A 122,015-nucleotide genomic window follows, 5' to 3' on the forward strand; every position below is an offset into this window, starting at 1 on the left:
CCTCTGGTGGGTTCATGGTTCTGAATTCATAATTTGGTAAGCAATGATTGTTTAATATCTCAACGCATGATGTTGATCTACGCTTATAAATCTAATGAAACTAAGAGGTACAATTAACATAAAACAAGAAAGAAACATAACACAAGATAGAAAAAAATATCCCGACAATCTTAATTGAACTTCAGTTTCCTACATTGCATAGCCAGTCAATAATAACAGGCTACCAACAACCAATAAACACGCAAGGACTTCACCGAGAGAGAATGAGAGATGTGTGAATGCAAAAGAATGAGACAGAGATCAGAGAGTGAGAAAGGAAGAGAGAAGAGTGGAAGATTATGAAAAAACAAGATTGAGAGGAAATGAGAAAAAATGAGAGAAAGAAGGGAGAATGAGAGAAGAGAATGAGAATTAGAGAAGAAAAGATAAAAATAGGCAGAGAGTGAGAGAGAAGGAGAGAAGAGTGGAAGATTATGAAATAACAAAATTGAGAGGGAATGACAGAAATATTCACATATTGAGAAAAAATGAGAGAATGAAGGGAGAAAAAGAAAGAGACAGAAAGGCAGAAAAATTCAGACAGTTTTAGACATTGTGGAAGAGGGAGGATTAGAGAAGGATGAGATAAATATAGAAAAAAAAGGTTCAAGGCAGATCGTAGAGTGGGTGTGAATGAGAGAAGAGAATGAGAATTAGAGAAGAAAAGATAAAAATAGGCAGAGAGTGAGAGAGAAGGAGAGAAGAGTGGAAGATTATGAAATAACAAAATTGCGAGGGAATGAGAGAAAAAAAAGTTCAGAGAGATCGTAGACTAGAATTGACGAAGATACAAAAAATTGAAGCTTCTGACTTCTGACTTCTGATTACTGAATACAACAATTTATGAACGGGAAATTCCAACAATTTATGAACGGGAAGCAGCTATGAGAAATTGCGGAAGAAGAATTGGAAAATTGGAATGTAGGAATTGAGAATCAGCGAATGAAGTAGAAAAAAGAAGAAGAAAATTTTGAAGAACTTAGCGGCAGAGAATATGAGAATTAGAGGCAGAATAAGAAAAATAAATTTGAAAGGGGAGGAAGAACTTACCCGCGAGTCTGCGACCATCGATTCCGCCGATGCCACCGTCCGCCGATCCCGCCGATGCCGCCGTCCACCGTCCAAACCCTCTATGGCTCTCTTTCTGTCTTTCGTGTATTTTCGATTCAAATTTTCGAATCGAAAATACACGAAATAACTATAAGAATCTTATTCTATGTGGATATCGAAAATCCGATATCCACACCCGATATCCGATGTCGTCATCCTCCCGCCTGAGACAGAGGCAGGTGACGACATCGAGACAGATATTGATATCGGCATTGTACCAACCGACATCCGATACCGATATCCGATATCTGGATATCCAAAAGAATCGATGCCGGAAATTGCCTTTCTGGACGAGCGAACAGTAAGACGTGCAGTATAACTACAGAGCTATCCCGGGGCCGGATGACGCTTCCCGTCCGGGACGGCGTAGCTAAATAACAGAAAAGACGACGTGGCAGTCGTCTTCTACCTCGGGCGCTCTGCCATGGCGATGGAGCTTCTCCTCCTCCCTTCCGCTCCAAATCCGCCATGCCCGATCAACTCCAGAGCTCATCTTCCCTCTTCTTCTTCTTCTTCTTCTTCAGCTTCTTCTACGGCGTCTTCTTCTTCTTCTACTTCGTCTTCTTCGTCCATCGCCGGCCGCTTCCGCTGTGGCAATTCCTCCGTCTCAAGGCGAGAAGCTGTGCTCAAGGCGGGGAATCTCTCCGCATTGGCAGCGGTGACCGCGCTTTGCTCTTCCTTCGTGCCTAGAACGATGGCAGAGGCGCTCGAGGCGACTTCCGTTCTTCCCAAGGCCGCGCTGCCGGGCATTGCCAGTACCAGGTCCTGGTTCCTCTACACGGGGGATGGATTCTCCATCCGCGTGCCCCCCGATTTCGAAGACGTCACCGAGCCGGAGGTTGGGACGAAATCTTGCTCTCATTTGATCTGAATTCCTGATTAATTCGCTTCTATTCGGATTCATTTTGCGGTTCGAAGGTTGTTATGGTCGATGATTTGTCTCTGATGCATAGACTTTTGAAGGATAATATATTTGACGTGAATCTTCGCAGTTTATCGTCTTTCAAGGGGTCTGTTCATGCGAAGAATGTCGATGTACATCAAATTAAAATATCAATTTACCGTCCATCCAGGCAGAAACGACGTCTATTTTGAAATTTATTGTTTTCTATCGCTTATGTTTATCGTTTGTACTTGGGGAACTAGAGGAATATAAATCAAACCACTTTATTTGACAGAAATTGGGCTCTTGACTGAAGAATTGTGTCAATTATACTTGTGTTGCCCTTTTTAATTGAGGCGAAAAGTCCTGAATTTTCGTTGTGTTTAGAGATCCATATTTTTTTCGAGCAGTGGAATGCTAAATAAAAACTATATCTTGGGATGTATGTAGTTTGGGGAGATATTCAAGTCCTATGATTTTTTGCTCCTGCTTTTTGCGATTATCTTGATGTGACAAGGTTACATTTCATATTCGGCTGGCCAACACTGATATTGTTCTGAGAGTTTAACTGGTTGGATTGATATATTGAATCTGTATTCGGTTCTCTATTTTTGTTGATAGGATTATAATGCTGGCCTGTCGCTGTACGGTGACAAAGTAAAGCCTAAAACTTTTGCTGCTCAATTTGCATCCCCCGATAGGTACAAAGAAATTTATTTTAACTTGTTTCATAGTTTATTCATGTCCTCTGTTATATTTACTATTTATTTGTTTCATTTCCTTATCCTTAATGTTGTGATGATTTAATGACGATTCACTCCCAAACTAGGACAAAGTTGACAAATGAGTTTTGTACCTTTTAGTTTATGATATGATCTGTTGGATTCAAGAGCTTACCGGCTTTGATAAAAGCTATAGCTGATAGCAAGGGTGCTACTTTTCATCTTTAAGCAGGATGTTGTTCTTCAACATAATCCTATACCCCCCTAGCCGTGTAAGCCAAAGGGCATTTTTTGTCATTATTCACATAAACAAAGGATGTTTTCCCATGTATGTAAAGAATCCCTCATTTAAGGAGGGAAGCAATGAAGTAAATCTACAGTCGTTAGTGTTTCCTCAATCCCCGTTGGCCTAACCTGTGGGTGATCCGCCCTCTCCATTGGGTGAAGCGTAGAAAACACACTCCTTCCTGAAGACACCCTCTCTCCCTCCTTTATCATCTTCATCTACCTGATAGAAACTAACAGGGTTTCACATTGTTTGAATGGGCAAGAGCGTGTCCTGCACGGGACCCTGCGTTCCTCCCGCACCTCTTGCTTTGGTAAGTCCGTGGCAGATCCGTATCAGTTACCTTGTGACGGGTGAGCCAGCAACGGAAGCCCCAGTGAATGACAGCTATGGGAGTCCTAGGTAGTGAAATCAGAAGGATTCTGGATTTCATTTCTTTCATAACGTCTGAAGCACTGTGTTATTTATTTATTTACAGTCCTTCGCCCTTCAAAGACCTGAAAGTAACAATGTCCGATAAATCTGAACGTTTCATTTCTTGCAGAACTTATCTTTCAGATAACTTCTTCTTATTCATCTGAATCTGGATTGACTTTGCAACATTTATCTTCATCTTTAGTTTGCTCCTTAAGTTGTGTCAGAATCATTTCTTACTTGCTCTTTAAAAAGAAAGAACAAGAAATGGGTACTTTAACGAGGATGGGAGTACAGGGGGGAGTGGTCTGCTACAAAATGACCAGAAGTCGCTGATACACTGAAATACTTGAAGCTCCAAATTGTTATGATTCTTAGTGGTTGCATAGGCCTGGATAAGAACATCTAATGGAGATCTATTAAAAGGAGATTTTGTCTGAACATTGATATAAGAGATGAACAGACAACATAGCTGTATTCCTCCAAGGAAGATATAGAAATAGGAGTCTGAATAGTCACTACTCAAATTTTTTTTCTAAATATGTCCCAGCTTTCATCCAGCAACCCCATTCTGTTGATGGCGCGGGCGCATGAGGATTCATCAATAATTACCTGTTCCCTGAAGAAGACGGTAATAGCAGAATTCATGATTTCTGTTCAACTATCAGTTCAAAGCATTTTATATTTCAAAAAAAAAAATCAGTTCAAAGCATTTTAACCTTGGCACCAAATTGACAGTTTGATCATAGCCATAAATCCACAGATAATCATGGGAACCTCACATTTCACATTCATAAGGTGGATCTAACAGAAATGACTCGCATCACCAAGGATGAGAAACCAGAGAAAAACATGCAGGTGCAGAGAACAGAGCTGGACCCCATGCATTATAGTCAATCACCTCAAACACTGAAGTAGAACAAACCACAGATAGAGGATAATTTATCCGTTTGTGTTTGGCACACTTGACACAAATTTAACCCATGACATAAAGCTGAACCATAGTTGTATTAATAGATAAAGAAAGGTGAACCGGTTGCCGGTGAAATTGCCTGACTTGTGCCTCCCTGCCGAGGTGCAGTGGCAACCATAGCTTCATGCCATCATCATGGGAAGATAACCCTAAGTGGTAGAGTCCATCACAGATCATAGCTAGCCCATGCATCTGGCCCGCAGCCTTGTCACAAAGAAACACATCGACTCCATAGAAGTTCTGGTTATAAGAAGAAATCTGGGTAATCTTTGTACAGAGAGCAGATCAACTCATACTTTTGGAACATGCAAAACATGTGTTTGTGTCGCGATAATCCAATTGCAATCATACCAATAACAAATACCAAAGTAAGGTGCCATAGTCAGTCTGAACTTTCCTATTACTAGGGCAGTTTTCATACTGTAGAAAGCAAATTTTCTGGTGTCATATAATTTGTGGCACCAGGGATTCAGATCTATTAGCAATATTAACGGTTGGCAACTGAATGTACCAAGGAAGTTGACCCCACAATGTGAGTGATTTTTTATGAGGCTCTGGATTTGTTGAAGTTCTTCCTTGAGCAGTGTCATATCACCAGGTTTCTATTGTGGCTCAGAGATCTGTTCATCATCAGGTTCTTGAGTAGATACTTGAGTGATACTGTTCCGTCTGCTAATTTTGGGGGTTTTCGGTGCTGCTTCCAACAAGTTTCTACGGTGTGATGTGGCTTCTTGCAGTAAACATGAGATTGTCGATCTTTTTCATCATTATGTTTACCCCGATAGCTTTTCTTGTCCCTGAGAAGGCTGCTTTGGTTGTTGACTGGGAGTGTTAGATGGCTTGGACTGGTCAGGCGTTCCTTGTCAATGCTTCACAAGAGAAGCTGCATTTTTTACTATTTCTCATTTCCATGTCATTCAGAAGTGAGACCCAACTGACCTTTGTCATTTCCAACCTTGATAACAGTGTTCTCAAAGTTTAACTTATGCTTGTGGTTGAAAAGTTGAGCTAAAACTGTCTCAAATTCAGGTATTGATAAACCCAGTCATGCAATATATATTCTGTATCCACAAAGCTGTTTGGAGAGGAGTGATAAAAGTCAATCTTCTTCCAAAAGGCTTCAAACTCGTTTGTATACTCCAATGCTGTCCCTGCTCTTGTCGGAGGCACATGGATCTATCCACTAGATCAGCATATTTTTATTGATACTTGCACTTAAACTATCATTTCAGTATAGTGACCCATAGTGCGTTAGCATTATAAAATCCATATAAGACTGGCTTAGTTCTGGACACATTGAATCTAAGACCCAAGTAAAGAGAACATCCTCCTCACACTGCCATTCCAAATTAAATTTGGCTGTAGGACCACATATATTCTCTGTCAAGTGGTAGAGTTCCCCTTGAGGGCGGAATATTTTATGGACATTTTTAGTCCATTGGTAAAGATTATGGCCCATAACTAGGTTGCGAATTCCTGTTTGAGGAAGATGTGAATATCATTTTTCCCCAAATGCATTACACTTCCAGTTGAACCAAGACTTTCAGCATCCATTGTTTCCTCCGCAGCCATCAATAAAGTCACGTCTCTTACCAGATCGGTAAGTCATTCAATTTCTTCTAGATTCCAAAATATAGGAATCTATTGAAGGATTTATAGTTGGAGGAGAGATGATAAAAAAGAGGAATCAAATCTGAGATGGTCACACCTGGACCATGGAGTCATTTGTAATCAAGCCGCGGACTAGGAGAGGTAGGTTGGTTGTCGTTGGGGACTCCCAGATCGCCGACTCGTGCCAAGCCTTGAACTTTGCAAGATATGATTGTCTTTGAAATGGCTGAACAAGATTGGCTGGTTGTTGTTCACGAGTGCTGATGTTCATCCTATCTGTTTGCAGGCTCTGATACTATGTCAGTGGGGAATACTCGATTTAATGGAACAAAAAACATTGTTTCTTTTCATAACTTAGGATTAGTTACATACGTGGATTACTATTTCCCGTTACCCTATACTCAAAAGATATAGAGTAACGGGAAATGTGACAGCGACCATATTCGTTAAACTATCTGTGCTGGTGATGTACACATGTAAGGTCCATTAAAATATAAGATCCTATCCATGACCTATCAGAACTCCTGCGCCTCTGGCAAACAAAGGGCTAGAATTCCAATTATAGATTTACCTTAAGATTTTAACAAATGTTTGGCTAAAGTCGGATTTTTACGTTCACACACAGGAAAAATGAGAAACTCATAAAAGATGAAGCGTTTCACATTTTACTCCGGTGCATCCATGAGCTATTTTGAGTTTGAATGTTGACTATATTTGGAGCGAGTCAACCTCTGTCTTGGCCATCAGGTTCAGGCATGTCCCCTTGACTTTGATGGTGGACATTGATGGGACTTTGATGATCCAATATTGACAGAGTCAACCATCAATGTCAGTCAATGTGTACCATCCACAGGAGTAAAAGATGCCATCGGCATGTTATTAATATCAAATGTGATGGTTGACATTGACAGTTGATGTGATGTTAATGCGTTGGTCATCCCCATGACCGTTTAAGAATATTGTCTCATTAAAGACATCCCCTCACGCCAATGTCATTATCAACCTCCCCCAAACAGTGCCAATGCCAACGATGGTAGTTGAGGGTTGATGTGACAATGTGGGTAACAAACCCTACTAACCAGGCCCTTTGTCAAACCATTCTTGCATTGTTTTTTTCAGATTATAATTAATTAATAGAATTCTCTCTGTGCTTCCTGACTGTTATCTTACATGCAGATCAGAAGCTGTTAGTGTAGTGATTCGGCCATCCAATCAGCTTAAGATCACATTCCTAGAGGTTAGTTGGACTCTGTTGCTTACGTTTCTCTCCAACAAATTATTTTTTTGTCATCGTCTTGTATTGCAGGAACCAGATTTAATCGAGTCCCGTAGAGTGTATTAAGTTATATCACTGGTCACCAACAGAAATAGATCTTTTTGACTTTGTCTTCTGTATCTGGGAAACATTGTTATCTTCCCAACTTTTCTTTAATTCATTCTTGTTAGAATCTAGAGTTTCTTATTTAACCCAATTCTTGTCCTTTTTACTTACATACCCTTGTAACGTCTATCAACAAATATGGCCGTTGTAATAGCCTTGATTTGTATTCCCATCTTAAGATCAGAATCAAATATGTACCACAAATGAGGCATTTGCCCTAATGAATACAGTTCGGTTTTCTTTCTTGTTCATGCTTTTCAAGCTCTCTCTCTCTCTCTCTCTCTCTCTCTCTCTCTCTCTCTCTCTCTCTCTCTCTCTCTCTCTCTCTCTCTCTCTCTCTCTCTCTCTCTCTCTCTCTCTCTCTCTCTCTCGATTGACTGCTCCAATCGCTGACATCTCATGAAGGTCTCCTGGTGAACCAGATCCGTTGCAAGAATTCCAGCTGTACCTTTTTAGATCCGTACAACTTAGCTTATGTATTAGGTCAACTCATATGTTAATTTTTCTTGGATGAAGAGGATGGCATCTACACAAAAAGTCGCTGTTTTTCATCTATTTTTGTGAATTCAGATTTCTGTCATTTTAAAAGCTTGAGAAATAGCGGATAAAGTCTCGTCTTTGAAAGATAGTCTCTGCTCTGTGAACCTCGTGTCCTGAGCAGGCGAAGGATGTGACAGATTTCGGCACACTGAAAGAGGCATCCAAAATTTTTGTTCCAGGTATGTTTTTGATACAGTAGTGGTTTGACTTGATAGAATGCAAAATATTTAAATCTCTGATGGAGATAATTTGTATGACTTTCTCAGTGAGACACATGGGCTGCTCAAAAGATGAACAAAATTTTCAAATGCTTTTCCATATTAATTTTTCAATTAAAATATTACAGTTTTTTCATTTTCTTAACTCATTTAGTTGTGGTAGGTTTTCATTGCCAAAATTCTTCTTAATTAATATTTTTAATTTTCCTCATGCCCATGACTCGATTTGACACAGGAGGAGCGAAATTGTACTCAGCTCGCGCAATAAAGATCAAGGAAGATGAAGGATTGAGGTAGACTGTTGACTAACCTCCGTTAAAGTTGGACATGCCTCTGTCTATCTTTTTAATTTGAGTTTAGTTTCTGAATGTCAGGAATTAAAAACCTGAAAAAAGAGTTCTGGACGTTAAGATTGAATAATAGAATGGGAGTAGAAACTTTTAAAATATATGAACATGGAATTTTAAAATGCGGAATTATACTCGCAAATTTTTTTGGGCTTAAAATTTTACATATTTCAGTACATATTGTCTTCTCTTTACGTGAAAAATAGAAACCATCTACATTGAGATTTATTTAATGAAAAAATGCTTCTTCATTGAGATTTTGTCTCTGATGGATTGAGCTTTCAGGGGTTACTACTTCTATGAGTTTGGGGTCAACGATCTGCATTTTGCCCTTGTTGCTGCCATTAACAGTGGGAAGGTGCTGAGATTTTTCCCATCTCCTTTGATAAAATTGAAATTTTCCATTAACCCACACTTTTTCTATCGAAAAAATTTCATGATTCGATCAAGCTTTAACTAACATCACTAACATTCTATCTAAATTTGCTGTCTTTGACTTCAGACTGTCATTGCGGCGGCTTCTGCTCCAGATACAAGATGGGAAGAGGATGGTGTTAAGCTTCGGTCGGCGGCCATATCTCTGTCAGTGGCATAGGGAAGAGTAAATTTTCTCTTTCTATTTCAAGTGCTAGAGTATCCAAATTTTGTATTTTTTCGCCCAATGAAAATACCTTGATCTTTGATTTTATTCTTGTAAGATGAATATGTTACAGGTAAAAGGACTCTCTTGATCTCAATATTATCAAGATTCTCTTACTTGGTGGGTACATTGGAGAAGAGAGAGAAAAGTGCCTTAAATAGGCAGATAGAGAGATACAATTTTACACAATACCCTAGAAAACCTGAGAATGACTACTTTCTCCCTGAAGAATAAAAGACAGGAAAAAATAGAAGTATTTAAATACAATGAGTAAAACCAAATTCACTTAGTAAGAGTTGGAGAATTTTCAATCTTCAACTCACTTCGCTGTGTCAAAATTTTCATTGAATTCAAGGAGATCTTTTTTGACATGGGTGTCGTCATCCAAATTATCCAAAAACATTATGAGGAAGAATGCATGATGGATTATCCAAAACTTTAGTGAACCTCTTATTTAACATTAATCGTCATCATAGTTTGGTCAGGATCAATCTAATCTTGAGAGTCAGAAGTCCTCTGCATGTTGATGTTTCTTTATTCTGTAGTCACATAATACTTGATGCAACAATCAATTTACTTCAACTTGACAGAAGAACTTTGGTAATAGTCTTCAAAATCTCATGTAGCTTGAGAATATGCTTGCTCTTCATGACCAGAGTTTTACCCAATGCCATAGAAGTGAATAAATGGTTATATTTGTTGGTTTGTTACTGATAAAAAAATCAGTCATTCATGTGATATGTGTCATCACATGCGTAAGGATACTTTTATGTAGTTAATTATAGATCCCCATCCCTATTTTGAAAGATTTCAAGACTATGCTGTCAATGGTTCAATTATATCGACATATCTAATCCATCGTTGAGCCAATTCAAAAATCATTAACTTTTTCTCTAATCATCTTATAGTTTGTTAAAAGGTCGAATTGAATAACACAGGGTTCAGTTGTTCATAATAATATAGACTTTCATATTCCTGATTACATCGCAAAGATAGATGATGAACAATTCGGAAATCCACTTCCAATTTGGAGAATGACCTGCACTTCTATGCAAATCGTTAACAATCATGATTATAAAAGTGGCATGCTATCATAAGTGTATTCTGAAGTTAACGACTAGACAAATTGATGTTCAATGAACATTTACAGATAAACAGACCTAAAAAGATATATTTATATATTCTAAGCTTCAAAAACTCATGGTTAATAAAAACAAACAATTTTAGCACAAAATGTTATAAAATATAACTTTAGCAAATGTATCAACTTAACAGCTGGTGTGAAACACCTTCATAAACAAATTTCCTTTAATGAGGTTTGTGAACTTTTGTCATTTACTAGATTGACGATAAGTATCGCACAAGTCCTTGTCTGCATCAAGGAAGCCTAAGAACCAAAACAGATGTATGAATCCAATACTCAAAATTGTAGCATGGGATCAAGATATTGCCTTTTGTCATTGATTTTATCCAAATGCAGGCTTTTCTTGAATTCAAGAGATCCTTCTAAACATAATTTTTTCAATAAATACAAAGAAATTAAGTCCAAATTTGAAATTGAAAACCAGATTACTACAAGGGGTAAAATTTTATTCAACTTGGACGGTGTTCCGTAATGAAGAAGGATCAAAATTGGTATTTGTGTTAATGTTACCTGATCAGGGCAAATAAACATTTGACCTGAAAGACACATTCCTAACATCCATGAGAGCGTCGGCTTGGTTCGGCCTATGATGTTAAACCCCAATATCCAACCTAGGAAGTAAGACCTTGGCTGTAAATTTGAGTGCAATTTTCTTCTTGCAGATAATTGAGGAATTAAAGAAACTAGATAAGCCTTTTGAAATAAATAAAAAACATACAAATCCAATTTTTCTATGATTTCTTTTGATAGACTTTCCACTACAAATGAGAAAACTTGGGGACACATTTCATGAATATAACTACCATATTAGAATTTTTTAAATGTCATATTTATCAATTAATAATAAAAATATGATGATATTTTTTACTTTAAAATTTTATTATGATGATGAGATTCAATGCAGCGATATTTTACCAATGATCTGCCAATGACCACATTTATCTACAATTGGATGAACCACATAATTTTTATATGAGCTTAAATAAATATAATAATATTTGTTAGGATCCTATGAGAACCTTTTTATATTGAAGAATATAGTCTCTCAAGGGTCGATGCAGTTATCCAATCGTTACATGACTTTAACAATTTATGAAAAAAATTACAATGATAGCAAAAATTAATGAGTGATGAAATAAATTATTATTTAAAATTTATAAGAATTAAAAGGTACTATTCTTATTTATGATGAATTCATAGGAAACTTTTTATGATGAATATGACACAACCATTTTTAAGGCAGTTTTCTTCTTTATGTGCCCTAATATCACAAGAATGCTGACAACTGGTTATGCAATCCACCCACATAGGGATGAGAAATTGTCTGTCATCGAATGAAAAGTGTTTGTCAACAAACAAATAGGTGAAAATCTACGTTCGCGTACGAGATTGGTTCGTTTGTGTTCAGTCACAAACGGAATACATTTTGAAATGCATGTATAATTAGAGAGAAGGGCCAGCGGGACCGTTCGTCAATGTGAAGGGATCCCAGGTTGGGGGGGAGAGGAGCGATTCCTGAAGGTTTGGGGGGCGGGATGTTGGGGTCTATCCCTTTGTTCAATCATGAAAGACATGGTTTTCATCAATGCGGAAGCGTTTCTCAATTCCAAATTGATCTTTAAAATTATACATCGCACGTACCTTATGTAGAACTTGTTACACCCTTGAGTTGCTCACTCTGAGATTGTTCTGAAGCCATCCACGTGCTCGCCTCCATAAGTATCCACACGATCACATTCCTCTTGAATCTCCACTTCTTCTTCTTCAACTCTCCTTGAAAATCTTGATCTTCTCACCATGAAGACACTCTCCTTGGTTGAGTGGAGAAAGGATCAGACTGGAGAAAGTGGGGCTCTCATTCTGGCTGGCCTGGGTGCTTGAAATGATTTCCCCTTCTCATGTTTATATTTCACATAAATTTTTCTCAAAAACCCATTAAGTAAAATATATTCACCAATGCCCCTATGATCTTGTGTGTTTGACCCTCTAGGCCCATGTATCATTCTAAATAACTTTAGTGGCCCAATAACAATTATTTCAACCATACTAATTAATGATATCAACATATAGATTAATTAATTAAAGATCGATTTAACCCAATTGATAGGTTAAGTTTCTAGCCCGTGGGGTGCCAAGCTACACCTCTTGCTCTAGAAGATACTGAGTGGTGTTTGAACTCTCATGGAACCTTTACTGTCATTGGTTATGGTATATGTATAATCCATCATCTGTGCGAAACTCTCGAACGACTTAGGGGATGGTTGATCAGCAAACCCTAAGTCGTGCTATTCTATCCAGTTAGTGTTATTCTATCTAGATGATGAAATATAAATATTTAGAATACATTTTACCATCACTAGATTGTAGGAGATAGAGACAGATAAGTGCCGACAAGAAACAAAGTTGGGGGTGGCATGTGTGATTGTGAGACGTATGAAATCATAGATGACAAACTAGGACAAAGGAAAAAGGTATACATTGGAAAAGACAAATATCACACTAACATCATCTTCATGTGCCCAGCAGACCAAGTGATGTTTTTTCTTCTTGAGTCTTGATCTGAACGTCACTCCTTCAATCTTCACTCTTGGAGTACAAGTATAGATCCGATTGAAAATTTGAACGAGTAAATCACTCATCTAATCATAATTAGGAACAAAATCCGAGGGTGCCTTTTTACAAGGAAGGAAGGTTCTATTTTTATATATCAAAATGGTGGATTGATATAAGATGGAACTACCCTCAAATCTCTCTCTGGATCATTATATATTATCTTTTAAATTTAGAGCAAATTCTGCCATCCTTAGATTTTCTCTGTCCTTTGATTTGTATGGTGGATTGCCAGCGTGCCACATAATTTTGGGACAAAAAAATTTAATTAATTCATTAAAATATTTTTAAAAGATAAATATTATATTTTCTGACTTGTAAAATTATTTTATTTATGAATTTAACTTCATAAAATTCCATAAGAATAATATAAAATCATAGAAAATCAGAATATTATTCTCAAATATAATAAATCTATTAAAATATTTTTCAAAATCTAAATAAATATTTTATGAAATTTATATTATTTTGTTCATTAAATTAATACCATAAAATCAAATTAAAATATCTTAAAATCAAGAAATATTGGAAATTCATATTAAATTAAAATAAATAATTTTAAGAATTACTTAATTGCATTTATGGTCTTTTGAAAAAAAATAAGCATATAAAATTCATGAAATTATTACTAAAAATAGCAAGATATTTAAGATTATCAGAGTACTCTTGCTATCAGAATTCATCCTGATCATTGTAGAATATAAAGATATATATAGAGTTCCTATTTTTCATTGTCATCTTCTTCTCAACACGTTTCCATCCATATCTATCCATCTACATCCATAAATCTACGTCCACCCCACATATCACGTGTCATCATTATCATCCATTGTGCCCAATCATTCCATTCATTACTAATTCCTTGTCACCTTCACATCTTACCATAATTATTATATTATAAGGTATCTCTTCTCATCCTCTAATCACAATTTTTAAAGGATGTAATTATTTAAAATGTTTTTTATGTGGAGAAAACCCTTGATTATCACTAACTTATCGTGTTTCTTTTTATTATAAAGGACTTACCAATTTTATTGATCAACTCAATTATTCAACGACAACTTAATAATACCCAAATTTAATTATTCATGCAACACATTAATTGGATCTCTAAGCCTTTCCCTTTAGGGATATCACTCGTTTGTGTTCCATTGGGGATCCTGCTTCGCAGTGATCCAGTAGGGTCGATGCTCACACATGGCCTAGGCCTTGGTGATTTTTTAGCTTATTTTGAACTTTAAGGTCCTTTTTATGTGTTATGAGTTATTTTAATTAATATATGGCTGAAAATAGGTTTATAGTCATAAATATGACCTATTTATTTGAGACATTATAATTATTAATTTCTATATTTATTTTTAATCTGTTTTATTCAAATTTATATTGAATGCTACATATACATTTAAGCTTTAATCTAACAGCTATGGCTGAACATTTATGATTAAAAAATCGAAACAATATGTACTTTTGGGAGTTTAATCAAAACAGCTTTGCCAATCACTAATGTAACGCCAAATAAGAGTAGTTATTTGCCAAAATTGATAATATATATAAATATCTCTCATTCTTGGATGTTAATAAATGAGATTAATACATACCCATGGTATTATGTTTTATAATTTGAGTGCATAAATTAATAAGTCCAAATTAATATTAACGAGTTATTTCTCTCATCCACATTGGTGGAGTTACAGTTTATCATGTCAAATATTATTTGTTACCAGATTTTTTTCATCATTATATGTAGATCCTATTGGGTTTGGAGTTCATGTGTTGAGTGGATCTAATTTCCCAAAGAATAATGAAGCATTGTTCTTTCTGCGTGGGCATGTGGACTTGTACTTATGCTTGAATGAACCTTAGCCAAGAAATCATACTAATGAGGGTGATGATGACTCACTGGCATATCATGAAAAATAATTACAACAAATCATCTATATGCTGCATGTTGTTGAGAATGAGAAAACTAAGGATATAAATTAAATTTGAAGGTTCAACATCAATCTCACGACAATATAGCATCATTGAAAAATGGCTGAGCTTGACAACCAAAGTCTAGATGAACATGTTTTTCACTAAAATAATCATGGAATAATATTACAAATTCATCCAAGAGGAGGCATGTGAAACTAAGAGGAAAATTATGAAATTATCAGTTCATGCCACACTAACTGATTAGACACATTTTAGTATGTTAATATGACCATATTTACATATTTATGTGCATTAAATTGATTATATATCCGTCTATCAAGGCTAAAATCATTAAAAGTATTTCTACAATGATATTTTGAATTTAAATGACTCTTAATGATTTATTTGACATCAAATTCTGAAAGTAATGATTTTTTCAGTCAGAATATAAATTTTATTGAATTCTTGGCATTATATTCAAATAAATATATTTTTTTAATTCAAAATATATATTTATATTTTTATGAATTAATATATATTATTTGGAATTATATAATGGCTCTTTGACTTCTCTGAAATCTAAGGAGAGAAAAAATTGGACGTTGAGAATGATCCAAATCCAAAGTACAATAAATCAAGATATAGAATAAGTTTCAAGCTGAAATTTTGAGTGTAGCTTTATTATTCCCTCCTCTTTACATCCATATGGATGTTTATATACATAGATTTTAATATATTAGTAAAAACTATCTTTAAGCTCACTTCTTCCTAAAGAGGCAGATTGAAATAAAGTGAAGTTTTGAAGGTCCATCAAGGGTATTATTGGTATCTTTAGTGTTTAGAGAGGATGAACAGAGAAGTGGGAAGGTTAGTCTGCATCATGAAGATGCCTTTATCCCGGTAGAAATTAGGGATCTAAGGTCAGCCTTTGCCTTACATTGATTATTCTTCACTCACATTTAGGTAGATCATCTATCACTCCCATCCATCACCAACATCTATCCCCATCCATCATCATTCCTAATTATCATCACCTATCGTCCACCTCATGTGTCAGCTACGTCTTCATGTGGACGTAATGCGTTCCCTCTCTACCAATTTAATACAACATAAATCACAAACTTCCCCCATTTATCCATTACTATATTCCTATTTTCATCATGTTTCATCCCATTGCTTCTACTCCGTCTCGATTTCACATCCTCATACATCTGATTAAACCCTAAGTTAGTTAGTAAACCTTAAAGTATAAAACAATAAATAAGCTATTGCTTATGATTAACCTTCATATTATCTCTCTATCACCGCTCATGTCTTACTTCATCCTAATCTCTAGTCCTGCTTGCAGGATCATGGTCCATTACTAATTCGATACTCGTTTTGTCTTCCCAAATTACTACTACCTCTATCGTGCCCACTATGTTTGCCTAATCACTGTCGCTTGCGCTATACATAATCTTTCTCACCTTCTTGAATTCACCCTATAGAAAGAGCTTATTCCCAAAGATCTGTTTCATATGGAGACAACCCTTGCTCATTACCAAATAATCAAATTATTTATGAGTAAAGTTGTATAAATATTACTGATTAAACTCAATTTCACAATGACATAATTTTACCCTAATTTTATGTTTATCACTAACCACAAGTCAAGGACTTCAAGGAAGAAAGATAAAGAAAGGGGACACAACATTTGTAGGAAACTCATTCGCACCAAGAAATGGTCAGACAAGGGCCAGTATGATATAATTTTCCACATAACTATGCATCAATCAAATGTAATCTATGTTCCTAAATTGAGTTAATGGATTGACTATGGTGCCACATTGCATATACCAACGTTCTTGTACATATTTTTAACAAGGTGACTCCAACTGCAAATCAATCATTCATCATCTTTGGCAATATGATGTTGACACATGTCAAATATGGGGGAGATTGCCGCCTCACCCTAGACTGTAGAAAAAGTGACCAATTAGAAGATGTTTTTCTATTCCATATTTTAAAATAAATTTAATCTATGTAACTAGACTTGTCAAAGTCAACCATAGGGTATCTTTTTATTCATCAAGAATCTCTTTTATGAGAGGAAATAATTCTATTATCACAACAATAAGAGATAAAATTTTCAAAATTTATTATCACCTCAATTTAGTAACCAATTTATTTGTCATCTCGAATAAGAGGACAACAATTTCACATGATTTTGATATTATATGGCATTGAAATTTTAACACATATTTTAAGAGTTAATGGGTTCTAGAGGCCTTGATTTAGATGAACAACTGAAAACGATCCACAGTTGAAGACTTAAATGAATAGTAACAGGATCGACAAAAACATTAAACAAGGCACATCCAGATGGATCACATCCATGATTTCTTGGATCTTGGAGCGAGGCGAGTTGATATCCTCATGTGTAAAGCCTTAGATATATCCACAAGGTCCATGGCACGTCAAATCTCCTCCTTCGCCTTGACAAGCTCTGCTTACCCTCTTGTCGTCACTACATCATCCCGATCCAATTGGGAATGGAGTGGAGGTCATAGGAGAAGTAGAGGAAACTTAATAAGCCTGAACAATTCTAGCCTGGGTGAGTTTCGTTCAAGGCCTTCCCCTATTTATACTAAGTGGTATTTTTCATAAAATTTCCAAAAGTTAAGTATATCTTCTGACGTTCAAAGACCATTTGAGTGTGACCTTCTAGGCCCATTTATCAATCTAGTTAACAACTCCAACAACCCAATAATCTTTATTGGCCTTCCAAATGAATTAATCAAATTGATTAATCCACGTTGGATCATTTTGACCCATATCGATATATTGAGTCTCTAACCCGTGGGTTGCCAAGCTACACCTCGTGCTCTAGAAGATACAAACAAGTGTGTATCAACTCAATCATGGAACATGTCCGTCCTTGGTTACCATATGAATTGTAACTCATCTACTTGAAGGTCCAAAGAAGACTTGGGGTATGATTAACAATCAAACCCTAATTGGTCATCCAAGTTAGTGCTGCTGCATTCAGAAATCATCAGAGAACTCTTCTCCGATATTTTATTGCCTTGACCAAAGACTTCATCACATCGTCTTCCTTGAGCTGTCACCTCTAATACTAAGGGTGGACGATCCCATCTTGAATACTCAATTGCCTTCGTGAACTTCTTGATGCACCTGACCTAAGATAGTTTAGAATCCCATTAGACTCTTATAGGCCATAGTCAAAGCACAATTGTTAATCCAAAAGACCTCTTCGTATCTTAGGTATAAGGACTACTTACACAATCGTGACGTGAATCAACGTGATTGAAAGTTTAGTATAATAACATTCAGTGATTCATACTGATAAATTCAGTGAACTCTCTCCACTAAAGAGCACCCAACATTTATCCTTAGTGTCTCCACACTAATGGCTAAGGGACTGGCCATACTCATCATATGATTGAGACTAGATAGTAGTATTCTATCCTGATACTTCAATGTCCTTCTCTTGTATCCGTCGAATAGCAATATTTAGACCGCATGCTTTAAAACTAGTGCTCTCCATATTACGATGTCACTATAATTCACTAAGTCTATTGATGTATTCATGGACCTTATTATAGTCATCATACATGCACTATAATGAATATGGAATGTGTGATTGGCTTTCCGGCCACATATATTTCCATCAAGGGCGAGTGATAAAAAAGTAGTGAAGGAAGACCAGTTAGAATCCTTAGATTACACTAACTTTTGGAAATGTGAATAAAGGCTAAGACAGTTAATAACTTCAAGAAAAGTGTTGATTCAAGTAATAATCTACTAGATTTAGGGCCAAGTAATTTTAGACTGATGTGTGCAAACCTTTTGAGCTGTCCTTCACTTTCCAAAAATAATTTCTTAAAAAAATATGATTAGTCCAAATGCATGTATCATTACCTCACACGGCCAAATCTTGATCTAGGTCTCTAGCTAGAATCTGACGTGTGCCGGCCTCAGTGCTCGGAGCAAAACACTGAGCAGCCTTGATCTCTTGTAGCGGAAGGTTTTGCAAATGCTTAAGATTGCATAGAAGGGGTTAGAGGAGATGGTGGGACGCAGCCCCGTCGAGGAATAGGATCATTTCACTAATATCATAAAAGATTACATCGTCGTTTGTACCATTGCATGGGGGAAGATGAGGGGCGATACAACGAACAAGACGAGGCACCTTGCGCCAAGGTAGTATCGCCATGCCGCCTTGAGGCTGCCACTCCGTCCGTGTGCGCCTGCTCTGCCGCTACACAAGTGCCCCAGGTCGGGCGTCACGCGCCCGTAGGCATGGCGACCACACACGCCACCCCTGCCTTGATGATCACACATGCCACTAGCACCTGCGTCGACACCTTTGCGCTCAGTCTGTGTGACGCCGCCATATTCGATGCCCCAAGCTGGGCGATGTGCGCCCAGCACTACCCGCAGGAGCGCTTCACGCCCTCTATGCTGCCTCGGCGCTCTCAATGCGCCACATGCCTTAGTCTCCTGGCGGGATGTCTCCCTATCCCTTGCCCCGCACACGCAATGCATGTGCTGCACCCGTGGCACGCCTCCCGGCTTGCGCATCCCGCGCCCGCGCGCAGCGCTTTGCGCTCCCGCGCGGCGCTTGGCGCGCACGCGCTCACACCTGTCAGCCCGCACGCCCAGCACGCGTGGACTTCACCTGATCGGTCCCGCCTTGGGCATGGACGGGCACGCGCACCGTCTCTAGAGTATCACCACTTACATGGGCGATGGCCTGAAAGATCAGGTTTGGGCATCGCTACCCATAATGACTCAGTCCTTTAATATCGTGAGCCTAACAACGCGGACATACCCTCCCAATAAGCACATAGGCCTCTAGGCAGGGAATGCCGCCTAGTTAGGGGCCCAACAGTACCTCATATGCGAAAAATATGAAGTCTATATAACCTTTAAGGATTTTAAATTGGAGGTAGAAAATAACTGAATAAATCCCTCCAAATATGTTGATCTGATAGGGGAATCAATACTATGTTCTGAAACTAATAAATGACAAATTCCAGAAACTTTTTCTCCATTTCTGAAGGAAATTGGTTTAGTTCTTCGACAAATTATGACATGCAAGCCCAACATAAAGTTGGTAATTATCAGGCTATGATGAGTCACTTGACTCTACTTCTCTCATTGTGGGGTGAAGAATTGGGAATAACAATCCATTTTGAGTTGAGCATGATTTTAAAATAAATGTGTAGTACATAAGGTTACTACCGAGTATCTGTTAAAACTCCTAATTGGTTACAAACTAGTAAAATACCTTACTCAGGTAGCATGCATATTTGAGGTTTCCCAGCTGAATTCAAGCTTTAGAGCCCAAATAGAATATATCTTGATTTGATGACAGTGAATGGTTATTTTCATTGGTTATCTAGAGAGATCAAGAGGCTACAAGTTCTATTTTATTACTCATACCATTATGATTGATGAGTCTGCTCCAGCCATTTTGTTATAAGAAGGTTATTTTAGAGGTATTATTCTAGGGACTTTGTCTTTGATAAATTGGTAGAATATGACATGTGATTTCATCATGGTACACAGGATGTTGGTAGATCCTCTAGGGTAAGCATTTTTTTTAGTGACATTCACATACTTACCATTTTTTGTAGAAACGGATAATACTCTCAAGTTAAGCATGCCGATCGAAGATCAATCTCAAATAAAACCATTTCAGGAGGCTTGAGTAGATGAAGATCTACATCAAGGTCAAGAGGTTATCCAAAGAAGGTATACTAGAAGTAATGACCATAAATTCCATTAGATTATGTGGTATACTTATTAGCTGAAGATATAAGTCAAGGATAAAATAAACCTAGTACATTTTCACAATACCTGAACTGTACAAAATGTGTTCATTGGTTTCAAAAAATGAAACAAACTTAAGTTTTTGGATTGAAACGAAGTATAAAAATGAAAAACTTACCGAATGAAAGAAGTTGATTGACTTTGAGTGAGTCTACAACACTATTATGAGACATTATCTCAAATATATTTGAATGACTCATTTTGATGTACTTTCTATATCAATTAAATTTATATCTACATCAGATGAATGTGTAAATGACTTCTCTAAACATTGAGTTGAAGGATGAAGTATGCATTATGGAACCGTAAGGTTTTAAGCTTAAAGAAGATATAGTTTTATAGTTCAATATATCTGCATATGGGTTAAAGCAAGCTTCCAAATAAGGCTACATAATTTTTTTCAATTCCCTACTACTCCATTTCAAGGAATAATTATGATCAATGTGTATACCTTAATGAAAGTGGGCGTAGCTGAATCTTAATGGTTCTAGATGTTGATAAATTATTTCTTGGAACTTCAATTTTTAGTTTTTTAGAGAATAGTAGAAGATTTCATATCCATCCATTTGATCTGGAAGACCTAGAAAACCCCACTTTATTAGTGAAGTTGAAATACATTAAGGTAGATCCCTAGGGACTCTACGACTACCACAAAAATCTCATATATATAATGTTTTGCAGAGGTTTTAGATGGAACACAATTCCCCTAGTATGTACCCCATCATTAGGGGTGACCAACTAAGAAAACTAGAATGCCCTTGTTCCAAATAACAAATTCTTGGAATTAAGTAAAGCCCATATTCTATAGCAATTGGGTATACCAACTTGGTCTCATACTTAGGTAATTTGGAAGATATCATAGTGACGCTAAATCATGCATTGATAAGCTTTCAAGAAGGTTCTATTTTACCTACATAGAATGAAGGATCTAATGCTTACATACAAAAGAATAAGTCATGGGATTACTTAACTCAAACTTTGCAGGATGCTTTAGAAATGAGAACTTACATATCAATATATTAATTTTTTTCTTGGGACCTGATGTCATCAAGAAGCCCAATTCTTGACGCCCATTAGCAACTGGTGGCACAATAAGGATATCCTTCTAGAAGCTTACAAGATCTGCATAAAAGTACCTAGAGACCCAAAAATCTTTTAATAGATTTTTCTTCTATGAGAATCTGTAGAATACTTTGCTACACCTTGTCAGAGGCGCATATATTATGTTTTGTCTTGTCAGAATCTTCTTGAGCCACACCATCTTCAAACAAATTCTATAGGCCCCCAAAACTGAAGAATATCTCTGTTCATGCCTCTTAGGCTCCTTGTATTTTGTTTTATCATGTCAGAGTTGTTTTTCTCAATGTTTTGAGTTGTATTTTCATGATTTATGTTACTATAGATGATCTTATACCTTTTGTGGCTTATATAAGACCCCTTTTACCTTTGAAGCAGGACTGTTGAAATATCTTTTTTTAATATCATATTTCTCCCCTTCGAGTATTTGTTTTTTTTTTTAGAGTGGTCGTGTGCTTGTGGACGCAAGCACAACCCCTTGTGAAGTCAATGGTTGGAGAAGCTTGTTCTGTGGAGTCAAGACTTGTATGCTTCAAGTAGAGCAAGGCTTGTGGATTCAAGTCATGTTCCTATACTTTTCCCATACTAAGGCTGCATAAGGATCTATCTCACTGTCAAGTACCAAGAAGAGTACGGTTATAAAAACTATGAAGGAAGGCGTGTACGTGGATTATTTCTAAGCATCTTCACAGGCCATATGGATGTAGAATTATATGTCACATCTTAGAGTCATGTGCGCCATAAATAATCTCATTTGGATGTATTGCGGCTACCATATACTTGTCTAATAACAACAAGAGCTCAAGATATTACAAGCTGATGAGGTAGACTTCCTGCCTATAAGGAGAGGACCATACATGGATTGGTGTATATTGAACACATTGGGACTAGTTCAATGTACATTCATGTGTGATGATTATAAATAACATATTAATTTCTAATGGAAAATTTATGATTGTTACATGTTTATTTTCATTAAAATCATAATCAATTCATATAATTTACTTACAATTTTAGAATGAAATAGGATTTTCCCAAATTTTTAAGTATTTTAGAATGATTTTTTCGTACTTCAAATAATTCATTATTTTTTTGGTATTTTTACTAAACTTTAAAACATTAAAATGAGAAATAAAAAAATTCCCAGTTATAAATATATTTGTAATAGATTTAAATACTTCTATGGGTTTATTGTATTTCTCGTAGTGTTCGAATTCTTATGGAATTTTATGATTTGAAATTCATAAATAGAATCATTGTATAAATCTGAGTTTATGTTTTGGGATTTACTGAAATATTTTTGTGGGTTTCAAAGCCATTTTGTTAAATTTAATATCCCCCTCCATGTGCCGCAATCTAATTTGTTCAGATTAAGGCCAAAAATAATAGCATACCTTTTCAAAATGTTCTTTATTGTTACTATTGACCTTAAAAATGCACGACCAATAGAAAAAATGAATCTTTTGAAATAAAGTATACCTGCATCTCATTCTGTCCCTGTACATGTGTGGGGACACATTTACCAATGAGAAATGTCATAATAATTATGTTGTTATTCTCTTCCTTTTTCTTTTTCAAAATTACATGTGATTGGAATGGACACATGGCTGAGAGACTAAAAATCATACTAATGAATAGATTTTTTTGAAAAAAATGAGATACTGTGTCAGGGAATCATTGAATGATATTTTAAATAAAGATTTTAATTCATGGAATCTGCGTTAGGCTGGTGATCCATCATGAGGAGATAGAAAAATAAAGGGCCTAGACGGCTTAAACTTCAGATGGCAATATTTAACCATCCAGGAATTTTTCATGGTGAAACTTAAATGACAATTCTACCTTTACCTTCTCTATCCATCCATGGTCTCAGACCTATAAGTAGAGTCCATCCTTGCAAAAAGTAATTTTTGGATATCATTTCTAATTACCATTAACGAAGTGATTTGCTCATTCAAAACTTATTTGGGTATGGTCTTGACTTTCATGAATGAACTATTAAAAGATCAATATTCTGATCAAGACTCGAGAAAACAAAGCACTACTCTGCCCATTTGGCACTTGATGTTGGGTTCAGGCTCATATTTTTTTCCTATTTCCTAGGTTATCATTGTTGAGGGGAGCCTAAGTTTTCACCATCCCATATACGTCACCGAATCTGTTGGTCGCCCATTTATATCCATCACCATCTTCCTCACAATCAGCAATAGTATTTTGTTCATGTAGCAGGGATAGCATTTTGTTATTTAGAATTAATCATTATTTATCTTTATAAAATTCAATAGTAAATCTTTCAAATTATGCTTTAAATCTTGGATAAATATTTTTCTCAACTTTGTAAAATAATAATTATTATTATTATTTTATTAAATTATATTTCAATCGTAAAAAATATTTTAAATTTGAAAAATATAAACCAGACTTCAAATTCACTTGTTTAATCCTTGCTCCTTAAGGATTCTACCCTTACTTTTAAATATAGTGGTGCATACTTGAGACTTGTGCCTTAAAAGTGTGTGACTGATAATTATGAGAGGTATTATGATCAAATGATGTGTGCATATATGACCTAATTGACTTATTGACAACATAAAAAAAACGCATGATACATGGCATAGATCATCAGATATGATAGGCTAATTAGGTTGCTTTTACTTAAAGTATCCGGAATTTTCATCATACTACCAAATTAGCCATGAATGATCATGCCTGGATTTAAATGATGGCATCATGAAGATCTATAGATATAGTTTTGTAATGAACCGAAATTGTGTCATGACAAGTTAGCAATCGCAAAAGGAATATAAAACGGAAAGCTAATGAGTTTTAGAATAATTGGAAGTCCGAATGTGTTGGGTGGTGTTTTATTTCACAATGCTTCTGTTTCCTACAACAAAAAGGGGTTTCCAAGCAAATGGAGCAGAGTGGTAAGTTCGTAGGCAGCATGCCCACTCCAAACAGAAGTGTCAACGTAGGCGCACACCGACAACAGCATGACAAGGGGGGTAGCACAGAGACGATTATTCAAATAATTACTACTGAATTTGATTTTTATACAGGGGCCTTATGTGGAATTAGTCCATATGGGACTAAATCCTTCCCGCTGACCACAATGTAGCAGGGAAATTGTCTTGCTTATGTTGGGAGATTGGACTAAAGGGGGGCGCGGCAAAATCTTCGGACTAAGCTTGGTCTGAATAGATCCGACGGCTGCTTGTGAGCAGAAATATCCAACGACATGGAAGAAGGAAGAGAGGCGGGAAAAGGAAAAAGAAAAGAGGAGGCAAACAAGAAGGGGTTGACATTCTGAGCTGCAGAGGGAGACGACGAGGGGCCGGAGAGAAATAGGCATTCTTTTTCATTGTGAAATACTTCCTCCACAGAATCTGTATTCATGTTTTGGAACTCGCCAAGCTCCGGGCAAAATGTGTGGAGTCATGAAGAAAGATCGAGCTGAGGAGCATCACTGAGGAAGAAGGTAACTCGAAGACGTCGACCTACCATGTTGACCTTCTACCCCGATTTCTATCGACTGTAGTGGGATCACAAATTACAACTAGTTGGTAACTTTGAATTGTTAAGCACTAGAGCTATTAGTTTATCGTTTAATGCATGTGAGTGGATTTCAGTGACAAATAGCACACTTGAGCATTCATTTCACAATTAAATTCCGTCGTTCAACTCATAGAGACACAAACGAGCAGTCAATCTAAGTACACCCTTCCTTGTGGTTCGATCTCTGACTCACCATCTGCATTACTCTTAAGTTAAACAAAAGGATGAGAGTTTTATTGTATAAGTTGACATTACACATCGATCAAATCAGCATTTGAATTTCAACTTATCACTTATCATGTGTAGGGACATTATCATCATTCATATGTCAACCATAGCACATAATGGTTTATTGCATTAAGGGGATTAAATGGTTTGTTCACCATAGAGGGAAACCATCATTAGGACTTCCAGCATCGAGATTTAGCTAATTACATGGCTATCTAGGTCTCCTGGCAATGCATGAAGCCTCTCGTCTTACTGGAGCCATTACACTACTTTTAAAGGCGATCCAAAGAACGATGTAATTTGTTTATGTTGTTACTACACATGCCCTTGATTCATCCGAAGGGTGAGAGAATATGTGTGAGGGACGAGAAAGACTGTGTGTATGTGAGGAATGGAATGGGTTCGAGTTGGCCAATCACATTAATATCATAATGGTATTCAATCAACTATGATCAAATGTGTAGTATAAATAAATAAAACAAGACCTGTTCAAGCATCAACCTTCTTTCATTGTTGCCTGATTATTCCACAGCCCAAACCATTTTACTTTAAACCATCTTTCATGTCAGTCCCAGATAGGGAATGTGATGTCGGACGTCGTCTAGGATGCCATCCGGTCGACACCAAATATGATGGATCAGTGCCGATAAGTGATGATGGTATCGAACGTCGACAGTGTCGTCGTCCTACGGATCAAATCCTAACAGGTCGATGTAACTTCAATGCAATGAATGGATGTCCTACATGCCGTATGTGCAGGCTCCGACTCGAGGGAGGCATGGAGCTCCAAGCTTGGGCGGGTCGCCGTGTGACGGCGACGGTGGCCTCTCGAACCTCGTCGGAGCGACGAAGGCGTCTACGGCCGAACGGAATCTATCCGTAGGGCTTGCACGTAACGGACGTACTCGTCCGTACCTATAAGACACTCAACTGATCGTAGTTCTCTCAATTCCTCCTCTCTCACCTACATAGCCCGAGTGCGGTGGAGCCAAGACAAAACTATACTGCAAGTGGTAAATAAACGAGCGACGAGAGAGGACGGCATACCTCGTCGGTGGTGGCTCGTAGTGCAGTGTCATCAACGGTCATCGGCGATTTGGAGCGGGTGGGACGGAGAGTTGACGGAGAGATCACGGCGGCTCGACAGGCGGAGTAGCGCTAGAGCCCTTTGTAAAGGTCGGCGGAAGACTCGTTGAGGATGTCCTGCGCTCAGGGCGACGACCTCTTGGGGGGGGTGAGGAATGGTGCCCGGGGGGCATTGTTTGTCGAGACGTCACGGGTCGGCAACGATCGGCGGGGTGCATGGCGCGGGGAGGAGTCTGGTGACGGCACCCAGTGAGGTGGCGGTGCAGGGCAACGGCGTACGCATTGGCGGCATCCGGCGCCAATGGTTGCAGCCGCCCTAGCGGTTGCAGCTGCTCCAATGGCTGCAGCGATGCCCGGCGTCTGCGGTCAACTTGGGCAGTTGCGACCGCTCCGGTGTTTGCGGCTGGTCTGGCGGCTGCGGCGGCGCTCGCTGCTAGGGGCAGCACCCACTGGTCGCGGCGGCGCCCGCGGCTGGGGCAGCGGCGCCCGCCTCTGGTGGCGTAGGCGCCGCTTTTGGCGGCGCCCGCTGGTCTGGGGCGGCCCAACGGCGGCTGCGAGGCGGCGCCGTGGCATCTTGCCCACGGCGGCAACCGCCTAGGGCTCCGAACGAGCGCCCTAGAACGGGCACACGTGCGGGACGTTCCGTTCCGCCCATTCTCTCTCCTTTTTTCCTTCTCTTTTTCTTCCTTTTCTCTCCTTTTTTTTGTATTTTCTAAACGTGAGGCCAAAGATGGGCTCCCCCTTACAACATAGAAGAAAACAAAGAACATAAAAAGGGGGAAATTAAAGGGGAAATAAGAAGAGAAAAAGGGGAGAGGCAAGGGGGGGGGGTTAGAGAGAAGCCCATCCCCCTCGACGGCAAACGACGGACGGACGAAAGACGTCGGAGCGCGACGAGACACGATGAAAACGGGATGGACGAGAACAGAAAAGAGACAAAAACACGAGAGAGAGAGAGAGAGACGAGAGAGACGAGAAAACGGAAAGGGTAACTTGAGCAGCTTCACCCGGTCTTCAACGTCGAGGGCGCGCGGTGCGGATGACGTCGATGACGACTTTTGATGGCGTGCACCATCAGAATGCTTGACAATACATCCAAATTCTCTGTTATTCATATTATCCATAAAAGATCAGGCTAACTTCATACATCATTCAAATCCTGGTTCAGCATTTACACACTTTAGCGTGGTCTTCCATCACTGCAAGAGAAGAAACAATCATAAAATCACACAAACAAACCACCAGTACATAGACAAGGGATTCCCCACCAGAAAGGGAAGCTTAGATCAGAACAACTTGTTCATAATGGAACTCCTCTCCAATGGCGACGCCGCCTCCAGAGATACGAATCATCAACCTTCAAGTTCTGATGCCCATGATCTTCCTTACCACATGCCAAAGTCCTGATTGCAGAATCCTCACAATTCCATGAGTTCTCAAATCTTCGACCGAAACTCCGGTCCTTGCTGTCATTGACAGCTTTTTTCCAAGGATCCTCATCTCTATCTCCCCATGACATGCCAATGTTATTCCCAGCAGGGCCTTCTGCATCTTCCCAGCCACTACAGGGTATGGGCTTATTGAAATCAGAGCTCAGAATGCCACACATATGTGATGTTTGGCCTCCATCTCTTCTAACCGGCGGTTCCTTCGCCTGCTCGAGCTCTAGAATCAACTGTGGATCAATCTCCGAGTTCCAATCGATCTCATCAATGAAGATATCAGGCCCCAGAGAAGAGATCTGACAGGGGAGACCGTTCATTTTGGCATAGAATCTCGACTTGGCGTTTTCAAAAGCCTCCTTTGCTGCCGAATCATCCCATTCAACTACAGTAGAATTGTAGGCCATCATTCTCTGCGTCTCCAGTATTTTCTCCCATGGAATGCCACAGATAGTGGTGCAGAATCTTTTCTCCCAGGCGGGTACTGTTGGAATCCAAGATCCTGAAAAACAAAAGGAATTGTATAATTTTCAATGGGTACATTCAGGTCGGATTAAAAGGTAATGAAATTTTTAATCAAAATGTGAAATTGTTGATCAAAATGTAAAACTCCATTGAATTGAAATTCAGTTGTTACAGGATAAGCAGAATGTTATAACCAAAGTTTCATCGTTTGATCCAGAATAGGAATAAAATAACGGAAAAAACTAGGATTTTACCCAAAATTTATACCTAATAATCTCTTGTTTAAACAATAAAATTCTGTTAAACAATAATCGTCACGCTCAGCTCTTTCAACTAATGAAAATAAACCATCCCGGGACGAATCAAATAATCTGGGTCATAATCCAACACCAGTCTTAGAAGAAAAACCAAAACCCAGGGATTTTTTCATCGATGAACACGCCTAAAACGGAAAGACATGGGGGCGGGACACCGAAAAAGGTCCATATCGGACGAAAGATCGGATAAAAAATAACTAAAAACCCTCCAAAACCCGCGAAACTGGATCTTCCTCCAAGAAGATTACCTGGAGACGGGTGAGATCTACGGTTCTTGAAGGGAGATAAACGACTAGAGCCAGAAGGGTTCCTCCACCGGCCTTCAGCACCTCCTTTCGAATCATTCATCGCCAACGACATTCCCTGACGAATCAAAACCCAGAAAAAACAAACAAATTCAAAAGAAAATTTCCAAAATGCCCTCTCTCTTTCTGCCCAAATCGATCGATCTTGAATCATGAACAAATTGGATGGAAGATCTTCGGCGATGACGAATTCTCCGGCTGAGAGCGAACTTCGCGAATTCTTCCTGCATTTTTCAAACGAAGAAAGTGTATTTATAGGGTTTTCGAATTGTGCCACGTGGCACTATGTGGGCCCCGAACAAATACGCTATTGGGCTCTTTTATAAGGTCCAATAAGCAAAATTCAGAAATAAGAGTTGCAATTAAAAGTTGTATACTTGTAGCGTTAAAAGCAAAATTAATAATATATATATAGAGGGTTTATGAATCTTAAGTAGAGAATTCGGGTAAAGACCTATTTTTCTCCGTATTTTATTCCAATGCTAGATCAAATAATGAAACTTTGCTGTAACATTCTGCTTATCCTATAATAACTGAGTTACAATCCAATGAAAGAGTTTTACATTTTGATTTATTATTCCTTCAACTTGGGTAAGGGTTTTAATTTGGCAGTGTGTTTGAGCCAAACTTAGGATCATAGGGCTGCGTTTTGGATCAAATAAACCTGTTTTCTATGTGTTTCTCCCCAATTTTGATATGAGAAACTAGAGAGAGCTAAAAATAAATCCTCATCAAAGTTAAAAACAATATTATAAAACGCGAGGGCTTAGCTATGTTTCTGTTAATTTCTCTTGCACTTCTAACTAATTCATATTTCACTAGCTCTTGTATTTCTATTTCATACGTTTTGTGCATCTGATCCACTTCAGTGAGTCCAATAAAAATTGTTTGCATAAGTTTTCTCTCGAAATTTCATCAGAAAAAGAAATACAAATAACTTAAAATCAATATATGACAGATTTAAAGTGATTAAACATAACTAGACACAACACTTAAACTGCACACTTAAGCATGTCTTGGTATGATTCGGGATGGGTAACCATGCATGAAGTTTGTCAACATAGCACCACATACGCAAAAAGGAAAAATGATAGATTACACAATATATTGAATGATTTCACATGTATAATTTTATGGGCAAAGGAATTTTTCCAAGAAAATGAATAATTTTTTTAAGAAAGGAGTTAAAAAAAAGCAATACATGATCCAAACTGCAACATATAATACCCAAATTCACTAGGTCCAATAAAAAAATTTTAGTGAAATTTCACCAGAAAAAATGAGGATAATTAGAACAAATAAGAGAATTATGAGATAATTCAAATAAGCATTTATTTATAGAGTTTATGCTATGAGTTATGTGGCAACATGTGGAACCCCAATCCCGAAATGGGCGTTTGGGCTTTTTAATGGGGTTGAGAAACTTCTTTTGGGAGTTCTCTCTTAAAGTCTGAAATGAAAAAACTACCCGAATAAGGAAAAATATAATCCCATAGAAAGTGGAGTTAAAAGCAAAATTAAATAAACAATATTACTTATAAGATGTAAAAAGTGTGCCACAAAGCAATATATGGGACTCGAACTCAAGGCTTAGAATACACTTTTATGCCATTTTCAGTGGGTCAAGTTACATATTTTTATTTCCAGGATTTTTCTCTAATAACTTGATAGGCAGAAGACATCATGAATAATGACAAATAAACTTATAAGAGAGCAAAAACTATATAATTGTATAATTTAAAGCAAAATAAGATGAAAAATACATTTATTTGGTTCAGGCGATGAACCAGCTCGGAAAATTTGATACCTAAGAAACAAAATGTATAAAAAAAAAGTCCACTGGAGAGTTAGTGGAGTTAAAAGGCAAAATGAAGTAAACAGTACTATTTATAGGATGTAAGAACTATGTCGGGAGGCAAAATGTTGGACCCTAACCTAAAGTCTAGAATAGGCTTTTGGGTCCTCTTCATTGGGTATTATAATTTATTTTTCTTTCCAGGAGCGTTCTTTAAAAAAATCCATAGACAAAAAATAAACCCATAGGAGTGTCAAAAACTCTGTAATAATATAATTAAAAAAATGAAAAATACCTAGATTTGGTTTAGGAGATAAGCCACATGACCTTTCTTGGGGGATTTTTCTCAATAAATTGGGGGAAAAAAGAGGGCGAAAAACTTAAAAATAAACCCACAAGAGAACGATAATTCAAATTAGAAGCAAAAGAAAATAAACCGTATCTTGCCACGTCGCAAATTCCCGGAATGGGCTTTTGAGCCCATTTACGAGGCCCAACAAAGCTATTTTTCCGGGACCGAAATTTTCGGGGTATAAAAACAATACTATAAAGTATTAGAGCCAAAAACAACTATTGGATTTGCTTAGGGTTTTCACGAACAGCTACCCTTCTATATAATCACGACGAGATTCCTCAAACCTTTCTCTTTTTTTCTTCATATCTCCCTCTCTTCATCTCTCTCCTTCTCTTCTTTCTCTCTCTTGTCGTTGCCTGGTGAATGCTGCAGAAATTGCGGAATTGGCGGCGATGTCTGTTTGTTGTGGCGGCGTTGGTGAACTGAATCAGAGCAACGGGGTTAGGATTCGATGAAAGATTTCGTCGTATTTAGATGTGTTTGCACTTATTCATTGATCATCTTTTTCAAGGTTGTTTTTGCGGGGATTTTTGGCCGCGGAAAGATAGATTTCTGCCGTCTCGACTGGTTTCTGTGCCATATCTTGTCTTCTCCTGCATCATCCGAATTTGTCGGAAGTTTTATTGGAATCAAGGTTGATTGATTCTGTGGGAAGATGAGTGAGAAAGGCCAGGTATGTTTTTTTAAAATTTACTAGGGAACCCTACTTTGAAAAAATCTATTTTTGTTTCTTTTGTGTTGTTGGATACTTGAAAGTTTGACTCGGCTTCTATTTCGTTTTATGCTCGTGGCTTTCTTTCAGATAATTGCCAAAATTAGGCGGTCATGGGAAGTAAAAAATCTTTTTATTTCATATCCCGAAATTCTTCCGTGAAACTGTTTTTTTCTTGTATTTCGATTATTTTGTTTCGAAGTCTGGGTGTGAGTTTAATCTCTTTTTACCTTGAACGATGCATGTTGAGTTGGCGATGAAAAATGCCGTATTTTCTGCGGGGAAAATCCTGTTTGTTTCTCTTTTCTTGTTTTCTCTCTCCTTCATGAATTTTCTTTGAACGCAGGTATTTCTCTTTGGATCATTCACGGAAGATGATATTAAGCTAATCCAAAAGCCAGTGGGCAAAAATGTTGCCTTACCCCCAGAAGTAACAGGATTGCAATTCGGTTCTTTCGCTGTATCATCAGTTAAAATATCAAACAATTTGGATTCTGGGAAAAAGAAACCCAAAATTCCACTGGGAAAAGTGCTTGAAAACGGAGAATCCTCGAAGAAGCAATCTTCAGAGACAGTTCTAGGTGCACATTCAAACGGTAATGGCGTTTTTCTTACACAATTGGAGAAACCCATCAAGGATAAGGAGATTATCAAAGAAACTTTAAAGCAAGATGAATCAGAACGGAAGCCAGAGAAGGAAATCAAAGTTGCCCTTGGCTCAGTAAGTGATTTAACTTATGAGCCAAAAGACCTGCAGCCTCGAGGATTAATCAACTCAGGAAATCTTTGTTTTCGCAATGCGACGTTGCAAGCTCTTCTCTCGTGCTCGCCATTTGTTCAGTTCCTTCAAAGCATGCGACATCACGACATTCCAAAGGTTCTGATTTTTCGCGAAGTTTAAGATTAAATCATTCTCTCTGTCGATTACTTACAGATTATTATTTTTTTTCTGTAGAATGGTTACCCTACGATCAGAGCATTTGTTGAGCTCATTGGGTACTTTGACTGCCCGGAAGTTTCAAGTCCTATGAAGCACGCAGCTAGTGCTCTGAGGGCTGCACCGCCCTTCAATCCTGTTATGTTCGATAGAATTCTGAAGAATTTTAGCCCAGACCTCCCGGCCATCAACATCAGTATGGGAGGGAGGCCAAGGTTTGGATTCTTCTTATTGTTATCAATATTTTTACAACCATTCATAGTAACAAACTATTCTACCTTTTAACGAAGTCGGCCTCTTGTCCAAACGTCATTTTTTTCTTGAAGTAAATCTTTAGTCCATTTCAACTATGCATAATGAGTCTTGGACGATGTAAATTTTAAATCCTAAAACCCTAAAATCTAAAAACTCAAACCCCAATGTTCTTGCAGAGTGCTTTCTGCTCATGAAAACTAAAAAAATCAGCTTTGGAGGCTACTCTGATCTTTTAAGCGTCTTTTGAATACTGTCAGTGACAGGGTTGCCGATTTTAGTGATTTAGTCAAAATCTGTTGGTCTCTAGTTACGCTCTTCTTCTTAATTTCTGAGTGTCATTTTATGTGTAAACTTTGTTCAGGCAAGAAGATGCGCAGGAATTCTTAAGCTTTATGATGGATCAGATGCACGATGAACTCCTCAAACTGAAAGGCCTTTTATCAAATTCTGTTGATGTTTCTCAGTCTTCATTAGTTTCATCAGCCGAAGACGACGGATGGGAAACTGTTGGCCCCAAGAACAAGTCTGCTGTCACCAGAACTCAAAGCTTCTTGCCATCAGAATTGAGTGATATTTTTGGGGGTCAAACAAGAAGCGTCGTCAAGTCAAGAGGTATCATCTTCCGTCCATTTTAATCTATTTTATAGCTGGCATACTAAAATTTAGTTTAATTATGCTGTGGCTTTTCTGTTTTAGGAAATAAGGCATCAGCCACAGTACAGCCCTTCCTCTTACTCCACCTTGATATCTTCTCTGACAATGTTCGCACCATTGAAGATGCACTTCGCCTCTTCTCAGCTCCAGAAACATTAGAAGGCTACAGAACATTGAGTGGGAAGGTCTGGTCTTTCGTTAAAACCCAATTAACCCTTTTATGTGGGGAATATTTATCTATTTTCTGTCTCTAATTTTCAAAGTTATGCAGGCGGGTGAGGTCAGTGCTAGGAAATCGGTGAAGATACAGACGCTTCCTAAGATATTGATATTGCATCTGATGAGGTTTAGCTACGGAAGCAGAGGAAGTACCAAGCTGCACAAGCCTGTCCACTTCTTCCCTGAACTTGCCCTCCACCGCGAGCTGTTTGTTTCGCCCTCAACTGGGGTTTGTCTCTTCTTTCCTCTAGTTATTCTTTTATATTCTATAAAATACAAAAAAAAAAATTTAACCAAAAATTGTCTGCAAATAGAGCTAAGAATTTTGTGCAACGAAGATTACAAGATTGATTATAATCAATCAAAACTTACAGTTCTTCTAGTCTCAGATATTTCTTCTCGTTTTTGTAAGTTCTTTTACCATGTTTGTTCTTCAGTTTGTTGAAACTCTATCAATCTTGTAATTTTCAGCCACCCTTTTATGCATTCCTCCTTTTTTCATTCATTCCTCCATTTCATACCAAGTTATGCGTACAATCAGAAACTAGAAATCTCACTTTTGTTTTAGTCATTCATAGTCGACCTCAGTTTTTTCTACTTGATCGATTGTCAATTGTTATCCTGTTCGATGATATCATTTTTTCCCATTTAATAATACTTCATTGACTCTTACCCATAGTAGAAAATTCTGTGCCTTTCTTTTGAAACCTATAAATGACTCAGAATCAGCTTGTGAAAGTCATCTATAAATATCATGCTCATATTTCTACATCTATAAAGTATGAACTGGTGGCCATCTCAACCCAACATAAAAGCAGAATTTCAAATTCCTCCCTTGATTTTAGTCATTTGCAAATTCGACCTTTTGATATTTTCTTCATGATCAAACTCATGTTTCTACACATACCTCCTGGGTCAGAAGTATGACCTGAAAACAGAATTTCAAATTCTCCGGATCATTTTTAGCATTTGCGCGTTCGATCTTTTCTTCATTTTCTTAAAAAGGAAAGAAAATAAAATTTCTTTGAATAAATACAGGGGAGAAAGTATGAGCTGGTGGCAACCATAACCCACCATGGAAGAGAGCCTTCAAGAGGGCACTACACTGCAGATGCCAAGTGCGCTAATGGAAGATGGCTGAGATATGATGATGATTCAGTCACCTGCATAGACTTGCCCAAAGTTCTTCATGACCAGGCATACATTCTCTTCTACAAACAGCTTTTGTAGATTCCACTGTCCTTTTTCTCTCATCCCCTCCTTTATATGATGATAGTCTGATTGATGCTGGTTGATAAATTATGTCTAAAGTCCTGCCCATTGTCCATTCCGGCATTCGTCTGGAGCATTTCGTCTACTTGCAGTCTACATACTTAGCTCATCATTAACAGCAACGTCTTTGTAGACATTGGTGAAGGCGCTACGGTTGTCGTTGTTGCAAGCGTGTGAGTTTTGGGTTTGGCATTAATGTTGACGATGACGAAGATGACGGCGACGATGAATTGTTTGTCATCTAGATGGTTTCTAAGGGTGGTAAATTATCATCGTCATTTGTTCAGACTAGGGGCGATGATGATGATGATGATGATGATGATGACGATGACGACGCCTGTATTATTATCTGTCTGTATAAGAGTACTGGTGGGTGATAGTGATGACATATCATGCTGGTCATTGTCATCTGGTTTCCAAGAGTTGATGTCATGATCATTAGGGATAACGATGATCAATTGTCGCTTTTTGAATTCGACAACTTTTACCGAGAATCATCTTCATCATTGCCATTGTAGTCATCATTTGTTCAAGTTGAATGTGTATGATGATGATCAAGTTCATGGATGATGTGATGATGAATACGACATTGTCTGTCAACCCGTTTCAGACGTGGAGTGGCCAGAAAAAAAGGGCGATTATTTATGAATTTATGCAGTATTTTTTCTGGGATTACCTATTTTTAAGCTAGATTATATTCATATGATGCCACAAAATTTTGAAGAAAAAAAGATTATTAGTGATGGCCACAAAAATGATATCCACCATTAGATTATTCATGATTACTAATCGACCTTTGAAATATATAGAAGTTGACCCACCATTAGATTATTCATCTCGCATATAGAAATTCTATCTGTCATATCTAATTGTATTAATTAAATTAATCTAACACTAGAAATTTTGGGTGAGGAACGAACATTTAAAATTTTGGCAAGCACAGTCATAAACACATCAATAAGTTTAGTTCATGATTAAATAGGGATCGGGGTTTGAATTGAATCGTTTGTATTTGACTGGATCCATTTCTAAGAATGAGCGAATTTGATATCTAAATTCTCTTCAAAAAATTAAACTGATCCATTTCTCAAACAATGGGACTGTTCAAGATACATCAAGAGCTTCAATCTATCAGAACTCAGTAATTGAAATTGACCAAAAGGTATTTTAACTGTTCGTTCAAAAAACAAAGTCTGAAAAAACTGAATCTCCCATTCTCCCTCTCTCTCATTAGTTCTCTCTCTCACCGTCTCTCGCTCATTCTTCCTCTCTTGCTTGTTCTCTCTCTCTCTTGCTTGCTCTCTCTCTCTGGGTCTCTATTTCTCTCACTGCCTCTCTTTCTCACAAACACTCCATGTTCTTCCCCTCGTTCTCTCTCTGGCTCTCTCTTTCTCTTATTTCATTGATTATACATAATTATTTTTTAATTAATTTGAACAATTTGATCAGATCCGATCTGACTGGGACCGTTCGAATCAAATTGGTTTGAGTCATTCGATCCAAACATTGGCCCAGATCATTTAACATGATCCGATCAAATGGGTTCGATCATGTCTGGATCAATTTTGTGACCCAAATTATCGAGGTTTGGATTTGATCAATCGAATGCTTAATCGATCCAGATCCAATCCTGATCCCTATACATGAATAATAATCTACCCATGATATAGACACTCTCAAGACAATCTGCCTTGTCAAATTAAGATAAACAGTGATAAAATAGTCATAACTTACTATGCGGAACTCAGTTGATTTTAAACAGTCAATGTGAGGTCTGCTCCAAAAAATTATAAAAAATGAAATTATGCAATCATCTTTTAATTCGATGCGACGACATTCTTTGCTTGGATTCACTTTCTCAGGAGCTTGAGGAGATCTCCGACTAAATGTAGAGATCCAGTCACGAGCACCTGCACGAAGAGGATATTAAATCAGTATAATGCTCCATAAATCTGAGAAAAAAATGTAACCGTACATGAAATTCCAACTAATTAAAATTTCTCTCCAGAACTAAGTAGAGTTCTCCACGCCCCAGTTTGGGATATGGCTTCCAGGGTTTGCATCCTGACCTAGATATGTTCCCTCTTAAAACCTGGACTCTCGTCCCACGATAGACGGTGTGCATCCCGTCCCCCATTAGCGGGCTTGGGACAGGATCAGACATACCTTAATGTTGAGGGTTCTGACTGTAACATTGAGAATATAAGAAATTGAGTAAAAAATTCACACAATAAAGGAAGTTTCTGCAACTTGTCCACTTTTTAAAACGGCTTTCTTTGATTCTTGAATGTCAATATAGGGTTTGATACTGAAGTCAGCATAAAAATTTCTCTCCAATACAATTACTTATTAGTGACCATTCCTGATCTTCAGAACATTACCATGATAAATTACCAATTCTGGTATTCCTTCTAGATATGTTTGTACCTTACAAGTAATATCTTATGGGCCATATCCAAATCAGTATCATTTATGTAGGAGAATGAGAAAGAACGAGGAAAAAACTTCACTACCTCTGACGGGCAAAAACCCTAGTTTTATACAGGAAAGGCAGTTAGTGAAACCCGTTAGAAGATACAATGGTCGAAAAAGAACGAATAAGGATGTAGGTGTAATATACAGACTTATAGGATTAAATAAGGGGAACATAAAAAATTTATAACTCAGCCAACAATTTAAATGAAATTATCTACTGGTTTACTCTTCTGCTACTCTTCTATCTACTGGCCCCACCGACGCAGATACTAGATCTCTTGAAAAAATAAAAGAACAATGATGAAAATAAAAATCTTCAGAGAAATTCATTTCACATCTGTCTTCAAATATTTTACCTGTAGACGGAGATTTGGATTGTCTTTGACACAGTCTCTTAACCAGCTCAAAGCATTCGGCAGAGAAGGCATGACAGCAGCACAGCAACGAGTCTGTTTACTTGCAGGATTATTTGGTGAATAATCATGAATTAATCGGTTAAGTAGAAGATTTTCTGGATTTTCTGATGCTCTCTCATTTGCAACAATGTTATCTGGAAAAAACATGGAAGAAAAGTCATGAGTAAATTACCACATGGCATATTTCTCTGCGGATGAAAAATAGATATGTCTTAATCAATGACAATCTAAATATTTAGTTTGGTTAATATCATGTGAAATTAAATTTGATATTATAACCTAGTTACCTTTTCCAGAAATCAACCCTTCCCAGGTTGCCTGGAGATGCGACTGCCATGAAGTATCCACAGGATGGTCTGTTCGTACAGATGATGAGGCTGATGTGACCAAATGATAGCATGACATGCTTGGGACGAACAGCGCAACAGAAAAGCTCAGCCCTTAGAGAATTGAATCCATAATAAGATGCAGATTACTCATCAAACATAGGAGGCTTGATTCAAGTAATTTTTCATGATACCAATTATCTACTTCTTAGGAACAGTACTTTTAGCTATTGATGTAATGGGAAATTATATTTTTTCAAAGACAATAGAGAGGAAAAAAATAGATAATTATAAAACAACCTCTCAGCTTCCAATTAAATGACAGGCATGAAGATGATATGTTTAAGTAAATGTTGTTCATGGAGCACCAAAAAAAATCCTAACAGAGAGAAGAGTTGTGTGAAGAAAGAATACATAGCTACACCAACTGAAATGATCTGAGGTTTAAGTAAGGTTTATAAGGTTTATAAGGGACAACTTATTGAAAAAAGTAAGCCAAATAGGTAGGATGTTGCTCAGTAAACTCTTAGTGTAGCTTTCGAACGGGTGAGTTAACAGGACTCATAGTAACGATAATTGCTCATCAGGACGTTTAAAATGAAATCAATGCTCTGGAAGATCTAAAACATATGAACAAACGAGAGGAATGTCGGTAAAAAATTTCATAGCATGTAATAGATGAAATAGATTATTAGCATAATTTTCTTTTAGCAGGTAGCGTGTTACCCTAATGTGCTACCATAGTGTGATGCAATATGACCGTTCCAAGATGTGTCTTGGGCCAATTGTGTTTGATATGTTTTTTTCAAGAATGTACCAGAGGCAAGCCAATAAATGGGGAGAGCCAAGCCAGAGTGCGTGGCAAGTAAAGAAAGAGGCATGGAATCCTATAAATAAAAGCCAGCCGGGAGACAGACTAAACATTCTTTATCAAGAATGGTCAGTTCCCACTTGGGCGACAAGGCAGAGGTTGGAGATCGGGAAAGGCCTGCGTGCAGAGGCAGATCATCAGATCCTTCTCAATCTTCTTTATCTCATTTCCTGTTTCCTCTCTCAAGTGCTCCTCTCTTGTTTTATGCCCCGGTGTCAAGAACTCTACTGGAAGTGGTATGGATTTAATATTGGATTTCTTCCAAGAAAGTTGTACAAGTAAAATTGACCTGTTTGATTCTGTGACGCTATCAGTTTGGCACGACCAATATCACCTGGACATCTACCCTTATGTTTAATGAAAGTGGTACCCATTTTTATTATTTCTCAAGAACTTTCCTTCAATTATCTCTAGGAGGTGCCTTGTTGGAATACCAGAGTCTCAATGATTCTGGGGAAGTCAATGACAATTGTGAGCTTCTTGGCAACACAGTAAACTGTGCAGCCCTTGTTCATTAATGGTACATAAGAGCAGCTCGAAGTGAAGCCTTCCAATGAATGATGCTTGGAACTCACCACAGAAGACTTACGGGGATCAGTCTATAATTTTTTTGCTACAACTGGATCAGGTGTGGACGCTCTTTGTCTTGTTCATACAGCCTTTTTATTGGGGCCTAGACTACAAGAAGCGTATCTCCCAGTGAGTCACATATTCTTGTATCCATGGACAAGGTCAGACATGAGAATGGAAATAGTCTCAGCGAGCTTCACCTGCCCCACCTGCATCCGGATAATTCCCTCGGTATAAGTAATCTGGGTCAGAAACTTAATGTACAATATGAAATTCAGAGCCTAGACCTCATTAACTATAACATAGGCATTGAAGTCATCCATTCTTCCACAGGGATTTTCTAATCCCAACATAAATACATTTAAGACCAACTGAATGAGACAGGGATATTTACTGTCATCCTCTTCAGACGCCAATGAAATTCAACCTTTAACTTAAACAAACTGATATGATACTTTACCCCATCAGACGTTGTACGCCCATTAAAGGCATTTTGGTAATTTTCCCTTTATGTAAAGAAGCCCTTCATTTAGGAAGGCAGCCAAAAATATGGAAGACCTATGTTAGTGTACGTTAGACTATCATAGAATACTCTCTCTCTCTCTATTGTCTTCGTTCTCATAATAGAAACTAGTACGTTTCTATCACAAGCAAATGAGGAACCTGATACTGACCACTTAGCCAATAAAAAATTTAAAGGTGAACATATCTTTATGGCTCATACGAGACCAGATATATCTTACAATGTGAATGTACTTAGTCAATTTATGTATTGCCTTAGTCTCTCATCTGCAGGCAGCCCACTGTATCTTATGCTACCTGAAAGGAACCATTTCACTGGACTGCACTTCCATCGAAGTAAGTCTGTTAAGATTTTATTGAGTCTAATGCTGCTGGATTGCAGGTTGATTCAAAGTCCACTTCTGGTTTTTGCACCCTCATATGTGATCCAGTCACCTGGCGCAGCAGGTGGTCGTCACTCCAGCACTGATGCCAAATTCTGCCCTTGCTCAGGGCATCTGCAAAGGTCTTTCGATCGATGGACTTCTTGAGGCATTGGTACTATCCCTAGCTCAACCTATAAGGCTGCTATGTGATAACATAGCAGCTATCAACCTCGCTCATGATCCTGTCCAACATGACAGGACAAAGCATGTGGAGATTTATCACAAATTTATCAAGGAGAAGCTGGAAGCTGAGATGCATGAGATTGCCTACATTTCCACAACCAATTGTTTCTCGATCTCTTCACCAATTTGCTGTCCAGCAAGCATCACAAGGTTATTGTTTACAGTCTGGGAATGGAGAATTTCCACCCCTCAGCTCGAGGGGAGGTTTTGTAACCTAGCATATGATCCTCATGTTCTACACTTATTTTGATGCAGTATTGCTGTTGTAAGCTGTGTATTGGGCGATGTGTGACACAAGCCAGTATCACCTGTGTCTATTCTTGTGTTCAATGAAAAAAGTAGCCCTTTTTTAATCTTTCTCAAGATCATGCCTCGCTCCCCTTCCTTTGGTTCCCAAGGAGGTTCATTGCCATGTCCTAAAGGATCAGTTAAAAGGACTTAAATCAACGATAAAAGCTTATGATGACATTTAATATGAACTCCATGTTATGGAATATATTAAATGAAAGACGCTTGATCACTACAACATTGAAATGTATTATATAAAATCTGTGATCAAACATTCCAATTGAGAGGAATCTTTGTACCAAAATTATTAATTTGATGGATGCTATTCAAATATCAATCCTGCTAGTAGATGAAAATGACATTAGATAAATGAAAATTTTGACTATATTTAATAAAGATATAAGGGCATTTACTTGTAAGCTTTGGTAGCAAAAGCAGAGGATCTCTTGTTTCCATGCAATTAAACAGAAGGACCTGCATACAATTTCAGCCCAAGCTATTTATTTCACAAATGACACTTAGAGGTCACACTTCTGTGCATAAAATGTGACAAACCAGCTTTGAAGTTTTTGGGCTCCTAGAATCTGATTGTGGGTCATGTTTGCCATTTTTCTTGTCAATCTGGTGAGGGTTATAAATAGGAGGATTATCCATTGCAGCACCGGAAAACCAACCCACACAGACTTCCATGCTTTCAGGAGTATGAGCTCCATCTAAGTAGAAAATCAAATCACCGCATGACCGCTCATCTGCCCAAGGGTTACCAAAACTTCTCACTTTGTCCTTCACAATGTGGGCCCTCCCTGGCAAAGTTGCAGTTGACAGGCCTTTTACAAATCCTTGAGGCAACACTGGATATGGTTTTTCCTGAATAAAATTTAAAGTACCATGTGAACCCACAGAAAATTAAAAGGATAATATACCATTCATAAATAAATCTAATTTGCAAAAATTTATTATTTGTCAATTGCTTGTAATGACTTCAAATTACTCGATCCAATAAATAAATAAGCCTTGACAAGAAGAGAGTTAGATTTTCCTGTGTTCCGAATCCCACCGCTGTGAAAAGTATAATATACCATTCTCCATCCCAGTGTTGTTCGTCCGGAAAAATTATGGTGGCCTTTTACTATTCATCGATTACAGAATTTCCAATCAGCCTAATTAAAGAGGAATTTAGTTTTTTGGACTATTTAGCTCAAGGTACATTTGAAACACTGAAGATGGCCATGGTCAGCATCCTAGTGTTAGCTTTACCGGACTTCCAATCACCTTTTGTCGTGGAGAATGATGTTTCTGGGGTGGAAGTGAGTTCAGTAATCTCACAAAGGGGGAGATGCATTACATATTTCAGTCAAGCATTGAAGAGAAGTCAACTAAAGCCTGCATACTATAGGGAACTGAAATGGACTCACTACCTGATTCATTGTCTTGTGTATTATGTGTACTTGCCAGTTTAGCCTCAAGTTTAAATCACAGAAGCAATTTCAGGAACCGTATGCCAAGTGGACCCGCAAACTAGTAGGTTTTATTTCTCGATTGTGTACAAATTGGGGAAAGGCTATGCAGTGGCAGATGCTCTCCCAGATGCCCCTTTGGATGGGTAAATTGCAGATGCTATCTACCTCTAGAATACCAACTGCTTTTTTTTAATGCAACTAGAATACCAACTGCTGATCCTGCAAGGGTAAAGGAAAAAGGTGAAGAATGATATTGTTTTTTGTATCATCATCAAACTATCCCACTTTCACATACAATAGTGAAGGGAGACTAGTATTAATCACCAATTCAAGTTTAATGCCAGAAATACTGAATGAGCATCACTCTCCAGGCATTGGGGGACGCACTGGGAATTTATGAACTTATAAAAGAATTCCATTGGATCTGTACAGGGAAAAGATGAAAACCTGTGTCAAGAGGTATGTGGATGCTTGCCACAGATGTCAAACTCATAAGGTATCATCATTGTCCCCCCCTCTACCCATTTCAGAAAGCATATGTAAAGATATATCTAAGATTTCTATGGAAGGTATACCTCTATCACAAGATCAGCTGTACACCGGTTGTTGTGGATAGGCTGAGTAAATATGCCCACTTTATTTGCATGAAACACCCATTTACAGCAGACGATGTGTGCCACTACTAAATGTGAATTGGAAAAGAAACATGGAATTCAGTATAATAGCTCCAAGACAAGTTCCAGATTTGATATGTCTTCAAATCACATGAAATAATTAATAATGCCTCGAGAGGATGCAAAAGGTAAGGAAGAACAGGATGAAGAAGATCGGTAACAAATAGTGGGGGTTTGATTGATCCCACTCCCTCTAGACTCAATAGGATCTCCCGTGTTCCAGCCCTGGACACAGCTCAAATATTGAAAAGTTGTTAGACAAGCTTTGACAGGTCCACCACATTTTCATTTTATAGGCTCCCACTTCCTCAAATTCTAATTTGAATTCTCACATGTTGACTCTATCGCACATTGCAGGTGGCATTGGTCCGTTTTATAAGGCTGAAACGGGGACCTTACCATTGGTGCCCTGCCTGTGGACCAACTGGTCCCCAACTTAAAATAATGAGAACTGTTTTTCAATGACTGCGATATCCTCCCAGGTGGCCTTGAAGTTGGAAGATTCTTCCACTTCACGAGGAGCTTCAGGCTATCTCAGGTGTATCGGTACAACAGAATATCCTCCAGGTAAACGTGCCATTCCCAGGGATCAGAAAGACAGAAGTAATAGGCAGTCTTCTATGTCTTACCAATGGCTTTGCAAAGCTATGAAACATGAAATACGAGGTGAATTTAGCCGCAGCGGGTAAGCCAAGTTGGTTAACCACTGGACTGATTTTCTCAAGTTGAGTGGACCAAAAAAATTAGGAGCGGGCTTTTAGGAGGGCTGTTAGGAATAGAACTGTTCCAGATGAGATCCGGAATGAGATGGGAGCCATTTGAGACTGTTTCATTTGACTTGCGGATGGATGCCAGTACTGTCCCATTCCACCTGTCTCATAGCAACTTCTGTCATCCATTTGTAAACACAGAGGTCAGGATTCCTACATTTCGTAAGGGAACTGAGCACAATGCCGCCACTGTAGGACGGGCAGCAGCAATGCCGTAGATGGCATTATCATCATCATCATCTTCAGCTTGATCATGTTGCGCTAAGGGCAGCCATTGTTGAATCTAGGGCAGCTTGTTCCTTGAGGAGCATGTCTAGGTCAGATGCAATGGGAATGTCGAAGGAGAGTCTAAGGCATCAAGATGACAATAGGTGGATTTTTCTCCATCTCAGCCATGACAGAAAGTGCTCACACTGATACCAAATGATTAAACCCCAGAGAAAGCATTAGGATTTTTGATAATAAAATGTAAGTCCTGATCGAGCTGAGGGATATGGATAGGGAGGCAAGACAAGGCCGCAGATCAGGTGAAGGCTTTCAGTGCCTAAGTGCTCCGCAGAGGATGCTGGTAAGAAAAAGTTTGGTCAATAGCGAGATAAAAGTGAAAGGTAAAAGGACATTTGACTTATGGTTGAAACAGGGGGTTTATGTAATGCTCTTGTTTGGCCTATCAGGCTCCTTTTTGTTCTCTGCTCATAAGTGCAATCATGCATTGTATTTAAAGACTTTGTTGACCACATAAGTGAGAAGTAGCCACCATGGGAGGCTGCACATGGTGACTCATTGTGATCAAACCAGATTTGCCACATACTTTCCTGTCATGAGAAGGAATACACTAGTTGATTGAGTTTAGTTATTTCTTCTACTGTCTAACCAACTATTAGGGAGGCAGGGTTTTGCACTAATTTTATTTTTTTCCCTTAATCTCTTCAATTTCCACATTTTATCTTCTCCTATGGAATTCAACAAATAAAAAATATATATTTTTATTGAAAATATAATCTATAAATATCATTCTAGTCTGTTTCTGGTATGACAAAAGTCACTGAATCAAACATAGAAAGCACAAAAATTCCTGTTCCAAAGAGAAAAAAACTTACCTCAAGGTGCCCTTTTGTGTGGAGCCAATATTTGCATAAAGAAACAGCAAGACCAGCATTAATAAGCTGATGATCTCCTGCCAAACCAAGTTGCTTCCCTCCCAACTGTTCCAAACAAAGTGGCAAAACGACCTCCAATGGAATCTACACCAGTATGATAATTAATCATGTCTTTTCTCATCTCATGAGGCTAGAACTTAGACAAAGACACTACCATTAATTCTTCGGCTCTTCGTTTAATGATAGCCATGGCTTCCGAAAGTTGAGGAACAGTAAAAGCAGGAACTCTAGGCTACACAACACGATGTACATAGTAAATCAATAGATAGTAATTACTCAAAAATAAAATCCATGATCACTGCTGCGTAATGATTACCTTGAGAATTCCTGCCTTTTCTGATGCAATTTTTTCAAGGGTATTTCCTACACATGGATTTCAAACTTGGTTCATGTCCTTTATAGGAGAGATAATGACATCAAGGATTCCAGCAAAAAAGAAACGGGGAAAAAATGAATTTCATCTTAAATAGAAATTTTACAAGTAAAAATAAGATGCATCATTGACTTCATATTTACGTTATCCTGTGCTTTAGAAGGGGTCAAATTTACCTCTTCAATCAAAAAAGGGACAAGATGTAGTCTCTGAAATTTTATTTTACAAGGATTTTAAATTTTCAAAAAGAATTCACACTTCAAAAGCACAGAACACATTACTTTTCTATAGAATAAAAATTATATTGATTGAACCCATTAAGGGCTTTGTAGGATAACACTTAGGAGGTGGGTCCTTACTATAACAGTGAAAGCTGGCAAGTGAAGGGCATATTATTGTATAAAAAAAATTGTACTAAATAAAAAAAATTAGTACCAATTTGCTTCTATTTGATAAATATAAAGATTTTTTGCTCACTAAAAAGCAAAGGATGAAAGGCTTTTATTGAGCATCCTTCTTGTTTAATAATTTATAAATGACCCTGTTTTAGCGCAACAAGCTGGGAATGTATTCATACAAAGATCCACCAGATTAAATCTAGAATACCGAGTATATTCGAAATGTGGATCGATAGACTCAATCAGAAATAGTCCTGTACAGATCAACCAAGACAGATAGGGAAGGAATTCAGGAAACGATGAATGCCAACGAAATCAGGGAACACTTCCTTTCTCTTGATAGAGCTCCCCTCCTTTGGTTCAGCAGGCCAGCTCCTGCTGCTCCAGCCCACAGGCCCACAACTACCAATTATTGAAAAGAACTTCCTTAAAAAAGAGTGCCCTGCCACTCTTCTTCTTCCGTTACTTAAAGGGGATACTTCCCCTCTAGTCAACCCATGGGCCTAATGGCCATTGACCGGCCCTTTCCTTGCTTCTTCCTTAATATTGCCTTGAATAGAATGTATTACAATGTGCATCAGCTAAGTACTCCAACACATAAACCAGGCAATATCACATTATATCCTTCTTTACTAGGTGAGATAACAAACGCCTTAACAAATTGCAACAGATATGAAGTTCTCCATGAATGCGTTAATCAAGATAACAAGAGTTCCTTCAACATCTTATGTAATAACCTATCGATCAGCCTATTTCTGTTATCGCATTCGTAGGGACTTGTCCTCCTGACATAGTGAAATAGGAATGCAGATCCTATTGGGATTGGTCAACAATCAACTCTATGGTGATGCACAATTATGCCAGATTGATTTGGATAAGCTGAACCACTGATGATAAAAATAACAAACTTACGCCTTACTAATCAGTTAGTTTGAATTTGAAACAGCAGAATAAATTATAGCTGGACGAGTCAACAAGAACAACAAGTGTTCTTTAGCGTCCTCGGTGTGAAATACACCTCAACAAACATATACTCTTGAGTGTTGTTTGCACATAAAATAAAGCCTGAAGGTGATTTGAACAGAAGAAAGAAGAAAAAAAGGTCCCATCATCTATTTTAATGGATAATGGAGCCTGTTCATGCATGACATGGATTAAGGTATGATCATGGAAAAGATTTTCCTGAAGCAAACCAGCCTATCTCCTGCGGTGATTGGACGCGGATTAAAGGAATAAGGGGACTCGAGCAGTGATTGGACCCAGAGGCACAAGAAGACTGTTGATGATAAATAAGAATTCTTTACAGACTGAAAAGGGCTGGTCCCATAATCAGCTGATGAGATTCTCCCAGACATCTCACACCAGATTCCATGCAATTTAGTTGAAGTTGGCAATCTGTGGCAAAGAGTTTAAGTTTGAATCCTCTTTAGAATTTAATTTTTTTTTCTAAAACCATTTAGACATCAATTTCTCCTGCTCAAAACTCATCGTTTATTGTTGTGACCCAGCAATAATGGATAGTTGGGTCTAAATGGATGTCAGGATCTTGGTAATTTTAAGTTTGAAATGGGGATTATAAATCATTTATAAGGGATCAGATATTTTAAGCTCTATTAGTGGACTATACTCTAGGATTACAATCATATAAATGTATAGGGTTTTAAGGAATTGAGTTGCTTTTCTTAGTGGCATACAAATAATTAAGTTATATCAATAAAGATCTTCCAACATTGCAATTGTAAAACAATAAGAAGCCACAAAAATTATGCTGAGGCAGGTTATGAAGCACCTACCAAGGATCTCCATATGATCCATGCCTAATGAAGTTATCCCACAGACCACAGGTTCCTTCACCTGAAGGTAATATATTAAGTGTTACCTTATGTTCCTCTTTTTCAAAAAAAAACCTTATGTTCCTCTTATTTTAAGTGACATATTCTCATTCAATGCTTAGAAATAGAAATAAATATTCTAGATGAATACATACCACATTAGTGGGGTCCCACCGTCCTCCAAGGCCAACTTCAATAATCGCAACATCAACCTTCAATAAAATAATATTAATTATTAAACCCTGGAAAAAAATTATAGTAATTACCATATCAGAAGGAAATTTTGATTGCATATTTTCTTTCCTAAATTATCAACGCTGTCATGATAAGCATCACGGAAAAAAAATGACCTCTTCTGAACAACGACAAATTCTTTCATGCTCATATTCCAAATTTAAATTCTACTCTCTACAGTCACCCTACCATTGTCTCTGCTCTTCCTCCAGTAGAGTTTTTTGTTCTTTTTGGAAAGATTCCACTAGAGTTTCTTATTGTTTTCTACAGTCAATGAACCCCAATGTAGACATGAAACCACTTTTCAGATGTGATAATTAACTGGAATTGAGGAAATCATACCTAAGTTTAGCTCAAGATTTATTGAACAATGCAATAAATTACAGATTGAACAGCAACGTTATGACCATAATTATGAGACTAATAGGAAAAAAATATATCATTTACTAATAAGATACCACATCCTTGATAACTATGATAGTCAATAGTAAAAAAATCTATCAAATCACAACGTCTAGATTTTTAAAGGAACTCAAAGTGATTTTTTAAATGACTTTACCCCCTCAGCTATGAAAATTTTAAATGCCAAGAGAGTCAAGAACTGAAAAAGAGGAGGCATCGGCAGATCATCCATCATCTTCTCCTGAAAATTTTAAATTAATTAACTTAAAAGCTCAGTACTTAGAAATGACAGTAAAGGGAAAATAAATGCCAAAAAAACATATCTACACACTGTGCAGCCAAAAAACTCTCAGATAAAATCCCGAATGACAACGGGGATCAATAAACAGGTGAAGGGAAGGGGGGATGAGGGAGAATTACATTGGACATGACAAAAACTACCCAAGACTCTAGAACTCCTCTATTCTTCATCTCAAGCTGTATCCAATGGTCTATAAACCACCTTGGACGTAAATGACCAATACAGTGCTTTTCACCCTGGGTGTCTGATCAAAAGTCCCATGGTCGAGATGCCTCCTCTTCAATGTTCTAATTAGTTGGAAGGCACATCAAAAACTAAAGGGATTTGTCACATTAACAGGTTTAATCTGTGCCGAGACACCGCAATAAAAAGTATGGACTATCACATTTCATTTGTACTTGTGGTGCTAATAACAAGATGCCAACTCCTCAAATGTGACTGTGTCCCAGTGATGTAATCTTAAATAATGGGTTAGATCCTGCTGACTTTACAACAGCACTTTGAATAAGGATTGTAGGTCCCATTGGCCCTGTTAGCACATCTACTGGATCCAGTGGGCTCATCGATATGTAGCCAAGTCAGTAGGAGCAAGGGTGTCGGCTCTGAGCACTGGACGACAGCCAAAGCAGGGGTTGCACTACTGTTGTGGCAACAGATGGTGATGGCCGCAAAACAAAAATCATGCAAATGTGATACGAGCCTACTGTGCACTTTTAACAGAACCAAAAGTCGTCGGTCAACATAGCCGGAGCAGTCAAATGAATAAAGGGGACCTATAAATAAAGGGCAGGAGGATGGGGTGCACATGGACGCACTCTTGATTTCTGCTTCTGCAAAAACTGCCCGGAGAGCAGGAGAGTCCTAATCCAGAGGGAGGATTACCGGAGTGGTAACCTCAGTTCAATCCCCATTATTTCTCTCTTCTAGTTCTTCCCCTTCTTCATCCCTGTACTACATCTGTCATCGTCCTCACACTGTTCTCGGCATTATTGCAACAGTGGAAGCTTGTTTTTTTTTTAACTATAACAAGGGATGAATACCCGACGAATCGGTGAACTTCTCATTAGGACCTTAGAGGCCCTATACCCTCCTTTCAATCATCATCAATATCTCCCTTCACCTCCCGCCACTTGGGAGGACCATGCTGCCTTAATTCCTTGTGCTTCATGTATTACTCCATCTGCAGAAGCCCTTCTTCCTCTGAACAACACCTCATTCTATGTAACCGGATGGCCCACAACACCGCTAGTGCTCGGCCATTGTCCTTGTTTCCTCTTCCCGCGCAATTCTGTGCCGAGCCCCGAAGAGCCAATTCAGATGTCACCTTCATCCTTGAGAGTGGCTGGCTGGCCCAAACCATGCGAGCCAAGGAGCATTCAAAGAAAAGATGGTTACAATCTTCCTCCCCATTCAAACATGGCACGCATTGTGACGAAGTATCTAGGTATAGACTTTTGCAAAAGCTGATACAAACCTGGTTGGTTAGTATCGGGAGAAGACGGGAAGGGAGGGAGAAGGCGCCGGGATGGACGTCGGAGTGCCGGGATGGACTACGGCAGGTGGGGGGCAGGCGAAGTGGACGTCGCCTAAGTAAGGGGTCCGGCGGAGCAGACGTCGCCGGAGGCAGCGAAACACATTTCTGGAATACTTCTTGGCTGCCCTCCTCAAGGGAGGGCTGCTCTATTTAAAGGAATTACAGAAGTTCAAATGACTAAAATGCCCCTATTGGGCTAAATGATGAAAAGGGCCTAGATACGTCGGAGTCATATCAATACTTCCTCCCCGAAAACACAACTTGTCCTCAAGCTGGTGCTGAACTTGTGGCGTGTCCATCAGCGGCTTGTGGTGGGTCCGTGGGCGGCTTGCGGGTTGGCGCCCGTCAGGTCCAGGGTAGTGGTGTGCCTGGTTCGTGGGATTCGCACGGCAGATCCATGGGCAGCTAGCGACGGAGCCGCAGAGGCTCGCAACAATCCACTGGCAGCGGGCAGTGTTTCCCCCGGCAGGGGGCGCTGAGACCGTCCTCGGTAGAAACAGGCTGTCAGGGTCCGGTTGGCCTGGTCTCGGGTAGGAAACCCATGGCCGGGCCGTTCACCAGGTCACCTGGTCGGTTTGGGCCCAAGGGAACCCCGAGTGGGCCTGTAGCGGGGAGAATCCCCCTACTGGGCCCGTTATCTGGGTCGCCCACCCGGAACGGGCCAGCTTGATAGCGGGGTGGGCTGGTTGGGGGTAGAAAACCCACCCTTGGCCCATTTCCCTGTTGAGCAGGCCTGCTAGCTTTCCGCTGGCGGGCCTTCTCGCGACAGAACGGGCCGGAAAGGCCCTCCTCCAGGGCCCACCTCGCCCTAGGGCAGACGCCCTGGTCGAGGGATCCCCAGGCCAAGCCTTTGACGGTGGCCGTCGAGGCGGCGGCGGTGCCGCCTGCGGCGTCCATGGCGGCGGCGCTCACCGCTCCCCCCCGGTCAAAGGGTACCCGGGAAGATCCAGGGCGATGACCCTCGGGGCCGCAGCCGTCGGAACAGCAGCCCGTGGGGCGGCGGCTGTCGGGGTGGCCGTCAGGACTGGCGGTGGCCGGCTGTCGGGTCGCGGTCGACCCATGGCGGAAGCACGGTCTGGCCGCGGTCGACCAGCGGCGGCAGCGTTGTCTGGCCGTGGTCAACCCGCGTCGGAAGCGCGGTCGGACCATAGTTGACCCGCGGTGGCCGCGCGGTAGGGCCGCGGTTGGGCCATGGTCGATGGCCTTCGGGCAGCGATCGACTCGTGATGGGGGGCGTTCGGGCCGCGATCGATCCACAATGGGCGGCAGCTTCGGGGACGAAGTCCGTGCTGCCCTGCTTGGGTTGGGTGGTCGCCAGCGCCAGGAAAGATTTGCCATTTCATGCTGTGCTGGACCCTTGCCTGTGCTGCGAAGACTGGGCCTGATCAGGCCCTGTGGGGGCCATTCCGGCCAGCTGGTTCATTTGAAGGAGGGTCGAGCCGGCTGGGGAAGGGAAACCTGCGTCTGGCCCGTTTCTCCATGGAGCAGGCCTGCTAGCTCATGCTGGCGGGCCTTCTTGCAGCGGGGCGAGTCAAGGGGCACCCAGGGGGAGCCTGGGGTGGCGGCCATCGGGGCGGCAGCGGCTCCTCCCGCGTTGGCCACGGCGACGGCGGCTAAGCCCGCGTCGGCCACAGCAGCGGCGGCTCTGCCCGCGTCGCCCACCGCGGCGGTGGCTCCGCCCGCGTCGGCCACGGCGGCAGCGGCTCCGCCTGCATCGGCCACAGCGGCGGTGGCTCGGGCCACGGCGGCCACAGCGGCAGCCGCTCCGGCCACGGCGGCAGAGCCTCCACCTCCAACACCCAGGGTGGCGGCGGCTCTGGCCTCGGCGCCCATGACTGCAGCGATCGCTGCTCCCCCCCGGTCGAAGGGTCCCCAAAACAAGCCTAGGGCGGCGATCCGCTGGCCAGCGGCCTTCAGGGTTGCATCCGTCGGGGTTCCAGCTGTCGGGGTCGCAGCCATCATGGCGGCCGTCAAGGTTGCAGCCGTCGGGGCAGCTGCCGTCACGGCCGTTGCCAATACGGTCGCAGCCGTCAGGGTTGCAGCCTTCGGTGCGGCTGCTGTTGGGGCTGCGGCTGACTGGACGGTCGGCGCCACAGGAGGTGGGTGCAGCTCGAGCAGCGGTGGTGGATCGGATGGCGGAGGAGGCACCACAGGAGGTGGCTCCTGCAGTTGTGGTGGTGGCAGGTCAAATGTCAAGGGCAGTGCCGGCTCAAGCACAGGAGTCCCGAGTCGAAGCTCGAACAGAAAGAGAACCCGCTCGAGCTGTTCTTCAATGCACTGAAGGCGAATTGCCGTAGCCTGCTCTTGCAGGTGCTGAAGGCGTGACTCCATAGCCTCCAGGAAAACAGCTCTGATACCAATTGATACGAACCTGGTTGGTTCGTATCGGCAGAAGACAGGAAGGGAGGGAGAAGGCGCTGGGATGGACGTCAGCGTGCCGGGATGGACTATGGCAGGTGGGGGGCAGGCCTAGTGGACGTCGCCTTCGTGAGGGGTCCGGCGGAGCAGACGTCGCCGGAGGGAGCAAAACTCATTTCTGGAATACTTCTTGGCTGCCCTCCTCAAGGGAGGGCTGCTCTGTTTAAAGGAATTACAGAAGTCCAAATGACTAAAATGCCCCTATTGGGCTAAATGATGAAAATGGCCTAGATATGTCGGGGTCGTATCAGCAGCCACCCAAAAAATCTCACCTTCAATGGGACTTTTTGGCACCAATGAACCTGCATACGCTGACTAATGCCCTGTCTTCCTCTTGCCCCTCCCGGATCATCGTATAAGCCTTCCGGACCGAGAAGGGGCCATTTGTCCACGCCCACCTGTCTTTTTCTCCATCCTCTTGTCGTAACTAGAGTAGGGATTGCTGCATATCCATGAACTCGAACACACGCTAGTCGGATAAGGCCTCATGTATGATTGGGTTCCACACACCCTCCCCGCAGTTGCGCACGTGGGCATTTTGATCCTGGGCAAGTGCATACAGTCGGGGGAATATCTCACTAAAGTTGCCCCGTGGCGACAATACATCTCTCCAGTATCGGAATGTCGTTCCCTCCCCTAACTTGGGCGAAAAAAAACCTTGCACTCTTTGAAAAACCTGCCTCAGCCCTTGCCAGAACGGTGATGCTCCATGATACGGATCTGCCTTTTGGTCCCAATTCAGTCTCCTACCATTTATGTTACGCAATAAATTGATAACCAAATCCTCTCGTGGATTCATAATTCTCTCCACCAATTTGGTTAGGAGTGTCGTGTTCATACTCTGCATGTGTAGGACCCCCCAGACCTTCTCTCTTATCCCATGCCACCATCGTAAGGCCCCCCCTTTGTTCTGGCCTAGATCATCTCCATAGAATGCGCCTCATCATGCCTTCTATTCGCTTCCCGACTCCCATGGGCATCTTGAATACTGAGAGATAGAAAATCAGAATGGATGATAAGACTAACCTCAGCAGCATCAAACGTCCCCCTTTTGATAGCACTTGTGCTTGCCATCCCTCTAGACGTCCTTCCACCTTCTCAATGACTGACTGCCAATCAGATTTCTTCATTCTCCCCTTTGTCAGTGGTAGGCCCATATATCTCATTGGAAGTCGCCCAATTGGTGTTCTTAAAATCTCCACACACTGTGCCTCCTCTTCTGGCGAGAGCCCGTTACACATAAAAGCTGATTTGCTCCTATTTATTTGACGTCCCGAGAAATCTGCGAAAAAGATCAATTAGTATGGATAAATTTCTGGCTTCCCTCACTGAACCTTCGATGAAGAAGGCGGTGTCATCAGCGTATTGAAGCAGGAGAATTCCATCTGATTGCTCGGATAGTTGATAGCCTCACAGCAGACCCGTTGTGCATGCTTGTTCAGTGGAAACTGCTAGTGCGTCCACTGCCAAGACTAATAGTAGCGGTGCCAATGGGCAGCCTAGTCTCACTCCTTGTTGAGGCTGTATTCGGCCGCCTTCTGGTCGTTCGTTTACCAGCACCGTGCAGGAGTGCAATGTGATACATCTCTTCACCCATACTATCCATTCCTTGGGAAAGGCCCTCCTTTTCATGGAGACCCATAGGAAATCCCAGTCCAAAGAGTCGTATGCTTTGGCAAAATCGACCTTCCACATAAACTCTCGTGTTCCCTTCCTCTTCCATGCGGCTAGTATTTTCCGGCTGTTACTGCACTGTCCACCAGTAGCCTGCCAGGAATAAAGGCTGACAGAGCGGGTTCAACCAGTTCACCAATCCTGGCTCTCAGCCTGTTGGTTAGCACCTTGCCTAGAATTAAGGAGATTGAATTAGACTGCAAAATGGGTCTAAAGTCTTCAATTTTTTCTGCCCCTTGACCTTTCGACAGGAGGTATATATGTGATCTATTAATCTTCTCCATGTTTCTTCATCCTTCTCTAAATTCCACAAATGTGGCCATCACATCTGATCCGACCAGATTCCAACACTAGCTATAAAAGAATACCAGGATGCCATCTAGACCCAGAGCTCCCTCCCCATTCAACCCCTTAATTTTGCCTTGACCTCTTCTGAAAACGATCGGATCAGTTCCGCTTGATTTTTAAGGCTCACCCTCCTTGCCCTCTTGTCGCACCACTTCCATCTGCTCCGTTTTCCCTTTCTTCAGAAGGATCTGAAATGGTCTGCAATGGCTTGTCCCACTGCCTGTGTGTCAGTGTGTTCCCACTGGAGTGGAAGCTTGTTTTGATAATTTTCTAGTTAGGTTGGGAGGCATATCAAAAGTGTCTGTGGGGGATATCAAAGTGGTGAAAGAACCTAAGAGTTTTTTTTTTCTTCCCACTGAGAACCCAAGGTACAAGGCTCTTATCAAGGATGATTGGGATAGAGGATGAGAGGGTCATTGCCAATCCTGCATGGAACAATGTCTGTAGAAACACAAGGTAGAAGATGACGGCAGGAGACGAGGACATCAGGAAGAACATTGCGAGAAGGAGTGGGAATGGACAACTTCAATTCACTTCTGGACTCTTTCCTACAGTAAATGCTGCCCTATTTAAAGGGAATTACAGGTAGTTGAGGCAGAACCTGGCAATGACACCCATGGCTGTGGCCCCTGTGTTGGCTGCAACTACGAGACAATGATAGTTCCTGAATCTCCTATGGTGACTGCGATCATGGAATATATGATGATTAGAGCTAGGGCTTCCATAGAGGCCATGCTAGTGGCAAAAGAAACTATAGTAAGGAATAATACATGGGTTGCATCAGCAGCTTGGGCAGCTGTAGAGGCCATGGCATTCCCAAGCATGACCATGTCCAGGGCTGTAGCTCAGATTGTGACACCGTCCTACCAAGCTTCCGGGTCCCACAGATTGAATTTACAGCTTCCTCAGGTTGTTCATCATCTCTTCCAAGATCATTAGGATACACCCTAGACCAACCTCCGTAGCCTCCTCAGGTTTTCATCGTAGTTTGCATGCAAAAAACAGTGTCATACACAGCTGATTATGCCCAGAAAGAGAGGAGGATGAGAGGGAGAAGTCCATAAAACATATTGAAGACCATAAAATTTACTCTCTCAATCTCTCTTCTCTATGCCAATCAGTATTTTTAGGCTTCTTACACTCAGACCCCTTTAAATGATTTCTGATGACCAAACTACTGGTCTCTCCCTTAGCACTGTAATGAACTCCCCAGAGATATTCATCTATTCTTATGCCAAACCAGCATAAGCAACCAATAATAATCCCCCTTGCTCTGAATGGACAAAGAATTATATGGTTGTTGCAAAACAACTAATGATAGCATTAAATGAAATAACGAGATATCTCAAGAAAAATGAGAGAAGGAGAGAACCTTTAATTGTTTCCAGCAGTCCCAAAAGTAATTCAGAAACTTATCTTCTGAGATATCAAACCTAAAAAGCCGCCCAAAGGTATGACATTAGATAACTCATATCAGAGGTATTGGAATCAATGATACTGCTCAATAGAGAAGCAAAATACAAGACATATAATTAGAATTCCTGACAACCTTAAAGCAAAATTGATGTAATGAAGGGACAACAATGCAAATACAGATAAACTTAGGGGGAAAAAGAAAGCGAAGAAATAATTATAAATAAATTACAAAGAACTAACCCCCCAATACGATATCTTTCTCTTACATCCACTAAATGTGGGGACGTGAAGAGGCCAGTACGCCAACCGCATTCTCGTAAAATTGATTCGCAAAATGCACATGTTGAACCCTGAATGATTGGTATCCAAAAATATAAATAGCATTCTAGAAGAGAATATCACGAGGAAGAAAAACATATGAAGGAAATTTTGATGAAAGTTTCTTGGCAAATGGATGTTAATTGAAGGATGCTAACCAAAAGTTTTAAACATCACAACAAAATTTAATTTGGTGCAGTCCAGAAACCTGAAAATTACTACTGAGTGTTGTCCCAATAAATTGCATGACGAAAGTAAAAGTAATAAAGGAACGAGATAAATTAATGCATTGGTTAATGAGTATCTATAGAGATATAAGACATAATTAGTTCTCCAAAATGCAACTATTAATTTAGGAAAGGGAACTCCACTGGAAAGCACAACAAGTCTCGTTCATGTCTACAGCATGTCCGACAAGTTTTGAGAAAATGCTCGCCATGAAACAAATTTTACACAGAATCCTTTTAATGATAAACAAGCTAGGATCTAAGCAAAATGTTTTAGAGATTTCTGTCCCCTGCCACACTCCATCTAAAACCCAACAAAACTGTCAGATGTTAGTTCTTGCCACGCAGTCACTCTTGGAAAAATATACTGAGGAAGATATAAATGATCCAATGATTCATTGTGTTTGTCGACAACTTTTTATACTGCAACATGGTCTGTTTTGTGCAACTAGTACACTGATACTATACCTTGGATCACGTCTAAAAGAAAGAAGAAAGGAGGACAGAGAGAAGAGAAGGTGGATGAATCTGCACGTGAGACCACACTTGGGTCCACACGTGTGGAGTCAATATAAGCCAAGATTGTAACTGCCCGGGGTAGTAACTAACTACCCGGGCTAGGAACAAGGACATCTTGCTCCTATATAAGGAAGCCCTCTGGAATGGAGAGAGTATCGGTCATTTGAGGAAGAACTGGGAGATCTGGAGGCATCGCTGAGCTCAAGCTGCATCCGGCTGGGGAGTTCGAGAAGGCGCTACGGATCTGGAGATTTTCCTCTCTGTCTGAAGAGTTATCATTTCTTTTCAAGAATTCGTTTCTTGATTTCATTAGAATTCTATCATACACCTCATTTGAAATGGAGTGGTAGTTGTGAGGAGGAACGGCGAACAGAGGCATTTGCGATGACTGGCGAATGAAGCACATGATATGGCATCCTTTTAAAAGGCACAAGGCAAGACAGAGCAGAGGAGGAGGGATGCCAAGGTGTGTGGGAGTACTGCCAACAGAGCGTGAGAAACCATATGTGGAGATGTAGCAAGACAGATATAGATGCGACAGGGAGTTCTTCTGCAGTAGAAGCCTGTTGGATGATAAGAGGATAGAACCTAGTAAGAGACAAAGCCAATAGTACATGATGGGTGGGGGAGGTCGTGTTGGACCTTTGACTACATAGTTAAGACGAGATTAACCCCAACACACCATCTGGAGGCCAGGAGCCAAGCCAAGACGTGAAAGTGGAAAGCAGTCAAGGAGATGGGACGTCTTGCTGACAGGTTATCACAAGAGCGACACTGGGAATCTGCATGGAAAAAACATTGACCGACAAAATGGAGACCAGTGGTATGAATACCAGCACAGTAAAACACCAACTGGAGCAATAATCAGAGAGATATCGTGCACAACACAGGCAGTAGGTGTCAACAGGCACACCATGCAGATGATGGGGATGAAGATCCCTCGTAGTATCACACAGGCAGTGTACAAAATCGTCTAGTTCTGATGATGAAGGATAACACACACTGGTCAAGGGTTATGTGGTCAGAGGCATGGAGCGGTAGCAGCCCATCATCAGTACAAGAGGCGACTACAGGTTTGGTGGCATAACACATTGGCACGAGATTGCAGTCAATTATGAGGGCTGGGAGATGGTGGAACCTCGGCATGCCAGGGCTTCTTGGAATGCAAGGGGGGACAAGATAAATAGTTAAGGGGAGAGTAGATGTTTCAGATGTTTATTTAGATTGCATTATGATATGGTCCGCCGTCGGGTGTACCAAAGGAGCCGTCGGAAAAAGGGTATAGGTAGCCCAGCGGAGACTAAAGAAGGCAGCTAGTAATTTATCAGTACGTTATTTCCCCCTTTCTCAACCCTGAGTCCTTATCTCTCATCCCCTCTCTAAGACTGATATGATCCAACAGAGGGTCTACGTTCGTAAGCGGACCAGACACAGGCCCGACAAGGAAGTCTCGGTCCACCACGCCTCTTCCCCTACTTAAGGGGGAACACCGTCACGACAAGAGGCAGGCATCCACAAGTGAGTTCTCCCTTTCTCTACCCTTGTCCTTCTCTCCCTATTCCTCACCACCTCTCCCTCTCTCGTTCTCGCAGGTCGACTCTCCTCTCTCCCGATCGAAGCCTACGGCAACTCTCCTCGGCAACCCTTTCCGTTTCTTTCCTTCTCTCCACCCCCGGGAACCTCTCCTCTTCCCCCTCTCCCTTCTCCTGCTCTGTTGGTGAATTTGGGAACAATTGTGATCTCTGTTAGTTGATTTCATTCTGTTACATAGTTCTTGTCAGTGACCTAATCGACTTCTCATCCTGCATCCTCAGGGGGCTCGCCAAAGCAGGACACCACCCAGGCGAGCTGCGGTTTCCCCACCCCCTTGAAGGACGTTGATTGTCCCCTTCACCCTCCTCTCACTACAACAATCCCCTCTGGTCTCACATGAGTCGAGGGAATCCGTTGTATTCGTGGAACCCTAAACACCCCTTTTGTGACGAAGGGGTTTCCTCATCTTTTGTGGTTGATATACTTTCTTCTCTTGGTTACAAAGTTGGTTTGGGATGGAGGAATGTAACACTGGTATCAGAGCAAGGCATCTTCAGACGATAGAAACGATATGACGCGGGGAGCTGCAAAGGAGGAAGCAGTGGTAGCCCTGGACGCCGAGCGCTCGTTGATGGCTACAAACCCAGGGGAAACATCCTTGCCTATCCCTACACAAGAGATAACGCCAGAGCGTTTGAGTTTGCTTGAAGCACAGATTGCAGCCCAAGGCGAGATATTGAAGCAACTGGCGGGGCTATTCTCATCGCAGAGTTCCCCAAGGAATCCCGGCACAGAATAACAGGTAGCAAATGTCGCAGGACTAGCCTCTGCCAGCTCGCATCTTATGACGGGAGGTCCGAGCAGGATTGAGCAGATGCCGAGCGAAGGAGGGCGGCCTTTTCTCTTTCCCACTAATGGACTGTTCGCCGCTCCTCCTGGGCACTCCTGGCAGGTCGATGTGTCCCCCTCAATGCATGCAGACGCCACCTCTGGAGGGTCCGCAAGGAAAAATCCCAGCAGGGTGGTCAGGTTTTCATCAGACACGGGGGTTGCCCACATACGAGCCAACCTCTTCGGGACTTTCCGAGTCAACAGCCACCGCCAGAGATTGTCCAACAGCTAGAAGCTCTGGGGTTTGGCCCCCAGTGGGCAAGTCCACAGTGGTTTAGTCGCGCAACAGAGACCCCCCTCCGGCGGCTGACCACACCAGGCTATGGGAGAGCGTTTACCAATGGAATGCCAATCACAGGAACCAACTATGCACCCGAGGACTCTGATTATAGCGACTATCGTGCGAGACCCAGGCGGGGGCTCCAGCATCCACCCCCAGATCCACATCCCAGGCGACCGCGTATCCCAGATCCTCCACCTTTCTCGGGGGACGCCCCTGAACGTTGGCTTCGTCAGGTGGAACAGTATTTCCACTGGTACCGTGCGGAAGATGAAGAGCGCCTTCAAGTGATTACACAATTTTTGGAGGGCGACGCAGCGAGTGGTTCCACTATAGAGATCATCGTGCCAGGTTCCTTACATGGGCCGATTTTTGGAGTCAGCTGCTGGACCGTTTCGGCATGCAGCAAAAACATGCCTCTAACTGCCTTCTCAAACTACAACAGCAGGGGACAGTGGATGAACTCATTTGGGAACTTGAACAGTTGGTGAATTACCTACCCATGTTAACTGAAGATGTTCTGATGATGGTTTTCTGCTCTGTCCTCTCCCTAGAAGTTTGCACCGAGGTTGAACGTTATGCACCTTGCTCCATCCATGCCCTTCAAGATTGTGCGCGCTCTGCAGAACGACAACTGAATGCAGTCATTCGACAACTCTCTCGCAATGCACCAAGCAGTTTTCCATCTAGATCGACCCCTCAGTATTCACTTCCGGCACCGCCACCGAGCTCAGCTGTCACAACGAAGCCACTTGAAACTCCTAAGGGTTCCCGACATAAGAAAGAATGACTGGCACTTACCCATGAGGAGTACCAAGCATGGCGTGCTGCAGGGCTCTGTTTCCAATGCAATGAGAAGTTTACTCCGGGCCACAGATGTAGCCGCACCTTACATATCCATCTCGTCAACTTGCAGGAGGATGCAGACAATTCAGACACTGATTCCGAAACCTCAGAGAATGGCCAAGACAGAGGGATTTCTCTGTGCAACTTGAATCCCTCTCTCAAAGCAGCCTTCGGGTGACGTCAAATAATGCGCTTTGTACAAAAGGGCACCTTTTCGGATGCAAGATCTCTGTTTTCATCGACCCCGATGCTTCCCACAATTTCATCCACCGCCCATTGCTCGACGCAGTGGCTTGGCCTTTGGAGAAGACACCCCTACCTCATCTCTTTCTGTAATAACCAGTCAGTGCAGGGAAGACTAGTTGCAAAAGGTACAAATCCATATCCAACAATACTCTGACGTGGTCGACCTCGTTCCTTTACAAGACATCACAAGTGAGGTGATCTTGGGCCTCCAGTGGCTTCACACCCTGGGGTGGACAATCGCCCATTGGGATCTTCTGTTGCTCCATTTTCACGCCGATGGCGTGTGGCACACATTGGAGGGTGACCCGTAAACTAGCCAAGCACACCAGCACCCTCAACGAGGCACCAAGCGACCCCCCTCCTCTTCTCTGGCATCACTGTACATCTCTCCGAGTTCGAGGGAGCAGGGGGTCATAGAGCAGGAGGACGAAGCTGTGGCCTTTTTCAGGACTAAATTCCCTCGCGATTTCTCACCCGGGGGAGGTCTTCCGCCTCGTCACTCGCTGGACCACGCCATACCTATGCAACCGGGATCTGCGCCAGTCAACCAGCGACCATACCGTTACTCTCACCTGCAGAAAAATGAGCTCGAAAGGCTGGTACAAGAGCAACTCGCTTCGGGGTTTATTCGCCCGTCCCACAGCCCATACTCAAGCCCAGCGCTGCTTGTCCAGAAGAAAGATGTAGGTTGGTGTTTCTGCGTTGATTACCGCGCTCTAAATAAGCTCACCATCCCGAATCGTTTTCCGATCCTGGTGGTTGATGAGCTCCTTGAAGAGTTGCATGGCATGGTTATTTTCTCTAAACTCAACCTCAAATCGGGGTACCCCCAGATCCGCATGCACAAAGCTGTCATCGAGAAGACTGCCTTTCGGACACATCAAGGCCACTATGAATACGTGGTGATGCCTTTTGGCCTTTGCAACGCTCCAGCTACGTTTCAAGCACTGATGAATGGCCTTTTCCGCCCCCATCTACGCCATTTTGTGCTGGTCTTTTTTGATGAGATACTCATATACAGCAGATCGAGAGAGGACCACGTGACACACCTTCAGACGGTGCTCCAAATTCTCGATGAGAATAAATTGTCGGTCAACACAAAAAAATGTTTCTTTCTGCAGGACAAACTGGAATACCTGGGACATTGGATCTCCAAAGACGGAGTGGCCAAAGATTTGGCCAAGATTGAAGCGGTCAGAGCGTGGCCCCCTCCAAAGACCCTAAGCCAGCTCCGGGGGTTCTTGGGCCTAACTGGCTATTACCGCCGTTTTGTAGCAAGCTACCCTGCGCTAGCCTGGCCCCTCACCCGCCTATTGAAGAAAGGGGCTTTTGAATGGAATGCCGAAGCCCAGAATGCATTTGAGCAGTTGAAGCAGGCCATGGCATCTGACATAGTCCTCTCCCTCCCGACTCCAATCAACTTTTCATTGTAGAAACCGACGCCTCTAGGAAGGGGGTAGGCGTCGTTTTGATCCAGCAAGGCCGGCCGATCGCCTTTTTCAGTCGTGCTCTCCCATCGTCAGCGCGGGCGCGTTCTACCTATGAGCGAGAACTATTGGCCATTGTCATGACGGTCACCCACAGGAAGCACTACCTCATGTTCAAAGCCTTCATCATTCAGACTGATCAATGCAGTCTGAAACACCTCGAGCAGAAAGAGATTCAAGCCCCCTACCACCGACTCGTCAAACTGATGGGTTTCCACTTTGAGATCCAGTACAAAGTGGGACGTACGAACCTGGCAGCAGATGCTCTTTCACGCCATCCTGTTTTCGACGCTCCGACCCTCCAAGCCATATCTTCTTCATCCTGGACCGATTTGGATGTCTTGCCGGCTGAGATTTCGGCCGACCCCCATACTCGAAGCCTATTCCAGTCCGTCAAAGAGGGTACGTGCTCCAATCCCAGATTCTCCATTTCTAATGGTCATCTTTTGTATAATGCCAGAATCGTACTGCCACGTTCATCCTCACTTATTGCACTTATACTCTCCGAGTTCCATGACAAACCCTTGGGGGGCCACACGGGTTTCACCCGCTCTTATCACCGCATCAAGCAACAGTTTTTCTGGCCGGGAATGAAAGGGGACATCAAGGCTCACATCAACTCTTGCACTGTTTGTCAACAGCACAAGACTTCTTCGCTGGCACCCGCAGGTCTGCTCCAACCACTACTGATCCCACAGCGTATCTGGGAAGACCTCACTATGGATTTTGTTGAAGGCCTACCCAAATCCAATGGCCTCAACACCATCCTGGTGGTGGTCGACCGTCTCCGCAAATACAGCCACTTTGCCGGCCTACGTCATCCTTTTTCCGCAAAAGGAGTGGCTGAAGTTTTCCTGCTGGAGATTATACGTTCACATGGTACTCCCAGCTCACTTATCACTGATTGGGGTCACGTCTTTATGAGCATGTTTTGGACGAAGTTACACCAACTTCAGGGCACCAAGTTGAAATGCAGTATGGCGTACTACCAGAGACCGATGGCCAAACCGAGGTGGTCAACCGCACTCTGGAGACATACTTGCGCTGTTTTGCAGGGGACAAACCGAAAAGCTGGAGCTCATGGCTGGCTAGGGCTGAGTTACACTACAACACTGCTCATCATTCCAGTATCAATATGACCCTGTTCCGGGCAGTCTATGGGCGCGACCCTCCAGCGTTACTCCGCTATGGCTCCTCCCCCTCACCGCTACAAGACCTGGACAAGATGTTAATAGAGCGGGATCAAACCCTGGAATTGTTGAAGCAGCACTTGTCCCGTGCCCAAGCATCCATGAAATCTCAAGCGAATCGCTGTCGTCGCGATGTCTCCTTGGAGGTGGGGGACCACGTCTACTTGAAACTACACCCTTTTCGTATGAGGTCGCTTGCTCAACGCCCAAATGAGAAACTCACACCCAAGTTCTTTGGTCCCTACCCTATTCTTCAACAAGTGGGTCCGGTTGCCTACAAGCTGGAGCTTCCGACCGATTCTTCAATCCATCTGTTTTTTCATGTGTCCCAACTGAAGAAAGCCATTGGACACGACACTGAACCTCAACCCCTGCCCCCAGCTCTAGGCGAAGATAACACATGGAGGGTTGAACCGGAGACCTTAACAGCTTTCCGCATCTCTTCAGCCGGACTCAAAGTACTTGTCCAGAGGAAGCACCTGCCCACTTTTGAATCACCATGGGAACTTGCAGCCCACCTGCTCCGTCAGTTTCCTACTTTTCCGATTGAGGACAAGCTGGTCAAACTGGGAAAGAGTATTGATATGGTCCGCCAACGGGTGTACCAAAGGAGCTGTCGGAAGAAGGGTATAAGTAGCCCAGTGGAGACTAAAGAAGGAGCGAGTAATTTGTCGGTACGTTATTTCTCCCTTTCTCACCCCTGAGTCCTTATCTCTCATCCCCTCTCTGTGACCTAACCGACTTCTCATCCCGCATCCTCAGGGGGCTCGCCCAAGCAGGACACCACCCAGGCGAGCTGCTGTTCCCCCACCCCTTTGGAGGATGTTGATCATCTCCTTCACCCTCCTCACACTACAACCATCCCCTCTTGTCTCACACACGTCACGGGAAACCGTTGTATTTGTGGAACCCTAAACCCCTTTTGTGACGAAGGAGTTTCCTCATCTTTTGTGGTTGATATACTTTCTTCTCTTGGTTACAAAGTTAGTTTGGGACGGAGGAACGTAACACATTACACCCCGAATTCAGAGAGCCGGTGATCTGTCAGAGATGGCAAGGAGCAGGACATCGGCAGTATGCATGCCCACGAGGAGAAAGAAGGACAAAGGAAAACAGGAAACGGGAGCAGGAGACATTGAGATTGGGAACCTCACACGGTTCAAAGGAGAGCCCAGCAATGGTGGTTTGGGGGGAGGGAGGGTGGTAGAGCTTGGTTATACCCTTTTCAGGGAATGCCTGATAGGGGAAGTGATCAGAGGATCCCCCCAGTTCGAGGATGTCCAGCAAGAGTTATAGAAGCGATTTCTAGCAGTGAGAAGTGCCTAAGTCTGGACTTCGGATCACGGCATATTCGTCATATGGAGAGCTTCAATGGCGACATACGTAGCGGTTTGTAGCTGGACACAAAGAGTCAAAGGGGAAGCCGGGGTGCAGTGGTGACAGGTTCTTCCAGAAGGTGGGGTCTGGGGGGCAATTAAAGGCCAGTCATACTAGAAGCTAGAGATTATCCGTCGGGGTATCAAACATAACAGAAGATGGAGGCTATGGTCAAATCATTTGGCCGATTCCGTGGTATTATCTTGACCGGATTGGTATCTGGGGACCACAATGAGGTGATCATGGATGTAGAGGCCATTGGTGGATTCCATACTCCAGGACTGGCCTTGGCTTTGACGCCTGGCTAGTAATTTCATGGTCAGCCTGAAGGTGCAACCCCCCCACCCGATGTCCAAGTGGAGACAGACATCGTGTCGGGACAAGAGGAGAGAAATACAGGGTCCTCATCACCTCACCCAGTTGCACAACAGCTCAAGAGGTGCCTACGACTGAAGGCATCCCTGAATGAAGTGTCTTGTGGGATCCACCACCAAACAATAAAACGGAAGATGGCAGAGAGGCTTCAGAAGTGGGAGTGTAATAGTGGACCCCCCCTGTCAGAGATGGATCCATCCCTAATGGGGAGTCAGGCAGGGATGCCCATTGGCACTGCCACTTTCCATCTGAACAGTGGACTCCTTTGTCACATGATCTGTCAATGTATGTGTTAAGATGCCGATCAAGACATATCAAAGGCAGATGGGGCCCAACAATCCTCTGCATTTTTGGCCCATGAAAAGGGCTAAACCCAACCCAGCCGACTAAGTGTTATGGCACGGTGCACTATGAGTTACAACAGGGCGAGAGATCAAGCGAGAAGGAAAAACCCTTGTGAGCACTCTGCCTTCTCTCCCTTGTCTTCCCCTTTTCCATCCTCTCTACCCAGTTCCAACATAACCTCCCTTGTTCCGTCCCTCTTCCCCTTGTGGTCACCCTCAGGGTTTGCAACGACGCAGACGCAGATGCTCACTGCTGCTCAGGGAAACGAGTGGCTTCCCCTTTCCTCTCTTTCTATTACTCTCATCTCTTTTAAACACCTATACGACTGTTTGGACATTGATCTGGTCATTGGAATTCAAGCGTTTGAGCAAGGAAAAAGGGGTTCTATCAGTATGCACACATGGCATGTTGAAGGGATTTCAGACAGAGAGTTATCCAATGGGACCTTTGCTAATCCAATATGCAGACAACACCACCTGCTTCAAGGAAGGCTTAACAGAGGAAGATCAGAATCTTTCATCTTTATAAGATCAACCGCACCAAATCCATTTTTGTGGGGTTTGGCCTATCCCAAGAGGAAGAGAAACAATACTCAAAGGTTTTGGGTAATGCCCATTGGGATGCTACCCATGCGCTACTTGAATTTGCCCAGATGTGTGGTCAGATGTTGAACACAGACTGGGCATTAGTGTTCGAGAATGTGGTGAGAGACTGGAGAGCTGGCACAGCCGTGTGCTGTCGAATGCAAGCAGGCTGCTATTGACGTGATTAGGGCTCTCTACAATCCCAAAATTTTACCTCTCAGTTTTTAGCTGCCCAAGGGGATCAGATGATGACTAGAATCCTTGATGAGGCCTTTTTTTGGAAAGGCCTTGGGGAGGGAAATGATAGCATATTGGCAATGATATCGTGGGCTGTGGTTTGCCAACCAGTGGAGAAATGGGGGCTGGGGGCACTAGACCTACAAGACATGAACATGACATTGTTGACAAAATAAGTGGGCAAGTTATGGACCAGACGAAGACATGGGCACGAAGGTCTTGAGAGACCGTTCTGATACGGAGATGAGCTGGGAGCAGTGGTCATCACCAATCAAAGGGACATCCACTAGTTGGCAGGGCTTAAGGTGAATTTTTCCACAAATTCAGAGGCTTTTATATTCAGAACTGGGGGACAGAGCTTTATTCTGCTATTGAACAGATGACAGGCTGACCCCGAGACAAGTTGTGAGAGCCTTTCTCCCGTTTATTCACATCATCACGGAAGCCTCAAGCATTGGTTCAAGATTGTTAGGATGGCACATGGAATCCAATTTTGGAGGGTGCTCTTCAGACCAAAGGGTGGACAAATTATTGAAAATGTAGCAAGGTATGTTACACTTGCAGCACACAAACAGGGCATGGGACAGTTGGGTGTGGAGGGGGCCATCTTTTTCAGTTAGGGAAGTATACAAGAAGATCAAAGTGGAGAGGAGGGGGGAATCACTCTTACAAGTGGACAGTTACGAAAGCAGAAGGTTCCAATGAAATCAAGGATATTTGGAAGGCCGCTTCACAGGAGACGAGTTATGACACATGTCCTCCTGAAGCACATGCTCCCAGACGCATCAGCCATTGTCCCATGTTCGCACAAGGTAGGGAAGATTGCCCTGGTCTGTTCTTCGAGTGTGCATTCACCAGCAGAAGCTCACCAGGATGCATGTGACATCCAACAAGGCATGTTGGGGATCGCTCCACGGTGCTGTGTGTGGAGGACATTTGAGGTGGGAAAGAATCCTCACAATATTCTGGGCAATATGACTACACCGCAATGAAGTTGTGTTTAAGGGATTTTGATGGATATTGTGATGTATGAGGTGGAGAGTTTTCTCTCTTACTAGTTTAGCATGGAGTGAAGGACAGAAAGAGGACAAGTCTGATCTGTCGTGTATTTTTCACGATCATATATATTATCAATTTTGGGTTGATCACCGGTTTTGGGTGATCTTCTGATACGATCTCGAGTTGGGATCGTGATCGATCCACCATTGTAACAAGATTCCAGCAGCAATGATAACCAGGCATGCGTTCAAAGTTGTTCGCAGAGAGACGAGAGAGGGCGAGACAGAGAGAGAAGTTCCCCAGATGGTATGGAGAGAAGGGGAATAGTCAAGGGAGAGGCCGAATGGAGGGAGGTAGGGATCGACCAAAGAAGAGCCACCAGAAGGCATGGTGAAGACGTGACAATCTCATGGATAGGGATCATAGAGGGAGAGAGAGCTTGGACATAGAGGAGAAGAGAGGAGGGCCACGTGTAGCTAATAATGATAACTTCTGGTCTGCCCTCCTAAAAGAAACATGGGGGGAAGGGCCCTAGATGCCCTTAATGGTCAAAAGACGAGACTGCCCCCAGGAGGGCCAGGGATCACATCATCTTCCCTCTTTTTCTTTAAAAAGACAGTCCATATGCAATAGTAATTAGTAAACACACATGTCTGAGTAAAAAAGGGGTCAACTGTTAAAGGTCAATGCAGATTTTTTTCTGACAAAAATAATTAGATACATCATTTTTGAAAAAAAAATTACCTACCTTTCCCTTAGTACCTGCGACATGAATTATATTGAGCCCATTTATATGCTCTTCAAAGCCTAAGATCTGCAATAAATTGGATGTCATCCACAGATTCCTTGATTTAATACTCAAGGATGTTTATAATCGCCAAGTACAAAAAGAAGTCAAATAAAATCTAAATAAATGCCGATTAGAGATACAAACTTATAAATTTCCATACTTCGAAAATGGATGGCTACCTTGACATACTTCATCATTGAACCAAATTTTTGCTCTCTACTTGAACCATCTCCACGTTTCTGGCCAGTGATGAGAGACGAAAGGGCTTCCATGCACTCTTCATATGAATCGGCCACATGATGAGATGATGACAGTCCCTCAAGAAAATCATTTCCTCTCTTTTGACCTGAAAACCCCAAAAAAGAAAACCCGACATACTTCATCTCCAGCAAAACATTTCTCACAGCATAGATGCAAAGAAAAAAATACATTGGACTGCAGAAAAAATCACCTGAAAAGTAAACTGCACTTTGATTAAATTTCTACCGTGAAAAAATACATTCCGAGCTGTGATTAAAAAAATGAACCATTTTTCAAGATATTTGAACGACCTTCCTCAGGAATGAACCTATCCATCAGTGATTCTGAACGGAATTTTCAATAACAGAGGATTAGAACGAGCTACCGTGATTTTCTTTATTGAACCCAATGTTGTGTCAACAGAAAATGCCCACGTAAAACACTGGATAAGATCATCTTCAACCGATTTCTCTGAACTCACGATTAACATGGATTCAGGATTGCTTCCTTAAATAGGATAATTACACATTCATTATTAATGTTCCTAATGACGAACGCCTCAGACTCCTCACACCGAAGTCCTCGACCCCAGGCCACGATTGGACGGCGGTAAGAACCAAAATCAAATCGTGTAGAACAAGTCAACACTCGAGCAGAACCAACAATTGAACTAATGATTAGCCGAAAAAATGCACACCAAGAAGATCAAATAAGAGACGCCGAAGCTTGTTTCAGGACAGCAATTTGACATTCTCCGGCATTCTCAATCGACATTTATACTTGCCAAACTCGGAATGGTCAAGAAATTTGATATGCAGCAGAATATACGCGATTATTCCAAGCTCAGATTACGGATCGCACAATAGAATAGAACTGGAAAGCAAATTCCTACAGCGTACCTCCGTCAGTGCTCGTCTTCTTGCCACTCATTCTCTTGAAAGCCTGACTGCGAAAACGGTCTCGACTTTTTTCGTTATTGTAATGACATTAACATTTAACATCATTATTTAAAAAGGATTATTGACAATATCTAGCTAACTCTCAATTATAATAAGTTATGTATAATACTTCCTATCTTTCAATATTTATAATAAGGACCCTGCTACACGGGCAACCGGTTGCCCCAAAGGAATCTTGGGCAACCGATTGCCTCATTTTTTTTGGCACTCTTCTTCTTTCGCGCTCTCTCTCGCCCCTTTCACGCTCTTTTTTTTTCCGCTATCCCTCGCGCTCTGTTTTTCTCTGCTATTTCTTTTTTCCCGGGCAACCTGTAATCCCCTCTCTCTCTCTCTAACTTTACTCTCTCTCTCTCTCGGATTCTATGCAAACCACTTGGTCCTGACTGGACTCCAAGCATACAGAAACCAAAAAGTGTTATTGATGCATTTTAAGTGGATTCTAATCTTACAGCAGCAGCAGGGATATCCTCCTCAAGATAGTTGTCAAAATCCCAGGTGTACATCTCGACAAGATCAAGTTGCTTCTAGAAGTCCTCTATAGTAGTTGAAAGTCGCTCGTGCAGGTCGAATAGCGGCAGAGAAACGGACCTATGACTCTATTCAAGGATGCTCACTAACCCCCGGCTAAGCTCTCCAATCTGACTCGAAAGGGCAGAATTCGGACCAGCTTCTAACAGTCTAGAAATCTTAACATGGACATCCTCAAAGCGTTGAGACAGTTGGGCGTCTTCCAATAATTTTGACATTTGGTCAAAGAATTTGTCTGATATCTCCCTCAGTTGACTTTCACTGATATAGCCTGAGACCCTCTCGGTGAGATGAGTTAAAGTTTCAGTCAACTTTGTCACTAGTTGTGACTCCTCCCATGAAGATAGGACATCGTCATTGCCCTCACTAGGTTGTATTGTCAGATTCTGTTCTTCGGGTATGGCAGATCTGTAACCATTCATACGAGCAGATACTGTCGTATTATATGGGTTGAAAGAAGTTTTTCCCTCTTCATTTGAGCCCTCTTGGTCAATGCGTGTGCTCAGGCCGGCACCCCTCACTTCAACAATCCACATGTCGAACCCTCGAGTAGCCATGCTTCGCGCAAATGAAGCCTGAAATAGGGAAAAGAAATGAGAGGAAATGAGCCTAAGCTACCCAAGATGACCAACATCCGAGAAACACAACTAAGTTACCACGAAATTAATGCAAAATATTAGATAAATTACATCATCCAAAGGATTATGATCTCCTCTTCTTATGCCCAGATCCCAGAAGAACAAAATGGGATAAAGCCAAAAGAGTTTATAGGATATTGATACGAAATATTAGATAAATTTCTAAACAAGCTAAAGGATTAGGATTTTCTCTTCTCAAGCCCAAATCCCAAATTGTCAACATGGGATAAAGCCAATAAATTTGCTAGGAGATTTAAAACGAATTGTCCAGTCTCTCTGGCTTTAAGCTGGAAAAAGTTAATATCAATCCAATCAGCAAAGAAAAATTCAAATGAGAATTGTTAGTAGGACACATCCCGTGGTACACAAGCATGTGCTCAGTTGTGAGGTAAAGATGAATAAAAATACTCTCATTTAAAGGATTCAGAATGAAGATGTATTCATTGTAGAATTTCAGAGTATTTATGCAATAAGATGGATGAAGAAATAGAAAAATAACAAACATTATCTCTCTCTATTTGGCTTTAAAACAGTCGTCAATTTCATCTTTCCGGTAATCACTAACCCGGGCCCGCAACTTCAAGACTTCATGGCTTTCTTGAGAAAGACGAGACTGCTCTTGAATTACCCACGGAATAGGTGTTGACGGAGTTGAACAAGATACAATCAAACTATTTTACAAGTTCTTGCGTTGTGCCCTTGCTGCCCGCAGCTAGAGCAAGTGACACCCCTATGCTTCTTTTTACTTTACAGCTGCTCTGCCATGCTTATGTAGCGCTTGTTCCCTATTTTGGGTCTTCCTTTGCAACGAGCTTTCAACGGATTTCTAACAATATCTTCCTCTAAATCATACAACGCATGGTGCGATGTCTATAGGTTTCTTTCAATAGTTTCGCCCAAAACAGTCATTGATGCCTTGTACAACTGAAATGTGCTCTCGGTTCCAATTGAACGGTGTAAAATGGGCTTTATCAGAGCCGTTAGTTCAGACAAACGTTGATCTTCGCTCATTCCTTGTGTAGCCCTCACTTCAGAGTTGGGTCGTGTAGCCAACGCAGTATCGATGAAGACATACTAAATATCCACAGTTTCACAGTCCTTTTTCCAGTGTCGATTAAACATTGAGACAGGGCATGATAATATGTTATTGTGGCGAAAACAACACAGCATGTGTCTGCATACAATACCAAGCCAAAATCGCCTTCCTACAGGAGCACGTACTTTGCTCAACGAAGCCAATGGATATCCTCACAACACGAAATTTGTTTGGAAAGTCTTTGTGACTGATTAGGAAATATCCCTAATCCTTGGAATCATCTACAACACACGTATATGAAAGCGACATTCCTGATTCAGCTTTGAGAAGAACATGGGCATAATTTTTCATTAATTAGAGGATCCATTGTTGCTGCGGCGAACTTGGTGGAAAGACTAGCTTGGGACAACTTCTCTCGCGATCGTGTTTCGACCGCATCGAAACCATCAATAATGCGCAATAGAGACGAATTCGACAATAACACGGATTTGATCTGATAGTTGACCATCTCCTGGCGTTGTGTAGAAGACACACCTGCGACGAAGTTGTTATGGGTGTAGGCAAATGTCCACTGCTTCTTTTTTTCCTCGAGAACGCGAAGATAGGATTCTACCGCTTGCCATTTTGACTTCAATGTTGAAAATTCCATGTCAAATTCATCAACATCTTCAATGGAGCCGACCCTCCAGAAATCATCCATGAATCTGCTGAGATTGGCCCTCAAAGAGATGCTACAGCATGAGTGATACTCTGGGAAATGTGGAATATGCACAGTAGATGGACCGTAGTGGGCCAAATGTCCTTAATAGCTCAGGCCAATTCCATATCGCCATCTGTAAACAAGACGATGGGATCGAGATTCGTATATGATTGAAATTGTTGAAAAGCCCAAGATTAGGAGTCAAATTGCTCGTTGGACAAAAGACAACTAGCAGTCAATACTGTCAAACCATGGTTATCGATCACTGTGAACAGCACTAGAGGCATGCCAAAGCGATTCATCTTGTATGTAGCATCGATTTCTAAAACATCGTTGAACTGCACATACTTCTCTTTGCCATTAGCTGAAATTCAGAAAACTCTCTCCAAGCGAAGTGTGTCATCATTCAATTGGAAATTGAAGGACCAACCATGATTGGACTTGTCTTTCAATAATTTGAGAAAATCGTTAGTCTCGCGAGCTCCGCTAGAAGATTTTTGTAACAAATTCTGTACGTATTTTATTGTCCATGTAAATGGAAAATCTGGGAAATGCTCCTGCTCTATCAAAGTCTTGATTTGAGAGCACCTGAGCATGCCAAGTTCGTTTAACTCGAGCATTTTTGTTTTCACTTCGTCCGGAATGAAGCGATTTTGCGACATTTGGGCCAATTCGACTTCAGTAAAAAGATCGTGATTGTGCTGATTATTTATCTGATACACTTCAAGGAGCTACCGGTGACCAACATCGCTTGAGGCAGCGGTGAAGTAGTTGTGTCTTCAGAGATCGTAGCAACCCCAGCTTCAGCACCCTTCATTGCCGAAAATCAATTTGTAGGGTTTCCTATATTCTCTCTTCATGTCCCTCATAGATAGATAGATAGATAGATAGACAGATTCACAGGATTAAACCACAGCGGGAACGTGCATCCCGACAAAGCTGCAAGTGCAAAGGCAACAAGATACCAAAATAGCAGAGGCGAGAATGAGAAGAAGTACCACACTATCGGCAGCATGGTCAATGTATCAAACACTCACCGCCTTCAATACACTTCATGATAAGAAAGATATCAGCAAGCAAAGAAGCTACACGCATAAGATAAAATCCCCAGAACAAGTTCGTACAAGGAGGCATGAAGAAGAAAAACAAAAATCATGGACGAAGCCAATGCAAATTCCCCTCAACGAGAATGATCAAGCATGCATATGGCTCAAATTTCAAAATCTACCGGTCATAGCAATATTCTATCAATCATGTATGATCGTAGGGCATCTTGAACAATGTATCCTCACATTTATATTAATGAAGAATTTATAACTAAAAAAAAAAGATAGATAGATAGATAGAGAGAAAAAGAAGCAGCAGAAGAAGACAAAGAATAAGAAGAAGAAGACAATGATGAAGATAAAGAAGCAGACGATGAAGAGGAAGAAGACAGACAAGTCAAAGAAAAGAAAAGAAAAGTGGAACCACCATCAAGCGATAACAAGAAGGAATGTATGAATTAAAGAGTTTAGAAAAGGGAAAGAAGAAGTAAATGTGTATATACTTGAAGCCCAGATTAACATTCCATAGTCACCAAGAGTCTCAGTGAACCATCAAAGACCTAAGCTAACCTTCTTCAATGATTTTTGATATTTGGCACTATAGTTAAGGGAACAAGAATACAAAATGGGTATTACTATGGTTCAGTTCATGCTCTATCAAATGATTGACGAAATACTGGCTTATATCAAACGGAACATAGTTGATCCATGTTTTATGTGTTACAAAACTTTTTGATTATCAATACATATCATGTAGCATGGCATCAATGTAAATCCGCAAATCCATTTTCATGCTGCAAGTTTAGGTAATGACTTTTAATCATGTTTGCCTAAGATTGTAGCCCCATTTCACCAAATTATCTCTTTCCACATATACATTCTTGTACTTGAAGAAAAAGGCGAGCTGGGTAAAGATACAAAGGCAAAAAAAGAAATTTTCAGACAAAGAATAAATAACAGCATAAGCGAGGGCTCGGTTTCGAGATGAATATATCTACAGTCTCTGTCAACTCAGTGAAATCAGCACTAAAGAAAGCATTCATACAAAGCAGCGTGAAAGGGCAAGCAAATATTGAAAGCAATGAAGCTGTAGTGTGAGCAATATTAGCTCAATTTTCTGTCACACTCTTTGTCCTATGGGTGAGGAACTGCCCAGAAGGCATGTTCCAGCAATGTACTATCACGTTCATATCAATGCATTTTTTTTCTTAAAAAAAAAGATAGATAGATGGATAGATAGATAGATAAATAAATAGATAGATAGATAGATAGATGGAGAGATTGCGGAAAATGCGGAGGAAGCAGGGTCCTACCTGGACTCGTCTTTCTCGGTCCGTCATCGCGTAGCCTAGTAGCCATGTCTCGGCGTTGATGGTCGGGGCGGCGATTGTATGCGCTAACGGGGCTTTCCGGAATCTTGAGAATTGCTGGAGTATCGCCGGAGGATCGCGGGGAAGAGAGAGAGAATATAGGAAAATGAAAGGGGCGAGAGAGAGCGCGAAAGAAGAAGAGCGCCAAAAAAAATGAGGCAACCGGTTGCCCAAGATTCCTTTGGGGCAACCAGTTGCCCGTGTAGCTGGGTCGTTATTATAACGCGACCCAGCTAATAATTATTATAACGCCACCAAGATTCCTTTGGGGCAACCGGTTGCCCCTGTAGCAGGGTCCTAATAATAATTCCAAATATTTTTATACTGCCTAACGTTGCTTGAACTGCAGAATATGGATATTTCATTCCATTATATTATATTAACTTTAGTAATAATAATTGCAAACGTATTTTATACTGACAGCTGTTACTTGAACTGAAGAATATTGATATTTCATAATGTTTATTTTATTAACTGTAGTAAAAATAATTGCAAGTACTTTTATACTGCCCAATGTAGCTTGAACTGCAGAATATTGATATTTCATTCCATTGTATTATATTAACTTTAGTAATAATGATTGCAAGTGTATTTTATACTGCCAGCTTTTACTTGAACTACAGACTATTGATATTTCATTCCATTACATTACATTAACTTTAGTAATAATAATTGCAAATGTATTTTATACTGCCAGCTGTTACTTGAACTGAAGAATATAGATATTTCATCACACTATATTAAATTAACTTTAGTAATAATAATTGCAGGTGTACTTTATACTGCCACTGTTAATTGAACTGCAGGATATTGATATTTCATTATATTTTTTATATTATCTGAATCAATAATAATTGCAAGTATATTTTATACTGCCCACTCTTAATAGAACTGCAGAATATTGATATATCATTATATTTCGTTGCTACATCATCCTATGCTGAGGACGCAGAACAGAGACAAGGGTCGGGAGAGGCAACCGGTGGGAGGCCAAGAGTCAATAATCACCATACATTTGAGATCGATTTGACATATAAGTGTCAATACTTATATGTCAGAACTGCTTGTTTGTAAATTTGATATAGTAATGATCCAGGAAATCATCATTATTGCATTTATTAATACTAGTGGGGTCCGCTCGCAATGCTCGCTTCAGATGGAGAGAGAAGAGAGAGAAAGCAGGGCCGATCTCATGTTTTATCAAAGTCATTAAATACAATCACAGGGTGAAACATTTGCCCATGCACCCGCTTCAATTGTTTACCCAAACTTACAGATTCAATCAGCTCAGGCAAGTTTCAGATTATTATGTGATAAAATATATGCCTTCTCTATTCTCAGCCAAGTCGCTGGAGGATCATGGAAACCTTCACTGATGATACCAAGCTTATCATCCATCTTTCACTCGAGTTACTTTTTTCCGATTAAAAAATCTTCGCCTTTGGAATTTCCAGAGAAATTTCCAATTTCCTAATCAAGACATTGTTCTTTCTCGGACGACTAAAGTACAACCCCAACACTTGGTGGAATAACCCAACTGTTTCTATCAATTTAGATGTAGAGCAAACTACTTATCGATATGCAGGACTATCCCGTTTCTGATAATTCATTTTGTGCGATAATCAGAGAGATTTTGGCATTCGAAGACCCGTAAAGTGACCTCACGACGGGGGAGTGAGAGAAGAGAGAGAGTGAAAGAGGAGAGAGATAATGAGAGAGAAGAGAGAGAGAGGCCGAGAAACGGTTAAGAACGGTTTCATCGTCGACAACTTCAGAATGTTTTCGATCGAGAAGTCCTATTTTGTCGAGAGTTGCTTCGAGATTCTCTCAAATTTTGATCTCTTCGTCAATCAATTTCGATCTCTTCATCAATCAATTTCTATCGATCGGCAGACCGATCTCGAATTTGAGAAGTCCAAATTTTTATTTTGATCGAGAAGTCCTATTTCGTCGACAGATGCTTCGAGCAAAGGTGAACATTCATCCTATGTCCTGTTTTGATAGAGAAGTCCTATTTCGATCAATTTTTTTTATCTTTTCATCAAAGATGAATAGATCGAGAAAAATTCTGATCGATGGACATCAAAGTTCTCCATCGACCAGAATCTTTTCATCAAACCCAAATTCTGATCGGGAGACTGAGATTTCAGTCTCCCGATTTCAGTCAATTTTGAGATTCTCTCAAATTCAATCTCTTCGTCAATCAATTTCGATCTCTTCATCAGTCAATTTCGATCGATTGATTGATGAAGTTTAGATTTGATGTCAGACAGACTGAGATCAGGAGATTGACTCAGATCAGAATCTCAATCTCGAAATTGACTGAAATTGATGAAACTGTCGGCGTTTCATCAATCAATTTCGAAATTTGATCAACCAACTTTGAAATTTCAATCTCGATCTCATATGATCTCGATCTCAGAGTCATATGATTTCGAAATAGGACATATGATCTTGATCATCCCCGATTCTCCGACAGAATTATTTTACTCAAAATCAAGCGATCTCAGAATCACTATATACTTTTCTGATCTCGGCTGCCGTTTCTTCAAATTCTTCCACTTGAATCTCTTTATTGGCGGCCAATTCTTCGAATTCTTTCAATTGAATCTATTTCGACGAAAGAATTTGAAGCATCGGCAGCCGATTCTTCTAATTCTTTCAATTGAATCTATTATCGAATTCAATTATTTTCAAAGAAAGAAATCATCATCTGCCGCTCGAAGAAGCCGATTCTTCTAATTCTTTCAATTGAATCTATTATCGAATTCAATTATTTTCAAAGAAAGAAATCATCATCTGCCGCTCGAAGAAGCGAGTGGAACCGGGGTTCTTCCTTTGAATTTCCTTTGAAGCGCCACGTCCGGTAAACATCGGCCAATCTCAGTTTTGTTCAGTTTTGTTCCTTGCGATCTGTCCTCTTGCGGGGCCTCCAGAGACCAGCAGCGGTGCAACTGCGTCGCCGCCAAGACGCTGCATGGATCTTGATATTTTAGTATCAAGATCCTCTCTGGCCCCACTTTCCTCCGCCGACGGCCAAGGAAACCCCTCGACCACAAGTGAGAAACATTCGCCAAATCAAGACACAAACTACACTTGATACAGAACGATGCAAAGGGATTAAGTGCTGAATGCTTGAAATTTTTGTCGCTTATGTGAGACAGGCATAGAATTGACGGCGACTATTTTTCAGGATTAAGAACTATTAATGCTGAAACTTTTGTCGCTAATCTTTTTCAGGATTCAGCACTTAACCGTTTCTCGATCTCTCTCTCTCACTCTCTCTCTCTTCTCTCTCACTATTTTGTCAGCCTATTATAGTAGTATGGATCATCTTTTATCCAGATGAAATTTGATTTTTACATAAATAATCTACAAAAATAATGATTACAGAATTTGAGATAAATGTATCCAGAGACCTATCATTATCGCAAATATTAATGACATTGTGAATCGTGAAATTCGATTGTTACGTAAATAATGAATTATAAAATGATTACAAAATTTGAGATAAATGTATCCAGAAAATTGTCATTCTTGCAAATATTGATCCAGATGAAATATAAATATTGTTTAAAAATAATGATCACAGAATTTGAGATAAAAGTGGCAATTTTTAGTGTCAGCGTTAATCCAGATGAAATTTGAACGTTATATAAATAATAATTACTGAACTTTTTGAGATAGAAAGTATCCAGAAAGTCATTATTATTGCAATTTTTCATGTCAGCGTTTATCCAGATGCCATTTTAATGTTATAAATAATCGAGAGAGTACACGAACTCGCTTCAGAGAGAGAGCAACCGATCTAATCTGGGGCACTACGCGGAAGGAGGTTTGTAGAGCTTCTCAACCATCTTCCTGAATTCTGCGCAGTTGAAGAAAAAAATTAATTTCAAATTCAGTTCTTGATAACTTTGAGTGAATCATCTCGTCTATACCTGCTTGATTGCTCCAGAGAGCTGCGGCTTGATTGTTCAACGGAGACTCGTTGTTCGGCTCTGCAACAAATAATAGTGAGAATCAACAAGAACTGCGAACATTAATTATTATTATTGAATATTTTGGAGATCAGGAAGTCGCCCAAACCTCCGAGTAGAGACTGAATCGACAGAAGAACAGTCCTCACATCGTAGGCGGATGACCATTTATCCTGCAGCAGAACAGGTAGGTCACTTTTTAGACAGATTCAATTTGTTCCGCTAGATTTTTAATCAGGACACTTAGCAGAATCGAAATTTTCAGACCAGATTTTCGAGGATTTATCGTTAGAATTTGAATCTAGAATTTCAGCGGAATTGAAATTTCAGACCAGATAATCTAGTAAGCGGCGAGAAATTGTTTCTGATTTGCAAATAATTCGACGTAAATCCAATCTCATGTTCAGATAGAGCTATAATCGGAACAGTTTGCAAAATCGAGATTCCGTATCATAACTTTCAGAACAGATCTATGATTTACATGATTCGCAAATATCTCAACTGTTGGCGGAATCGAAAATTCTGATCAGATCAATCAAAATTTTAGATCGGATCTCTCTTTTTTAATCGGAAGATAAACGAATAATGAAATGAACCTGAAGAATGTCGAGGCAGATGTTTCCGTAGATGTCGACGTTGGGGTGAAAGCAGGGAGAATCGAACTTTACTTTCGGAGGCTTGAAGGGATATTCATTGGGAAAAGACAATGAAAGTTTGTACTCCGTTCCTTCGTACACTGTTTCTTTGCTCCCTGAGATCGTTCCTTTCCAGCAAAAGATGTTGTCCCCCTCTGGAAAAGCCGAAATCAATGGATCTCCGCTCATCTGAAATCAGATCACCGAAGATCAATTCAAAATTCGCTTCGAAAAAAATTGAAGTTAGTTTAATCGATTTTCGTACCATGAGCGCCATCAGTTCGGACTGCAGCCTATTTCGGAAAAGAGAGAAAACAGAAGAAGATCGATGAGTTTTGGTGATGATTAACAATTATATGAGAACAATGTCGGAAACGGTCCTCGATCTAAAGGAAACAACTGAAAACTTTGAATCGGAAATTCAAGCGACTCATGTTATCTAAATCTGACATCCGTTCGGACAACAATTATCTTTCATTAATAGAATTTAGTCAAGATCCTGAATAAAAAAACGGCGAACAACAAAAATCCAGCAGAAAACTAGAAACATAATACACCTAAATCGGAGCATATTTCGTATAATTATCTGCGCTGAAAGAAAATCAAGAAGAGGCTCTAGATCTCACAATACCTAAATCGGAGCATATGCACGGACGACAACTATGCATGATTATATACAGTATCAATCGTTTAAAGAAACAGGGAAAGAAATCCTCCATCTCGGATCAGGAAAAACAAACGCACAAAAACCTATTACGGAATCAAGACCGAAATCGCGCAAACCTTTTGAGAACGGATTGGCCGTCGATGCTCTTGGTTGATGGAACGGCCTGCTTGGCAACAGCCGCGGGAGCTGCGGCAGGACGATTTGGAATGTTGTCTTGGACGTCCTGGTTCTCCCTCCGAGACATCTTGGATTTCTTCCGGAGCAAGGAAACTACTGGCAGTGCTAGAGAGAGAGAGAGAGCAGAGAAAGAATCGAAAGAAGTTTCTACGGCTGTATATTTATACTGTCGACAAGTTTGAAGTTTCTGGCCGTTGCGAACGGCCGGGCAACGGCTAGTCGATCGGTGAGCTGTCTCAATTCAAAATAAAGCAAGTTGGCAGAATGGACACCTTTTCTTTGAAATTTGAATTGTACCCTTGTGAATTATGCATCCATTTGAGATTGTATGACATTTATTGTTGAGTGGAATTGTGTGAAGCAAATTGACTCAACGTTTGGATTTTTACTGTGTTCGACGCGTAATTTGGTAATTTAATATTCAGAGATTGATATAATATATTTGTGAGTTACGCATTGATATGTGAGATTGCATAACTTTACGAGAGGGAGTGAATGAAATGTGGACTGTAGGATGAATTTGAGTGAGTGAAATCGAAGCAATGTTTAATTTAAGTCTGTGTTTGACACGTAATTTGATAGTTTGATATCGAGGTATTTAAATAGTATATTTGTGAATTACACATTTATAAGTGAGATTGCATAACTTTATGAGAGGGAGTGGATGAAGTATGGACTGTTGGGTGAATTGATTTAAATAAGTTGACTCAATGTTTAATTTGTGACTGTGTTCGTTATGTAATTTTGTATCTTGTATCCATAGATTTAAATACTATCTATGTGAATTATGCCTCAATGTGTGAGAGATTGTATAACTTTCTAAGAGGGAGTGAATGAAACGTTGACAGTTGGATAAAAATAATTAAAGTAAATTGACTAAATGTTTTATTTATGAGCATGATATACACCAATCATGTTGTTTTATATCTAGAGATTCAGATACTACTGTTGTGAACTATGCACCACTTGTGAGACTGCATAACTTTCTGAGAGGGGGTGAATGAAACATGAACTGGTTGGTGAAGTTGAGAGAAATAGCCTTTAATTTGTGACAGTGTTTTTATGCATAATTTGGTAGTATTATGTTCAGAGACTTAAACACTGCCTTTGTATTATGCATCTACGTGTGAAATTGTAAAACTTTCTCAGAGGGAGTGAATGAAAGATGGATTGTTGGGTAAAATTGATTGAGGCAAATTGTCTGAATATTTAATTTATGAACATGTTATACACCACTCCAACTGTTTTATATCCAGAAATTTAAATACTACCATTATGAATTTTGCATCACTTATTGGGATTGCATAAATTTCTTAGAGGCAGTCAATGAAACATAGACTATTGGGAAATAAAGACTGTTGGGTTAAATTGTTTGAAGGAAGTCAACTCAATATTTGATCGGTGAATGTGTTAATGTGTGATTTGGTTATTCCATATCCAAAAGTTTGGATACTACCATAGTGAATTATGCATCCATCTGTGATACTACCATAGTGGATACTACCATAATGAATGTTTTATAAGTGGGCACGTGTTAGTTAAATTAGTGTCGATTATGAGAAGTAAATGACAACTACAAATTCTAAAACTCATTGTATTTTTAGGAAAAATAAGTCTCCTATTATACCACCACCATAAGGTAACCCTCAATTTTTTATAACTTCCAAACTATATACACAAAGTAGTCTCAATTCTCAAACGGGTTTTGTGATATTAAACCAAGTGTGTATGCTTGTATCGGGAAGTCCATTATTCATCACTTTATTATATCAGTCAATGAAAATTTTGAAATATGTATTACTGAGCGGTCTAGATGTCCTAACAAGAGGTAATTTGGGTTAGTGTAAATTTAATCTATGTTTTATATTTTCCAGGTTAACTTAAGTACCTAGGAGGGATCAAGTGCATAGTGTGCAAAAAACTATAGCTAATATTTGGAATTAGTGTTAGGCAAAATGTTGGAAATTACTCAACAATCCCTACCCCAATGGCCATTACCTGACCCACTCAACCAAGTACCCACCATTGGAGTGCACCTAAAATGGTGACATATTACACTGGGGATTCGGACTCATGCCCTCTGACTCTGAGAACTGATGTTAGGATAAAAAACAGACTGACAATTCTAAAAGATATTGCTGATAGCAAGGACCCTACTTTATTTCTTAACACAATCCAAGTCATTGACTTGGCAGTAAATTAAGCTAAGATGTCAGGTATTACACCAACATACCTCAAAGCTCTTGTAATTTTTTTCAACTCGCATGAAGCCTCATTTAGTGCCAATGATGATTGTAAATAATTTATTAGCATAAGTCAGTGTATCTCACTTGTTAAGTAATGTTAAAAACATCTTAATCTTATTCCATGAAATTCGAATCACAATAATATAATCCACTTTTAAATAAAATTTTGGAGTTATAATATGCAGTTTTGGTCACATTAGGCTTATTATTTTAGTTATCTTTTGTATCTAATATTTGTTCAAAAATTTTGGCGTGATAATAATGATATTTATATTTAAAATAGTCTATTTTTTCCTAAAATTTTTAAAGTTTAACCAGCTAAATTTCAGAATTCTAGGATGGTCAAAATATTCCATCAAATTTTCAATCTTTTTGGGAACAAACTTCAAGAAAGTATATGGCAAGTGGTGAGGATACGCATATAACCATCATGATTCTGAATTTAAATATTTTTAAAATATTATTATCATAATTTTTTTGGGTAAACGAAGCAAGTAAGGGGGCTGTGTCATTGAGGCCAAAGTATAGGTGTTTTCTCCAACAGTAAAATAGTAGCCACGTGTATTGACAATAAAACCTTGTACAAGTCATGAGCAAGTATAACAAACTCAATAAAAAATTAAAAATATATATTTAAGAAATTGGATCTAATCAGTCAATATATAAATTCATGTCATTGGTATTTTTGCATAATTATTTTTCTAGAAAAAAAAACATAGTCATTTGATCAGTGATGTAGGAACCATTAATGTGAGGAGGTCTAGGGAGGCTTCTATTAGGTTCGGTGCCGTGGTCCATCCATGGAAATAACATTTCCATGGATGTGTAAGTGTATCGATCAATTCACAATCAATATTTAAATAAAATCATTTTATGTACCTTTTTGGAAAACTTATTCCACCCTTGACATGTTCACTTTGAAATTGTTCCAAGGCCGTTCACGCGTCTGGCTTCTAGAAGTGTCCATGCGATCTTTTGGTGCTTGGATCTCCACCTTTTCTTGTACAATTCTCCTTAGAGACTCTCACCTTGGTTGAATAGTGATGTAGAGAATGAACAAGGGGAGAGACTGTCAAATCAGGCTTGCATGGGTGCTTAAAATGAGACCCCTTTCCCGCTTTATATTTCACTTAAGGTTTTTCTCAAAAATCCTAAATAGTAAAATATATACACCAATGCCCTTATGACCTTGTGTGTGTGACCCTCTAGGCCCATGCATCATTCTAAGTAATACCTTTAGTGGCCCAATAATAATAATTGACCAACCTTATTAATTAACTATAGCAATATATAGATTAATTTAATAAGAATCGATTTAACTCAACCGATACGTTAAGTTTCCAGCCCGTGGGGTGCCAAGAAGATACACCTCGTGCTCAAGAAGATACCAAGTAGTCTTGAACTCTCTCATGGAACCGTTACTATCATAGGTTACCGTATATGTATAATCCATTATTCGTTTGGGATTCTCAAACGACTTAGAGTATGGTTTATCATCAAACCCTCATCCGTCATTCAATTAGTACTGATGTGTAATGGGGATCATTGGAGAACATCTTCTACAATATCCTCACTACCCTGGCAAGGAATTTTTCTGCATCGTCTTGCATGAGTCAATCTCCTTTTATACCGAGGGCGGATGATCCCATCTTGACCACTCAATCATCTCCATAAGCTTCTTACTACATCCGATCTATAAATTATTTGAATCCCATGATTAGAGGCTCATAAGTCATAGTCAAAATGTAGTCGTCCACTCACGAGATGTCCTTGATGTCTCAGTCAATGGATCACTTATACAACCATGACTTGAATAAACCTAATTGACATTTAGGTATAATATTATTCAGGGATTCATACAGATCAATTCAGTGAACTCTTTCTCCAAAGAGCACCCACTATTTGTCCTTAGTGTTGCCACACTAATAGCCACATGACCAGTTATACTTATCATATAAGTAGGATCAGCTAGTGCTATTCTATCTAAATAATTTGATGTATGTCTAGACTATCCATCAAATAGGAATATTTAGAATACATGTTTAAAGACTAGTGATCATTGTATTATGATATCATCATAATTCACTAAGTCATTGCACATATTCGTGGACTTCATTATAAACATCACACAGAATAATAATGAACACAAATATTTTATTCAATAAACTTAAAATAAACATGGCAGTGTAATTGGCTTGACGACCACATAATACCCATCAACTTTAACTCATGAAAACTATGTTCTTAAGAACTTATAGCAAATAAAAGTCTAATATATTCAATTTTCCCCTTCAAGTCAAAGGGTTCAAGAAAAGTCTGATCGGACTTCTTGATGCTCGGTCATCATAACACAACACCGAGGTACACGGATCAAAAATCACTATTAGGCACAGTCCATTGATGATGTTTACAACTCAAAAATATAATTTTGGAAATGAGTATACCATGAGTACTGCTCTAATCCACAAGGAATTAAGGTTGACTTCAATGAGTTGACTTTCTTATCTTGACTAGGTCAACAAACTTTAAGTTTAAAATTTCAAGGGGGACTAGAAAGAGATGTGCCAAGGTAAGCTTATTAGGACCCTAAAATGCCCCAAAGTTTTGATTGGTCAAAGTCAACATCATTGATTTTGACCTATAAATAGAGAATAGTCAATGCCTAATTTCACGAAATTGGGGCCATTGGAAAGCCCTTGACACAAGGGTTCCAATGCACTGAAAATCAACGAGAATGGACAGTTGACCAAACAGATATATGCAAACAAAGTCAAGGCTCGAGATTTGCTTAACAAAGATAGGTGTGTTAGTCAAAGGGTAATTTTGAGGGTCAACCCATCTCAGAATTGAATGAAGTTGGTGACAATGGAAAGCTGACCTAAAGATGCTTTTGATGACACCTAAAACATTAAGATTAGAATTGTAATCACAAAGACTCAGGATTCACAAGTTGCCTTTGGAAATTCAAGACTTGCATGAGCATTATTACGAAGTCAGTTTGAAACCAAATCAAGCAATTCAGAGGTCCTCTGATAGAAATCACATAGACACATCAGTTGACACAAGAATCACTCAAAATGATTAAGCGATGAGGTAAATCATCATGTCATAAGCTACCGTTTGGAATTTGTGACTCGCATTGACATGCAACGGTCAAAAGTTGAATTCTGATGTTAATGTTGGGTTCTAGAGGCCTAGATCTGGATGAACAAATCAAAACGATGCGCAGCAGAAGACTTTTGAGAATCGAACGGCATCAACGAAAACATTAAAATGAAGTACCTTTGCACGAATCTCATTCGTGATTTCTTCGATCCTAGAGCGAGACGAGTCAAGCTGCTCAAGTGTGAAGCCTCTAGATGTATCCACGCGGTCATCGGCACATCGGATCTCCTCCTTCTCGTTGACGAGCCCCGTTCTATCTCCGTCGGCGTCGTTACGTCGTCCCGATCACATCAGGGATGGAGAGGGGGTGTGGGGAGAGTGGAGAAGAAGGGAAAGGCCCTTGAACAATTCTGGCCTGGGTGAATTTCGTTCAGGGCCTTCCCCTATTTATACTAAGTAGGTATTTTTCATAAAACCCCCAAAACTTAAGTATATCTTCCAACGTCCAAAAGACCATTTGCGTGTGACCCTCTAGGCCCATGTATCAGTCTAGTTAACGACTCCAGCGGCCCAATAACCTTTATTGGCCTTCCAAATTAATTAACTATATCATCATATAGATTAATTAATGTCGGATCGATTTAACCCAATCGATAGGTCGAGACTCCGACACGTGGGGTGCCAAGCTACACCTCGTGTCCTAGAAGATACAAAGGAGTGTGTATCGACTCACTCATGGAACATGTTCATCATCGGTTACCGTGTATGTATAATCCCTCATCCACTTGACGCTCCTTGGACGACTCAGGGTATGGTCAATTGTCAAACCCTAATCGGTCATCCGAGTTAGTACTGATGCATTTGGAAATCATCGGAGAACTCTTCTCTGATATTTCATTACCTTGGCCAAGGATTTCGTTGTATCATCTTCCTTGAGCTTTCACCTCTTATACCGAGGGTGGACGATCCCATCTTGACCACTCAATCGCCTTCGTGTACTTCTTGATCATACCGTTTAGAATCCCATGGCTAGAGACTCGTTGGCCATAGCCAAAGTACAACCGTCCATCCACAAGACATCTTTGGTGTCTCAGGTCTAAGGACCACTTACACAACCGTGACATGAATCAACCTGATTGACAGTTAGGTATTATACCATTCAGGGATTCGTACGGATCAATTCCGTGAACTCTTTCCACTAAAGAGCACCCACTATCTATCCTTAGTGTCGCCACACTAATGGCTACGGGACCGGCCATAATCATCATATGAGTGAGGCTAGATAGTGTTATTCTATCCAGATACTTCGATGTCCTTCTCGCATATCCTTCGAATAGGAATGTTTATAACACATGCTTAAAGACTAGTGATCTCCGTATTACGATCTCATCATAATTCACTAAGTCCGATCATGTATTCATGGACTTCATTATACGCATCACACGTGCCCTATAATGAATATGTTCTATTAATGAATATGGAACGAGATGTGGAATGTGTGATTGGCTTGCCGGCCACATATATTTCCATCAGTTAATACTTAATCAATTCAGTCAAAATCAAATTCAGTCGAAAACCAAGTCAACGAGGCTTCGAATGCCTTTGGGATCATTCGAATCTGTCGAGATTCGAGGGAGAAATCCTCGATCGATTTTGTCTGTGGAAAATGGGACCAAAAATAGTGATTCATGGTAATGTTTAAGTTAATTACACATCTAAATCTAACCTAAGATCAAAATCTAAGATATAGAAGTCAAAGGCGAGAGGAATTCCCCATTTCCTACCCAAATCCATCTAAACTTAAGCCTTAGGAGGAGGAAGAACTTGCTCATCCATTGACCAATTTGCGAGCTTTCATTGCCAAATCAGACATCACTCATTTTTAAACACTCCTGGCTTAAGAATTTGATCAAAGAACACAACTACACGTTTGTATTTTAGAGGATCCAATGATAAGTATGCCGTCCGGCAATAGGTGATTTAATCAAGAACACGGGAGATCTCAGTCGTCCATTTCAATTAAGTGAGATCAGACGGTTGAGAGAGAAACATGTCATACAACATGGTTGGCCACGTCACGATGTGGTGGGTCCCACCACTCCACCTGCCGATCTCTATTGTTTGCGACCAATCTAACAGAGTGTGTCCTGCCACGTGGCATTGTGCATCATCCGCCAAAGTCCATTGCAGCGATGACTGCGATCATCAGATGGTGCATCTAACATCAGAGATGTTGCCACATTGCACCTACATTGAGAGATAAGATGTGGGAATTTAGTCCAATATCGGTGATTTTTCAAATTTAGAGACAAATATATTAACTACTCTAGATTTCAGTTAGAATAAAACTGCTTCGCCTCTCTCCTCGGGGCGTCCCTTACACCACCTGTGCACGCCACACTGTCACATGGCGCACGCTGGCTCGTTGCCCGCATTACCACATGACGGCGCACACACGTCAGCACGCCTGGCCAGCTGGCGCCACATAAGGAGTTGACTTTGGGAAAAGTGATGGGGGACCATCTCGCCACCAAGACGGAGCGACGCCGACAACTGCACCAAGCAGCACGAGCCGATGGCCGCGATGCAACGTTCAAGTATACTGCTTAAAGAGAAACTGCCAATCGTCGTTTTATTTTCTTTCATGTTAGAATTTCTGTTATGTCTTGGACTGGGCCCTTCGTGTTGTAGGCCTCGTCCTCTCAGAACTTTCATATTTTCCTTCTCTTTGCTTGGAGGAGAACCGCTTGTCCTGAGATAGTTCTCTCTAGTTATGCCCAATTGGGCATGCCCCCGGCCCTATATAAGAACGGCATGCGCAAAAGGACAGAGAAGACTGATTGAGAAAATCCAAAGTATCTTGTTGTTTCTTTCTTTAGCCTTAGTCTAGAAGATAGCCCTTTAGAATTTTGACGTCACCATAGATCGGCGGAAACGTGGCCGTCTCTCCATGTCAGGATAACGTGGAGTCCCTCGTCCACTCTTTTTTGTAATGTTGTTTCTTCGCAAGAAGCCTAGTTCTTGGTAGTTACAGTTCAAGAAGGCGGTCAAGAATGCGAATCTTGGAACGCCTCTTGAACCTCCGACGTCCATCTCCATCGCCGTTGTTGTCATCTCCGTCCTGCCATTGCCAGGAGCCCATCGCCGCCAAAAGGAGCCACGCCGCCGTCATTCTCGTCCATCTGCAAATCATCCCCGACCGCGCCGCGCCATCTCAGTGCACCTGCGCGTTCGCCCGCCGCCGCTGCGCATCCCGCGCATCCGCGTGCCGCCCACGCGCGCTGCCTCTGTGCACCCTGTGCGATCGTGCACCACCTTCGCATGCCCCCGTGCATACGCACGTTGTCACCGCACGCCCCGCGCATCTGCGCGCTGCCCCGCGCGCCCCCGTGCGTCCGCATGCAGCCTTTGCACGCCCGCGAGTGGCGCCTCTTTCCTCGCTCGCACGTTGTCGACGCGCGCCCGTGCACTTATTGCGCGCCTGCGCATCGTTTCCGCACACCACACCTGCACGGCCGCTCACCACCCCTGCACGGCCGCTCACCGTTGCCTGTGCTTGGGCCTTCTACACCGGCGAGTGCACCACGATTGGAGACTTACTTGCCGACCGAGTCTCCCCGGCGGCCCCTGCATCAACCACTGGTGCAGGCCAACGTTCATGTCAACCATTCGGGTGGAGCGACCTCGACTCCTCTTACCGGGTTCATAGGAATTCCCTTTCTTATTTGCAGATCATTACTTTCTTTTCAGTATTCGTCTCGTTATTTTCTGACCCTCGAGAGTTAGGAACCTCTGTCTTGATTCCCTGTTGTCATAACCTAGTGAGCGGATAGGTAAAATTTCCTTGTGGTAAACATCAAATCGTAACGTGGGACGTTGGACGCCTACGGGTAGCAATACTACTCCTCGCCTTACGCGTTTGGATTGGTCCAAAGGAACGTTGGGAAGTCGATTGTCTCAATCAAACTTCGCCAATTTAACTACTCGTTGAATTTGACTGTGAAATTTGTTATACTTGTTGTTGTTTCAAATTTGAAATCATGACATCTAGCATTTAGTGCATTCTTAAACGTTAACTGTGGTGTAATACGAGCCATCCGATCCCGGCCTTCGTCGTGTTACATCAAAAAGTCAACCCTCATTAAATAACATAATTCTCCATAATCATCTAAAAATGCAGAACTTGATGGAATGGCATGTCCATGGAGAAAATGACCTCAATCAATGATAATGTGCATCTTTTGATATGAATTTAAGCTCTAAAAGCATGAATATGATGTATATATGCATGTATACTATACATGTTATCAATTGTACGAATTAGAGAATTAATGTTGATGGCTTAATAAAACTTCTATTCATACGTACTAATCATAACAACTTCTGCTCAATTTATTTTGTGACTTAAATTATCAGGATAAGATATATAAGAGACACAATGATGTAGAGTGGTTTCATTTATGGGCTATTTTAGTTCCAATAAAGAAATCACACTTCTCCACTTTATAAAAAATATTATCATAAAAATGAGTTCCAGATATATAAATTATTAAAATGTGATATAGGTAACATAAACCCTGAGGACAAGAGATTAAAATGTTTCACCTCATTCCACATAAGAAAGACAAACAAAGCACGTGTGAGAAGGACATTGATATGTAAAATATTTATAAAAGTAATTTTGGGTTGGTATATGTGTAAAATAAAAACAATTGTAATCCAATATCTGATAAGTGAGGATTACATGCCTTTATATAGGCTTATGAGGGTAGGATTATAGGATTAATTCTATGTGGGACCAAAGAAAAAAGAGAGATAGAGGGATGGTGGATCAGGCCTAATGGGCATTGCTAAACATTCCCTTGCAGGCTTTAGCATATAGATCAATCATGCCTAGCTTGGTGTAATCCCATCATAGGAAATTCTTGGTAGGCTCATGATGAAGACGTCTGCAAGTTGCTAAGATGATGCGACAAATGGAGTTGAAATGATCCCTGCCATTACTTTGTCGCGAATGTAATGACAGTCCCCTTGAATATGCTTGGTCCACTCGTGGAACACTTCATTTTTGGCGATGAAGATAACAGCTTGATTGTCACAGTGCATAGGCATAGGTGTCGGAGACTCTACACCAAGCCCCTTTAATAGAAGCTGAAGCCATATCATCTCTCGAGTTGTGAAAGCCATGGCACGATATTTGGATTCTACTAGAGCATGCAACCACCTTCTACTTTTGAGAGCGCCATGTGACCAGATTACCACCGACATAAGTACAGTAGCCAATAGTGGATTTGTGATCCCCTGGGTCGGCCGCATATGACACGTCTGAATAAACTTCAACTCAAAGGTGATGATGGCATCGATAAAGAAGTCCTCTCCCATGCACATTTTTGATATACCCAAGTACCTATAAAGCTCTTGAACAATGAACTTTACGTGGCTCCTACATGAACTTGCTAAGGACACTAACTGCATATGCAATGTCGGGGCGTGTCACTAATAGATAGATGAGTTTCCCCACCAATCGGCGATACTAGTCAGCATGAGCCAAGAGTAGCGATGAAGTATCCCGAAAAGATGGACAAGCCTCCATAGGAGATGATGCCGGCTTGCACCCTAGAAGTCCCATTTCGTGGAGTATATCTAGGGAAAACTTTATTTGAGAGTTTATCACCCTGAAAAGCAAACTCAATGCCGAGGAAATATGGAGGAGTCCCCAAGTCATGCAGACTAAGATGTTACATGTGGTTTGAATACCCTCGTTGGTGCTGCCGGTAATAAGCATATCATCCACATAGACTACAAGTATGATAATACCTGCATTAGTGCTCTTGGTGAGCATCGTAGGATTGGCCTGACATGGGGTAAAGCCAAAATTCTTGAGAAGTCCGTCAAATTAGGCAAACCACGCGCGAGGACTCTGCTTAAGGCCATAGATAGCCTTTTTCAAATGACATACCTTGGATGACTCCCCCGGAGCAACATACCCCGGAGGTTGCTCCATGAAGACTTGCTCCTCCAAATCACCATAAAGAAACGCATTAGACACATAAAACTGATGCATACTCCATGCATGATTAACTGTCAAAGAGAGAATCACTCGGATGGAATTGAGACGAACTACAGGGGAGAAAGTCTCCATGTTGTCAATCCCATATACTTGGGTGAAGCTGTGAGCAACCAATCGAGCTTTATGTCTGGCAATTGACCAATCAGAGTTGTGTTTGAATGTGAACACCAATTTTCATGTTACGATATTGGCATCCCGAGGACGATGGACAAATGTCCATGTGCCTCGTGAGACAAGTGCATTTACTTCAAGATCCATGGCGGCTTTCCACGCAGGTACTTGTGCTTCCTCATCATAAGTCGTGGGTAATGACTTAGAGGCCATGGCCACAACAATGGTGCAGAAGGAAGGAGAGAGGCAATCATAGGAGAAAAAATTAGAGATAGGATGTTGAGTGCACATACGTGTACCTTTGCGTAGGGAAATGGGAAGGTGAAGATTATCTGTGGGGGGGTGGTGAAGAGGCGGGTATTGAGGCATCATCAAGAATTGACGGATTTGCATCTGGCACCGGCAAAGGTGAAGAGGCTGGAGAGACAGGTGTCGCGCCACCATCAGAGACTGGTGGATCTGCATCTGGCACCGGTGAAGGAGGCTGAGTCGTGGAGGATCGAGTGGGAGCCAATGGATCAGATCCTAGATAGATGAGAAGAGGAGGGGAATCCATAACATAAAGTAGAGGAGAGAAGCCCGATGGAGGTGTTAAGGGGACACGAGGAGGAGTCATTTTTGGAGAGAAGAAGGGACACTCCTCATGAAATGTAACGTCGACTGAGAAGACGTAAGTCTAGGTATGTGGAGAATAAACACCATACCCTTTTTTAGTCCAAGAGTAGCCAATGAAGACTCCTTTTTGAGTACAAGGGGCTAGTTTACAAAGAGATGGGGAGTGATCTTGGACGAAGGCCCTATAGCCAAACACTTGTGGAGGTAATGAAAAAAGAATGGCATTTGGATGAAGATGATGAATTAAAATGTCGCCGTTGAGGGCCATGGTGTGGAGGCAGTTTTGGAGGTACGTGGCAGTGAGAATAAAATCCAACCAGAGATATTGAGGGACATGCATTTCGATAAGAAGTGTGCGAGGTATGTCAAGTAGGGAGCGGTGTTTTCATTTGGCGATGCCATTTTGTTGGGAGTTGTGAGGACATGAGATTTGGTGAATTATACCACGATCGCTAAAGAAGGTTTGGAGCGAGGTTGATGGAGGACCATCCAGTCAATCGCGCCCTGACCCATTGCCATCCACGTCACGGAGCCCGAGTCGACATGAAGAATCTACAATTCCACTATCAGGTTTGAGAAGCGGCGACGTTGTCTCACTTCGTGTCAAGTGTCTTTATGTAAATTTTCTGTTTTGCGTCGTTGTTGGACTGTCTGGAGGCCCCTCCTGCCTGAGTATCGGCCTCCTACGTGTGTCTTCTTTGATTTAATTGTGCTTAATTGTCCTCTTTAGGGGAGAAAACCTTGATGGGCTTCGTATTCCCCTAAAGAGCCCTTTTAAGGGGAAGCCCAATAAGCTTTCCCTTAAAAGGGAGCCCAATAGGGCCACCCACAACTACAATTTTCCCTCTATAAGAGGGGAGAAGTGGACGTGGGATGTTAGGCTTGTTGAATTGAAGGAATCAGATCTGGTTTTCATAGAAGGCAGTTATTATGTTATTTTTGTGTTGAGAAGGAAGCATCGTGGAGTTTTTCTTTTGTTCAAAGGGGTGCTCCCTCATGGTTCCACAAGATTGGTGGTATCTCGATTGTGTAAGATCTTTAAAGGGCCAATTTTTCGCAGTCATTTGGTTGTGTCATCTCAATTCTGCTTGGATAGAAGGAAATCAGATTCGATATGGGTTTTACTGGGTTCGCACCTCTCCAGGTTGAATCCCATTTCATCACGTTCCTCTACAATCAATCTTTTGAATAAATTAGCAGCGCTCTTCTCAAGTTCCCTCCACGGTCGACGGTCTTGCATGCTATGGCCAGATTGTTGAACGACGTGGACCAAGTTGAGAATACGACGGTTCTCCGTCGTCCCCCCCTTTCCTCCTACAAGACAAGAATCGGTAGAGCAGTCTTATTCTCTTCTTCAAGTGACCGCCAATTACCACAATGCCTTGCCATGATTTTTATTTTTTATTTTTTTTTGCATTATCATTGTGACCCAAATCTTCGAGGATCTTCCACCAACGTTCAGGGTTATCCTTCTTGCTGAAGACGGATTACGGTGCTTCCCTAAACGAATCACCTATGATCAACATCCAACCATGAGGCCGAGTCCTGAACGTCTTGAGGTTCTCGTTCTTCTACTCGGACAGCTACTACGTCGGCATTCGATCTTTGTTGTTGGTCTTCCCAGGATTTCAACGCACCTTCAAGTTGCCATGAGTACATGTTTCTTGTTGCACTGTGCGCACTTATGGATCTCCGCCCGACGATCTAATTCACAATCCCTATGGGTGTCAACGCTCATTGCTCCCTTCTCGACCACTAACAACACCCGAGCACACTTTAACCCCGAGTGGTCAACCTGCATAATTCTTCTTTGCCTTATAAATGAACGGTGACATGCCGTTAGCTCGCGTTGTCCCTGCGATATTATCAAAATTGCTAGCCGTTGGTTCATACATGCTATTTTCCCCTCGATTCTTCCGTTCAGCATCAGGCTTGTCCCAGCTACAAATGTCGACCACCGTGACGGCCGACCCGACTCCAACCGACAAATCCTGAATCCACCGGTTAGTACTCCTAAACCTTCTTAAAGCTTAGTTGCATCTTTCAGTACGGATTTATGACTGTTCCGCCACCCCAACCGTAGTTAAGTAAGAAGATAGGATTGGCCACTTGAATAGTGAATGATATATATATATATTTCTCATCGGTGTCGTAAGTGATCATTTTTTTATGGAAGTGTGGACGCTCTTAGAGTCTGAATGTCCCCTATCTCATTGGCTTGCAAACTGAACACATGGATCATTGGGAGTGTAAATCGTGCCATAACCTGTCTAGTATCGTCCAATTGAATTGCGTCTCGGGTTATTTGTCGATTGATGTACTTCCTGTTAAATTTATTAAATTGTACGCCTCATTTCACAGCCTCATTTCGTGTTTAAACAACCCCTTTGTTGTGTAACACGATCCGAACGATTTTGGTGTTTTCGTGTTACATCATTATCGCAAGGCATTTTAGCTATGAAAGACTGGGAACAGTGGAGTATTGAGTTTGTACCTCATTGAAGAACTGAATGATTGTAGATGAAACTTCGGTGCGATCATGGAGAAGATAAGTCCAGCTGACTCTGGTATGTTCATGTGGTATCGATGGCCAGCAATAGAAGGAATGCGATAAGGACCCCACACATCACAATGGACTGTGTCAAACAGAGAAAACGTAGGCATGGATAAGAGGAACGATGATGTTTCCCTAATCGACATGACTCGCACAAAAAAGGAGTGAGAGAAGGAAATGTTTTCTGTAATTTTTTAAAAGATGGATGTCCCTAGCATTGATGCCACAAAAAAGAAATTTCTGAAGTAGGAGAAGATAAAAATGCCCGAGGGCTAGAAGGGATGTGATTGGAGACGAGTTCGTAAATCTCCCGCACATTCTCACGGCCCAAACCAATCCTCTACCCAATATGTAGATCCTGGAAGGTGCAATAAGTAGGAAAAAATGTTATAAAGCACTATAGGGTATGGGTGATGGTGTTAACTGTCAGGAGATTGATTGGAAATCTGGGAACATGGAGGAATTGGGTGAGAGGTAGGTATGATGAGGAAGTGGTATTGCCTAGGCCTTTGATTGGACATGTCCGACCATTGGTAATGGTGACGAAAGGAGACGGGGATATAGGCTTGTATGATGAGAGGATGGAGGATGTGCCAGTCAAGTGTTTTGAGGCCTCTGAGTCAATAATCCATCGCGAAGATGACGAAGCAAGAAATTCATGTGTACTTGATGTAGAAGGGGCAGATGTTGGTAATGGAGGAGAAGATCTAGATAGGCCTCTGAATTTTTGAAATGCATCCAGCTCAGCTGATGTGAGTGTTATTTGAAGTGCCGGTAATGGGACACTCAATGGAAAGGGTGGAATTTGATTAGTTGAAGTTTCCACTGCTGACTGGGCATTTTGCGATTTCCCATATTTCTTCCAACATTTGTCAGAAGGGTGAGTTTATTTACCATAGTAGAAGCATAGTGTAAAGAAATTCCGTCCCTTCCTGAAAGTTGGTCGACTGCCTTTAGTCCTCATAACACACGGTGCCAGTACAGCCATTGCTAACGGAGTAGGAGAGCACCCTTGTGAGACGTGTGACACTCTTGTGGTGACTCAAAATGCGGTGGAGAAGATCTGAGTGATTTCAGGAACACGATCTCCAGAGAGAAGAGAGCCCCTGATTGGCGAGGAGATACTCAGATATAGTTTTCCAAGATAGGTGCCAGCTATCAACTCCTGGTGATAACGCTCCATTGTTCACAAGTCTATCGTAGGTGGCTGGTAGATGGCCATTTCTTGAATTGCCACCTGAATTCTCCCAAAGTGAGCTTGGAGCGCGAAGTCTCCCTGCTTACATGAGAGGAGTGCTACGAAGATCTCCACTGTTTTCCAACATTGCTTCAATTGGCGTACATGTTTTCCAACGTTGTCCAGAGTCACTTGGCCGGTTAGATACGAGATAGGGGCTCGGCGATTGGCTGCTCAATGCTCTTGAATATCCACATTAATATGGCTGAAATGAGCTAATTCCAACCCGAATATGTCGATGATGTCACGCTAGGAGGTTCCTCCATTAGATGTTGACTCAAGTTGTGGGATGTCAGGTAATGCTGAAATCCCTATGCCCATAACTCATAATTGTCGCCATTGAAGGCATACGCCGGTCGAGTGAGTTGCATCGTGATAGAATGTTGCAGAGCAGCTTGTCCGAGTGGAGAAAGAACCCCTATAAATGGGTTTGAATCATTTAGATTACACATACCTCAATACTTGGCAAAAGATCACAGCTTGGAGATGATTGCCGACTAGGGAAGATCGCCGAAACTAACAGCGAGGATGCTGAAAAAATGCCAAGAAAACACAATGAGGACTGGCTGACTTGCGGGAAAACACTGGAAGAAGGCCGCTCATCTGCGAAAGTCACGCAAGTGACTGCGGGCAGCGGCTGTGGCAGCCAAGAGGTTGGAGGGTCATGTTGGATCCCTTGGCGGAGTCACCACGGAGCTCTGGGTGGAGCCGCAGTGGGGCCCTCGGTGGGGCTGTAGTCGATCCCCTGGTGGGGCCGTGGTGGAGCGGTAGGGGGGACACGGTGGAGCCGTGATGGGGCCGCAGTGGAGGCAGCGGCGAGGCCGCTGTGGAGCCTGCGACGGGGCCGCTATGGAGCCATTATGGGGCCGAAGTGGAGCCCCCAGCAGGACCTCGGTGGAGCCGCAACGGGGCCGCAGTGAAGTCCGCGGTGAGGTCGCAGTGGGGGACGCGACGAGCCAAGAGGTTGGGGGGGGGGGGGGGGAAGGGGAGGCCGCGCGGGGGCCATGGTCGAGGCAGTGGAGCGCGGGGGCCATGCCCACAGTGGGGCAGTGGTGGAGCCCTCAGCAGGGTGGAAACGGAGCCCTTGGAGGGGCCGCGGTGGAGCCTTAGGCAGGGTCGTGTCGGATTCCTTGGCAGATTCGCCGCGGAGCTCTGGGCGGAGCCGTAGTGGGGCCCTCGGTGGGGCTGTAGTCTAGCCCCTAGTGGGGCCGTGGTGGAGCAGTAATGGGGGCACGGTGGAGCCGTGATGGGGCCGCTGTGGAGCCTGCGACGGGGCCGCTATGGAGCCGTGATGGGGCCGAAGTGGAGCCCCCAGAAGGGCGTCGGTGGAGCCGCAACGGGGCCACGGTGAAGTATGCGGTGAGGTCGCAGTGGGGGACGCGACGAGCCGCGGTGGAGGCTGTGGTAGGACCGAGAGAGGCCATAGCAAAAGGCCACGGCTGGTCCACAAGAGAAGCAACGGGCAGCCAAGGAGCAGCCGCACGACGACCCTACGACCAGCGAGGAGGAGGACGATGAGGAGATATGATCACCTGATTGGCTGGTGTTGGAGAGGCCGACGAGGAGGTTGATCATTGAGGAGGACCGCTGACGGCGGGAGGACACGCGACACTTGAGAGAGATGTCGGCACTGGAAGAGAGGTGGAGCTGACACTGGATTTTACTGGGAAAAAATTTTAATTTGAGGGTCAATCGAAGCTCGGATACCATGCGTAAAAGAGTTAATGATTGTATCCTATGTGGGACAAAAGAAGGATTACATGCCTTTATATAGGCTAATGAGGGTAGGATTATAGGATTAATTCTATGTGGGACAAAAGAAGAAAGAGAGAGAGAGCGATAGTGGACCAGGACTAATGGGCCTTGTTTAACAATATCATATTGGAGCTTGGGTGAACAAATGAGATAGAAAATTTAGAAAATGAATATTCTTATATACAATTTTCGTGAATAATATATCACAGCTTTGTGGTGTGTCAATATCTTAGGGAACTTACCGAGGTGTTGCACGTGTGTGTACAAACCTGGTGTTTTCCAATATGTAACTATTAAATAATGTCATTTGGACTTTGATAAGTGCTTTCTCTGGTCGCAAGCCACGAGGGGTCGAAGATCCTTAATGTTAAATCATTCCTCTATTGAAATTTTTTTGATTCCTTTTAACGGACTCTAGTAAATTTTGACCACAAGAAATAATATTAGTCTTGGGAATAGCTGAATGCCAAGTCCATTCAGCCCCAAGAGCCCAACCTAGATAAAATATTATATGTTTATATCCTCATTAATTAATACAATGTATATTGACATAGCTGTAATGCATGGATATCATAAGAACATGACTTGAATCCACAAGCCTTGATCTACTTGAAGTAACCTGAGACACAACGACATTTTGAGCATGTATGGTTATAAGGTGATAAAGATATATCACTATTATATATTGGGGACCCGACACAAAGTAGTGTGTAACCAATAAAGGGAAATGTTTCATAAAATAGTTCTATCACTATTATCTATCTTCTAGATTTCATGATTTAACTTGGCACTCCACAGGCTGATAACTTTAACTTATTGATTGAGTTACAACACTTACCACGCCGTTGCTACGATCCCATCTCACTCTCCTTTCTCGTCCATCTTAATCCCAAATTAGTAAACCCTAATTAGCCGTTTATCATCTTATTATCTACTCTCATCCTGCATTCACTACCATATACATAATTCCTCTCATCGTTGCCTCACCCAATTGGAATGTTATTTTCCCCAATATATGTTCCTCGTGGAGACGAGACGTACTCATCGATAGCTAATTAGATTATTTAAAAGTATCATTTATAAATTTGTTTGATTAAAATCAAATTCTCAATGACATAATTTTTACTCAAAATTTGAGTTTATAGACATTTAATAAATTATATGGTTCTACTTATAAGATAATTATGGTTGATCTTGTGATCATTAGTGTGGAGACATAAATGTGACGAGTCCAGTGATCATTGCAGACTGATATTTTACATGAGGAAGCTAATGCTTTTTGATTCTCATACAAAGTGTTCATAATGTAGAGAAATTTTAATTAAAATCTTAATAAAACACAGATGCGTGTGTTTCTCACATAAAGAGTTTGCGTGATTTGAATGAAACCCTATATCAATGATCTTGATACAATATAACGCAAGTATTTGCAAACATTTAAATTATATTAAATGCATCCATTAAAGGTACAGTTATTTAAATTATGAGCTGAATGGTCTCACCGGACAATAATCAGTAAGTGCAATCACACAAAATGGAATGTTTATTATTTGGATATTTCAAGTGTAAAGTTAAATGAATACATTTAATGACAATATAAAATTTTGAAATTCTGAAAATTGAATATTTTTACTTATTTATAATCTAGAAAGGCACAATACTTATTTAGAGTAGAAGCAACCAAAGGTTGTATAATCTGCTTTATTCTGATTTTGTTGAACTTAAAATGCAACACAAGATTCTCTCAAAGAATAAGAAGGCTAATAATTATTTCAGCATTTTATTTGTCAAAAAATACATCATGTTCGTGATGGTTGACGGCTTTCTTTCTCAGAGTTATGAAAGTATGTGTCTCCCTTAGCAACACAGGTGTAGACAGATATAGTTCCGGATTGCCCAGGACATGGACAATGGATGGGAGGGGACAAAGATCGTCCCGTCCGACGTCCGGAATCAGTGCAGGAACGCCGACAGAATGTTTTTTTCATCTGAGACCTCCGGACAGGGCAGTTCTTTCATTTGAGACCTCTGGACGGGAGGATTTTTTCGTCCGAGTGGACGAATACTGTCTCGTCCGTTCGTCAGTGGACTAATTTTCGTCCCGGTATTCTTCCAATCTTCCAGACGGGACGATGTTTTCATCCTGGCACGAAAAAACTGTGCCATCCGCGTCCCTGCACTAGTATAGTTCAGGATCGTCCGGGATATGGACGATGGATGGAACGGGACGAAGATCGTCCCATCCGACGTCCGCAATCAGTGCAGGGACGTAGATGGGGTGGTTTTCGTCCAAGACCTTCGGACGGGACAGTTTTTTCGTCCGAATGGACCAACACCGTCCCGTCCGGCGGTATTGGGACAAATTTCCATCCCAATTTTTGTCCAACCTCGCGGACAGGATGATTTCTTCATCCCGGGATGGAAATACTGTCCTGTCTGCGTCCTTGCACTATACAGACAGGTGTCACTCCTGAACAAAAATTATTTCCGAACCTGGTTCCGAAGATGATACTATTAATTGTTATTCCAAACTTCTGACTTATTTAATTTGACTTTCGGTCATTTGCACATTATAGGTATGTTATCAGGGAATTATACATTTGAAAAAATATCTTAAAGACAGATCAGACTAATAATCATCAAGCGAGAGGGAGGTGGACACGGGACGGATGACGCGTCCGTTAAAATGTTTTCCCGCTCAAAAGGATGGTTAATCCGAAGGAGCAGGCGCCAGCCTCCCGATGGGGATCCGACGGCTAAGACCTTTCCACGTGGACAACTCTGATCCGTCCGATCTATAAACATGAAATCTCCACCCTCCATTTTATAGCTTCCAGTAGCGTAAATATGGGATAAAATAGGGGGTAAATTGTTATTTTCCATGACTATATAAACCAGTGCCCGAAATTCTCCAAGGGGTTTCCCTTTTCCCTCCTATTCATTTCTTCGCGCCCCAAATCGTCGAGTTCTCTCGCCGAGGTTCGGCGCGAGGTCTCCAGGAGAGCATAGCGAGCCCCTGGAGGTGAAGAAATCATCTCTCCCAAGGTGTATTTCAAAGGGTAAGAGTCACAATCCTTAATTTTCGAACTCTGATTCTGTCGCGAATCGGCGTAGTCGATCACGACGCTTTTAGAAAACCCTAACCCTAATTTAAACCCCAGCCTCTACCCTTAGCCTAGCCTTCAATACTTCTCTGAATCTCAGTGTTTTCTTATTTTTTTAAATCACCCGGTTTTATCTGAGTCTCATTGTATGGCAGAGGTGATACGTATCGATCTTTCTAGGTTATCTATCCTTCGTATTCTTACGAGAGACACTAAGTCTAAGTCTCGATTTTTTTTATTTAATTGATTTTTTCCCATCATCTGGGTCGGCTGATTAGCTCGATTTGGGTGCTTATTTCCGCAGATTTGAGTTGTTCCCTCGATTTTCTCCGCAATGGCGGATCAGAGGAATGGAAGCGGCAAAGCGGGGAGTTCTTACAGCATCGACATGGGTAACTTTGTGAAGCGCTTGAAGGCGTTTTACGGGCACTGGAAAGATCACAAATCTGATATGTGGGCAGCCTCGGATGCAATTGCTATTGCTACCCCGCCTGCGTCAGAGGACTTACGGTACTTAAAATCCTCGGCTCTCAATATCTGGCTTCTCGGATACGAGTTTCCAGAGACCATCATGGTGTTCACGAGCAAGCAGATTCATTTCTTGTGTACCCAAAAGAAGGCCAGCCTTCTGGAGACTCTGAAGAAGTCTGCAAAGGAAGCTGTTGGTGCTGAAGTTGTTATGCATGTGAAGACTAAGAACGATGACGGCACAAGTGCCATGGATGAGATGCTTCGTGCTGTTAAATCTCACTCCAAGTCTGACAGCCCTGCTCTGGGATACATTGCCAGGGAAGCTGCGGAAGGGAAAATTCTTGAAACGTGGGCTGAGAAGCTTAAGTCCTCTGGAACCCAGCTTGTTGACGTTACAAATGGGTTTTCTGAGCTATTCTCTGTCAAGGACGAGACTGAGCTCACTTGTGTGAAGAAAGCCGCCTACTTGACCTCCTCTGTGATGAAGAATTTTGTGGTTCCTAAGCTCGAGAAGATCATCGATGAGGAGCTCAAGGTCTCTCATTCCTCTCTAATGGACGATACAGAGAAGGTTATACTGGAACCCATCAAGGCTAAGGTGAAACTAAAGCCCGAGAACGTCGACATCTGCTACCCGCCGATCTTCCAGAGTGGAGGCGAGTTCGACCTCAAGCCTAGCGCCACCAGCAACGATGAGAATCTGTACTACGAGTCGACTAGCGTGATACTCTGTGCGCTTAGCTCACGGTACAACAGCTACTGCACCAATGTGGCGAGATCTTTCCTGATTGACGGCAATTCGGTGCAGAGCAAAGCTTATGAGGTTCTTCTCAAGGCGCAAGATGCCGCCATTGGGGCTCTGAAACCGGGGAACAAAGTCAGTGCCGTCTATCTCGCCGCCCTCACCGTAGTTGAGAAAGAAGCCCCAGAGTTTGTCCCCAACCTCACCAAGTCTGCTGGAACTGGAATGGGCCTCGAGTTTCGGGAGTCTGGCCTGGGTCTGAATGCAAAGAACGATCGAATTCTCAAACCAGGGATGGTATTCAACGTCTCTCTTGGCTTCCAGAACATGCAGGCGCAGACGAAGAACCCTAAGACAGACAAGTTCTCCTTATTGCTGGCTGACACAGTGGTTGTGGGTGAGAAATCTCCGGAAATCTTGACTGCCGCATGCTCGAAGGCCGTCAAAGACGTGTCCTACTCTTTCAACGATGGCGAGGACGAAGAAGAGGAGCGGCCTCAGAAGCATAAGCAGGAAGCCATGAACACGGACGCCTTCCCCTCTAAGGCGACCCTGCGATCTGACCACCAGGAGATGTCCAAAGAGGAGCTGAGGAAGCAGCACCAGGCAGAGCTTGCCCGCCAGAAGAACGAAGAGACTGCTCGGCGACTGGCCGGCGTTGGATCAGGATCCGGTGATGGACGTGGCTCCGGCAGGCCGTCTGGCGAGCTCGTCGCGTACAAGAACGTAAATGACATCCCACCCGCCAGGGAGCTCGTGATACAAGTTGATCAGAAGCACGAGGCGGTGCTGCTGCCCATTTATGGCAGCATGGTGCCCTTCCACATCTCCACAGTCAAGAGCGTGAACAGCAACCAGGACAACCGAACCTGCACCATCCGCATCATCTTCAACGTCCCTGGTGCTCCGTTCACGCCGACGCCGGACCCCTCCGGCGCCCTAAAGAACCAGACCTCGGTCTTCCTCAAGGAGATCACCTTCCGGTCCAAGGACCCGAGGCACAGCAGCGAGGTCGTCCAGCTGATCAAGGCCTTGCGCCGCCAGGTCGCATCCCGAGAGTCCGAGAAGGCGGAGCGGGCCACGCTGGTTACCCAGGAGAAGCTCCAATTGGCCACAGGGAAGACGAAGCCGGTCCGACTTTCGGATCTCTGGATCCGACCTGTTTTCGGCGGCCGGGGTCGCAAGCTCCCCGGCACGCTCGAGGCCCATGCCAACGGCTTTCGCTTCTCGACCTCCCGCCCTGACGAGCGGGTCGACATCCTGTTCAGCAACATCAAGCACGCCTTCTTCCAGCCGGCAGAGAAGGAGATGATCACGCTGCTTCACTTCCACCTCCACAACCACATCATGGTAGGCAACAAGAAGACGAAGGACGTGCAATTCTACGTGGAGGTGATGGAGGTAGTGCAGACCCTCGGCGGCGGCCGGCGCTCCGCCATGGACCCGGACGAGATCGAAGAGGAGCAGCGGGAAAGAGAGAGGAAGAACAGGATCAACATGGAGTTCCAAGGGTTTGTGAACAAGGTGCATGATCTGTGGGGCCAGCCTCAGTTCAAGGGGTTGGACTTAGAGTTTGATCAGCCACTGAGAGAGCTGGGCTTCTACGGCGTCCCTCACAAGGCCTCTGCCTTCATCATCCCCACCCCGAGCTGCCTCGTGGAGCTGATCGAGACGCCTTTCCTGGTCATCTCTCTGGGGGAGATAGAGATTGTTAACTTAGAGCGGGTCGGCTTCGGGCAGAAGAACTTCGACATGGCGATCGTGTTCAAGGACTTCAAGAAGGACGTGCTGCGGATTGACTCGATTCCGAGCAGCTCGCTGGACAGCATCAAGGAGTGGCTCGACACGACGGATATCAAGTACTACGAGAGCAGGCTGAACTTGAATTGGAGGCCGATCCTGAAGACCATCACAGACGATCCGGAGAAGTTCATTGAGGATGGTGGGTGGGAGTTTCTGAACATGGAGGCGAGTGACTCCGAGTCGGAGGGCTCGGAAGAGTCGGACCAGGGGTATGAGCCGTCGGACGCCGAGCCGGAGTCGGCGTCAGAGGAGGAGGCCTCAGACAGCGAGTCGTTGGTGGAGTCGGAGGAGGATGAAGACGAGGATGAGGAGGAGCAGGACTCGGAGGAGGAGAAGGGGAAGACGTGGGAGGAGCTTGAGAGGGAGGCCAGCAACGCTGACCGCGAGAAGGGGGACGAGTCTGACAGTGACCAGGAGCGTCGCCGTCGCAAGAAGGTCACTGTCATGGCCTCGAAGCCCCGCCTCCCCGACCGCTCCCTCCCCTCCAAGAGACCCAAGCTCCGTTGACCTTCCATTCATCCATTTCTCAATCTTCTCTCTCTCTCTCTCTCTCTAGCTTATGTGTCTTTTCAGTGCATGCAACTAGTAAAGAAGCTGGTCTTTTGCGTCCCATTGACCATACTATATTGGAATAGTGTTGACCGTCTTGGGGCCCCCCAAAAGTCAACGAGTATCCATTTCTATATCTTTATCTTAGTTCCTAGGTTTTTTTCAGTGCGACACGGGAAAATACATTATTGGTTCTTTGTATCCGGTTGACCTTATTTTTACTGGCGTTGACTACCCTGGACCTTAAAGGTCAACTATGTCGTCTTCTTCGTTGACCATCTCTGTCTGTCTCTCTCTCTAGCTCCTGTGTTTTTTCAGTGTGACAGGGAAAACAAATGTTCTCTATCCTGCCGTTATACTCCATGAAATTCGTCTCCATCGTTGACCATACTTGAGTGTTGACCGGTGGGTAGGTTGAAAGTCCATGAAATTCGTCTCCATCGTTGACCATACTTGAGCGTTGACCGGTGGGTAGGTTGAGAGTCAAACCAACCAGCTCCAGTTAGCTCTTCTTTTTCCTCTGTGTGAGACTCCCAAATCTAGAGAGTTTGCCATGGCACTGGTGCTGCAGTGGTACGACGGGCTCTGCTTTCTTCTCGTTGGCGCGGCGGCGGCGAGTACCTGTTATTTAATATGGCTGCGCCGTTGTAGCAATGGCGGTGGCGGCGGCGGCGGCGGCAAGGGTTTTGCAGAGTTCCATCGCGAGTGGGGTAGTTGCTGGCGCGGCCTAAGCTCGAAGTGGCTCCTCGCCGGCCGGGTGGCGTCGGCCGCGGTCATGGTGGCGATGCTGGCGGCCGACGTGGCTGCCTACGGCGCCGACATCTTTGTCTACTACACAGAGTATGGACAATTCCCCCTCTCTCTCTTCCACGTGGCAGAATTTTATTCCTCCACGTCAGCGCTGAGTCGGATAAAGCAATCCTAGAGATCAAGGATTGTACACGTGGCTCGAAATCCAACCGTCAGCGCTGAGTCGGATGGTTTTTGGAAAAGTGCTACGTGGCCCAAATCTCACCATTGAATTTCATAGGGCGAGATGGTAAATTTTCCTGAAATTTAGGGGCATATTAGAAGGGAATCGAGCGATTGGTTGTTGGCTCTCGAGTAGAGTTGAAGTTGTTCTTCCTGTTCTTCGTCCTCTTCCTACGATCGACGGAGAGATTGCGAAGGAATCAATGGAGTATTGGAATCGATGGCAGGTTCCTGTCTGTGCAATGATCATATTCATTCCGGCTGTCGTCGCGGCGGTTTTGGCCTACCGGAAGAAGGAAATTCGGCCAAGAGCGGCCAATCTTTGGTGTCCCTGCTGGAGAAGATTTCCTGCTGTGTGGTTGTTGTGTTTCCGTGGTTTCTTCTTCATCTCTATGGCTTGCGCTCTTAGCCTGATGATCCGGGCCCACGGCCTGTCTTCCTTCTATTTCTACACGCAGTACGAAGCATTTGCTCGATTTTCTGTTATTTCGTCCATTTTTATACGAATGTGATGAATTTGAGTTTTTTGGTTTTTAAGTTTCTGATTTAGCTTTTGAGTGATTTTTTGAGGATCATGCGTCCATTACGAGAGAAAGTGAACCATCCAAGTGCTTCTCGATTCTGGAAATTACTTATGGACGAATGTATTTACGTGCAGTATGAAGCATTTTATTGATTTCTGCCATTTTTTCTTATTTTTTTACGAAATGTGATGAGAATTTGAAATTTTAGTTTTTAGTTATTTAGGGATTGCTTGAGAGAGAGTGAACCATCCACGTGCTTCCCGATCTTCATAATGACAGGTGGACGAATAAAATTTACGCACCGTATGAAGCATTTGATCGATTTCTGCTATATTGCCCTATTCTCATACGAAGTGTGATGAAATCGGATACTTTAGTGCACAAGTGTCTTATTTTAGGTACTTAGCAATTGCTTGAGGAATGTGCGTCCATCATGAGAGAAAGTGAACCATCCAAGTGCTTTCCGATGTGTGAATTCATTCAGAAAGTGCTGCCCGTGTGAATTTTTGTTACTTTGTTTGATCTTCATTTACTCTCAGTAACTTTGACATTTTTCTCTGTCGATTGAATGCAAGGTGGACCTTTTCCCTTGTCATCTTCTATTTCGCGGTATGAATGTATTATGAAACATTTTAATTATTCGCCTTAGATTTAGCAGAAAATAAAGATTTCCTTTTCTGAGCATAAATTCACTTGTTTTCTTGTCTAAAGCTTGGAACAGTAATATCTGCTCATGGTTGGTGGGCTTCCTTCAAGCGTGCTAATCACAGGAGGGAAGAAAGAACAGGGTGTTTAGAAAATTTAATGGATCTAGAAGGGGTAAGATCGGCAAATGTCCTTCAAGAGACAGATTTTGATGAGAAATGTAAGAAGGTTGGATTCTGGGGCTGTACACTGCAAGTAGTTTACCAGGTCAGAAGTCGTCTTCTTATTTATTTGTTTATGATGTTCGACTATACTATTTGAAAAATGACGTGGAAACAGACCTGTGCCGGAGCTGTGATGATGACTGACGTTGTTTTCTGGTGTCTCATCGTTCCATTCATGTCCAACGAGCATTTCACCCTCAATCTTGTAAGACCCATTTGATTTTTTTCCTATTTTCCGAAGGAAATATCATTCTCTTCTTTCATAGAAACCCCTTAAAGGTCTTCTTTCATACAAAATCCAATATTATTTTATCTCTGAAGTGATTTTATTCCTTTTTCAGTTGATGGGAAGCATGCATTCTCTCAACCTTTTCTTCCTCCTCCTGGACACTGCCTTGAACAGCATGGTACCTCTCTCTCTAAAGAAAAATAATATAACCCATGGAGATGGTCAATACTTCTCTCTCTTTGTGCAGCCCTTCACCTGGTTTGGCATGTCGTATTTCGTTCTATGGAGCTCCATCTATGTCATTTTCCAGTGGATCCTCCATGCATGCGGCTTCCAATGGTGGGTACTTTCTCTCTCTTACCATCTCAATCTATCTCTCTCTCTTCCTCTTACCAAATATTATCTTCCAGGTGGCCTTACCCTTTCCTCAAACTGGACACCCCTTGGGCTCCTCTATGGTAAACACCTCTCATCTCTCTCTCATCCCCTTTCTCTCTCTCCTTATTGAAAGAAATAATCGCAGGTACTTTTGCATGGCTTTGGTCCACGTACCCTGCTACTTTTTCTATTATGGGGTGGTGAGGGCCAAGGACCGGTTCTTCTCCAAGTGGTTTCCCGGCTCGTATATTTCCTTGTCGTCGTAGATAACCGCTGACAAATAAAGGCTTAGTGAAATTTTTTACAACCCTTTTTCCCTAATTTTATTGTTATGTCTCTCTCTACCTGATGCTTTTTTATCATGACGCGTGGACGGTGGTTAGGATGATCTTAAGTTGCCAAGTGGCTCTCCCATGCGACACGTTTCTGACATGCATCTCCCTTATTCTAACTTATAAGAATGTATCAGGAATGGTAGGGGTGTTCGTCTCTCTCTCTATCTATCACTCTGTGTCTGTGTCCATCTCTCTCTCTATCTCTCTAAGGGAAGCTCAGAGCGGGGAGGATGCCAGGCCTCACCATCGGTGACACAATCCCCAATCTGGATGTAGAAACAACCCATGGCCGATTTCGAATCCATGACTATATTAATGGTGGCTGGGCAATCATCTTTTCTCACCCCGGTTCGCTCTCTCTCTCCCTTTCTCTTTTGATTTTATGGCTTTATATATCTTGCTTCTACCTGTTTTTGTTTGTCTTTCTATCTCTATAGCTGTCTACCTGTCTATTTTTTTCTGTCTTCCTATGTGTCCATCCATCTGTTAATCTTTATCCTACTCGATATGTCCCTATCTCTCTCTTTATCTCTCTCTATTATGTAACTATTTCTCTATATCTCTCACTCTCTCTCCTGACATTCTCTCTCTCTCTCTCTCTCTCTCTCTCTCTCTTTATTTCTGTCAACTCTTCATCCTACTCGATGTTCCTCGCTCTCTCTCTATTATAACTACCTAATCTACCTACTCAACTGTTATCTGTCAATCTGCATCATTTCTAAATCAAGTATATTTAAAAAAAATACATCAAGTATGGTTTAATATCTGTACGCTTCTGTCTTACTACTTAGTGAATGTGATTGTATTTATCTATATATCTCTCTCTAAATGCATCTGTTTATGAAAACATGGGTTTCATCTCGACGTCTTTCTTTATGCTATGCCAACTTGGTTTTCTCTCTTTCTCTCTCCTCTCTCTCTCTCTCTAAAACAGGGGACTTCACACCTGTCTGCACTACGGAGCTGGGAAAGATGGCTGAATACGCAGAGGAGTTCAACAAGCGTGGAGTGAAGTTGCTGGGTCTCTCCTGCGACGACCTTCAGTCCCACCACGACTGGATCAAAGACATCGAGGCCTTCACTGTACTCTCTCATCTCTCTCTCTCTATCCATACATAAATCCATGATGGCATACACTTATAGTAATGCGACAGATACAGCCAGTTTTATCTCTTCTCTAACTTTGTAGACAATGATAATAGAATAATGAGATACAAATTATTGGCATGCTGCATGCATGGACTTCGGGAAACCCCCATCTTTCTCTCATTTTTATATACATTTATACCATCATGCATACATGTATGGCGATGTAATTGAACATAAATATCCAATATCATATGGATACGTACATATCATGCTGCATGGAAACATCTGCATATAATATTCCCCTGCCATGAAAGGCCTTAGACGGATGACGGCATATAATATTCATCATCTGTCACTCGTCATCCTTTTAATGATTCAATTATATATTCATGATTTGAATTATATATTTTAGCTAATATTTGTTGAGTTATTGCTTAGCCGGGTTGCAAAGTGGGGTACCCAATAATAGCGGATCCGACAAGAGAACTACTGAAGGAGCTGAACATGGTTGACCCAGAAGAGAAGGATTCTTCTGGGGCCCACCTCCCCTCGCGGGCCCTACATATAGTCAGCCCAGACAAAAAGGTCAAAACCCCAAGTCAACTCTAGATGATGTGGCAACTTCTGACTCTGCCACGACGTTGGAACAGGTTAAGCTCAGCTTCTTATACCCGGCCACGACGGGGAGGAACATGGACGAGGTGCTGCGCGTTCTGGAGTCCCTGCAGAAGTCCGCTGCCCGGCCGGTGGCGACGCCGGTGAACTGGAAGCCAGGGGAGCCGGTGGTCATCTCGCCGTCCGTCTCCGACGACGATGCCCATAAGTTGTTCCCGCAGGGATATCAGACCGCTGACCTGCCTTCCAAGAAGGGCTATCTGCGCTTCACCAATGTCTGATGGCAGAACTCCTTAAGAAAACTGCACCCAACTTCTCTGGCCCTTAGGCCAAGGTATGTAAAATATGTTGGAGGTAATCTACTTTATTTTGAAGAACAATCACACAGCACTCTTGTTCAATATGTTTGATTTTAGGGTCAGATTGCATGGTGTACAAAATAGGAAGAAAGTTCTTCTGTTTCCTTATGCAATTACTTTAATCGTTTGATTCCCTGTTCTTGTTTCTAAACATCCTGTTTTCAAAAGGATGACGCAAAAAACTTCTTCAGGGATATCATCAATGAGATTGAAATGGAAACAGACCGCTTTGTCCCTCCCTCCCTCTCACAATCTCCTTTGTCCCTTCTTGTTTCTCTTTCACTTCTTCTATCTCTTTTGTTTCTTCTTGTTTCTTCATCATTTCATCTATCTATCTGTTTCTCAGTAAATTTTTCTATGTGTCTCTCTCTCTAGTTCCGCATCTCTCTCTCTATCGCCTTCTTCATCTGTCACCCCTCTCTCCCTCATTTCTCTCTCTCTTTGGGGTCCTTCTTGTTTGACACCTTCCTCATTTGCCACCCCCTCTCTTCTATTATCATTTTGTGGGGTCTCTAATAGAATGTCTAAGGCCCTTGTGACCGATGGGGCGATAGCATGAGAGTCATTTATGGTTCTTTGCATCTTTTAGATCATGAGGTGGAGTTTTGGATTCCGTGGGCTGGAAACTCAATAGATATACTTAATATATCATTTATTAATATAAATGAAGATATATATAGTTTGGAGTCAAAGACTATCAAAAGATATACTTCAAGTCACTGAAGTTTTCATGAAAAGTTAGTGATAAGTGTAAATAGAAGAAGGCGCCGAATGAGCTTCAACTAGGTCAATTCCCGTCTTGGCTCTGTTCCACTCCGACGTAATTCTAATGTCTTAAAGACAACATTTCATCAATCACATGTGAATCATTAAAATTAAAATGAAGAAGAGATTCAACTTATCAGTGATCTCATGGATACATGTAAATATAGTACACTTAAGCAGCACAACATTTCTTGTTTGAGGGAATGAGAAGTCATGAATATGGTCCGTACTGAGGTCATTTGAATCTGTTTCTATCTTTCGGTGGGCCAATTGCTCACGGCCATAGTGCCGAACAATGAGTTTTTTTAAATTTGAATGAAGTCAATGCCATAAGGAATCCATGGTTAACACCCATTCTCTATAATTTTATAAGTCCTCCCTCACAAAAAAATTAGATAAAAATTTAGGAAGAGTATGCCAATGAATGACTTCCTAAATTCCGCGTCAAGCAAAACATTACTTGCATATTATTTCCCAAAATGGAAACCATATAGCTGAATTCTCAATAAATGGGAGAAGTCTGAAATTCGAAATTGACCGGGTATATGCCTAGATATGTTTAATGAATTTTTTGTGTATTTTACATTTGGTGAACATGTTGATTATCGCCTGGGTACAGCACATACAGTTGTGTCAGTTTGGCACCTAAAAAACTCATTCAGTATAAATCATGTATCCATCAATGACTGATATAAAACGGATACATAAAATTTGATCAATTTTTTTCATGTTTCATTGTCTTTCTTATTAGTTGCCTAAATAAATGATCAAAAGAAGCAAGCTATTTAATTAATAATTATTTGAAAATATTAATCAAAGGTCGAGGTAAGGTATCCATAAGATAACAGCTTATACTTATCTTATAGATAGCGTACCTCAACCTTACTGAAACACTAGTCTAGAGACATTTTTATATAGGACTAAAAAAAACAAATGACTCCGGAGAAACTGATAGACGAATAGGATCCTGAAAAGGAAAGTGAGGTTGAGATGAAAACTAAACCAAGAGGCAATCCAAAAGTGAAGAAAAAGGTCAGCTTCCATGGTTTCTTATAAGATAAGGTGCCTTCTGATCTCACATGAGAGACTAAAACCTGAATTCTGAGTCACATTCATTTTGAATCATGGCATATCTTCGAACAAACCATGAACGCTCAATTTTAACTCACAGTTTCTTCAATCAAAGGTGAAAGAAGGAATAAAAGTGATCCAAGGAGAAGATATGCAAGAAGTGGTAAGAAGTAATTAGAATATCCATTCACAGATATAGTGTAGGGACGCGGATGGGATGGTTTTTCTGTCCCAGGAAAAAAAATCGTCCCGTCCACGAGGTTGGACGAAAACCAGGACGGAAATTCGTCCCAGGACAAACGGACGGGATGGTTTTCGTCCAGTCGGACGATAAAAACGTCCCGCCTGGAGGTCTCGGACGATGGACGAAAATCCGTCGGATTTGCTTCCGACGGTTGAGATCTTGCCACACGGCTTCGTTATATCAATTCCTTGACATTTTGCATCAAAGTCCCTACTTTTTTTTTGCTCCCAAACTGACGCCCCCCCCAAAGTAATTGTACATATTTCCCTCTGCTTTCTCTCTCCTCCATATTTGCCTAAAAAACTTAGAAAATCAATATTAATTCAATCAGACCTTGGAACTATTTTTATTGGATTTGGTCTGGGACGAGGGATGGGACGGTTTTTCGCCAGACAGGAAGAAACTGGCAAAGTCGGGACGCGAACAAGACGTCCCTGCACTGATTCCGGACATCGGATGGGACGATCTTCGTCCTGTACCGTCCATCATCCACGTCCCGGACGATACAGAACTATATTCACAGATATCATCCGTCATCCGTCATCCGTTATAAGGGTCCATTTACAAATATCCAAAATAAGAGCACTTTCTAATGAGTGTTCTTCTTAAAAAAAAAACACTCTTTGTAGCGATTTCCTTCATTCCTTCTCACACAACTCTCAATCCGTAGCAATTTCCTTCATATTCTTCTCACAAATCTCTCAAACGGGAGCGATTTCCTTGATTTCATCCTCACAAAACTCTCGACCGGGAGCAATTTCCTTCATTTCATCCTCAGAAAACTCTCGATCGGGCGCGATTTCCTCGTCTTCCGCCGTATTCGATCTCGTGATGAAGTTATCGGGGCTGAAATCGGTAGAAAACGCGCACGATGATTCCATATGGGCTTGCGCGTGGGTTCCGGCAACGGAGAACAGACCCGCGCTTCTCTTGACGGGATCTCTTGACGAGAGCGTGCGTCTATGGCGGGCCGACGGCCTCGAACCCTTTTTGCCGTCTCCCAGCACGGGGCACTGCCTTGGAGTGGTGTCCGTCGCGGCGCATCCCTCTGGAGCCGTGGCCGCGTCGGCCTCTCTTGATAGCTTCGTGCGTGTGTTCGATGTTGACAGCAATGCCACCATTGGTACTCTCGAGGCGCCGCCTTCTGAGGTCTGGGGAATGCAGTTCGATCCCAAGGTAGAGTCTTCATATTTTCTGTGATTGGGTTTTGTTTTTTCTGGTGATTGGTTGAAGTTTTTTGGTCTGTGATTATTTGATGTTCCTGTTTAAGCTTCCTTTTTCTTTGGAGTAGTGCTGATTGTTTTAATTGCGATTCATTCTCCTGTTTGATTTTACTTTGACATGGACTGAAGTTTTAATCGCGTCAGTAGAGTCTTCTGATTTTCTGTGATTGGGTTTTGTTTTTTCTGGTGATTCGCTGAAGTTTTTTGGTCTTTGATTATTTGATGTTCCTGTTTAAGCTTCCTTTTTCTTTGGAGTCGTGCTGATTGTTGTAATTGCGATTCATTCTCCTGTTTGATTTTACTTTTACATGGGCTGAAGTTTTCTGTGATTGGGTTCAAGTTAGATTTTATTTCTGCTGAGGCGTAGAAGTTTTAGTTTGATATGTTTTCAGAATGCCTTAATGATGAATTTAATTTTACTCTTTAATCTTCTCTATTCTTTGGGGAAAGATCAGGCGGTTTGTTGCTATCTTCTTAGTTTCTTCATGCATCAATTCAAATCCTTTTTAGAACACATTTATCTCCTATTAGCACCGGGTCAAGATATGTATACTAATCAGGTATTTCATTAGTTTGAAAATAAGCAGTTTGGAAATAAATAATGAGGCATACCGTAATGTCTTCTAGGGATTGAGATACTTCTCCATGGTCACATTGGTTTGAGGGAAATTCTCTTTTACTTGGACACCCTCAACCATGGATATTCTCTAAATACCTTGATAATCGCTTCACGGGCCTTCATTGGTATTTTGCATTAGTCCCCCAACAGGATCATGCCCATTACATGTAATTTTGCATCAAGATCAAGAAATAATAACCCACTTGAAAAATTCAACTCTTTTTGGAATCTCCATAGTCAGAATTACAATGATCAGTTTGTAGATGGTCTGGGAAAAAGAAATAATTAAAAAGAATTCAGTTTCTTCTCTACACAAAGGCCTTGATACAATATTCATATCTAAGACGTATCAATTCCAAAATACGATCAATATTCCAGTAGAAAAGGAGATCTCGACAATGCAGTTAGAAAGAAGTAGAGATTTGACTGGAGATGATCTTGACGGCTCCCTCCTGGTGCGCTCCTCCTAGATATAGATCCGGATCGTCCTGGACGTGGACGAAGGACGGGACGGGACGAATTTCGTCCCGTCCTACGTCCGACATAAGCTCAGGGATGAAGGACGGCACGGTTTTTCGTTCACCGACAAAAAATCTGTCCGATCCAATAATCTCGGGACAATTTTTCTTCCCGTCCAGTCCTCCCGGGACGAATTTTCGTCCCGAAATTCGTCCCGGGACGAAAAAACACATTTTATATTTTTAATGTATTATAATAGGTTATAATATATTATAAATTGTACTAGCAAGGCCACGTGACAACATCTCAACTGTCGGATGTGAATCCGGCGGTTTTTCGTCCAGATTCATCCGTCCATCGTCTGGAGACCTCCGGACGGACGATTTTTTCGTCCCACGGGATGAAAACCGTCCCGTCCGGTGGTCCCCGGACGAATTTTCGTCCCAAAATTCGTCCTTATCCTCGGACGGGACGATTTTTTCGTCCCGGGACAAAAAAATCGTCCCGTCTGGGTCCCTGATCTATACTCGTAGGTCTTGGCGGTCCTCCTCATCGGCTGGACTCCTCCCTCCAGGTCGTATGGCAAGGTAACGCGATCGCGGCTCCTCCCCTCTTCGCTCGTCTAAAACGAGACTTCTTGCTCAAGAAAAGGTAGTCATTCCATCCCTGGGTGTTCCCTTCTTATTTATATGTCCTGTCGGGGTTTCACTTATGCTGGTCAACTGTCCATTGACCAGATCTGAGCTTTCTTCTTCTATCAGGCCTGAAATTTGAGCTCTGGTGTGAAGCCAGGCGCAGAAGTCCATTTTTTTTTTGAAATCTAAAAAAAAAAGAAACTCCATTTTCCTACCTTTTCAGGGGGCAATGCTGGCTGTGGCAGGAGGGAGCAGCGGTGCGGTGAAGCTCTGGGACACCTCCACATTCGAGCTCTTGGCCACGCTGCCTGTAACTCCCCCTAACCAGCAAGACCAGCAACCCCCGCCACGGCCAGCGTCGAAAGGAAGCACCCCCGGCGGCAAGTTCGCTCTGTCGGTGGCCTGGAGCGCTGACGGGCGGCGGCTGGCCTGCGGCTCCATGGACGGCACGATCGCCGTCTTTGACGTGGCCCGAGGGAAGCTCCTGCACCAGCTTGATGGCCACTTCATGCCAGTGAGGTCTCTGGTCTACTCTCCAATGGATTCTAGGGTCCTCTTCTCGGCATCGGACGATGCACACGTGCATATTTATGATGCAGAGGGGAAGAGCCTAGTGGGCGCCATGGCCGGGCATGCGAGCTGGGTTCTAAGTGTTGATGCTAGCCCGGATGGTGGCGCCGTTGCCACTGGCTCGAGTGACCGGACGGTGAAGCTTTGGGACATCAAGATGAGGGCGGCAGTTCAGACCATGGGTACTCATGGGGACCCTGTTTGGGGGGTCGCCTTCCGGCCGCCTGGCGGTGCGGGTGTTCGCGCTGGACGACTTGCCAGCGTCTCTGATGACCGAAGCATCTCTCTTTATGATTATTCCTGAGGAGAAACTGCCCAGGTGCTCACTCTTTGTTTCTTGTTTTCCAAGGGGTTTGGGAAATTTTGTTTTCTCTGCTCATGGGATGCGGAGTTTTTTTTTTTTCCTTCTAGATTTTTTAATCGGTGCTGGTATAAGCATGGTGAAAGGATCTGATCGGGATGAAGTCTCATTATAATTAGCGGATGCGTGTTTGTTTTATGGTTTGCTCGAAGGTGCTGACCGGGATAAAATCTTGTTATAATTTTTCTGTAATGTTTCCATTTACGATGTTGTCATATCATAAAAAGGAGGAAATGATAACGTGCGGGCTTAATGGTTATGCTATAATTTTCCAGTCGTTTGAAGCATCTAACGTAATCCAACATGATTTAGCATAATTTTCTTGGTTGCATCATCAATTAAGCAGATTTCTTTGAAATACTTCTTTCAGTTTTCAAAGGGCTTGCGTTCTGTTCTCTCGGTTGACCTTTTTTCTTCATTTTTTAAAAATTGGTGCCGATTACTGGCATGGCTAAAATAGATGCGCCTGACCACGTCAAAGTTTTATTATTTTGTTTTTAAAATCCATCTGTGCTGTTGTCTTTGACGGGGTTGCACATTAATGGGGAAATGGTAATCTGATGTCTTACAGAATATTGATGAGCTAATTTTCCTTAGTTGTAACGACTACCTATTTTTCAATCAGTTTATTTGATGCATCACCTAGTTATCAGATTTATTTTGAAAATATTTTTCTCAATTTTTAATGGGCTTACTTTCTCTACTAATGATTTTTCCTTCTCTTATTTTAAATTGGTTTTGATAATTAGCGTGGTTAAGAAAATAATATGTTTAGTTTTTTCCTACTATATTAAAAGAAATCTGATCGCCATAAGTTTTTTCATTTTGTTTTAGAAACCATGAAAAGTTTTCGTTTGAGGATGTTGTCTTAGATACTCAACGGTGGATTTCTCTGAAGCCCTTAAAGAACCCTATCTGTGGATTCTTTTTGACTGGGCCTTCTATTGAGCCCCTTCGTGGAGGCCAAAATGACCTTCCATGTGACCTGGGGTGAAGAGTGAAAGAAAGTGATGAGGCAGGAAATTATCATGGTACTCTTTTCAACTGTTTCCTGATTTTTTTTTAGCTTTTATGAATGTTCACCTTCATTTGGCCATATATAGATTGAGCAAATGATCAAACTTGAGTTGACGTTTACTATTAATGGTACTGACTTTGTTTAGAAAGGTATGGCCATTTGAGCCAATTCCTGGGGGATTTTGTTACTTTTACTTCACATGTGCTGGAAATTAGCATGGTAATAGAAATATGTGAACTGTTTTCTGGTTAAGTAAAATTGCACCACCATAACATTCTGAATATAGATTCACCCCAAAATAGTCTTCAAAACACCCTAAGTCTAATTTGCCTGTATATTTCTCATAAAACCATAGGAAATAATGAAGATATTAAAAACTAATATCATAATTTTGTTGCCTTACGTGTTTAAATCATTTTTCTGGCATTAGCTTATGGGGTACATGGTTTATAGAAAATTATATTCTTCTATATTTTTGCACTTATTATGCGATGACCATTCCTTATCTTTGTAGGCTATTTTTATGTATTTTACAACTAAAAAGAGTTCCTTGCTTGGTGGTCATCTACAACTATTACTCAACCCAATAATATGGTTTGGTGGCTGACACGAGTTATAATCAATTCCTATGCGTACTAACATGCTAGTTTATAGTAATTTGATATTTTCCATGTTTATCTTCGTTGAAATGATCATAAATGCATGTAATTTAAGCTTAATATAAAAATAAACATAAACATTCAAAAAATAATATTTTTAGAATGAAATTGTTATTCAGCCTAACTGTATGGTTTTTAAAATAAATTTCAGACAAGAAACTCTAAAAGAAAAAAACATCAGAATTCAGAATATAAATTTTGGATTTATTAAGTATTTTTAGGGGTTTATTATATTTTTAGAATTAGGCATCGGGTATCCAGTTTGATCGTTCAAAAGTTTGATCAGATCGAGCATTTGGCCAGCACAGGCTGGTGTTTGATCATCAGGGTCAGATCGACTTAAACAATCCGGCCAAATGATAGAATTAAATAACCCAGCCAGATTCAGTCGAACCTTCGGTTCAAAGTGGATCAAATTTAATTGATTGATCTATAAATAAAATACATGTTATCTTATAATAACAAATAATTGAGGAACCTCTGCTCTCTCTCTGTCTCTCTCGTGCTCTCTCTCTCTCTCTTCCTGTCTCCCACCTTTTTGAAAATGACTGAGGCATTGTAGACAGAGAAGAGGAGAAAGAAGGAAGATGAAGAAGAATGAAAGACTAGATTGTATTTCTGAACATTACAAAGTGGATAGACTTATAGGAAGAACCAGAGGGAGGACAACCATTACAGTTTCCTCATTTGTCAGTTCATTCTATTATTGGAGTTAGAGCCATTTTATTCTAATATTTCTACTAACATTGTATGGGGTATGTTTCCTATTCTGGTTTGTCTAAGAATAAGTAAAGTTTATTTTTTTGTTCCTTTCTATAGCTTTCTTGGATCTGTTCTGATTAGGGTTTGACATTTTAGACCGAGGACCGGTTGGACCGGACCGAACCGGGACCGAAAAAAGACCGGACCGGAAGTGGACCGAACTTTAGGTAAGGTTTAGGTCCATGCCAAAAAACTGGACCGGACCGGACCCTATCCCACGTGCTACCCATTCCCCTCCCCATCTATCTTTCCATGACCCGCCCCAAAGCTCATTGACGCTGCTTCCCATGCACAACGCCTCTGTCCCCCCCCGCCTGCTCCTCCGCCACCCTGGGTACCGAACCGGACTGGGACCGAACAAGATCGGACCGGAACCAGACCGAACTTCAGGTACGGTTTAGGTCCATGCCATAAAACCGGACCGGACCGGGGCCGTCAAACCCTAGTTCTGATTGGTCGGCTTGTTTCTTATGTAGACTCTCATGTATTGCAACCTTCTGTATTTGAGGAGTAAAACTCCTTAATCTTCAACACTTCTTTCTTGGTATCCTGTTCGCTCACTGTAGCTCTCTATTAGTCTCCCTATTCCTCACCTTCTCTCTCTCTCTCTCTATCTCACATTGTCTCTCTCCCACTTGGTCTCTCTCTCTCACTGTTGCTCTCTCACTTGGTCTCTCTCTCTCTCTCTCTCTCACACACACACACACACACACCGTTGCTCACTCACTTGGTCTCTCTCACAGTCTCTCCCTCCCCCCCCTCTCCCTCACACTGTTTCTCTCAGTCTTGATTGGGTCCATTCTTTGAGTATCTAGAGCAAAATACTAAATGAATAATGATCTGACCAAGACGCGTGAACAGAAAACAGCATTCATCACTTTGGACATGTGACGACGAGGTTACGGTTTTCCATCCAAAAACCGTTATCTGTTATTGTTAGCAGACACATATTTGACTTTTCCAGATTATGGATATCGTGATATTCGATAACGAATATTGGAAATGGATATGGTTAGTATTACCCTAATAGAGGAAAGAGAGACAAAGCTACTATAAAAATTTCAGCTTAAAAATCCTTTTTTATCATTAGATATCGTGAGTTAAAGTTGAATCATTATCAATCATTCAAATTTCTCCTTCCACCTTGATCCATGCGATGAATTTCTAGCATCCCACAAGATTTTTGCTAAACCAGAAATACATCTAAAAAACTCCTCAAATAATTCCAGAATATAATTTTAATTCATAAAATATTCAAAAAATATGTTCTAACTTAAAATTTATTTTGTTTAAAAAGTTAATGTCATACAATTCTATAAAAATGATCTTCAAAAAGTATTTTATTTTTGTATATAATACCAGTAAATTAGAAAATTGTTTTATTGATGAATATGACTTCAGAATATTCCATAAAATACTAGAAATTTCAGAAAAATCAGAATTTTTTTACTAAACCAATTTAATAATTTGAAGCTGGATAAGACACATAAAATCATTTTACTGCAATAAATATGAAAATTCATGAAATTTGTGCCATAAATTAGTGCGCTATTAATGGTCAAAATGGGATTGTCGGCCCTCTATGTATGATAATATTGAGTGAAGAGAGAAGATAAATTTAATTTCAAAAATGGAGTAGTGGAAATATCATAGAAAGAATTATCTTATGATTTCTATCGTGCATCAATACTTATTCATATGACGGATCAGGTTTGATGCCGAACTATACCCCAAGTCATTTAAGAGTCTAGCACAGTAAATGTTTCATGAGAGATTTGTATATTTATTGAAATCTTCTAGAGAACTAGGTGTAGCTTGGCACCCTACATGTTGATAACTGAACTTATATATTAGTTTAAATTGATCCATGATTCATTAATTTATAATTTAATATAGTTAATTAATTAGGGTTTTCAATAAATATTATTACGTCATTACAGTTATTTACTAGACTATTTGATGGGCCTAGAAGGTCACACACACACAATGTTTGGTTGGTTTTGGATATATACTCAAGTTGTTGTGACTTTTATGATAAGTATCCGAAACAATATAAATATGAGGACAACCATTTTTCTATGCCCATGCAAACCAGACGTGGTTGTCACCTTCTCTTCCTCTCTCAAACTCTGTCTCTTCTATATACTCAAGTTTTAATGTGATGGTCATAAGATCCACAAGGTTTTCAAAAGGCGTCGTTAAAGAGAACCAAGAGGAGATCCAATGTCCTGAAGATCACATAGATATATTTAGTGGCCCAACAAATTAACGTCTTTCAGAACCTCGCCCAAGGGCTAGAGTTATGGTAGAATCTTTTTTGTATAGGGTGATCTGATCATCCACGATTCTTTGATTTAATATGTTTTTTCGTGTTTCTTCTACACTTGACAAATGTTTTCGGACTGTCAGTCAAGCCTAAAGAACAAAACACCACTCTCTAAAATTGAAAAAAATAAATTAAAATCCAATAATTTGAACTGGGTGTTTATTTTTTATGTTAAATATTATCAGATTAAGAAAATGTTAAGTAATCACACCCTATACATGACAACCAAATGCGGTGGAAAAATTCACCATTTTGAATGATTAGTGTGGGGCTTATGATTAATACAACCACAACACTGAACAATTGCAAATCTTGGCCTTGAATCCACAAAGTATGGTTCTAGAAGAAGAAGCTATGTTTTGAGTACGCATAAAAAGTTACTTCAGTTTACTAGGGAAGGGCCTAAGTTCACAAGCGCTCCATTTTGGAAACAAACCTCAAGAGAAAAATCTCTAAAAAATGAAGCAATTTATTGAAGTGAGTCTCAAAAGGGTCATTGTAACATATAAATAATAAACTTAAAGAAAGTAGCGTAGTTAAAACGAATGACAGATTTGATAAGTCTGCTAGCAGGTGGATTTGACATAAGATATGCCAAGAAGATTTGAAATCCTTGGAATGCTTGCAACTCCAACAAAAGGCGTGCCAGACTTAGCTGACACTTCTGATATACATCAATTACATTAAAGGGACAACCTATCAAATCACAAGCTCTCGTAGATAACTGTCACATCAGTAGATTACCAGCCATATCAAAATAATATCTAACATAAAGCAACCACATCAAAATATACAACATTAGTGAGCCAATGTGAGAAAGGTACATCAGAAGTTTTCAAAATCTTATAATCTAAAATTTTGTTTAATAAGTTTTGAAAAATGATAGAAACAATGATAAAATGTTTAGTCTTTGTTTGTCTCATGAACACTACTGATT

The 122,015-nt window shown here is 41.6% G+C and overlaps 10 protein-coding genes and 1 long non-coding RNA gene across 17 annotated transcripts in view; 7 read left to right on the plus strand and 4 right to left on the minus strand.

Moving 5' to 3' along the window:
• The window catches only part of LOC144706695 (uncharacterized), a 3,609-nt gene extending 2,429 nt beyond the window's left edge, over positions 1-1,180 (minus strand). The window contains exon 1 of the mRNA XM_078579692.1: positions 1,090-1,180. Within this exon, the coding sequence (XP_078435818.1) occupies positions 1,090-1,107 (18 nt within the window). The 5' untranslated portion in view covers positions 1,108-1,180. The remainder of the gene's footprint in view (positions 1-1,089) is intronic.
• A 343-nt stretch (positions 1,181-1,523) lies between these two features.
• Positions 1,524-9,280, plus strand: LOC144706970 (tagatose-6-phosphate ketose/aldose isomerase, putative (Mog1/PsbP/DUF1795-like photosystem II reaction center PsbP family protein)). The gene is made up of 7 exons (XM_078580072.1): positions 1,524-1,987; positions 2,654-2,733; positions 7,215-7,275; positions 8,081-8,138; positions 8,413-8,470; positions 8,810-8,882; positions 9,027-9,280. Exons 1-7 carry the CDS (start codon positions 1,574-1,576, stop codon positions 9,117-9,119), a joined length of 837 nt encoding a protein of 278 aa, XP_078436198.1. The 5' UTR covers positions 1,524-1,573; the 3' UTR covers positions 9,120-9,280.
• Positions 9,281-27,372: 18,092 nt separating this feature from the next.
• On the minus strand, positions 27,373-29,363 carry LOC144706925 (uncharacterized). Of its 2 annotated transcripts, XM_078580016.1 has the most exons (3): positions 29,089-29,363; positions 27,885-28,560; positions 27,373-27,815 (listed from the first exon to the last, which is right to left on the minus strand). In XM_078580016.1, exons 1-2 carry the CDS (start codon positions 29,297-29,299, stop codon positions 27,917-27,919), a joined length of 855 nt encoding a protein of 284 aa, XP_078436142.1. In that variant the 5' UTR covers positions 29,300-29,363; the 3' UTR covers positions 27,373-27,815; positions 27,885-27,916. The 2 variants fall into 2 exon arrangements, with proteins under 2 accessions (XP_078436142.1, XP_078436141.1); XM_078580015.1 differs by having other exon boundaries at positions 27,707-28,560.
• Positions 29,364-31,591: 2,228 nt separating this feature from the next.
• On the plus strand, positions 31,592-35,399 carry UBP24 (ubiquitin-specific protease 24). 2 transcript variants are annotated; one of them, XM_078579861.1, is made up of 8 exons: positions 31,598-31,735; positions 31,807-31,968; positions 32,354-32,884; positions 32,963-33,159; positions 33,561-33,811; positions 33,896-34,038; positions 34,125-34,301; positions 35,111-35,399. In XM_078579861.1, exons 2-8 carry the CDS (start codon positions 31,951-31,953, stop codon positions 35,300-35,302), a joined length of 1,509 nt encoding a protein of 502 aa, XP_078435987.1. In that variant the 5' UTR covers positions 31,598-31,735; positions 31,807-31,950; the 3' UTR covers positions 35,303-35,399. The 2 variants fall into 2 exon arrangements, with proteins under 2 accessions (XP_078435985.1, XP_078435987.1); XM_078579859.1 differs by lacking the exon at positions 31,807-31,968 and having other exon boundaries at positions 31,592-31,735.
• A 1,657-nt stretch (positions 35,400-37,056) lies between these two features.
• On the minus strand, positions 37,057-70,133 carry LOC144706732 (folylpolyglutamate synthase-like). Of its 4 annotated transcripts, none has more exons than XM_078579739.1 (16): positions 69,798-70,131; positions 68,838-69,004; positions 68,617-68,682; positions 56,655-56,764; positions 56,371-56,431; positions 48,881-48,964; positions 48,243-48,299; positions 48,049-48,109; positions 45,801-45,847; positions 45,639-45,716; positions 45,425-45,568; positions 41,976-42,287; positions 41,834-41,894; positions 38,523-38,591; positions 38,176-38,369; positions 37,057-37,254 (listed from the first exon to the last, which is right to left on the minus strand). In XM_078579739.1, exons 1-16 carry the CDS (start codon positions 69,826-69,828, stop codon positions 37,195-37,197), a joined length of 1,602 nt encoding a protein of 533 aa, XP_078435865.1. In that variant the 5' UTR covers positions 69,829-70,131; the 3' UTR covers positions 37,057-37,194. The 4 variants fall into 4 exon arrangements, with proteins under 4 accessions (XP_078435865.1, XP_078435863.1, XP_078435864.1 ...); XM_078579737.1 differs by having other exon boundaries at positions 38,523-38,675; positions 69,798-70,127; XM_078579738.1 differs by lacking the exon at positions 48,881-48,964 and having other exon boundaries at positions 38,523-38,675; positions 69,798-70,128.
• Positions 70,134-76,797: 6,664 nt separating this feature from the next.
• LOC144706839 (uncharacterized) lies at positions 76,798-78,429 on the plus strand. Its single transcript, XR_013582327.1, has 2 exons — positions 76,798-77,147; positions 78,063-78,429. It is a non-coding gene; the product is annotated as an uncharacterized LOC144706839 (long non-coding RNA).
• A 437-nt stretch (positions 78,430-78,866) lies between these two features.
• On the minus strand, positions 78,867-80,770 carry LOC144706838 (ubiquitin-conjugating enzyme E2 20-like). Its single transcript, XM_078579903.1, has 6 exons — positions 80,574-80,770; positions 80,056-80,083; positions 79,752-79,979; positions 79,265-79,328; positions 79,117-79,176; positions 78,867-79,043 (listed from the first exon to the last, which is right to left on the minus strand). The coding sequence occupies exons 1-6, from the start codon at positions 80,699-80,701 to the stop codon at positions 78,997-78,999; spliced, it is 555 nt and encodes a 184-aa protein (XP_078436029.1). The 5' UTR covers positions 80,702-80,770; the 3' UTR covers positions 78,867-78,996.
• Positions 80,771-101,247: 20,477 nt separating this feature from the next.
• On the plus strand, positions 101,248-105,130 carry SPT16 (global transcription factor C). Its single transcript, XM_078580007.1, has 2 exons — positions 101,248-101,386; positions 101,736-105,130. Exon 2 carries the CDS (start codon positions 101,766-101,768, stop codon positions 104,952-104,954), a length of 3,189 nt encoding a protein of 1,062 aa, XP_078436133.1. The 5' UTR covers positions 101,248-101,386; positions 101,736-101,765; the 3' UTR covers positions 104,955-105,130.
• Positions 105,131-105,456: 326 nt separating this feature from the next.
• Positions 105,457-108,312, plus strand: LOC144706920 (protein rolling protein). Of its 2 annotated transcripts, none has more exons than XM_078580008.1 (8): positions 105,457-105,836; positions 107,068-107,101; positions 107,204-107,404; positions 107,477-107,566; positions 107,703-107,768; positions 107,838-107,929; positions 108,001-108,048; positions 108,114-108,312. In XM_078580008.1, exons 1-8 carry the CDS (start codon positions 105,550-105,552, stop codon positions 108,232-108,234), a joined length of 939 nt encoding a protein of 312 aa, XP_078436134.1. In that variant the 5' UTR covers positions 105,457-105,549; the 3' UTR covers positions 108,235-108,312. The 2 variants fall into 2 exon arrangements, with proteins under 2 accessions (XP_078436134.1, XP_078436135.1); XM_078580009.1 differs by lacking the exon at positions 105,457-105,836 and adding an exon at positions 106,086-106,425.
• A 205-nt stretch (positions 108,313-108,517) lies between these two features.
• PER1 (1-cysteine peroxiredoxin 1) lies at positions 108,518-110,392 on the plus strand. The gene is made up of 4 exons (XM_078580010.1): positions 108,518-108,651; positions 109,238-109,386; positions 109,831-109,977; positions 110,043-110,392. The coding sequence occupies exons 1-4, from the start codon at positions 108,534-108,536 to the stop codon at positions 110,286-110,288; spliced, it is 660 nt and encodes a 219-aa protein (XP_078436136.1). The 5' UTR covers positions 108,518-108,533; the 3' UTR covers positions 110,289-110,392.
• A 2,679-nt stretch (positions 110,393-113,071) lies between these two features.
• Positions 113,072-116,329, plus strand: VIP3 (Transducin/WD40 repeat-like superfamily protein). The gene is made up of 2 exons (XM_078579726.1): positions 113,072-113,622; positions 115,606-116,329. Exons 1-2 carry the CDS (start codon positions 113,278-113,280, stop codon positions 116,254-116,256), a joined length of 996 nt encoding a protein of 331 aa, XP_078435852.1. The 5' UTR covers positions 113,072-113,277; the 3' UTR covers positions 116,257-116,329.
• Positions 116,330-122,015: the final 5,686 nt, after the last annotated feature.

The sequence above is a fragment of the Wolffia australiana genome, chromosome 8 (genome assembly GCF_029677425.1).
Source record: "Wolffia australiana isolate 7733 chromosome 8, ASM2967742v1".
NCBI lineage: Eukaryota > Viridiplantae > Streptophyta > Magnoliopsida > Alismatales > Araceae > Wolffia > Wolffia australiana.

Bases quoted from the DNA above. Each gene is read 5' to 3' on its own strand.
- LOC144706970 (XM_078580072.1), top strand. From the start codon at position 1,574: ATGGCGATGGAGCTTCTCCTCCTCCCTTCCGCTCCAAATCCGCCATGC. The intron at 2,734-7,214 runs GTACAAAGAAAT...TCTTACATGCAG, and splicing joins CAATTTGCATCCCCCGATAG to ATCAGAAGCTGTTAGTGTAG. The intron at 8,471-8,809 runs GTAGACTGTTGA...TTGAGCTTTCAG, and splicing joins AAGGAAGATGAAGGATTGAG to GGGTTACTACTTCTATGAGT.
- LOC144706925 (XM_078580016.1), bottom strand. From the start codon at position 29,299: ATGATTCAAGATCGATCGATTTGGGCAGAAAGAGAGAGGGCATTTTGG. The intron at 28,561-29,088 runs GTAATCTTCTTG...TTTGTTTTTCAG, and splicing joins TAGATCTCACCCGTCTCCAG to GATCTTGGATTCCAACAGTA.
- UBP24 (XM_078579859.1), top strand. From the start codon at position 31,688: ATGTCTGTTTGTTGTGGCGGCGTTGGTGAACTGAATCAGAGCAACGGG. The intron at 33,160-33,560 runs GTTTGGATTCTT...AACTTTGTTCAG, and splicing joins AGTATGGGAGGGAGGCCAAG to GCAAGAAGATGCGCAGGAAT. The intron at 33,812-33,895 runs GTATCATCTTCC...TTTCTGTTTTAG, and splicing joins AAGCGTCGTCAAGTCAAGAG to GAAATAAGGCATCAGCCACA.
- LOC144706732 (XM_078579737.1), bottom strand. From the start codon at position 69,828: ATGAGTGGCAAGAAGACGAGCACTGACGGAG. The intron at 69,005-69,797 runs GTACGCTGTAGG...TGGGGTTTTCAG, and splicing joins GAAGACGAGCACTGACGGAG to GTCAAAAGAGAGGAAATGAT. The intron at 45,569-45,638 runs GTAGTGTCTTTG...ATACTGGTGTAG, and splicing joins GAAGAGCCGAAGAATTAATG to ATTCCATTGGAGGTCGTTTT.
- LOC144706838 (XM_078579903.1), bottom strand. From the start codon at position 80,701: ATGTCTCGGAGGGAGAACCAGGACGTCCAAGACAACATTCCAAATCGT. The intron at 80,084-80,573 runs GTTTGCGCGATT...TTTCCGAAATAG, and splicing joins GGCCAATCCGTTCTCAAAAG to GCTGCAGTCCGAACTGATGG. The intron at 79,177-79,264 runs GTTTGGGCGACT...TATTTGTTGCAG, and splicing joins GATTCAGTCTCTACTCGGAG to AGCCGAACAACGAGTCTCCG.
- SPT16 (XM_078580007.1), top strand. From the start codon at position 101,766: ATGGCGGATCAGAGGAATGGAAGCGGCAAAGCGGGGAGTTCTTACAGC.
- LOC144706920 (XM_078580008.1), top strand. From the start codon at position 105,550: ATGGCACTGGTGCTGCAGTGGTACGACGGGCTCTGCTTTCTTCTCGTT. The intron at 107,102-107,203 runs GTATGAATGTAT...TCTTGTCTAAAG, and splicing joins TTGTCATCTTCTATTTCGCG to CTTGGAACAGTAATATCTGC. The intron at 108,049-108,113 runs GTAAACACCTCT...AAATAATCGCAG, and splicing joins ACCCCTTGGGCTCCTCTATG to GTACTTTTGCATGGCTTTGG.
- PER1 (XM_078580010.1), top strand. From the start codon at position 108,534: ATGCCAGGCCTCACCATCGGTGACACAATCCCCAATCTGGATGTAGAA. The intron at 108,652-109,237 runs GTTCGCTCTCTC...TCTCTAAAACAG, and splicing joins AATCATCTTTTCTCACCCCG to GGGACTTCACACCTGTCTGC. The intron at 109,387-109,830 runs GTACTCTCTCAT...GTTATTGCTTAG, and splicing joins AAGACATCGAGGCCTTCACT to CCGGGTTGCAAAGTGGGGTA.
- VIP3 (XM_078579726.1), top strand. From the start codon at position 113,278: ATGAAGTTATCGGGGCTGAAATCGGTAGAAAACGCGCACGATGATTCC. The intron at 113,623-115,605 runs GTAGAGTCTTCA...CTACCTTTTCAG, and splicing joins GAATGCAGTTCGATCCCAAG to GGGGCAATGCTGGCTGTGGC.